This window comes from Juglans regia, chromosome 11, assembly GCF_001411555.2.
Source record: "Juglans regia cultivar Chandler chromosome 11, Walnut 2.0, whole genome shotgun sequence".
Lineage (NCBI taxonomy): Eukaryota > Viridiplantae > Streptophyta > Magnoliopsida > Fagales > Juglandaceae > Juglans > Juglans regia.
The window spans coordinates 15,326,620-15,470,798 of record NC_049911.1 but is presented as its reverse complement, the minus strand read 5'-3'; the positions used below and the strand labels follow the sequence as shown (position 1 = coordinate 15,470,798).

The window sequence follows — 144,179 nt, the reverse complement described above, 5'->3', positions numbered from 1 at the left end:
CCCTCAAGCAAAGAAAAAGATAAAAACAATTAAAACAAGCATTGGTTTAATTCATAAAATTTATTGCCTCAAAGATTGCCTAAAGTTTATAATTCAAATGAATCATTCAAGATCAATCAAGTACAAATGTTAATTAAAACTCAATTCCACCGCATTATCCACCCTTACATTCTTGTATACCTATCATTCTCACTTCATCATTGGCTGCCCAGATAGTTTTATACAAACAAGTAAATAAATAATGGATCTCTAAAACACTTCATATGCTTCCTTTTTAATTCACTATTCACTAATGTAGAACAGAAACTATTACCAGTGATCAATATGTCTTTATTAAGCATATAATGTATGCCTAAGATGAGGGCTATAAAGAAAAGGTAGGATACAAACAAAGCAATAGAACTTATGTTTGAACACCAACAGGATAAATAGAGCATTCTCACTTCTACCACAAACATCCATTCTCAATCATTGTGAATCTCTCAACATACCTCTCTTTATTGTACTTTCGAGTATCTCACTCTTTACCCCTTTATGCGGTAGGTTGGGATTTTTTTTTTTTTTGAAATAAACCATACCTTTTCGATTGCATTTCTGGATGACTCTCATTTGTCTTTTCTTGTCTGCCAAACAGTAGACGAGTTGACTTTTCACACCCCAAACTTATGATTTTAATAATATGACTATAATTAACTTTACTTGTAGACCTTCTACTTCTCTTGCAACTCATGCTCTTATGAGTCTATGACTTTGTGTAAACTATGTTTTCTTCAAAGGTAAGGAAATTGATCTTTAAGCTTAAACAGGGTAGGGAATATGAGGTTTACAAGAAAGAGAAAAATATAAGGCCAAAATATAATTCAATAAAGCCCAAAGGCTAGGAATAAAGATAATAAATAGGTAAGCTTGAAAAGCTCAATTGATCAAAAGAATGTCTTAATCATTTCCCCAGTAATATTCTGTCTAGAATTTCGCCTCGAATGTAATCAAACAAGTTCTAGAGAAAATTAAGACCATTTAAATTCACAAAATTTACATAAAATTTCTCTAAGTATGCAAAACGATTAATGATCATTATAAGCATTCATTGAACATAGAAAATATCAAATTAAGCAAGATCAAGTAAAGAATTAACAACTAGACTTAAGCAATAAGAATTTTTCCTAAAAATTATAATCAATTTCAATCATATTCTTATCATGGGCTTTTTATTCATCAAATGAGACTGTTTTTATCATTATGATTATTTGAAATAAATAAAATAATTTTCTTTCTCCCAAACTTAAATATTACATTGTCCTCAATGGGAAAGAGGAAGAAAAACTAAAAAAAAAAATGAGTGAATGTAAGAGATGCTCTCTTGATTTTTTCCTTTTCTTTCAATTGAATATTTTCCTTATAGGTGCAGCCGTGTACTCCTTGGAGATCTCCTCGCCTCTTTGTTTCTGCAAGATGAAAGTAAAAGAATAATATTAAGCAAAAAAAAAACTTAAAAATAAAATAAAATAAAATAAAATAAAATAAAAACGGGGGTTGCCTCCTAAAAGTGTTTTATTTAAAGTCTATAGCTAGACATAATCCTCTCATCATTTATCACTGGCGAGATCGATGGAACACTTTTTTGAGTTAAAGTCTCCATCCACATAGGGTTTTAATCTATGTCCATTTACTTCAAATGTCTATTTTGTCTCATGATGGACTTCAACCGCCCCATAGGAAAGACACGAGTCACTACAAACGGTCCCAACCACCGAGAGCTCAGCATTCCCGGGAAGAGTCGAAGTCTTGAGTTAAATAATAAAAATTTCTACCCTTTTTCGAATTTCCTTCTCAGAATATGCTTATCATGCCATCTTTTAGTTTTATTTTTGTAGATCTGAGCATTCTCATAAGCATCATTGCGGAACTCATCCATCTCATTAATTTGCAATATTCTCTTCTCGCTAGCCGCTTGTAAATCAAAGTTCAATATCCTCGTAGCCCAATAGGCTCTATGTTCAAGCTCCACAGATAGATGATAGGCTTTTCCATAAACGAGCCGATAAGGTGACATCCTGATCGGTGTTTTGAATGCTGTCCGATAGGCCCATAGCGCATCATCTAACCTTCTCTCCCAGTTTTTCTAAGAGATACTCACGGTCTTCTCCTATATGCGCTTCAGCTCCAGATTAGACACATCGACATGGCCGCTCATTTGAGGATGGTATGGTGTCACCACGTGATGGGTAACTCCATACTTAGTCAGTAGCACTTCAAATTGGCGATTGCAAAAATGCTTCCCGCCATCACTGATTATGGCCTTCAGAGTGCCAAATCAAAAAAAAGATGTTCTTTCGCATGAAATTCACTACGACCCAAGCATCATTGTCGGCAAGGTGACCACTTCCACCCATTTGGAGACATAATCTATAGTCACCAAAATAAATTTATTAGAATATGAGGATGAAAAATGACCCATGAATCTATACCCCAAACATCAAATAATTCAATCTCTAAAATATTGTTTAAAATGCATCTCATGTTTCCTAGAAATAATGCCAACCATTGACAATGATCACATAAATTAACAAAATTAAAAGAGTTTTTAAAAATAGTCAGCCAATAAAAGCCGCATGGTAAAACTTTCGTTGCCGTTTTTGCTCCATCAAAGTGAACTCCCACTTCCAATGAGTGGCAATGTTTGAGTATGCTCTCCATCTCCTCCTCGGGCACACATATCCTGATTATCTAGTTCGCGCAATGCCGATATAGAAAATGTTCCTCCCAAAAATAGTATTTCAAATCGGAGAAGAACTTTTTCTTTTATTGATATGTCATCTAGGCTAGTAGAATTATGGACACCAAATAATTTACCATGTCGGCATACCGTGGAACAACTTGTATAGCCATTAATTGCTCGACCAGGAAGGTCTCATTAATTTGGAATTTCTCCTTGCCAGCCTCCTCTTTCAGCTCAAGACGAGATAAATAGTCGGCCATTACATTCTCAGTACCTTTCCTATCTTTTATTTCCAAATCGAACTCTTGTAATAGAAAAATCCATCTTCATAGTCTTGGTTTTGCATCCCACTTAGACAACAAGTATTTAAGAGCTAAGTGACCGGCGTAGATGACCACCTTTGAACCTATCCACTAAGAACGAAATATTTCAAAGGCAAACACAACCGCTAACAATTCTTTTTCAGTGGTAGCATAATTAAGTTGAGCTTCTGTTAAGGTCTGACTTGCATAATAAATAACATGAAAATTTTTATCTTTTCTTTGCCCCAAAACAGCCCTATAGCATAATCGCTAGCATCACAAATTAATTCAAAAGGTAAATGCTAATCTGATGATGCAATGATAGGTGCTAAAATTAATTTATTTCTCAATGTTTCGAAAGCATGCAAGCATTCATCAGAAAACTCAAACCAAGTATCTTTAATCAACAGATTGCAAAGAGGTTTAGTAATTTGGAAAAAAATCTTTAATAAACCGATGAAAGAACCCGACGTGACCCAGAAAGCTTCTCACGCCCTTCACATTGGTTGGTGGTGGGAGTTTGTCAATAACTTCTATCTTTACTCGATCGACCTCAATTTCGTTGAAGAAAATGCTTTGGCCAAGCAATATTCCCTAATCGACCATGAAGGCATTTTTTCCAATTTAAAACAAGATTTGTCTCCTTGCATCTCTACAAAACCAAGGATAAATTAGATAAACAATTATCAAAAGAGTGACAAAAAATCTAGAAGTCATCCATAAAGACTTTTAAAAATTTTTCCACCATGTCCGAGAATATGGACATCATGCATATTTGGAAAGTGGCTGGCGCATTGCAAAGACCAAAAGGCATGCGCCTCTATGCAAAAGTGTCATAAAGATAGGTGAAAATGGTCTTCTCTTCGTCCTCGGGTGCAATGGCTATTTGATTGGAACCGGAATATCCATCTAGAAAATAGTAGTAAGCGTAGTTGGCAAGTCTTTCTAGTATTTGATCAATAAAAGGTAAAGGAAATGGTCTTTCCGACTTGCATCATTAAGTCTTCAGTAGTCTATGCATACTCATCATCCCATGATTGTCCTTGTCGGTATGATTTCATTATTGTCATTCATGATCACGATTATCCCTCCTTTCTTTGGGACCACTTGTACCGAACTTACCCATACGCTATCTGAGATTGGATAAATCATACCGGCATCTAAATACTTCAATACTTCTTTATGCACCACTTCTTGCATAGATGGGTTCAGTCTCCTCTGGGGTTGGATGATCGGCTTAAAATTATCCTCCATTGAAATCTTGTGCGTGCAAATTGAAGGTCTAATTCCTTTTATGTCCGAGATGGTCCAACCCAAGGCCATCTTGTGTTCCCGCAAGACTCTCAACAACTTCTTCTCCTCTACATCACTCAATGAACTATTAATAATAACTGAAAAAATAGAGTCTTGGCCTAAGAAAGTGTACCTTAAATTTGATGGAAGCGGTTTGAGTTCAAGCTTGGGCGGTTCCTTATTTGGAGATATTGGCTGAGATGAGTTTAGCTTTTCCACTTTTGGTTTTATTGAAGGAGGAAAGGATGGTGTAGCTTCCAAATATCTCTCACACTCATTAACATCTTTATCTTCGGATTCAATAGATGTAGAGTGAGTAAGACATACCTTAAGTGGTAGCTTTGGAAATTCAGCTCCATAAGTCTCAGCTCCATATTTGAAAACAAGAATGTACCTCGGAAGGGAATTCCATAAATTTAAATACATCAAAAGTGACTTGCTCCTCGCCGACCCTTAAAATGAGTTTCCCTTACTTGACATCAATCAAGGTTCTCCCCATCGCAAGGAAAGGTCGACCTAGTATCAAAAGGATCCCCTCGTCCTCCTCCATATCAAGTACAATGAAGTCGGCTGGGAAGATGAACTTATCAGCTTTCACCAGTACATCTTCAATGAGTCCTCTCAGGTATTTAATAGATTTGTCCAATTATAGAGAGATCATGGTCGGCTTTGCTTCTCCAAGACCAATTAAGGTTCTCCCTATCGCAAGGAAAGGTCGACCTAGTATCAAAGGGATCCCCTCATCCTCCTCCATATCAAGTACAATGAAGTCGGCCGGGAAGATGAACTTATCAACTTTCACCAGTACATTCTCAATGAGTCCTCCTAGGTATTTAATATATCTGTCCAATTGTAGAGAGATCATGGTTGGCTTTGCTTCTCCAAGACCAAGTTTCCTGAAAGTAGAAAGAGGCATTAGATTAATATTTGCTCCTAAGTCACATAAAACTTTATCAAAATAGAAATTTCCTATAGCGCAAGGGATCGTGAAACTCCCCGGATCTTTCAACATAGGCAACAACTTCTTTTGTAAAATTGAACTGCTCTCCTCGGTTAGCATTACAGTCTCATGCTCCTCCAACTTCCGCTTGTTTGATAATATATCCTTCAAAAATTTTGCATATTTAGACATTTGCTCTAAAGCTTCAATGAGAGGAATATTAATATGCAGTTGCTTAAATATACTTAGAAATTTAGAGAACAGATTATCAATATTACTTTTTCTTAATTGCTGCAGAAAAGGAATTGGGGGATCATAAATTGAAGGAGAATAAGTTTCAGATATAAACTCTCTGGATTTCTTGGGTTTTGCAGCCCCTTTATTCTCCTTAGTCTTTTCAGCTTGCTGGTTTATCGTATCCTACTCTTCTTCTTTCACTTCGTATTCGGCTTCCTTCATTGCAGACTCCATGTTTTCGGTAGCTTTTGCATCTCGCTCGGTAGTTACTATTTGCGGCTGGTCATATGTCCGTCCACTTCTCAATGTTATGGCTTTGACATATTCCTTCAGATTGGTCATAGTGTTGCTCGGTAAAGTCTCTGTTGTCCTCTCAGTACGCATGTTTGACAGCTGACCAATTTTCACCTCAAGATTGAGGATTGAAGTCAAGTTGTTTTGGATCACTATATCAGTCTTTTGTAGGTGTACTATATAAACATATCATCAAGTGTCAGTTTCTTCTCTTGCTGTGGAAACTGTTAAGGTGGTCTAGCCGACCCTTGATTATTGCTCCATGAAAAGTTAGGGTGATTTCTCCATCCGGGATTGAATATGTTTGAATAAGGATTGGTTTGACGTTAGAAATTGGACACGTAATGGGCATGTTCATTACTCGGTTGGGCAAAAAAATTCCCCACTCGGCGATCTACACTAGAATGATTTTATGCACAATGATCACAAACAACATTAGTTTGAATAGCATTAACGTTTATCTTACCTAGTTGTTGTGATAAGTTTGCCATCCGCGCCGCCAATGTGTTAATAGAATCAAGTTCAAAAACTCCAACCATCTTTCTTGGCATTGCTTTCTCCACAGACCATTGATAATTGTTGGATGTCAATTCTTCCAAAAGTTCATATGCGGCTTCATGAGTCTTACTCATTAATGCTCCTCCCACAACCGCATCAACCATAAATTGATTTGTGGGTCCCAAATCATTGTAAAATGTATGTACTTGAAGCCAGGTTGGGAGGTCGTGATGTGGACACTTGCGCAATAAATCCTTGTATATCTTCAAGCCTAATATAATGATTCACCCTCAATTTGGGTGAAGGTAGTAATATCATTCCTTAATTTCGCTGTCTTGGCCGGAGGGAAATATTTTACTAAGAACTTTTTTCCAACTCCTCCCAGGTGGTGATAATGCCGGGCAGCAAAAAGTTCAACCAAGCTTTTGCTTTTTTCCTAAGTGAGAAAGAAAAAAGTCTAAATCGAATCGCATCATTTGTCACTCTGATGTGTTTAAAAGTATCACAAATTTTTAAAAAATTTGCAATATGAACATTAGGATCATCTTATGACAACCCCCAAACTGGACAGTTTGTTGAATCATTTGAATGATAGCCAGCTTGATCTCAAAGTTATTGGCTTGTATAGCTGGCCGCCTTATACTATATGTCGCCCCATTGACAGAGGGCATAGAATAGTCTCTTAACGCCTTGTGCTCCTGGTCAGCCATATTAAATATAGATGCAGTGGCTTCTTTCTTCTTCTCTTTATTAATCCGACGTAAAGTTCTTTCAATTTCGAGATCGAAAAATGTATGCTCTAATGGCTTAGATCGGGGGCATGCACTTCTGATTCTTGAAAAGAAAACCAAACCGAGATCTAATTTAAACCAATTTTTAAAAATAAAATATAAAGTCAAAAGTAGTAAAAACCTAACTATTATCAATATCAATAACAAATAATTAATCCCCAGCAACGGCGCTAAAAACTTGTTATGCTAAAAATATCTACAAGTACACATAATCGTAACAAGTAGTAAAGTATTTTAAACAAAATGGATGTCGAACCCACATAGATTAATTATACTATTGTGTACTGAAATTTACTAAATTAATTACTATTCAGAAAACCGAAAGTTAAATAATAGATTATCCAAATTAAACTAAAGAAAATAGCGTTAAAATTTAGATTTTTAAAGATAATAAGAATAGATTTAGAGCGTTTGATTTCACCTAGCGAATCTCACACAATTTATTCTTCCTTATTATAGAATTACAATTATCCCAAGTTGATGATAAAAATCCCTTAACTATTCAATGTTTTCTCTCAAAAAATAATAAAAGTATCTCCAATTAATAACTTCATATCTCTATGTGAATTTAACTAATTGGATACTCATTAAGTTCTTTGGATTTTTCTTGAAAATCACAATAATCGCAGTAAAGTATCTATACTTTCGCTCAACTAATGGTGCTTAATCCTAGAGCTCTAATCACAAATCACCTCTCGGTCCCATTGCAATTCAATAGATCGAACAATAATTAGTTAGAAAATTGCAAGCATTAAGAATAATAAATAAACACTCAATCATCGAAATTTTGAAAATAAAATAACTTAGAATATAAATTGTGTGTTCAATGCTAGACTACATCAGAGTTCTAGAAAATAAAATTAGTTTATAATGAAATTGAAAAGAATAATAATAAAACTAGTATTCTTTGTTGAAATCGGTTAATGAAGCATGCGGCTTTTGCCTCTGCTTCCCAGATTTGCCTCCTTGAAAGAAACTTAAATAATAAACTCTGGGATGTTGGACTATAAAACTCAGATCCTCCTCCCTTAATTTCGTGCTAATGATATGCTTATATAAGGTAAAAAAGAAACCCTAATGTTTTCATGATTTCCCCCTAAAAAATCGTCTAACTTTCAGAACTTATATTGGCAGCTTTGTACTCAATCCAGAAATCAGAATTTAAAAATCCTTATTAGAGACAAAATTGTAGCCCGTTAAGATAAATTTTCATCCCATCTAGAATTGCATCAATCAAATATATGAGTAGAAATTTATTATCGAAATACTCAAGCATGTCCAGGCTGTCTCCTAGTGTATTCCGAACTTAGACTTCTTATGGATTCCTTCTATGATTTCTTTCTCTTTTTTCTTGATCAAAATTACTTTCAACCCCTTTGCTAATTGTTACCTACGATATCATTTAGGTTGGTCTTTTAAGTTGATCGGTTAGACTAGTCGCCCAAACTACCAGAGCCTTGTCGCCAAGTCTTCTGGCCCAGGAGGTAAATTATTTCGCTCACCGCCTAACTCTTGTCGCCAATTCTGGTCGCCATTGAGTCTCCTCACCTAAATCTCCTTGGCTCTCTTCAAGTCTCATTGCCTCTCGTCAGTCTGGATCCTTAGTCTCATCTTTTGTACCAAAATGCTCTCATTTTGCACTAAATTTTCTCATTCCTTTAAATCCAAGAAAATAAAGAAAAATATGTAGAAATAAAATAAAATCAATAGTATTGAAGTAAAACTGATACTTTTCATAAATAAAAGAGAAATAAAAATCACATAAAAATCATACTTATCAGTTATCGATGATTTCTAGGAAATTAGAAACTATAGATGTGAATAAAACCAATGAGGTTCAAGTTGTACAAAAAGTTCTAGAAAAATGCAATATCTGTGAAGATATAGGGCATGCAACAAAAGATTGCCCCACAATTCCAGCTTTCAAAGAAGTCCTTTTGGACCAAACAAATGCTGTTAACATGGTTGCTAAACCTTTTGCGGGTCCATCTTCAAATACCTACAATCCAAATTTGAGGAGTCATCCAAACTTCAACTGGAGAAATGAGCAACCAACTCATTCCTCACCTTATACACCTGTGCCTCACCAGTATGCACCAGCACCCTTCACCTACCTAGTGGGACAGGGGCCATCCCAGTACCCTGCACCAGTAGTCTTGGGCCAGAGGAGGAACCTTGAGAAAACTGTCCACCAAATGGTAGCAAACCTCCAACAATTCATGCAAGGGCAAGCAACTATCAATAACCATAACTCACTAGCTATCAATGGCATTGGAGGATCTCTAACAAGGCTAAAACAACTCTAAGTATTCAAGAGAAAGGGAAGTTCCCTGCACAGTCACATCCCAATCCTCAAGGCCAAATCCACCAAATGTCAGAAATAGCTGAAGACTCAACTCCGAAACAAGTGAAAGTTGTCACAACTTTGAGGAGTGGTAAAATTATGGAAAACCCCACTCCTAAACCAGACACCACTGGTAAGAACTCTAACCCATTGCATATTGAAGCTGAAAATTGGCAAGCACCTACACCTTTTCCCACTAGATTAGCTTCCTTGCACAAAGATAAGAACCAGGCTGAGATTTTGGAAGTTTTCAAACAAGTGAGGATTAATATACCTTTGCTAGATGCCATCCAGCAAATTTCCACTTATGCCAAATTTTTAAAATATCTGTGCACCATGAAGAGGAAGTTGAGTGTGAAAAAAAAAGATTTCCTCACTGAGCAAGTCAATGCCATCATCCAAAATATAAGGACCCTAGCTCCCCCACTATAGCTTGCACAATTGGAAATTCCAAAATTGGCCAAGCTTTGCTGGATCTAGGCTCTAGTGTTAATCTATTGCCCTACACTATGTATCAAAAGTTAGGTTTAGGAGAGTTAAAATCTACCTCAGTCACCCTACAGTTAGCTAATAGGTCCATAAAGATACCAAGAGGGGTAGTAGAGGATGTGTTAGTTTAGGTTGACAAATTCTATTATCTAGTAGATTTTCTTGTCGTTGATATGCAACTGTCAGCCAATTCTATTTTCCAAGCTCCAGTAATTTTAGGAAAACCATTTCTTGCCACTTCAAATGCCTTGATAAATTGTAGAAGTGGAGTTTTAACTGAGTTTTGGAAATATGACTCTTGAGCTAAAGAACTTGTGCAGACAACCTCAAGAAGTGGAGGAAGCTCAGGAAGTAAACTTGTTGGAGAGCATAATCTCATAATCATTTCCACTAATCGCCAGGATTTAGAAGAAGATTATGAGTTTATGGACACTTCTAACCAATTGTTTTCTGTTTTATATGCAGGAGGAGTGGCAGAGTGGATACCCAAAGTTGAACAGCTCACTCCAATACCAGCAACAGTAAGGTCCTTAAGTTGTTAGATGTGGGTATAATTTACCCCATCTCTGATATTAAGTGGGTTAGCCCCATACAAGTGGTTCCAAAAAAACTGGATTGACTGTGATAGAAAATGAAGAAGATGAGTTAGTGCCCACAGGGGTGACTACAGGTTGGAGAATGTGCATTGATTATAGGAAGCTTAATGCTTCCACTAGAAAAGACCATTTTTCTTTACCATTTCTTGACCAAGTCTTGGAGAAAGTTGCTAGCCATTCATTTTATTGTTTCTTAGATGGGTTCTCAAGCTATTATCAAATTGAAATAGCACATGAGGACCAAGAAATATGACTCTTGAACTTGCCCATTTGGAACTTTTGCATCTAGAAGAATGTCTTTTGGGTTGTGTAATTCCCCAGCAACTTTCTAAAAATGCATGCTTAGTATATTCAGTGATCTAATTGAAAGTAGCTTAGAAGTCTTTATAGATGATTTCTATGTTTTTGGGAGCACTTTTGAGAAATGTTTGACTAATTTACAAGCTGTTTTGGCCAAGTGTGAGGAAAAACACTTGTTACTCAACTGGGAAAAGTGTCACTTTATGGCTCAACAAGGTATAGTATTGGGGCACATAGTGTCCTCAAAGGGTATTGAGGTGGGCAAGTCCTGTGACACCCCCAGATTCCGCTTGGGATCGAACGGACATCTGAAGCGTCGGGACATGCAACACAAGGTTACTTGCCCCCATTCATGACATATAAGATGCAATGTTCCTAACATGCATCTAGCATTATGCAATATTCGCAGCGGATAATAAATTTCTTTCTTTCTTTAGCAATACTATGCACCAAATTGAAATATCTCAAATACTTAAAATATACTTCATACTTAATGACATGTTAAATAACTAAGATCACAACAATAGTCCATATGGTTGTGATCAAAAGAGTGCTAGAGATTGAACTCCACAAATACAAGTAGTAATTTGAGGTAACTACTGTACTACCATCTACGTCGCACCGTCGTTTAGTCGACCGTTTCCAGTTGGTCGATTCCCCGTTCTCTTTCAGATCCTATAATAAAATCTACCATTCGGGGAGAATGGTAGTTGGGACTACCACAGTGAGATTTGATTACAAATCTCAGCAAGTTAATAGAAAACTTCTACACAGGTTAATGATGCATGCATGACAGTAAAAGCATGAATGCATAATCAAATCATAAGTAATCATAGCATAACTTGACATACAACATAACATAACTGGCATAACTTAAACTGAAACTGAAGCTTAGCATGTACGTGACTTGAAACATAACATGGACTTGAAACATAGCATGAACGTGAACTTAAAATATAACATAGACTTGAAACATAACATGAACGTGAACATGCATAATTTGAACATGAACTTGAGCATGACATAACATAAATGTGAACTTGGAACATAACGTAAACGTGAACATAACATAACATGAACTTCAAACATATTCTTGTCTCATGGGATTACCATGATTGCGTGAACGTAAACTTGAACATAACATAACGTGAACTTGAAACATGGCTTGAACGTGAAATACATGAATTTGAAATCTTATTCAATAGACTTAATCATTAAAGTAACCATATGAGTGCTACACAAATCCCCTTGAGCCGTGTGTCCCTGCCGATTACCGCATCACATCACAGGTTTCTATACCAGCTGTGAGTGCATTAATACGTACTCCACAATTGTTGTGGCCCCACGTATTCTACGTCTCACAATTGATGTGTCTCACGTAGTATATGCTCCACAGTTGTTGTGGCCCCATACTTCATGCTCCACAGTTATTGTGACCCCGTGACTTATTTGTTTGTGTCACACTTGCTGTGAACACACGTAACATAATGTGTGGCACCATCGGCGGAAGTGTCTGGCGCGCTCCAGTGACCAGCTAATTAGGCCCCATTCGCAACTTGTTGACTGTACTTCGTCAACCTAGGAAATTTCACACATATTTAGACACTCCAGCGTGAACAAAGGAGTTCCACTAGGATATTACCTCATCCTAGCGCTTAGGGTCGTGATTGACATGAATAACTTAACTGGCATACATGACATTTCGTAACTTGACGTAACATGAACGTGACATAAAAGACAAAAGTCCTGACATAGCATAACGTGACATGAACGTTAGATGACAGACATGACATACTTCAAGACATAAATGTAACAGAGTACATTTCATAACATGGTATACATGTAACATGCAACATTTCGTAACATGCATGGCACATATGATAACATGCATACATACAGTTTAGTTCCCTTACTTATCACTCATACACATTAAACTGATAGTAAGTTAAAAGCTAACTTACCTCGATCGTCGCATTCTACTAGAATAAAGCGCGAAACACGAGGAACAGTAAGAGGGTATTCTAAAAGTTAGAAACTAATTACTAACAATTAGAAATGTGAAAAGAGACAACTTAGAGTAAAATTACCAATTTACCCTCTACATGTGGGCAAATGACTATTTTACCTCTAACTTAAGGATTTGACATCCTAATTCTAAAAATTATCAAAATTTACATTCCTCATGTAAATTTTGTCTCAAACTCAAATATCAACTCAGAAAAATTTAAAATCAATCACAACTATGAAAAACTCACTATGGCCGAAACCTACACAGGCCATTTGTCTTGATTTTGGTTGCAATTCTTTCAAGTTTCAAAACTCATGAATAAACCAAAATCTTGTAACAAAGATCTTCCTATCCTAAGTTTAAAAATACACTTAAAATATCCATTAAGAAAAACTAATCATCAACACCAAACTTTTTGTAAAAAGATCCAAACTTTTTAACAAAAAGTAAACCCTTAAATCACAAGTTTTGACCTTAATAAAAACATCTCCAAGAATTCCAAAAAATCAAATCTTACATCTAAAATATTCATAACATCATCCTAAGATCAACCATGCTTTAAATCATCAAAAAAAACTCACCAAAAATCACAAAACAATACTTGGAGTTTTTGGTTTTAAACTTAGTCCAAAACAAAAACTGTTTTTCCCAACTAACTTTGATCAATCTCTTGATCCATGGCTTAAAGAGATGTGATCTTCAAACTAACACATCACATGGTTTAAAAGTGTGTCCTAAAGAAGATCCAACCATCAAACTTAAAATCATATGGCTAAAATTTAATAAAACACGGATCTAACTCAAAAACATCAAATTTTAGGCCTAACCGAAATCATCTTGCATAGAAAATCATATATTTAAAAATAATACTAAATATCTTCAAAATAGCATCCTAACATGTATATAAGAGGCTTAGGATCATCATATAAAAATATCAAAGCCTTTGGAATAAGATCAAACCACGAAATATTCCAACTTTCACAAAACAGAAACTATTTTTCCACTTCCAGTTTTCAAGTTTCTAACTCTAAGAAAATCTAACATCAACAAAACCTCAATGAAAATTCATAAACACATGTTAACAACACTCCATAAAATTTTCGGACCAAGATATGTCCATTAGCTTGGTCAAAACTTCCAAAACATAACATACTCTCTAGTTTCACGCCCGGAATGACCTTTCCATAGTTAAAAAATACTTTTGACCAATCAAATGAGCATGTAATGAGACTAATAAGATATCCACGGAAACTAGACTCAAATACAAATAACTTTTATGAAGGAGTTATTGTGAGATAATACTTACAAAGGATCAAAAATGGCCACACAAAAAGACCCATAAATCTGCCCGAGAGAGCTCTTTTGGGTTTCTCTCTAAGAACGGGGGAAATAAGTGATAAAATGGAATGAAAAGTACTTTGCACGACTATAGACTCCTGGAGGGAGAAGTTGTAGGCTGGAATGACCCTTGATTGGAGGTGGCTATGTGACATAAAGTGGAGAATAGTTAGGGGCAAAGACTGCCAGCAACAGCTGTGAAAGATAGAGGTTGATGGAGTGGATCTCTCCTTCACATCAAGGCACTATTGGGTGCAGCCAATGGTAGTGGATGGTCTGGCATGTGGGGGAGGAAACTTCTCCTAGAAACTTTGCCAAGGTGGCCAATTTAGTGGGCCTTGGTGGGCCCCACCAAGTGGGCTTCAATTTGGGGTTTAAAGGTGGTTTGGTTAGGGTTTGAGATGCTACAAGCCCAAAACCAATTTTTCTTGGCCCAATCAAATTTCCAAGGTTTAAAAGGTTGGATAATGATGTCATAACAAGGATTTGATTAATTAATAGCATGTGGAAGTGATTTAATCAAGTGATTAAACACAATGCTAGAAATCGGGTTAAAAAGGGTTTGGAGACCAACTTTAGGGTTTCGGGAAACCGTTTAGGATTTCGGTTTCAACCAAACTTTTGGGATTTCAATTGGATTCCAACCATTTAAGATTTTGCTAGGGTTGAAATCATCTTTGGTCTAGCACAATTTAGTTGATCAGATGAAACAAAGTTTTGCTTAGGTAACATGATCTCACACCTTGACTTCCTTCACAAATCCATCTAATGGTTCCTCTTTATACCAAGTCTCTAATATTATTCACTATGTGTGGCTAAGATATTTCCAAGTGTCCAAATAAAACTCATCCAACCTAATTTGGACATTTCACACTGTGATTTTGAAAACATTGCACTTGGTGCGCTTATCGAGGTTACTATTCACTTCAAAAAAATGCATAATAAACTTAGTACTGAAAAATTCTAAATATTCATATTAACCTATAGTGAAAATCGTTTACTGAAATTCAACCATGAAGTGCCCCTAAAAAAAATTTCACAATTTCCAACAGACATTTCGTCCGAAATTATGAAAAATGGTTATTGCGCCATAAAATCCTAAATAATCCACTGAGTCTAATGGCGCAGACCATAACACATTCTGACACTTCTAACTATCTCAAATAATTAAACTCACAAATCTAGCACCATAGTGACTGATAACACTGATTATGATGACAGACTAAAACCTGAGCGATTAGTCGATTCGTAAAAACTTATGGGTTTTTCAAAAAATTCCTAAAGTCAATAGAAATTTCACTAATGAATTTCTAGCAGGCTGTTACAAGTCCAAAATAGACTTAATTTCTAAACTCCCCATACCTAAAACTATGAAGGACATTAGGTCATTCTTGGGGCATGCTAGGTTTTATAAGAGGTTCAATTTCATTTCTAAACCTTTTATGTAAACTGCTCATGCATGACACTATTTTTTAGTGGACCACAGAACATCAAGTGTATTTGACCAACTCAAAAACTTACTCATCCTATCATGCAACCCCCTGATTGGTCCCTCCCCATTGAAATAATGTGTGATGCTAGTAATTTTTTCATAGGTGTTGTGCTAGGTCAATGTAGGAATAAGCTTCCCTATGCCATTTATTATGCTAGTAAAATCTTGAATAGAGCCCAAAAAAATTACTCCACCACAAAGAAAGAGCTACTTGCAATTATTTTTGCTTTAGACAAATTTAGAGCTTACATTATTGGATCACCCATGATTATTTTTACTGATCATGCAGCTTTAAAATATTTATTGGCAAAAAAAATGCCAAACCAAGACTGATAAGATGGGTGCTACTCCTGCAGGAATTCAATGTCACAATCAAGGACAAAATAGGGGTAGAAAATGTGGTGGCTGACCACCTGTCCAAACTAACTTTCATAGAAGCTTAACCTTCTTTGCCCATTTCTAAATCCTTCCCTGATGAACATATATTTTCAGTTGAGCTTATTCCTTGGTATGCTAACATTGTGAATTTTTTGGTGATAGGGAAAACACCCCCACAGCAGACTACTCAAGACTTAAAGAGGTTCAACATAGAGGTTAAGTATTTTTTTTACGATGACCCTTACTTATTTAAATATTGTTCTGATCAAATAATTCGTACTTGTGTCCCAAATATTGATATACCCTATTTTCTTACTGCTCGTCACACGGAGGCTTGAAGTGGAATTTCTCTGCAAAGAAAACAGTTGCCAAAATTTTACAATTTGGATTGTACTGGCCACAAATGTTTAAAGATGCATTTGAAATATGTAAAAAGCGTGAACCATGCCAAAAATTAGGAGGGATAACTAGGAGGAACATGATGCCCCTACAACCAGTTTTAGTTTTAGAAATTTTTTATTGCTAGGGTCTTGACTTTATGGGGCCATTTTCCCCATCTTTTGTGCATGTTTACATCCTGATGGCAGTGGACTATATTTCTAAGTGGATAGAGGTCATTCCATGCAAAAAAATGATCACCAAGTGGTGCTTAAGTTTATTTAAATAGCCCCTCTAAATGTAATCCTCGGCTAGCCCTTAAGGGCCAGCCATCAAGCCTCATGAAGTAGTTTAAAAGCCACTTCATAACCTCCATGTGAAGGTAAATGGGTGTCCACAATAGGTGTCCATTTCTTACATCTCTCACTTACACATAGTAGGCAAGACCTCAGGTTTGCATCCTTCAATATGTTCTCAATCTTGTTCATACTAGCAAATAGATCGTGCAACCATCGAACACAACTGTAAAAGAAAAATAGGAGCACTATACCAAATCTCTATGAGAGAATACCAGCATAGCAACATTCCTAAAAGTGTCTCGTTATGCCCCGACTCATTTGGTCACATCAGACTAAGCATCATTAATCCCTCTCGATTGTGAATAACTCAGAGTAATACTCATTCTCCATAAAATATGATGTACTCACAGTTATGTCGCAACTTCCAAGAAGTAACATAAATTGTTGGCAGTGAGTACACACCAATATCAATGTGTTACCAAATAGTTTCACTTCAGTCATGTCATTTAGTTTCAGTACACACTCATATCATTTAGTTTCAGTTCAGTCGTTTTCCTAGGAATGCTTCTTTAGATCGCATCATTCATGGCCATAGATAGCATGTCAAAGTAACAGACACTAAAACATCAATTTCGTGACATAGTCAAACGTCTCCTAAGGGCATAAATAGAGTAAGATCATCAATTATGACCTACAGAACTCACACGATGAAAAAGCATGGATTTATTCACTCACCTCTATTGTTTGTTGTAAAAGTACATGTAGTATGAAATACATGATACGGTGGAGTTCTCTTTCTAAACAAATAGGGTATATCTAATCTCAATTCACCGCATAGATCTTAGTCTAGTCGCTATATTAGCGCATAACCCGAGTCCCTCCATTTGCTTACTATCCGAAGCATCAAAGAGGATCTCACATCTGGCTAAACCACAAGCTACATGGATTGTGAGTAACCATGCACGGTCCTTTTAAATATGATGGACCTCATCTTAGCTCCCACTAATGTGACATATCTTTTGTGTCTTATAACTTATCCCTCTCTAGACAAGTACCGAGTGACACATTGTCTCATCTTTGCTCACTACCCCTTTGTAGCGCCAAAGGCGATCGCTCTTGTGAGTGAGATGATCTATGCCTGTCGATATACATTTTTCACCATAACTCCCAACTTTATGGTTACTGTGTGTGCTTATCAAAAAATACTTCCAGCCACGTCACATGATCATAGAACACATCAGTGTCATGTGCACGATGAGCAAAACCATGATGGAGAGAAATCACATGGTCAACTAAAAATAACAAACCACGACTCTCAATTGGTGTTTAATAACCATTTCTCTTCATGCGCATTCTCATATGTAGTAACTTATTCAAAACATGTGCCTACCAAGAGACTCTACTTATATATATATATATATATATATATTATGTATATATAAGTTCTTTGCACAACCATGAAGTCAGTGACGACTCATCGCGAATCTCATTTAACGTTAAACTCACAATATAAACCTTATATTCTAATCAGCAAGTCCAACTGTGATTTTTAAGAATCTACAAGATTACCTCAAACGTCATTCAGCAAACCCAATTTACGACTTCAGGGTTTCATACGAATCTCTGTGAGATACCAATCTTTATTTTCCTTTAAGGGTAAAATGATTAAGGCTTTTGCCCTAAGGACAATCACAACAATGTAACCATTACATTTAATGACTTGCCCAAATCACATCACTTAATTAAGTAAGCCATATTTACCCTCTAACAAAATTTCAACCTCTAACTCCCATGAGCAAACATAATGAAACACCAAATGGTATAAGCAAAACTAGATTCTTCTGTATTTTCCATCTCATTAATTGTCTATGAATTTTGAACAAGAGCTGCTAGAAACTGTTTTCCTTATACACAATTTCACAAGACGTGAAGTCTGAGATACTTTTCAAAAACTCATGTTCATCACCTCATAGTATGGAAAACCTCTCATTAGGCGACAATTAATTATCTAAGACAACCAGATCGTCATACCTCTTAGGATGACACTTTTCTAAAATTGTCAACAGCGTTCAAAGAACCCCGTTTGCTTCGATAAGCCGTTAATAAAAATGACCAAGTACATTGCGTATCATTGAATAGATAGTTAGTTTAGGCTGCACAAAAACATTACCGACATTCATTCACTTTTTGTACTAAAATAATATAAGAAACAATCATGCGCTCAAAGTACTTTGCGCCTAAACATCACAAAAACTAACCATCTAATTCTCCAATAAGAATCAACTATTTGACTCTTTTAAAAAAAAAATTCAATAAATGTGCGATCAATGGTTATCTAAATGCAATTCAATTAGTGTCAAGAGATGGATCTATACCTCTATCAACTCCACTTTTCCTATGTCAATCAGATCAACAAGCTCAGGTTGGATCATATAAGTGAAGTGAATCTAAGATTTTATGTTAGGATTCCGACTGTGCATTCAGTACCTTTAGCGGAGCCATATTACAAATATTCTCTTCTTATCTCTAAACAACGATAGAATACTGATATATAGCTACCACGTTATTAATGAGAATCTTTATATTCTAAGAATTTTAGGAGTCAATATCACTAGTAGTACATCATCACTCAAAAAGTATACTCACATTAATTGTTGAATTACTCCTACTATTTTCGACAATCTTTAAAAAATTAAAAAATATTAAGGTTAAGATAATGTGAAATTAAACGAAAGGAAACGTTCTTAACGAAATGAAACATTCTCTCCAACGTTTTTCCAAAAAACAAGGGTTACAAAAAATCCACAATTCCCCACCCTCGCTGAAAATACGAGTAATTTTCTTGACTCAACCAAAAAATGATCAAGATTAGATCCTCTAAATTTTTAATAGAATTCACGTTTGCACAAAATAGTCACTCAGCCTTTTTCAAAGGTAAAAACTCAAATTAAGGAGGAAAAATCAGAATTAAGGGCACAACCCCATATTACATCAACTCAAGTGTGATGCAATAATTGATTTGCTCTATAATTCATTTATAACTCCATTCTCAGCATGTCATTAAACTGCGAGATAATTGTTCTCATCATATAACTCATACGATTGCAATTTTGAAATATTTTAGCTGAAAAATATATTTTCCTAAACAATTTTGGATCGTATTTATATGATGAAATAATATTTTTATTATCTCATGTCCTTAGTGTGCTCGTATAGAAACTTTCATATAGAAAATGTTCATATTGTCTTTTCTCTTTGACTCTTATAAATAAAAGAGAGGGATCTCATTAGCGAGAAAAATTTCAATTTCTCAAGTTTCACACTCATCATCCTATGTCTCCACGACACAGTTTAGTATATCATCTCTCCACCCAAGAAGTAATCTCACTGAGTTAAGGAGTGACCATCAAACTTCAAAACCTCTAGGAACTCTCACTAACACCATTGTTTTCAATGAGTCTTAAATCAAATTAGGTATAGACTTTCCTAATATTCAGCAGTACAGGAAGCTTTCAGCTCTGGTTCTTGGCCTAGGGAGTTTAATGCAACCCACATTGCATTAATTCCAAAGGTTGAGAATCCCTCCAAAGTTTCTGAATACAGGCTCATCTCACTCTGCAATGTTCTTTACAAGATTTTGGCAAAAGTACTGGCAAACAGGTTGAAACCAATCCTTTCTTAGCTAATCTCCTCTTCTCAGACTGTCTTTGTTGTAGGTTAATAACAGATAATTCCATTATGGCCTTTGAAACTATGCACACTATGACCAATCTTCTAAAGGGTAGAGAAGGTCATATGGCTCTTAAACTAGACATGAGTAAAACCTATGACAGGCTTGAGTGGTCCTTTTTAGCAGATGTTATGACAAAGTTGGGTTTTGCAAAGAAATGGGTTGATATTATCATGAGATGTGTGACTTCAGTTTTTACTCAATCCTTATCAATGGTATTCCTCAAAACCCTTTCTTACCTTCTAGAGGTATTAGACAAGGGGACCCCCTCTCTCCCTACTTGTTCATCTTGTGTGCTGAGGTTCTAAGCAAGTTAATTCAAAAAGCTGAAAGTAGAGGAGCAATCACAGGTGTCCCTATTGGCAAGTCAGGTTTGCACATTAGTCACCTATTCTTTGCAGATGACTGTTTCTTGTTTTGTAAGGCAAACCCTCTAGAGTTGAGCAGGTTACTCTTTTTATTGGAGACTTATGAACATCTCTGGTCAAAGACTCAACAAGGACAAAACCTCTATTTTTTTCAGTAAAAACAAAAGGAATGAAGCAAAGGATCTGATCATAGCAGTTGCAAGCATCAAATCTTCTCAATCTTATGACAAGACCTTGGCTTACCAACTCAGATAGGGAGAGACAGAATCAAAGGATTCAAAAGTATCATTGATTGAGTGAGAGGCAGAATTAGCAACTCGAAGTTGAAGCACTTGAGTCAAACTGGTAAAGAAATTATCATCAAAGAAGTCCTTCAAGCAATTCCCACTTATAGCATGGGAGTTTTTAAACTTCCTAAATCCATGGTGGAGGAGCTAAACAGATTGATTAGACAATACTGGTGGGGTCAACATGAGGAAAAAGGCAGGATCAATTGGTGCTCTTGGGACCACATGAGGAATTCCAAAGCTACTGGTGGTCTAGGATTCAGAGATCTGGAATTTTTTAATCTGGCTATGCTAGCCAAGCAGGGTTGGAGACTGGTTCAAAATCCTGACTCACTAGCTGCTAAGATCCTTTCTACTAAGTATTATCCCAATGGAAACTTTCTTCAGGCTAAACTCAAAAGAAATGCTTCCTTCATCTAGAGAAGCATCATTTCTGCAAAGCCTCTACAGAGGTCCGATATGGCACATTGGAGATGATAGAAGGACCAGAATCTGGCAAGACAAATGGCTTCCATGCCCCACGACATACATGATTCAAAGCAATATCAAAGATTCTAATCCTGAGGCAATGGTAGCATCACTAATTGATCACTCCATCTTATCATGGAAAGTTGAAACTATGAAGACACTCTTCTCAGAGGCTGAAATCAACACTATTCTGCAGATCCCAATCAGTCTTTGCCACAATCCTGACAAGTTAATTTGGAATGGGACCAAAAATGGGATTTTTTCAGTAAAAAGTGCCTATAACTTGCAAGTGGCTCTTCACCAGTCCTCTTAGGGCCAAACTTCCCACTCGGGCTGCTCAAAAGATAAATGGGGAAGACTGTGGAAACTTCCCATTACCAGTGCTGAAAGACTTTTCCTTTGGAAGGCTTGTCACAATGCCTTACCCACAAAATCTAATCTGAGAAGGAGGAGAATCATTGAAGACTCACTTTGCCCTATATGCTGCCAAGTAGATGAAACTGTAGAACATGCCCTTTGGGAATGCCCCTCAGCTAATGATGTCTGGAGCTACTGCTCAGTGCATTTTCAGAAGAAGAAATCTTCTCAAACATCATTCAAAGACATGGTTCTCGTTATGCTTGCTGACATGGAGGAAGTAATTCTAATCGAATTTGCAGTGGTAATATGGAAGATATGGAAGAGAATGAATGACCTAATTTTCAAGCAAAGTTTCACAAATTCTATTACTCTCTCTCTTTAGTCAAAACAGACGATAGAAGATATGCAAATTCTGCAAAAGCATACCATGACATCATCTCCATTAGTTGAGAACCCAGTTTCCTAGTGGGAGGCTCCTCCTCTAGGTTTCTATAAGATAAACTGGGATGCTAGTCTTCATAAACAAAACTGTACAAGTGAAGTTGGTGTGGCCATCAGAAATTGGGAAGACAACTTTATTGGAACAAGGAGGATGAAAAGATCTTTATATCCAGACCCTCACCTTGATGAATCCTATGCTGCTCGACAGGCTGTCCTCCTAACTGCAAACATTGGCCTTAGGAAAATCATAATTGAAGGCGACGTCGTGCAAGTGGTCAATGAACTCAAAGACAAAAGTGAAAACTGGTCCCAAGCTGGTCAAATTTTCATGGATACAAGGATCCTTCTAAACATATTTGAATCATGGTCTGTCCAACATGTTAAAAGAGCATCCAATGAGATTGCTCACGTTCTAGCTAAGCCTGCTCTAGTTATTGATGATGTAATCATAGAACTAGAGGACATTTGTAGTTGTATTGGCCATTTGGTCTCTACTTGATGAATAAATTCATACTGTTCCTTTCAAAAAAAAAAACCCATCTTACATCAGTGCAATCAAGAGCAAAAGTTTTAGCCTTAATTAAGTTGTACCTGAGTCTTTAGAATTTTGTCACAGTTATCTTGCAAACCTTCAAGGTGTTTGGTATTACAATGCTCTCAAGTGGTGCTCCTAAGTTTATATATCTGCAATAACCTATTTTTTCTCGGTAGAGAGATATAAAACTTGAGCAAAATTATCAGTGCTAATACCACATAAAAGTGCACTGATGAAACCTTTAAAATAAATTTGCCAATCAAGAATGTCCTCAACACTCCTGCACACTCATGTTTTAATGTCTTACTTGCCAGACATACTAGCGAGTTTTAGAGAGTATATATTTATTTGTGAGTTAATCTAAGTTGCTTCAAGATTATAATGCTCAACTTAAAATATAAGAGTAATTAATCTTTACATTACAAAAACATCGCGCAACTTTAGTTATTGCTCACTCGATTCTCAAAGGCAAAATAGTGGTTTAGCTCTATTTGACAATTGATCCTATCAATTTCTATGAAAAATTATAGTGCATAAGTCTCACGCGCACTTCCAATTTTATTCTAGACCTTTCATAAGTTTTTAGAATAATGATGGTCTAAGACTATCTTCTGACACTCATAATGATCTTAATTCGTGTCCAACAATTGCTCATTGAGGAGACTAATGTGACGATTAAGTTGCATAAATAATCTCTAGCCTTTTTTCTTGGTTATGAATATATTTGTGACATGTTTGACGACCCTCATAGCGTAATGTCTTCGTGACATAATATTTTTATGGTATATTGATACTGTGGCATGATGTCATCGTGGCATGATATCTTTATGGTAAATTAGTGATTTCCCTATTATGATATGGCCTTGAATATGATGTTTGGTTGAAAATGTTTGAGATAAAATTGTATCACTCACATATTTTTACTAGAAACTTATTCACTCTCTTATAGTCAAGAATATTGTCAACTCCCACACCCCCATAAACTTACTTCTTATTGAGCATATGAAAACTCACCACTTCATTTCACATCTTTTTCATAGTAGAAAATTCCTTCTTTTGTGGTGATAACTTTGGAGCTAAAGAATCTAGAGTGGACTTGATTTTAGTCGTAAGACATTTTGGGGTTTATGTTTTTTATTATAAAGAGAGTTTTCTTATGGTCATATCTTAATGAGAAACTCTACTTACAACCACCCTTGCGGAACCTCATGCAACCGACGCTACTTTTCATTAAAATATTTATTTTTTTAAATCCTTATCATTTCATTCCCTCTCTCTTTCTCTATCAATTTTTTTTTACCTTCTTCTTCCTCCTGACGAAGAAGAAAACATCCCGAATGGTCATCCAAACTCCAAAGTCTGCAATGGCTTGAGATATCTGGGCAGCTTAGCCTCCAGAGCCTCCGCAAAGTTTGCAATGGCATGATGCACATACATAACTGTAGAGTGCTGCAAGCGCCTAGTCTGGTTAACAATTGCTTCCACCACATCCGAGTGACAGTGCCCGCAACAGACAGTGGCTATCCCACCGAAGGCACCCAAATATCTACAACCATTTTCGTCATACAAATACTGCATTTTCCCATCTACCAAATTTAACTCTAAAACAAGATACAAACTTTTTCACTACCAAATATCATTCACACTCAAGATCACCCATTTGTTTAAGACTCAAAAAAAAGGTAAGATTTTGCATTGGTTTCTACATATTCGATAAAGATAAAAGAATATAAAAATGAATGAATGAGGTGTCAAGATATTTGTCTATATAAAAAGACTTGCCAGGTTCTTGTATAAGTGCAATATAGAAGGGCTGAGGTATTCCTTTCACTTCTCCAAGATCTCATATGCATATGGGCCAGTGTAAGGGGGATGAATGTAGTCAAAATGGGGTATTTTGGGCACGAGAAAATCATCTTCTTCTTCGAGTGTGTTTTGGGTATGGTTATGGGTTAATTGGGAGAGACAGCGAGGCCACCGCAGCCAGAAATTTCTTTAAGATAGTGTGCTTTGAAAGATCCTCTACATCTTCTTCCTCAGTGCTATTGCAAAAGAGAAGACAGAGAGCATCTAAGATGAACAAGTCGTGCATGAAACATAAACATGTACATAGGAGAGAAATGTAGGAGGAAGAAGGTCAAAAACAATTGATAGAAAAATAGAAAGAGGGAATGAAATGATAATGACTCAAAAAAATAAAATTTTTCATAAAAAGTAGCGCCAGTTGCACGAAATTTCGATTCTACAAGGGCGATTGTAAATAGAGTTTCTCTATCTTAATTACTTTTACAATTTTTGTTAAATTATCTGTATTATAATTATTTAAAATTTAATGACTCAAGCCGAAATTATGAATGAATTTTTTAGAATTATTGTATTATAGTTGTAAATAATTTGGAAACCGTGTATGTGATATATATTTGTAAACAGGAAAAAGTATTAAAAAATAAAATATAGGTGGAAGATATCAAATTCGCATATTTGGATTTGGGACTATTTGCAGTTACCAATTCTTGGAAAATATTAAATTCGCATATTCAAGAATGATCAAGCGTGTATTTCCCTACCAATATAATTTTCATCGTACATTTGAGGATAAGAATATCCATAAGTCATTGGCCCATCCTATATTATATCGCCGACAATCAAATTCTGCAATTAATGAATATTTATTCAAATTGATGCCTGGCTACATCAATGATAGAGCCTAAAAGAAATTTTTGTAAGAGCAGACCTTCATTTCAACTGCAGCCCTACACCACATAACAAACAGAACCATCATCATTTGCATGATGTATTCCCATAGTGATGTGTAAAAAGTAAAAACGTAGAAGATAAAAATGTAAAATGTGTTCCTATATTTTTTTTTCCCTTTGCTGACGTATGGGAATGAAGGGGCAAGTGTAATACCCCTAATTGAGTTGGAGGGAAAGGGTAGTGAATGAGATCCTGAATTTTCTCTCAAGGGAGAAGTTCTTGCTGTTTATGATGATTACAAGGAACTATAACTTCGACTAGTCTTTTTAAAGTATAAACTCATATGTGGCAGTGGCTTGGGTTTTCCTTAGCCATCAAACAATGACCTTAAACACCCCCACCACCACTACAAAAAAGAAAAAGAAAATGAAAGTAATAGACACTATGTCACAGCATAGTAAGACGAGAGAGAATTTCAATGGCAATAAGAGTAATATGATGATGCAATTGATGCCAACTAAAGATGTTTATGAGAAATCACATTTATATCCTACCATGCTTCTAATTTGATAGAAAAAAGGGAGATAAAGAAGCACTAACAAGATGTAAACGAGCTTAACAGCAAACAAACGAAACGGTAAAGGATACAAAGGAGGATACAAGTCTAGACAGAATTGCTGCAGCCTGATGACCTTTTACTGCAAATTTACGAGAAGAAGCCACGTCAACAACTAATACCACACTGAAACCAAAATAATAAAAAAAACCCATGCTTGAATAGAAAGAAGAACAGCTAGAGCTACTCACCTCAAAAGGTAAAGCTACTCAGAATTATCATGGAACTCAGGACAGAGGGTTCCTGCAGAGTATCCGCTGCGTTGGTCATGGTGTTCCCCCACAAAGATCTTCATACATGTCAGGAGATTCTGAAGGATTGTATCGATCCTCGAAAGGAATTTGCACCAGAAAATCAGAACTATCGTTTCCTAATGTGTTCCCTCGCCGTCTATGCTCAACTTCTGATTTCTGTGCATCCTTCCTTACACTCAAATCATTTACAGATTTTGAAACAGGAGAAGATCTACTATTATGATATTTTGACATGCCAGAATACCGCTGCTTATTCTTGTCACTCCAGGTGCTGGTCACCTTCAGATCATATCGCTCTCGTCGATGACTACTTTGAACATGTGACTGGCCACGACTTTTGTATCTTTCTGGACTTCTCGAAGGATTTTCTCTATCACGTTTGTCCCAAACCAAACTTCTCTGATCTGCATTTTGGGGGCATTCATCAAGGCTTCCTCTCGGTATCTCATAACCTTTGGCATCATTGAAACTTTTATATTTCTTACTACTATAATCAGACTGCGGCAGTGTCCTGTTGTTGTATTGGCTACCTCGGGTCGATGCATAATCACTTTTTGCTGGGTTATCAACACTAGAGATGATGTCATGAGAAGAAGGTGATTCAGATGGAAACATTTCTCCATCTTCAGCTCCCTTTGCAAAGCTCCCAATCCCTCCAGCTTTCTTGATTTCCACCATGTATTCCTCTATTATATCCCTTGTGACCTTTTAAAATGTGCCGTAAAAACAAGGCATTAATGAAATGGATGGCAGGGGGGCTCTAGAAAAAACAAAGACGCCTAGATGCCAAAACTAAGCTGATTGTACAGAACATGCATAAGAAAACGTCCAAAAGAAAGTATACGACCCTTTTAGGCAATGAACCATAAATGAAGTGAATTCTAGCAACTGCAACCATCTTGTAGTATAACAATGTACTAATAGATGGTCCACTATCTCAAACATTCACATATTCACTAGACTCTAATATTATGGAGGTTAGTGTAACTAAAAACTGACCAGCTTCCGCAAAAGCTCTTCCTATAAAATCAGATCTACAAAAAGAAAAAAGAAAGTTTTTTAAGCACAACCTTTTTTTTTTTTTTTTTGTAAGTATTTTTTTAAGCAAAACCTTTCACAATAGATTCTTCTACGCAAACAACAGGGGAACTCCATAATCATTTTGGGAAAAATATGCACAAAGGGTCAAAACGCAAGTCCTACAGAGCAGTGCATAAGAAAGATGAGAAGCAGGAGTAAATGTTTATAGCTTTTATGTATAACATAATGCTACAGTACTTTTTGGTTTTTATAAGAAGATATTTTGTTAATAATTTTTTTACAAGTATATTTTATTAACTTTGAAATAGACATAAAGCTATAGTACTTTTAAAAACAGAAGATATGTAAGCTCGTCATCAGGGGGAACCATTATGGGAAATGCAATGATATTGAACCTTAAGGATAAAATCACCAAATTAATTACATGTCATTCATCATCAAAACTACAAGACCTTTTTTTGTTATTATAAGTAAAAAAGAAAATACAAAAAGCTTGGGGCAATGGGCGGGCAACCCACCTGTTATCCTACCAGCTGGGCAGGTTGGGCAGACAAGCCAGGATGGCGGGTGGGTATCCACCTGCCCAGTTATACTAATCTGACTGCCCCCCGCCCACCCAACTTGGGTAACAGGCAGGATGGGCAGAAGGGTGATTTTTATATGTATGGGTAATTTTGAGGCATGGATTGATATTAATCAATAGTTGGGTTTTTTCAACCCTAAAAAGCATTGAGTAGAAGTTAAAAGTCGGAACCTATGAGACAAAATTCTGACACATTAGTATACCCTGAATTCCGGGCTTGGGGTAGGGCCCATAATGCACCAGATATACCTCAAGTTGGGTATCCATAATTTTTTCAAGTTGGCTATCCATTGATTAAAACAGTTTGAAATTCCATGCCAAGACGTTAAAAAACCAGAGTCACATATGTCACTGCAATTTCCAGTTTCAAGTCCAGCGAGTGTCTTGGTGGGTTGGGACCTCTACGAGGCACCAAATGAGATGAGACCAGCGGCAATTGAAAGCTAACGAACATATTTAAAAATATCGAACCAATTATGGGTAAGTGATCCTTTAGGGTTTTGCACAAGAACATTTTATGACAGAAGATTATGGTTTATGTATTATAGTGTAGTTACTGAAGGATGAATGGAAGCTCTCAGTAAAATGATTGTAGGCCTTATGGAGGATGGTTTTCTCTACGGCTTTTCGGTGGGGAATGGTAATTATGGCTCTATCGTTATTTCTCACTTGTTGTTTGTAGATTATACTCTCATTTTGTGGACCAAATACCGGGCATATCCAATCTTTGAGGGCTCTACTTCTCTGTTTTGAAGCTGTTTCAGGTTTGAGGGTTAAACTCTGAAGGTCTAAAATGGTACCGGTGGGGATTGTTCCCGATATGGCGATTCTAGTCTCTCTCTTGGGATGTAAGATATCTTCTCTACCCCTGAAGTATCTTGGCTTACCATTGGGCGCTTCCTTTAAATCAAAGCAGATTTGGAATGTAGTGATTGAGAAGGTGGAGAGTAGACTAGCATCTTGGAAGAGGTTGTATTTGTCTAAAGGTGGTAGGCTCACCTTGATTAAAAGTACTCTATCCAACTTACCCACTTATTGTTTGTCCTTGCTCCCGTTACCTGCAAAGGTTGCAAACCGTCTAGAGAAGCTACAACGTGACTTTTTGTGGAGTGGTTTAGGGGACGAGTTCAAATTTCATCTAGTTAATTGGTCAATGGTTTGTACTCCAATTTCCGAGGGTGGACTGGGAATTCGTAACTTGATGAAGTTCAACCAATCTCTATTGGGTAAATGGTTGTGGGGCTATCAACATGAAAAGGGGGGCCCTGTGGAAGTTTGTTATAGATGTGCAAGTTGGGGAGGCATGGGTGGTTAGTGTTCGAATGAAGTACGTGGTCATATGGGGTGGGTCTGTGGAAATACATTAAGAAGGGTTGGGAGATCTTCCGGAGACATACACATATTGTAGCGGGTGATGGCTCTCATGTCAGATTTTGGTATGACAACTAGTGTGGTGAACGCAGCCTCAAAGATAACTTTCCTGCCATATTTGAGCTCGCACGAGTGAAGAATGCGGCGATAGCGGACCTCTTGGTTTTTTCTAGTGGCTCCCCTCAATGGAATGTTGATTTCATTAGGGCAGCCCAAGACTGAGAGTTGGAGATGATCACAAAGTTCTATGCGACACTGTATTCTTTAGTATGACCGAGGGTACCATGCATAGGATGATTTGGAGTCCATTCAAGAAAGGTAAATTCAATGTCAGATCATTTCACAAAGTTTTAACGAGCCCAGGCATGGACACATTTCCATGGAAGAGCATTTGGCAGACAAAAGCTCCTTCAAAAGCTTTTTATTAGGCAAAATTCTCACTGCATATAACTTAAGGAAACGTCGGATAATGGTGTTAGATTGGTGTTGCATGTGTAAGAAAGATGGGGAATCGATAGATCATCTATTTCTACATTGCAAGGTGCCGAGAAACATGTGGGATTACTTCTTCACAAGACTCGGTTTATCATGGGTCATGCCTTTTAGTTTGGTAGATTTTCTAGCTAGCTGGAGAGGCCTCCACAGTAATTCACAAGTCGCAGCAATTTGGAAAATGGTCTCTATCTGCATGTGTTAGTGTATATGGCGAGAACGAAATGATAGAAGTTTCAAAAACCATGATAAGACAATGGAGGAGCTGAAAGTTTTTTCTTTAAAACATTGTTCTCGTGGGTGGGGGCCATTGTTTGCAACGGACTAAATGTCCATGACTTATTACTATCAGTTGTAAACTCTAGTTAGGTATTTCTCATGTATACTCCCTATATAATTGGCTTTGCCTACTCTTATGAATAAAATACCTTGATTACCAATTTAAAAAAAAAAAAAGGATGAATGCTAAGGTGTTTTCATCATGAATCATGAATCAAGTTTCCAAAAAAGATAAAAGGTACCAAGGGATTAAGGTTCGAAAGAAGCAAGATTGTTTTTTCTGTGGAAGCAAGAAATATAAAAAGGAAACCAAAAGGTTTTCTAAAAAAGCAATGTTCTCAAAGAATGATATCAATGAATTTTCTCTTGAAAGTTTAGTTATTTTCCCAAGTCTTCAAAGAGTGCAAGTTACAAGCTTTTCCATGAAAGATGAAAATTTTAAAGTTCTCAAAGGTTATGGGAATTGTACCCCATCATGAATGTTCAACGTAAGGTAAAGGTAAAGATCATAATGTACATCTTTCCAAAGAATGAAAGAAATGCTTGGCCATCATGTGAATGCAAGAAATGAATGAAGGAATGATCACTCAGAATCTTGGATCCACAGCCATGGAATGCATGAATGGAGTGCAACCACATTAGTATTCATCATCACAAGGGATGATCTCTACACCAAGTGCACCCAGAGTTAATTGGGTAGATCAATCCCAGTAGTGATCACACCTCATGGGACTTTTCTTGTGGCCAACAAGACTGAGTCCGAGCACAACTCAGGTCACACCAGTGTCAAGTGTGTAGGAGAAGTCATTGAGCCCAAAGCATTATGGAAAAGTCTTAAAAGAATTATGAGCTTTGTGTAACGACTTATTTCAGTAGAGGCTGGGTTGGTTGAGGTTATGCAGGAAGAATAGTTTATCTCTTTGCCAATTGGAGGCGATTATATGGCTACCCACAAACTGCAGCAGTTTGGAAAGTGATCCCTATTTGCCTAGTGTGGTGTATTTAGAGGGAAAGGAATGATAGAAGTTTTGAGGATTGCCAACAGACAATGGAAGGTTAAGGTTAAAACTTTCATTTTCAATACACTCTTCTTCTAGGCAGCCCGTGTATTTTAGCAGGTTGAGTTTCCATGATTTTCTTGTATCTTTCTGTATTTATATTTAATTATTCCTCCTGTAGAAATCCTGTGTACTTGGGCTACATCTTTTTTTTTTTTCTAAAAAACTTTTCAATTAAGTTAAAAAAAAATAGACAGTGATCATCAAAGTAATGCTTACACATGGCCTACGCAATGAATGACCTGCAGAGATTGAAGTTCCCATCACATAATAGATTCCTAAAATGCTTAAAATTTATGTGGCTAATTTAACAATATATTCAATTAATTATTACTTTTAGGCATTAGGAATTCCATTGTTATTATCGAGGTCATCCTTCTACAACACACCCATCCCCCAAAGTTGGTGTGCCATTGCATTCAAGGAGTATTTGGAGAAATAAGCAGTAAGATGAAATTAGGGAAGATTAGTTTTTATAGAAGTATGAAATTTACAAACGATCAAGAAAGGAGAAAGAGGCATAATTGTAGTACAATAGAGAAGAGACAGGAAATCCTGGAAGTATTTTAAAGCTAAAGAGAGATGGGCTACCAGCCCTGTAACACGCCCCATCACACAAATTGGGTAAATAATCAGTTTTTAAACAAGGAACATGGCCCCTAGGAATTGTTTGCACCCACAAGTTTGAACCTCAGACTTGGAGGAGCATACCCCAAGACCAATGCTCTTTCGTAAATTAACGCTAAATAATTTATGAAAGATGCAAATCTTAGTCTTGGAGTGGTGTTATATGATTAAGCAAAGCGAGGGAAAGAGTTTTTCATTTCTTGCTTCGTTGTGAGGTGGTCAGGGAGTTATGATTTCCAGTACCTTTTTTCGATTGTGTGGGTAATGCCCCAACTGGTGGAGTTGTTGGCTTTTTGGCAGAGGTCGCTGCAGAGTCATAAAAATATAGAAGTTTGGAGGATTTGTTTCAGTTGTGCTTAATGTAGTGTATTCAACAGAAATGCAATGCCCACACATTCAAAGACCATGAGAAGACTGACAGTTAAAACCCTTTCTTGTCACTGTCTTCTCATGGTCTAACAACACCCAGTTATCTATATCCAAGGAGCTCACACACAACACAAAATTGGAAAATGTAATTGAAATGCTGACTCTTTTTTATAAGCAAGAATGTAATTGAAAGACTGCAATTTAACACAACCATATCATATATTCTATTTAACTCAGCTGAGCAAATTCTTATACAGAACGGATCCATCTTAACTAATGGAGAACCACCACATTACTCTTGTATGCCATAGATCTTATCTAACATCTACTCTTCGTTGTCTCCTATTCAACATATCCTTTTCTAGTATTTTTGCCCATTTCTACCCATGTTACCCGCACCTCTATTCACTTAATCCACAACTTATGATACAGAAAATAATACTGACATTTAAGCTACACAATCTAAGCTTTAATGATACCAATTCAAAATGCATCATAATAACATCTTGTTGATATCATTACTATGTAGATCTCATATATCACTGAAATTAGCACATGGTAGAAAGTTATTGACAATAAATGCACAATTAATAATTTAACTTGGTTTCCTTCCAAAAACTTTTTTGCCTGACTGATGATGCCTTTGAAAGTTTGCAGTTGTGTAAAACAACAACCAAGCATAAAGTTGTTCTTACCTGTAGTGTTGTTCTCTTCCCCTTTTTTCCACGATATGACATTCTTCGGCGTTTGTAGTCCCTTTCTTCAGCCAATAACTCCTCTCTAGTTTTAGTCTTGTTTGGTTCCTGGCATAAACAGAAAATTTTGAAGTTATGACAATAAGAGTTAAGTTACTTCCGAGAGAGAGAGAGAGAGAGAGAGAACATTCTCTTGCCAAAGCAGAAAACTTTTAGGCTGTTCTGAGCTTTAAATAGACATGTGACTATGTCACATGATGACTTGCATCATAACCAGCATCTTACCCACAATGGCAAAAAATTGGCTGAATTATAGAACATAATAAATGCAAACTAAGACATTTAAGACCTGGATAAAGGATAATGCAAATCAGAATACAATCTAGAAAACAAAAATCTATATACTATTTCATTTGCAAAGCATGGAGCTTTACTCCTATAAACTCACATCATCAACTATCCAAATATACTTCTATTAAATGACAATTAATGCTACAAGGAAACATCTCTGATACTCTGGACTGAGTATAGGATGGTTGTGATTGGAATCACACGTTGCTTGGGAGGGAAACTAAAATAAAACTTTTTTTATTGGTAAGTTTATAATTATTCTAAAGGACTCCAATTGTGACATTGACTAGTTTTTTGCGGATATACGCTCAGATGTGGTTTGGGCTGGAGTATTTTTGAGCATGTGAGTGAATGCAAAGAGAATGAAGTTATAACTTCAATTGTCTGTATGCCTTTTAATTCATGACTACCTAAATTATGTAGCTTACAATCGATCCCTAACACTGCTTCAAAGCATAACAAAAGTGCCCTTAATGCTTGAATATGGCCACAATTTGCCTCGCAAAAAAAGAAGAGTATCATCTGCAAAAAGGAGATGTGAAATTATGAGAGAACCATTGATGTCATTTCCCACCGAAAATCCTAATAAAAAACCTCCCCCAACAACAGCCTTCACCAAACGACCAAGTGTCTCCATAACAATAACGAAGAGGAAAGGAGACAATGGATCCCCTTGCCTCAATCTACGGGAATTGTTAAAAAATCCAGCGGGGGTGCCATTAACTAGCATCGAGAAGCAAGCGGTAGTAACACAATGCCGAATCCATGAAATCTACCTATCGCCAAAGCCACACCTCCCGAGCAAATAAAAAAGAAATTATCAGTTCATATGATCATATGTCTTTTCCATGTCAAGCTTGTACAGAATACTTGGAACTCCCTCCCTCAACCTACTATCCAAGCACTCATTAGCAATGAGAACCGAATCAAGAATTTGCCTCCACCGAACAAACTCATTTTGAGGCTTAGAAATAATTTGTTCCATGACGAGGCTTAACCGAGTGGCGAAAACCTTCGAAATAATGTTGTATACCCCACTCACAAGACTTAAAGGACGGAACTCCTTAACTTCAATAGCCCTATGTTTCTTCGGGGTATGACAGCAATGAACGTCGCATTGAGGCATTTTCAAACTTTTTAAAGGAGTGGAATTCAAGGAAAACCCGCATGACATCACATTTCACAATGTCCCAAAAGCTTGGAAAAATCTCATCGAAAAACCATCGGGACCTATTGCTTTGTCTTTAGCCATACCACCAATCACCTTATGAATATCGTCTTCTTCAAAGAGTCTCTCCAACCAGCTCGCACTCTGCAGATCAATAAACTCATACATCAAACCATCAAGATTCCAATTAGCCAGTTCCATGAGGAGGTTCTCATAATAATGCACAATATAGTTCTCGATCTCAGAGGGGGAACAGAGCACTTGATTACCTAAGTGAAGTAACTCAATAGCATTACTGCACCGAAGGGCCCTAGATTTTTGTCACCACGAAGTCACCTCCATCAACAACACCCTCTCCAGTTCAGTCACAACCGAGCTCTTCCTCAGCAATACCTCCCCTGAAGTATCTCCCATCGCCTCCCTACCCTCTAAAACCTGCAACTCCTCCATAAGGGAAGTCTTCTGATTGTCAACATTTCCAAAAACTTTCATGCTCCACTTCTTTAAATCTAGGGCTGAAGAATTTTTGGTCTGGACTAGAAAAATCGACTAGACCAGACCGGACAAAAAATGTGTGGTCGGTTTCGGTCCACCATTCGTGGGAACGAAGGGTTTCAGTCCGGTCACAAGGTCTGTGATTTTTGGACCAGACCGGATCGAAACCGACCAAATTAGTATATATATTTTTTTTTATAAGTGTATTTTTATATATATATATAATATTATTTTATATAGTAGTTGTATAAATTAATTATGTAATTTCCATCTAATCTATTATCATTGACTATATAAAATATTAAATAATATATGCTATCAATTAATAATCTATCATAAATTATATGATAATATATGTAAATACATAATACTATCATACATACTCTGCTATTTACACTTGATTAAAGTAATTAGGTAATTTTTTTTTTTAAATACCTAAGTTGTAAGCAAGTATGAATAATATATGTGATATTAATGATTTATATAGTCATTACAACAGCAGTGGTCAATCTTCAACCGAATGTGATAGCTCCTCACGCCTAACCGGCTCAACATCTTCCGTAGATGACACATACACAAAGTTCAAATTTATTGCGGCTACGACAGTACATCAAAACCGTGCATTGAGGAATATTATGCAATGTAAGTCTGAGCTTGAGCGTTACTTTATGGAAGATGTCGAGGCACCTAATAAAACATTCCAAATATTAACTTAGTGGAAAGTAAATTCTAGCAAATTCACAATCATTTCCCAAATAGCCAGGAATGTACTAGTCATTCCTATCACTACGGTTGCCTCTAAGTCGGCATTTAGCACCAGAAGTCATGACTTGGATGCTTATCAGAGTTCATTGTCTCCGACCACCGTCAAGGCCCTCGTTTGCACACAGAGCTAGTTAAGTTCAACGTCCATTGGAGTAGATATCATTGATGCCGAGAGCTATAGGCCAAATCAGGTAACTTTATTATTTTAAATGATTATTTCATCATTTTAATGTTTTCATTATTTAATTTATAATTTATATGATTTTGCAGACCTAGCTGTGAACCACAGACCAATTGTGGATGATTGAGACGAACGCACCGTGAAATGGAGAACCCCCTGGCCCATTTATTAGTGAGATACTCCATACCATGATTACCATCATGCAAAACTCGTCAAAGTTAGAGGTGAAAGTGAGTTCATAATGTGTCATATTTTATGTCATGTATCACTTGGCTGATTGTTTTAGAAGTCTATAGTTAAATGACTAAAGAAAAGATAGTACATCTAATCAGTAAAACTTCACGCAGGAAATCACTATCGAGTATTGAATCGATCAGTCATCATCTCAAATGCATGGATTGTCAGGACTGATGCAGGGGACTGTGGCTATTTGAATCAAATCTATGACATTATTTATATTTTGGTGTTGTAAATTTAAATTGATTGCGAATTTGAAGTTTTAAATTTAAATTTATCGTTTGCATACATTAAATCACCTATTTTTGTATTGTACATGATTTAGTCATTGTATTTAAATTTTAGCTTTTTAACTTATTTTTTATAGTATTTTAGATTTTTTAATTTTATTTTACATTATTTTGTCTTTTTTTTTTAATATTTTTAAATAGGGATGGGCTTAGGCCTTGGATATTGGGCAGTGAGCCCAGACCCAATCTGAGCTGGGCAAGCCCACATGCACTCCGATCGTAGTCAAACTCTAATCGGAGGAGTCGGAGATGATATTACCTCTGACCTCAGTAGGAGTCGGAGGTCGAAGGTGGGCATTCCGACTATGTCGGAGTCGGAGCCCACCCCTAGTCAACTCCTTGATGGATTTTTAACAGTAAGGTAATCCAAGTTAGATGACATCCTAAAATGGATGTTATGATGGGTCAATTCAGCAAAGTTGGTCATTTTCTATCAAAATAGCAGCAAATGGCCAAGGTTTATGTGTTTTAACATGATTACAAGTCTACAACTGTGTTGCGGCTGCTTCAGTTAAAATAGGGCTGTTCATATTTCTAACAGCAATTCCTTTGGAGTATAACCTACTATACATATTCATACTTGTTTTTTATAAGTACTATCCATGTTCATACTTTTATCAGACTGAACCCGAAGAAGGGGAAAAACAAGCAAACAAGAAACCATTCTTAAAAAATGTGGAAAATTTAACACTGTTTGGCAGGAGAAGGGACAGGATAAAGGCATGGAAATATAAAGAAGATGGGGGGAATGGGTGCTGTTATTCCTTTGATGTGTATGGAGGAAGGCAAGATATAAACAAAGAAAAGAAAGGATATGTATTTCACTTGTTTGGTTCAACATGGGGAAGAGATTAGAAAAGCAGCCACCAAAAAATATTTTTATCCATTTATTATTTTTTTAATAAGTAAAAAAATAATGAGCCCCATGGAAAGATGTTCCCTCTGTCTTAAGGAAACATCCTCTTCCATCCACTACTTTCCTTCCAATCTTTCCCATCCCTTTCCTCTCAGCCAGCACTAGGTAGAGTTCCCACATATAAGAAACGCCACAAAAGTTCTCAAAAGCCCAAAGATCAGGAGAAACCAATCACACTTGAATTGATTTCTGAAGACTTAATTGTCATAATCAACAAAAGTAGTTTTTGGAAAACAAAAGATTTCCAGTGCCAAAACACTTTTTGCAAACCAAACAATATACAGTTAGCACATAAGTTCCTGCTACTATATAAAAAGGCTATGATATTGTTACCTGATTAGAAAACCGTTGCTGATGAAGTCCATCATGCTCAACTATGGACCTGTAATTAGGACGTCTTATCCGCTCCTCATCAGCTCTCTGTGATACATAATCATGCTCAGCAAATCTACAAGTAGAAAGACGTTCACTTCAGCTTTCATTATTATGAAAACTGAAAACTGGTATATCTATCAAGACTGTTACTGTACTATAGAAGAAGATCTTAAAACCATAAGTCAAACAGGAACATATCAATATAATGACACATTGTCCAACATTACATCGATGATCAAAAATCATGGCAGGACCACAATAAATAGGTAAAAAATGAACAGGTATATCAGATGGATAAACCTGGATACAATATATATCTGCTATCTCCATGTAATTAGATATAAAATGAACTAAAACATGACATTTAGAAGCCAATTTACACAACCAAAACCACGTAAATTATATAACCCGATCAATGCCATCCATCAAAGAGACTGTTAAATATTGGTTTGATCACATTTTAGGCACCATCTTAAAATATTGATTCAAGTTGATGCAAGAATGTAACATTTATTAGACATTCAAATTAATAAATAGGATACGACCCAAATCATTCTCATATTCCAATCAATCTAAATAGAGCTGTAAATGAACCAAGCTCATCAGGAATAGCTTGAACTCGACTTGAGCACGGTTCCATGTGACAAATTAGTTGAGCTCGAACAAGAATTTTGGCTCAAACATTAAGGGCAGGTTTGGGACCTCAAACAAAACACAAAATTCTCATCTCATCTCATCTCATCATTACACCTTTTTCAAATCCCCATACAAAATATAATAAACAATTCAACTTTTTTAAATCCCAATACACCTTTTTCAAATCCCAAAACAATAATAATATTAAAACTTAATATTTTAAACTTCAAAACAAAACACAAAATTCTCATCTCACCCCCCAAACCTACCCTAAATGAGTCAAACTTGCATAAGCTCAGTTCAACTCAATTAAACTCGTAAACAAAACACAAATCTGCTTGACTCAACTTGTTTAAAGCTCGTAAGAGGATTCACAATGGTTTAGCCATTTTGCATATAAATGCAAAACGGTTAACATGTCAATACGCTCTTCAATGGGTTATGTAAAGTTAATGCAAGCCATTTGAGCTACAATACTTCTCTACATTTGGGTTGTAATATTCATAAATCTAAAAAAAATTATTATTTCTTTCTTTTTCCCTCTCTTTTTTTATATTTCTCACATTCACACTTCCATTTATAAAACATAATAAAAGCTATAATATTATGAGAATATTGTATATTAATAAAGAAAAGATTGCTCACGACAAAAACTTTACAAAAGATGAAAATGGTATAAGTTCACCAAAAAAAAACAAAATATTGGGAAAAAAATTACAATGAGATTGTGTTTTGACCATGAAAAAATGAATTTAGTTTTGTAACTTATGTCCTCAACATTTTGGTAGGAAATGGTCTGTATGAACTCCATAATGAGTCTTCAAGCAGGTAATTGATTCAAGGTTCGAAGTAGGTCCGCTGGTTTTTGTTTATGACAATCGATCTATGTTTTCTTTTGTTGTTGTTCATGTTAACTGCAATTTTGAGTAATGCTTAATCTGAGCTTTTTTTTCTTCTTTGTGTTTGTAAACTAAATCTCACTTGAGCTAGAGTTTGAACTTGGCTAATACTACTTGAACTAAGCTTGAACAACCTTTTGGAGCTCAACTCGCACTCGATGAGCTAGAGCCAAGATATATTTTTGTCAAGTCCAGCTATAACGCCCCAATGGAAGGTCCAAACCACATGGCCTATTCTCTAAAAGGACAAGTCAATGATACAATTAGAGCTTCATTGAAACTTTATAAAGAGCAAGAACTTCTCTTTCCCAAGCAATGTAGGATCTCATACACCACCTACTAATTATCCATATGGGGTATCACAATCTACCCCCCTTAAATTTCCGACGTCCTCGTCGGGCCTGTCCATTGTAGGTGGCACGGCTCAAGTCCCACATTTCTGGTTGGGATAGGCTCTGATACCATTTGTAACGTCCCAATAGAAGGCCCAAATCACATAGCCTATACTCTAAAAGGACTAGTCAATGATACAATTAGAGCTCCATTGAAACCTTATAAAGAGCAAGAACTTCTCTTTCCCAAGCAATGTGGGATCCCATACACCACCTACTATTATCCATATCATATGAGGCATCACACCAGCTCAAACAGCCAATACTTGGCACAGCTCAACTCAGTACAACCCTAATCCTACACAATATTTTATCACCTAATACCAAAACATGACAATTCTACAAAAAAAAGTAGGACTCAATGAAGCAGCAAGAAGGTAGTAAATACAAAAAAAATGATATAAAAATGTTGGTAAAATTGTTAAATGAACCACAATACTTCTGCTAATTTAATCATGCAAGCATCCTTTGTTGATGTATACATTTTCAAAATGTATGTCCACCACCCTACCTTCTTGTAGGAAGCAATGACAAGGCAGAAGGCAATAAAGATATGTTAATGTCAAAATGTTGTAAAATTGTTAAATAGCCCTCAGTACTTCTCTTAATTTAATCATGCAAGCATCCTTTATTGATGCATACATTTTTGAATTTATGTCCTACACCAAATAGTTAACCCCTAGAGGTTGGCTCAAGTGGTAAAAGGATTAATCTTGGTGGCATGCTCCCTCCAGGTCTAAGATTCGAATCCTCTTGGGTGCAAAAAATTTCTAGGGGCAATTGGCTGGAAAGCTTCCCTTGCGGGAAACTCCTTACCGAGAACCTATATACCCGGGGATTAGTCAGGACTTAATTCTTGGACACTCGGTGCCAATAAGAAAAAAAACATTTATGTCCTACACACATCCTACCATAAATTGTGCCAATAAAAAATTGCTAGAGCATAAAAAATTTTAAATTATTACACTTCATTTGAATTATCCCACTACATTGGCCTGGTTTAGTTACACAAATGAAATTATCTCATCTCATATAATTATTACAACTTTTTCAAATTCTCATACAAAATAGAATAAACAATTCAACTTTTTCAAATTCTAAAATAAAAATAATATTAAAAAATTATATTCTAACAAGATTTTATTCAACTTTTAACTTTCATCTCATCTCATCTGTATAATCAAACTAGACCTAAATTATCTCTCTCTTTTTTTATGACACCCCTACCTTCAATTATCTCTCTTATTTTGAATTATCCCCCTACTTTTTATTAGCTTTCAATAAAGTTCTCGGATGCCAAAAAAAAGGCCTAGTGCCTTGTGGTATTTTTTGTTCTTAAATCGAAATAAAGAACAATACAGGTATAAAAAAGAATAGTAACATACTGTCGATACTTACGAAAGTGGTCGAGAAGGCCGTAAACCCTTGATCTTCTCTTCAAGCAAAGCCCGTTCATGCAGTGCAGCTATAGCAGCCGCGACCTGTGACTCAAAAATGACCTTTCCAGTAACGGTGCAGTTCAGTTTATTGTTCATGGTTGTTTCAAGTAATTGGGCATCGCTAATACCACAGCCATTACCAAACAAATTCTGAGAAGGAGAAACCTCTTCTTCTAGAGTGGCAGACTCGTTCACCTTTTGCTCAAAGGGGAACGCCAACAAGCCAAGTGCAGCAGCATCTAATATACATTGCTTAAGCATGTTAATAGCAAATAGCTTCGCATTCATTTCCCCATACAGAATAGAAAGCTGAGATGCGAACCACATCAATGCTTGAACCAAAACGGGACACTTTAAACTCATATTCCTCCCCTTATACATCTGATCCTGATCCCGATCCCGATCCAAGCTTCGAGCTTCCTTCACAATTGCCTTGAGGCACAGCCTGAACAGCGAAAAGATATGGTCCCTCAGAGCGACATCAAGCACAACACCACCATGAAGCGGCGAACTGGCAATTACCCAATTCATCAATCCATACTCTCTAAGCATCGTCGTACCCCGAGAAAGCGCACGAAGAACGCCATAGGAGTAGGCACTAGGATAATCCCTCCAAGCCTCGGTTTCACCTCTAATTGCCACTAACTCCGACGGAGTAATCTCCAAAAAGCACTCCTTCCGAAGCCCTTCAACCTCTTTTCCGCCACAATGAACAAGATCCGCGAACTCGACGGATAAAAAGGTCGGAATCGTGAACGTCCTCTTCGCAGAATCTAGACTCGACAAGGATACAACACCCGGGCAGTCCCGGTAGAAAAATATTGAATGAAAATTGCAGTCGAAAGGGGAATCGGATGAGTACTGGTGGAGACGATTTTGGCGGGGGAGATTGGGATAATGGCAGCGGAGAGAGTGGAGAAAGAGGGAGTGAGGGGGCATGAGATGGTGGTGATTGAAGGGGCATGGGACGTGATTGGGGCTTCGGTGTGGTTTCGGAGGGACGAGAATGGAGAGGGAGTGGAGAGTTTGGTGGGAGAGGCAGATGAGGCTTTTGAGGGAGGAGAGTGTGGTGTGGAGGTCAGCAGGCTTTGATGGAGGATTCTGAGGCTGAGAGTAACACAAGTCTCGGCTAGGGTTTTGAGGAAAAGAAACGGAAGACGCGGAAGAAGGGTCCATCAGTTCACTTTCAGTTTAGAACAGAGGGGAGGGGAGGGGAGGGGAAGGGAGTGACGGGGGTACAAGGAGAAAGGGTACAAAGTGAGAGCGAGGAGCGAACAATAACATCGACTTGAGTTTTAAGGCTGTTTGTAAATAAATTTCTTTTTCAAAATTCACATCTCATTTTTAAATATTATCTAAATACAAATATTTTAATTAATCATTATAATTATTTTAAATTAATCAATATAATTTTTTTAAAATTTTATATAAAGAATAAAAAATAATTCAATTTTTTTAAATTTTAAAACGAAAATAATATTAAAAGTTATATTTTAACAATATTTTAATTTTATAATATTTTTTAAAATTTTTTCTCTATCTTTTCTCAAAATTTCAAAACAACTCAAATTATCTTATTACTATTCATAAACTATTTTATTATTATATACAAATTTTTTATCTCATTTCACTCCTCAAGTTTATCCTAAATCTTCATTCGTATTTAAAAACTTTGGTTTGGGTTATTATTTTAACTTTTATTTTTCATAAATTTAATTTTTCAACAAATTTAAAAAGTAAAAAACACAAAAAAAACTCGGCATCAATTATCGACAGAATTTTCCACTAAACTTGATTGCCCATGTATAAATAGAACAAGCCAACATTATGCCACCTATGTTGTTTTGTGACAATTAAGAGTGTAATTAGTCCGGTTCGATCTGGTCCGATTTAATTTTGGATAAAATTTAAGACCAAACAGGTATGTACCGGTTTTGTATTTTTCAAAACCGATTACGCACCGGTTATCTTCCTAAATCGGTACTTTCGATTTTACTGATTTCCAGTCTGATCCGGTCCGATTTTTCAATTTTTTTAAAATGTAAATTTCACATTTTGTTATTAAAAATTTGTTTATTAAAAAAAAAAACTGATTTAAAAAAATTTGTTTAATACTTTTATTAAAAAAATTTGTTTTAACTTTTACTAAAAAAAATATGATTTACTAAAAACTACTTTAATAAAGAATCTGCTTTACTACAAAAAAAAAATATGTTTTATTACAAAAAATATGATTAATTATAATCTGTTTTACTAAAAACTGTTTTCCAAAAAACTACTTTACTAAAAAATTGGAAAAAACAAAAAATTGCTTTACAAAGTTATAAATATAACTACTACAAAAACTGGAAAAAAAAAATCTGCAATAAACTGCCTTATCTGCAATAAACTGCTTTATCTATAATAAGTCATTGCATGTTAAAGGAAATAACTTAGTACTTACACATATATTTTTTAGAGCAGTCACAAGAAATTCAAGAATGGATATCAACAAGCCTATGAGCCTATGGAATAAAATAAGTTCAAAAGTCTAAATTAGAAGTCCAAAAGTTCAACAAATTACAAGTTCAAATTACAAGTCTAAAAAATTGCAAGTCCAATCATTTAAAAGTTTGAATTACAAGTCTAAAAATCCAACCAATTACAAGTCCAAATTACAATAACTTAGAACATCCAACAAAAAACTTCAATAGTTATGCACCAAGCCACCAATTCCAATAATTCCTTTAACAATACTTGCAATTGTATGAAAATAAATCAAGCAATTAATTCTAATAAAAAGTTAGTAATTACATTAAATAATAAAAAAAATTAAGAAAATATGTTATACAAGTTGACCTACCTTAAATTTAATTCTCTCAAGCAAAAGAAGTAGGTCTTGAAGAACTCTATAGGTCATCCATTAGCTCTACACAAAAGGGAAAAAAAATAAGTAAAATAATTAAAACAAATTACTAATATGATTTACACTTTAGATATAGTTAAAGAAAATGTGAATGACGCTACATAGCTGTATCAATTTTCTCAAACTCCTCAACATCATCCATTAAAGTACGAATGTTAAGGGGGGCAGAAGAACGGAGCTAATGTTGTGTACAAATAAGAGTTTTTACCATAAGTGGAGATAGGCTACTGCAGAAATGATCAAGTACTCGACCTGTTGTGCTAAAAGCTGACTCAGAGGCCATTGTAGATATCAGAACTGCAAAAAATCCCACGCAACTTTTAAAAGCACGCGGTATCTAATGGAGTTGACCTTCCACCAAGTCAACAAGTCGAATTTCGCATCATCTTCTTCACATTCTTTAAATAAAATATCTCTCCAATTCAGATTTAGTTGCCAAAGAGCTATCCGACTCCAAATGCTTCTTAATTTGTGCATGGATTAATGATCTGAAATCACCTTGACCTACCCCAGCAGTTGAACTTGTACTACTAGCCCCTCTCTCGCTTGATTGGCTTATAGTTTGATCTTTTGCCCCAACATTACTTTCATCATTTTCACAATAACTATCATATAAACAAGTCAAGGCATCTTGAACTCGATCCACCAATGTAAGAACTTTTGTACTATTATCATCATATATTCCTTCAAAAATATATGTTAGATCACGCATTTTATGTCGAGGATAAAAAATCAACCCAATATACAACAAAAGATTCATTTTTTCAATATTTCCCCAAAACTTCTCACATTTAGATTTCACACTAAATGCCATTGTCTTCAAATTATGAGGCCCTTCCACACACTTCAAATTAATTGCAGCTTGAACTATTGCTAGCTCAAATAAAAAACTATTACAAGTGACATAATTGATCTCCGAGAAACGCAAGGTTGAATCGTAAAAAAGTTTCAAAAATTTTGCAAACAACCTACTCTTATCCCAATCATCCATGGTTGGAGGCCCTAACTTGGATGTCCCTCCTTTACACAACTCACACCATCATCATCATCACTATCATCCTCCCCAGCACTCTTAATATATCCCGGATCTCCATCCTCTAGTTGTTGAAATGTTTTTTGAAACTTTTCAGCCCTATCCAACATCATATAAGTGGAGTTCCAACGGGTTGCTACATCTAAGCATACACCACTTTTACAAGTAATGTCATCACTGTTACAACATTGCTTAAATGTATTCCACCTTTGTGGACATGATTTTACATACTTCACAGCTCCTCTAATTATTGCAATTGATTGATCATATTCTTTCAACCCATCCCGAACAATTAAGTTCAAAATATGAGCACAACATCCCATATGCAAGAACTCATGTTCCAAAATCGTATCCCTTCTATTCATTGTGTTTCTTTTGAGATATGAAACTGCCCCATTATTTGAACTTGCATTATCAAGTATAATTGTAAATATTTTGGGCCTCCCCCATTCAAGCAAACATATCTCAATTTGTTTACCTAGTGTCTTACCCTTATGGTTTTCAACCTTGCAAAAATTTATAATTTTTTTGTACATGTTCCAATCTTCATCAATAAAATATGCAGTGAGACACATGTAGTTAAAATTTTGCACGGATGTCCATGTATCCGTGGTTAGACAAATGCGCTGCCCCTTAAGAGCACTTTTCAGCTTGTTTTTCTCTCTCAAATAAAGTTTATAAATATTTTTTGCAACCGTTACACGTGATGGAATCGCATTCCATCTAGGTTGCACAACAAGTATGAATTTTTTAAACCCCTTTCCTTCCACATGTTTAAAAGGAACCTCATCAACAACCAACATTTCTGTTAAGGCTTCTCTACACACCTCAACACTAAGGCTATGTTTGGGTACTAAAGTATCATCAACACTTTCTAAGTATTCTCGTACTTTTGAAAATACTTCACATGCCAAATAACTTAAAATACTCTCAATGGGACCCACAAACCCACTTCAATCTCTACTCATAACTATTCACAAACATTCTATAATACTTGTCACTATTATATATAAATAAAAAATAAAATCACTATAATATATAAATAAAAAATATTTATCAATATTATATATATATAAAAAATAAAATTGCTATAATATATAAAAATAAAATAAAATCACTATAATATTTATCACTATCAAATATAAATAAAAAATAAAATCACTATAATATTTATCACTATTAAATATAAATAAAAAATAAAATCATTATAATATATAAATAAAAAATAAAATCACTATAATATATAAATAAAAAATAAAATCACTATAATATTTATCACTATTAAATATAAATAAAAAATAAAATCATTATAATATATAAATAAAAAATAAAATCACTATAATATATAAATAAAAAATAAAATCATTATATTATTTATCTCTATTATATATAAATAAACTATAGTCTATATTAAACTATTAATATTAATTAAATAGTTATAGACTTATATATTAGTATAGCTATATAATATATTAGACTATATAATAATATTAATATTAGCCTATTAGTATAGTTATATATTTGTATTAGTGATAAACTATATAATAGTATTAGTTATAAACTTTTTGTGATTTAGTATAGCTATATTGGTATAACTATAACTATAGTCTATATTAGACTATTAGTATTAGACTATTAGTTTTTTTTTTTTTTTTTTGAAACAGAAAATATACTTCCATTACTTCAAATCAAACAGTACATGGCTTCTCAAGCAAAGTGACTGACAAAACTTCAGGAGGGCCCTCCTCTATCCATACTGATTCACTATCTAGATACATGCCTAGCCTTGCTGCAATATGAGCAGCTTTATTTCCAGGTCTCTTAGTAAACTTTAAGCTCCAATATGTTTGTCCCTTCATAAAGAATTGTATATCTTCAATCAATAGCCATTGCCAGTAATTAGGGGTGGCAATATGTGACACGACCCGTTAACCCAACACGAACACGACACGATAAAAGCGGGTTAGGGTTTAGCCTTAACGGGTTCGGGTCAAAACGGGTTGACCCGTTAAGACACGATTGCTTAACGGGTCACTAACGGGTCAACCCGTTATGACCCGTTAAGAAAATTAAATTTACCTTTATACCCTTAGACCTAAAGGGTAGGGAGGACGCTCCACTTCCTTCTTCAAGTTCTAAATTTGTTTAGATCTGTGTTTTTAATTTTTTATTATATTTGAGATTGTAATATTAATATATATACATTGTATGTTTTGTCTATTACATTTGGGATGTAATTTTAATAATGAATATTATTACGAATTGTGTGGATCATATTTGTTTGGATTGTAATTTTAGACTTGTAGTTAGTTTTTTATTTTTTATAGATATTATTTATATTTAAATATTTATATAAAATCAATTAAGTCAAACGGGTCGTGTCGTGTCATGTCGTATCGTGTATGTCCAACCCATTAACGTAAACGGGTTGAAACGGAACGGGTCGTGTCGTGTTATGTCGTGTCAATTTATTTCTTATTCATTAACGGGTCATAACGGGTCGTGTCGTGTCAACCCGTTATCTTATCGTGTCGTGTTCGGGTTTAGAATTTTGACACGAAATCCTTAACGGGTCGTGTTCGTGTTGACCCGTTAAGTGTAATGTACATACTTTGACACGACACGAACACGACCCGTTAACACGATTTGACACCCCTACCAGTAATGGTTGTTGTTATATCTATTGACACTATCCACTACTGCCTTTGCATCACCCTTGAGCACTACCTGGTATAAGCATAACTCGTGGCACAGCTTGATGCTTCTTAAAAGTGCATAGCATTTTGCAGAGAATGCAGAACAAACATGACCTTTTGGAGCAGAAACCACGACTAGCACCTCTCCTCTGCTGTTCCTCACCACTATGCCAATACCCATCAACCTCTTCTCAGAATCAAAGGTAGCATCAAAGTTTAACTTATAAAAAGGATCTGCTGGTGGCCTCCATTTTACTGCATTGATCTGTGGAAGTAGTCTGTCTGCAACATAAGTTAATATCACCTGAGATTCATGAAAAACTTCTACTTCATTCAAAGTTGATTTAACTTAAGCAAGTGGACTATGAAAAATGTTTTTAAAGACAAAACAATTCATTCTAGCCCAGATCTTGTAAAGAATAACAGCCACTCGATCTAACTACACAACATCCAACCTATTAACCATGTCCAACCATAACAATCTGAAATCCTTATAAACAGAGCTCCATTTGTTTAGAGGACTCTCTCTCTCTCCCCAAACATTCATAGCAGCAGAACAATTCCATAGAACATGAATAACATTCTCCTCATTGCTTTGACAGGTAGGACACAAGCCATCTTCCACAATCTGTCTTTTCAGTAACACCTGTTTTGTAGGCAGAATATCAGTAAGTGCCTTCCATAAAAAGTGTTTGATCTTCCCTGGGACATGTAACTGCCATAGATTCCTCCAGAGCTCTTCTACAGCCACTCCATTCGAAGCTTCACCAACAGACTGTTGTTTGATAAGGCAATCCAAGAAATAAGCACTCTTCACATAGAAAACACCCTTTGCATTGCTCACCCATATCATTTGGTCACTGTTATTCCTCAAACTGAGTGGAATACTACAGATTAGTAGTGCCTCATTAGAGTTAAAAACTCCTTCTACTAAGTCAGTCTTCCATGTTAAAGAATCAGAATCAATCAGCTCAGCCACTGTTGAGTTTATAGCTAGCCTATTGATAGGGGTTTGAACTCGATAAGTAAGAGGCTGTGGAAGCCATCTGTCATGCCATATTTGAATGCTATGTCCATTCCCAACCCGCCACACTACCCCTTCTTTGACCAAATTAATAGAAGACCAAATGCTTCTCCATATGTGGGAAGGAGAATAACCTGGCTTAGAGTCCAAAATATTACAATTTTGGAAATATTTCCCCTTATAGATCTGTGCCACGAAGGAATTTGGTGCTTGAAGTAATCTCCAAACTTGTTTAGCCAATAGGGCACTATTAAAACTAGTTAGGTTCCTAAAACCAAGGCCTCCTTTGTTTTTTACTTCCCCTAGTCTTTCCCAACTCCTTCAATGAATGCCTTTACCTGTTTTCTTGTGACTCCACCAAAATCTAGAAATCATAGCTTCTATTTCTTTTAACAAAACAGATGGTAAGCTAAACACACTCATGGTGTATGCCGAGATAGCTTGCAAAACACTCTTAATAAGAATTTCCTTTCTTGCTGCAAATAACATTTATGTTTTCCAGCTATTAATTCTTCTCCAAACCTTCTCTTTCAAACATCTAAAAGTGTTATACTTAGACCTACCTACCATAGTAGGTAAGCCTAAATACTTATTGTAATTTCCACATAGTACCCCATTTGTAGACTCAATGATCAACTCCCTTGCTGCAGTGACAGTATTTGAACTAAAGAGTATAGACGTTTTTTGCTTGTTCATAGTCTGACCTGAAGCACACTCATACTGCCACAGGATATGTTCTATGTGATTCCACTCCTCTTGCTTTGCTTTACAGAAAATGACACAGTCGTCAGCAAAGAGAAGGTGATTAATGGGCATGCCTCCCCTAGAAGCAGAAACACCCTTAAGAAGACCATCTCTCTCAGCTTGTTGGAATAAAGAACTGAGGCCTTCAGCACATAGGAGGAATAAATAAGGAGATAATAGGTCTCCTTGTCTAAGGCCTCGAGAAGGAAAAAAAATGTTACCTGGAACCCCATTTACCTTAACAGAATAAGTAACAGATTTTACACAAGTCATTATCAAACCTATCCACTTGTTTCCAAATCCCAGTTTCAACATCATTGCTTCCAAAAAAATCTCACTCCATTCTGTCATATGCTTTGGACATATCCAATTTAGTGGCCATACTTCTCACCTTACTTTTTTGTCGAGACTGCATAGTATGAAGGAGTTCATAGGCTACCATAATATTATCAGTTATGAGCCTACCTGGGATAAAAGCACTTTGGTTCCATGAGATAACCATAGTTAGCAGTGTTTTCATTCTGTTTGCCAAGACTTCAGAAATTAGCTTATATAAAACATTACATAAGCTAATTGGTCAAAAATCATTCATAGAGGAAGGAGAATTAACTTTTGGCACCAAAGCAATCAAAGTATGATTTAGTCCTGCAAGCATAACTCCATTGCTTAAGAACTCCAAGACAGCATTAGATACATCCGTTCCCACAATATCCCAGTGATCTAAAAAGAAACCAGCACTAAACCCATCTGCCCCGGGAGATTTAAAAGGAGACATTTGTTTTAAGGCAAATAGTACATCCGCACTTGAGAAACCCCTCTCCAAATCTAGTCTCATGTCATCAGAGATTCGAGTGTCCACTCCTGCTAAACACTGCAAAATGATATCTCTAGGAGGATGAGTAGAGAGAAATACCTGAGAAAAGTGCTGCCCAAAGCCAAGCAAAATTTCTCCAGGTTCTGTCAAAAGCACCCCTTCAGCAGTGACAACTTTTTGGATTGAATTTTTCTTGTTCCTCTGGTTGACATAAGCATGATAAAACTTAGTATTACGATCCCCCTTTTCTAGCCAGTGTTTCTTTGCCCTTTGCTTCCATTTGATGTCCTCTTGATCCAGAAGAAAATCTATATCCTTCTGAAGCTGTTTCTGAGCAGTCATAGAACACGGATCTTCATTTTGTTGAAGCTGATCCAACAACATTGATTTTTCCTTAATGACTTTAGTTCTCTCACTATCCAAGTTCTTGCTCCATTTCTTGAGTTCTTTACTGCAATACTTTAGCTTGGACTGCACAATATATAACATATTGATCCCCACAGTTCCATTTCGCCATTCTGATGCTACTAAAGCACTGCAACCAGCTTCTCTACCCCAATTATATTCATACTTGAAGCTGCTAGAACCCCAGCTCTGAACTGCATTGCCCGAACCCCATTCAAGTATAATAGGTCGATGATCAAAACAAATAGCTGCCAGAGATTCAACCTTATACTGACTATTACCATCGATCCAATTCTGAGTAGGCAGAACTCTATCAAGTCTCTCCTTGATGTAAGTAGCATTTTCATGACGATTACTCCGCGTGTACTTCTCCCCTCTCCAGCCCAAATCATGTAACCGTCCCTGTTCTAAAACTTGTCTAAACAACTCCATTTGATTCTCACTTCGCACACTGCCTCCCACCTTCTCATCATTGGAGAGAATCTCATTAAAATCTCCAATGACACACCAGCTTGAAAAAACATTTTTAAAAGATTTTAATAAATCCCAAGATCTTCTCCTCTGACTAGCCTCTGGATGACCATAAAAACAAGTAAGTAGCCATTTGTTCTCACCACAAGCATCTGAAACCACAACATTAATATGCCTACTAGAGTAATTAAGCAGTTCAATATTTTTATCATGTTTCCACATAAGCATAAGACCACCACTCCTGCCAATAGCATCCACCCCCAAACAATTGTCATACCTTGCCTTTGTTGCTATTAATCTTGCATGCTGAACTGATAGCTTCGTCTCCATAACAAATACCACCTCGAGCCCTTTAGCCTTCACTATGGAGCAAAGGCTTTGAATTGTTCAAGGGTTTCCAAGCCCCCGACAGTTCTAACTTAGAATTTTCATAATGCTTGACGGGGCTGATACACAGCCTCCGCCAAATCATTTTGTGAATCCCCTTCAAATCTACCTTTCTTCAAGCATACTATATTTGGGAACAATTCTTCATCTTCATCAACCAATCTCTTCCTACCAGATTGAGATGTAGGCAGTAAAGTAGACTTGCCTTTAAGACGGGCTTGTCGCTTCCACTTGCCACCCATTGTCTGTAGGCACTGAATATGATCACTTTCACTCACCTGTGCTACCTGCCGATTAGTTGATGTATCTACCACAAAAGCCGTTAAGTCCGTTGAGACTTGGGATACAGGACTTTTGGGCCGTCCTCCTTTGTGTTGTAACCTATTGGGCTTCTTAACCAAATCCAAAGAAGCTAGTTGGACAAGTCGTGAGAGCCCATCATGGCCCTTCTTTTGTATCTTGTTTGCAACAGAATCTTGCGGGTTAAAGGGAGTAGCATGCGCACTACTATCAGTCTTATTTGTCTGCTGTTTTGAAAGTCTCGCACTTTCAGAATCCTAAGGTAAAGTTGGCTCATTCCCGAATTTCATTCCTGGAAACTTGCTACTACCAAAACAGAATCCACAATCATTTAGCACCTGCTTATCCTTTCCCCCACTATCCAATTGTTGAATAGTAGTTGACCCCCCTCCGAGGTTCATGCCTGAAAAATTGCCACTATCATAACCTCCTACACCCTCATTCTGCACGGACTGCAACTCCGCCACCACCGTAGGCTGATGACCATGCTCCTCCATCACCACACCACCGTCTCCCTCCTTCGTGCCCTCCTTTGCAACAGAAGACAAAAGAGGTAATTTACGACGGGTACCCCCCTCCGCACGAAGCCATGCACCAAACTGCATAGATAAGTTATCCTCCATGACGAATCCTGGTCCACTTTTAGAACAACCAGCAACATCATGAACCAACCATCCACACCTGAAACAGATCTTTGGAAGTTTCTCATATTGAAAAGGCACCCATAACTTCCCACATGTCGAGTGAATAAATCTCCCACTAGCAATAGGTTTAAACAGAGGCAAATCAATTTTCACTCGAAGAAATCTTCCCCACCCTACACCATCATCCATTGCATCCACCTCTAAAACCTTGCCAACAGAGGCACCTATCTGCTCTCCACATTCCATTGTCATCTTCCCCAGAGGTAGGTTATGCATTTGTAACCAAAAGATCTTAGATTCGAACTTAATCTGAGTAGGTTGCAGCCTACCATCATAAGGACGCAGGGGAAACAACATATTATCAAAATGCCTTCTAAGATTCTGTTCTTATTTGCATGCGTTTCAAAAGTTACTACGAAAACATTATTCTCCACCTCTTGGAATACAACCCGTTTGCTAATCCTCCAGATTTTAGCCATCGTATTTGAAATAAATTCTTTCCCAATAACACGATCACTGCATACTTTCCCAATGAGACTACATTCACCTTTACGTAATACTTCCTCTTCTTCCTCTACAGGAAACTCGAGAACTACCTCCTCCTCCGAAGAGAGGCGTAGTTGTTTCCATCGAGACTTCAAATCTTCCATCTTGCGTAGCGTTGGGCCTACCACACACACTCCCTTCGAACTTTTGAAAACACCACCTCTAAAATCGCCAAACGCAAAACCAGATAGGAGACTTTTTTAATAATATTAAATTAGACTATTAGTTAAATAGTTATAGACTTATATATCAGTATAGCTAAATAATATATTAGACTATATAATAGTATTAATATTAGACTATTAGTATAGTTATATATTAGTATTAGTTATAAAATATATATTTAATATTAGTATTAGTTATAAGCTTTTAGTAAAAACTTTTAGTATTAATTATAAGTAATTAAGTATAACTATAGTCTATATACATGTCATTTTGTTAAAAAAATATTTTTTTTTTACAATTGTATTAATTTTAATACAAAACATATTCTAAAAAAGCTTCTTTATTTAAACCTTCCTCCGATATAAAACATCAGTCTTAGGGTGAGTTTGAATCACAAACTCATCTCAACTCATCTCAATTCATTATTACAACTTTTTCAAATCTCAATATAAAATATAATAAACAATTCAACTTTTTAAAATTCTAAAATAATAATAATATTAAAAAATAATATTCTAACAATATTTTATCATCTCAACTCAACTTACTTCAACATCCAAACACACCCTTACTCCAACCCGTAACATTATGCATGTAATCCAAGTGAATTTCTCAACATATAAATTTGTACTTTCTTAGAGTCGAAGGAGGAAAAGTCAAGTACTGTATTTGGACCAAAAGAAAGACGTGTGGTTCAACTGGGGCCAGGGAAGTTTGTGAAAACATAGGAGAAGACATGTTATGATCCGCACAATAATTCTAATTTCAGAATATCAAAATTTATATTATGCCCTAAATTATATTTAATAAGTTATATTGAATAAGTTCGCGAATTATAAATCATTGAAATTAATTAAGAATTTTAATTAGACTCAATAATTAAATTAAATCTCATTTATTATTTATTGAACGAGTTAGACTCTTTGTAAAATTTAAAAACTGGTCATTAAAAATTTATTACAATTTAGAATTATCATTAATTGAATCCTTCTACACGGTGTCCTAAGTTAAATACACTATTTAATTTTTAAAGTATATCTTTATTCCATACTCTTTTATCGGTTCATTGTTAACCGATTTTCCTTGAATTTTATCTAAAACTCTTCCGTTTCTTAAATCTTAGCCATTTTTTTGAGAAATTTACTACTATGATATTATTTGTAAGCCAACCGATTAAACACAAATTTATTAGAGTTCTCCTCTTACACAATTTCATCCAATCGGTTGTTCCAACTTAAAATCTTGATCACAATCGAATTTTTGGCTTACAACAATCTTTGTTTAACTCTGATCTGAACTCGTCCAACCAATTATTTTGTCTAGATACACCTCTTCCCTCATACATTTGAAGGAGTGTTCTGGCTACTAAACCATTGGTTGAAAGGGGTTCAATGTGGAGGGTTGGAAATGGTTGTAGCATTAAAATATAGGTGGATAAGTGGCTTCCTCAGATTATCACTGGTAAAGTGTCAAGTGTAAGGCAAGACAGTGATATCCAAGCTCGAGTTAGCAGCTTGATTGATCCAGACACTAAAGCTTGGAACCAGATTCAGATTGAGGAGATGTTTGGAGAAGAGGAAGCAAAGTTCATTACTCAGATCCCCCTTAGTGCATCAAACATACCAGATAAGCTTATATGGAGGAGTGCTACAGATGGTCTATTCACAGTTCTAAGGGCCTACCACCTCTAAAAGAAAATGCTGGCTCAGGCTCAGGGTCAATTCTCTAATAGAGAGCAGCCCTCAGAGGAATGGAAGGTCTTATGGAAGCTTAATTTGATACCAACTACCAAGAACTTCCTCTAGAAAGCATGTAGAAATGGTCTCAACACACTAAGCAACTTGTGCAAAAAGAGAATTACTGAGAAGCCTTTGTGCCCAATTTGTTTGAGAGAGGAGGAATCAATTTTTCATATGGCATGGAGATGCCCTGCAGCTTAGGATGTATGGGGCCAATGTTCAAGGTTCCTTCAGAAGAGATATTTCCCCCCATGACTTTCAGAGAGTTAGGGCACCTTCTTTGTTAGTCTACTGATATGAAGTTCCTTGAAGAATTTGCAATTGTGTCGAGGCTCATTTGGCATAAAAGGAACAAGTTTGTTTTCCAAAAGGATTTCCTGCATCCTAAAGTGGTGGTTAGACAGGCCTCAGAAGCCTTGCTTGATTTGAAAGCTTGCAGGATTTCGAGAAGCCAACAACCAAAATAGGGTCAGATTGCAAGGTGGTCTCCCCCTCCAGAAAATTCGTTCAAAATGAATTGGGATGTTGCGATGGATAAAAATAGTTGCAGAATTGGTATAGGGGTTATTATCAAGGATCATAAAGGTCATATGATTGTTGCACTGAGAGAGTGTAGATCCCTTTATCCTAATCTTGCATTAGCTGAAGCATGTGGGGTGTATGAGGCAACCAAATTTGGCATGCAGCTTGGTCTTTCCAAGATTGTTTTAGAGGGTGATTCACAGCAGGTTGTTTCATCTCTTTTGTCAAAGGCCAAGAATGAGTCTTCAATGGCTATGGTCACTCAGGATACACAAGAACTCCACCTTCAATATGAGGTCTAGTCTGTTAAGCATGTTAATAGAAAAGCCAATCGAGTGGCTCATGTTTTAGCTAGAAAGGCTCTCCTTTCATCTAATACTATTGTAAACATTGAGGAAACTCCCTTTTGTATTTCTGATCTATTGTTTAATGAATGAATGAGCTTCAAGCTCCTTATATAAAAAAAACATACACCTCTTCCCCCTCTGTGCAAACTCAAAAACACAAAACATCACCGTAGCATTTCTTTCATCCACGTCAATAGCCCTTCACACCCATATCGCCACTGTACACCGGAAATCGCTGGAAACTATCGGAAGACACTCAGTTTCACTCGGCCACCCAATCCGTTGCACGACCTCTTCTCTCAGTGAGCACTCTGTTTTTAGTTGTTATCTCTCTCCCAATTCTCTTTTACTTTCTCTAGCTTTTATCGCACAACTCTCTCTCTCTCTCCCTCCCTCTCCACTCGATATCTACCTTTGTAATGAGTTTCTCAGTTGTTTTTGCTTTCCAGAGAACTTTATCCTTTCCTCCAGTTTTTTTCAATGTCTTCTCCAAACTTATTTTCAATTAAACCCATCATGACACTTTTTCAAAATGAAAGTACTGTAGCTAAAGAGCATGTCAGAGCATTGGCTAAATTGTCAAGTACAAATTTTTGCTAGAAATTTAAATTTTGACTATAGCATTAACTTTTGGATAGGTAAATCTATATTAGATTAGTCATCTTAAAGTTAAAATAATAAAATAATATTATATATTTTAATAATATTTTACAAAAAAAATTATAATATTTTGCATATACACTTTATATATTAATTAATAATTTAATTTTTACTTAAAGTTATTGTTTCCCAACTACCTGAGCCATAAACTGTCCCTCTACTACCTGAGCCAATTTGTTCATAACCTGTTGAGAATTTTTTTATAACGACGTTGGTTGGATGTAAGTTGGTTGCAAATTTGACCATAATGACGTGATTGCAAATAGACCATACAAAACATAAAGAATCGACCAAAGAAAGAAGAGAGGATGCAAAAACAAAGAGAAAAAAAAAAAAGAGGAAGGAAATGCAGCAGCTGAAGGAGAGAAGGAAACACGGGTGAAGGTAGAGAAAATAGGAATAAAAAAATATTTTGATTGGTGAACAGTAACTCACCAAGCTTGACTTTGCTTTTCCATTTACTGTAGCTCACAATTTGAGTTGAAGTGGTTTGGCTACTCTAATGCAGCTAATTTTGAGTAAACTTAATCAAGATTTAGACTTGGTTACCATTTGATAAGTCTAATACCAATGCTCTCAAGCCTTCAACCTAGGGGTGTTCAAGCGGGTATCCGGGTATACCCGGCCCGGAACTCGGGTTTCAAATCCGGACCGGGTTCCAGCCCGGATATACTCGATTATGACCCAGGCCGGAACCTGGATTAATCCGGGTTTTTACAACCCGGAAATCCGGGTTCCGAACTATACCCGATTTTTTTTTTAATATGTATAAAAGTCCATTTAAAAGCCTTTTTTTTTAAATGCCTATATTATATTAATGACTTTTCAAGAAAAATCCATGTTGAAGAGCATAATTCCCTTTATGTAAAAGCCTATATATATTAAAAAAAATGTTGAAAATCATAATTTTTTATAAAAGCCTATATTGAAAAATTTTTCTAAGTCAAGTTAAAAAGCATAATACTAACATTTCTAGAATAATAAAAATATATAAAAATGAAAAACTAAAATACATGCGATCCACTATATATTACATTATTTGTTATTTATACATTACATTACTAAGTACAAAATTATAAGATATGAATTACAAAATCATTAGCATGGTCTTCCGTCAATGATTTAATCTCTCACACCGAGTAGTAACTTCAAGTGATCTGACTGACTGAAAGAGATCCTGCAAAAAACAAAAGTTTTGAATACTTAGAAAAGCTATGTAGTCTTTTAATCTCACACCAAAATTGTAACGCCAAAATTGTCGATGAGAACAAAACTCACATTGAGATAAATTCCAAATATTCTATTTATGGAACAGCAAAATAAATTACATTTCCAAACTATGTTCCTCCCAGTTCATAACAAAAAGAATGACAAGTCAACAAAATGTCCCAACACTTCATCAGAAACACTAGGCAACATAGAACTTCCCAAGACTCTAGTTTTGGTGGAATACACAAAAGTGAACTTTTTATAACATACTTGAATTTTAACATAACCCTGAGTTATTATGGTTAGCAAGGGCAGTAATAAGTATATGAAGCACTTAAAACAATCAGAGAGGGAAAGAATGCAGCAAATATGCAAATTTGTAATGCCACTTATCCAAACCTCACATGATCCACCAAGCAGTATAATGTAATATTGTTGTATTGGGCAATCACAAATAATTGATTAAGAAAATATACAGCCTATATGATTATGATAAGATGGATGAGTGGTGACACAAGAAATATGCAACATTTAATAAGATCATAAAACTGTCGAATAAAAGATGATAGATCCATGTTGAAGACCTAAAGATGCAAGTGTGCAGAAGATTAAAACGAAGGTCAAAAGGACAGAAACAGGCCAAGAAGTTTTGGAGTTAATAACTCTAGACAGAGCATAATGACATAAAAGAGTTTAGATAGCAAAAATCCTAATATTTCAGATAAGCTTGTTTGGGTAAGCAAAATTAAAATGCATTTATGTATGGAAAATAAACAAACATGGTTACGCATATTCACCAATCACCGAATCAATACGAACCCAGACCCACTAATTTTCACACAAGCCCAACAATTCTAAACCGCAACCAGATATTTTTTTAAAGCATGAGTTTCAAATTCCTTTCCAGGTTTCGCACATGTTCTTTTAGTTACCACACTCAAGCAGGAACAAAGTCGAAGACTTGAAACTTGTGACAGTTCATCTCACTCGCATTTAGACCCACTCTCCCCCAGATCGCAGTGAAACCACACTAGCAGTTATCATTTTGGAGCAAACAAAGAGCAGGTCTATGGCAGATCTAGCTATTAACAACAAATCATGAGAAATAAAAGAACCAAAACGTAAACCCTAAAAAACTTTAAAAAAAAAACCATGTTTAACAAAAAAGAGCAAATGTAGCAAACTAATTGCATATACTCTATACCTACATAAAATTTGTTCAAAGACATTGCTCATAGATGGAGATCGAGAGAGAGAGAGAAGAGAGACTAACCGATCGAAAGTCCGGCCAGCGGCAATGGCAAGAGAGAGAGACGATGGCAAAACTTGAAGGAGAAGGCCAATGTTACACTTGAGGGGGTGAGAGAGGAGAGGAGAGCAGAGCAGAGATAAGATTAGGTGAGAAGGCCAGGGTTACACACAGGCGACGAGGGCTCAAAATTTTTTTTTATTAAAACCGGGTACCAGGGTTAAAAACCGGTACCCGGGTTCTAATACCGTAACCGGAACCTGGTTATCCGGGTTCCGAATTGGGCCAGGAAAAAATCAAGCCCGGATGTTTCAAAAAGGACCATAGACTTGTGTCACGATAATATTCTTACTTTTTGTGTTTAAATCTTCTTCTTGTCCTTAAATCTAAATCATATTTTTGACTTATCTTTTATGGATTTAATGAAGAATGTCGACTAATGAGAATGCGAGCCCACAAAAGAAAATCAATCGCGCCGAAAAATATCTGATTAGCGCAACAAGGGAAGTAGTTTGATAAAAAAATTAGGATTAGTACACATTAGCTAGTTATATATATTTAGGGGTGTAAATCAGTCCGGTCAGTTAGTTATTTTATTTCATCTTTGTTTTTGCAAATAAATTAATAAAAATAATTATTAAAATTACTAAAATTAAAAAATAAGTGAAATATTAATGTGGATTATGAAACTAACTCATTAAAAAAATATTCAACTATAATTATATTTATGATGTTGATAAACTTATAGTTACTACTTATTAATTTAAACTTTATTTTTTAGTAAGCATAATTATTAATAATGTCCTACTTTTTATATATAGTTAATGAATATCAAATAATTTCATTGTAAATATATTATTCATACTTGCTTGCACCTTAGATATTTAAAAAACATTACATAAATACTTTAATTAAGTATAAATAGTAGAGTATGTATGAATGTATCTACATATAATGACATTATGATATGTTATTAATTGATAGCATATATTATTTAACATTTTATATGAAAAATGTTAATAGATTAGAATTTCAAAGTAAAGATGAAAAATAGATTAGATGAAAAATACATAATTAACTTATATAAGGATTATATAAAATAATATATTATATATATAATGTGGCGCCCTCGACCCCCACATGTTATTTTTGTGGAGTTCGTGACACCAGGATGATGATCATACATATCACGCACCCCAACGACTAGTGCTCAGAGTGTGTACAATCATGCAATAAGTGTACAAAATAATATTCGCAACGGAGAAATAAAAAAGTCTTTCTTTGTTAAATACCAGAATTGTTCAAAAACAGAAAACTAACTTTACAAGGATTAAACAGTTATCCGACAGATAAAATAAAAACAGGAAATAACATAAGAGAAACAAATCCCAAAGCGCTGAACAGTAACTCAGCAAGTCAAACCTCAGGCCGAGCTGATCCCTCAGGCTCATACTCGGGCTCTGTGTCAGACTCTATGGAACCATAAGACGGAACCGTATGGTAAAACACCATAATGAGATTATGACATCTCAGCAAGTAATTAACCAAAAATAACATCCAAGAGATATATAAAAATAACACGCATCCCCATACGGACATAATCCACATAAAACAACACCATATGTTCTTTTCCCAAAATACCATTTTTAACCACTCACGTCAAAAATCTCATTTTTGGCCCAATCATAACCACTATTTATTAAGCATGCACCACGATCTCCCCTATGGACCATCCGCATGACCTGGCTCTCATCGTCACACCACGGGTTACTTCGGTGTATGAGACTTCATAACGAGCGATACCCAGTTCCGCGCCCAACGCATATATGGCCAAGCATCCTCTAACCTCGCCAACCAAAGGTCACCGAATCGGTACGAGAGCGTTACCATCTCGTCCGTTCCTGTCGTCGCCCTGCGACAACTTAGGAGACGTCATGTCAGTCTGTTACGCTCTCGAGTGACCAGAGGAGCTCCACCGAGATAATACCCCATCTTGGCTTGGGGTCGTGATACACACACCCACATTTTCAGTTACTATTGCAAACAGACCACGTGGCATCACAACACATTTTTAATAAAATCCATAAATATACATTTCAACAATTAACAGGAATATAGAATTAAAATAATTCATTTACATAAAATAATCATTTCTTTACAATTTTACCATTTCACAAAAACAAGTAAAACCCCGTCCTCCAAACCGGCCCAAGGCTCAATTCCAACAACTACAACAGTTACAACAGAAATGACAGTTTACAAAATACAATAACAATAATTTTATTAATAAAACTGAGAAATTACATACACACGAAGATTGAGAATAATTTGAAAGATCAAGCGAAAGGGCGTTATTCAAGGCGGTGACACACGGCGGAACAATGCCCAAAAATGGGTTTTAACACACGGCAACAACCAACAAACCGAGTAAAATTTCCATAATTTTAGAACAAAACTAAGCACGGCTAAACCTCAATCTCTCGGATTTAACACCCCAAAACTCACAATTTCAGAAACAAAAAGCACTTAGAAAAGCTACATAATCACTCGGGTTCCTTCAAAAATTCAAAGACCAAAATACTAAACGCTGAAAGAGCTTAAAATAAAAAGGAGGAAATTTCGGAAGCAAAAAAATTGAGGAACCCATGGCCTATTTATAGGCTAAATGTGGCGGTTGAGGAGTTGTGCGTGTCGCACGGGTGGAAGAAGATGGCAACACAAGCCGTGCGTGGCACAGTGGGTTGCGTGGTGAAGCTATGGGTTGACACCAGATGAAGGCTGGACATGCCGAAGGACACGAAGCTGCCTTGGGGTGGAGGAGGTGGCCGCGAAGAGGGATGGCTTGATAGCGAGCGAAAATTCGGAGCCCCACCGAAACGACACGACGAAGAAAGAAGAAAGGAGGAGGTGGCTCACGGCTGAGATGCGTGACTAAGGCCCACTTGGTGTCGGCAGCTGCTGCTAGAAGAAGAAGGGAGAAGAAGAAAATAGAAGAAAGGAGAAGAAGAGAAGATGAAGGAAGAAGAAAAAGGAAGAAGAAGAAAGAAGAAAGGAGAAGTGATGTGCAGCGTAGGAAGAAACTTACGAAACCCTAAGGGGTTCTCTTCAAATGGCGCCGTTTTGATAAGTGGGGGGCTGGGTTTACACGGGCCGCGCGGGCTGGGCTGGGCTAGGCTAGGCTAGGTCAATCAAGCACACTGGTTGGGCTTCAATCACAACACACACGGGCTAGGTCTAACTTAAACAGACACACACACGGCCCAGTTAAAAAAATAAAACATAGTAATTAAAATTAAAAAGCCCGAAATAGAAACACTACAAATAATTAAAATAACACACTTAAATTAAAATAACATGGAATTAAAAACACAAATAAATTAATAATAAGGAAATAAAATCCAACATAATAACATATCAAAATAAATTATAAAAACAATAAATAAATAAAATAACACATTAATCAATTAAAATAACACCTCAAAATAATATGGATTTAAAACGCAAACAAAAATTAGAGATCTCACATATAATATATGTCCGGTCCAAAAATCACAGATCCTAAGACTGGACGGAAACCCATTCGATCCCCTAAATGGAGAACCAAAACCAAGCAAGCCAATTTTCGGTCCCATTCAGTCGGGATGGTTTTTCCGATCCGGATCGAAAATTTTACAGCCCTATATATATTATTATTAAAGTCAGTTCTTTGGAAGTCAGTGTTTATGTACCATGTATCTCTTTTGGAATAGGATGTCGACGAGTTTGAGTTCAAGGTAGACTCGATCATGATCATTCGAGAACAGGGTTTGACTTTAAAAACATAAAATAATAGTTCATTCAATGTAGGATTAGCATTGACTGAGCCTACATAGGGATTTCAATCAGTGATGATTTTAAATTGATACAAATTTTTAATTGTCGATTTTTAAATTCTAAAATGAGTCTAACTTGTTCAATAAATAATAAATAGGATTTAACCTAGTTATTGAGTCTAATTAAAACTCCTAATCAATCTCAATAATTTATTGCTTGTTGGCTTGTCCAATATGGCCTATTATAATTTGGGTCCAATAAAATTATCAATATTCTTACCTTAGAATTATTAGGCCGGGTCGTTACAACTAATGTATAAATACTAATGTATAAATGTATAATAACATGTAATAATAATGTATAATAACTAATGTATAATAACATATAAAACTAAGTCTATTATAAAATTAAGCTATAAATAAGTTAGAAGCGAATATAATAATATGTAATACTTTTGTATAATAACATGTAATTAAACACTATAGTACAAGTCCATAATAGGAAAAAGTTAGACACTAGTATAGAATAATATAATGAGTTAATAACATGTAATACTATAGTATAATAATATATAATTAGACACTAGTTAAATAATAATTGTTAATAATCAGTACTAACAATTAAATTTAGTACAGAAAAAATTTATAAAAATCATAAATAAAAAGACTTGTGGCTATAACAAAGTGTTACGACACTTTTGGGCCAAACTCCAACAGCTTAGGTTTTCGAAAACGAGCTCTACACAATGTAGAAAATACTGTAGCTTTGATAGGGCTGCCTTGGGTCCAGGGAGCCTCCGATGCCAAAGTTAGAAAATATTCTTGGAGTGTAGTAAATAAATAAAATAGTCTAGGGATCAGAGTTAGTATTCTCGTATCAGAGATCAACTATTTATACTACTGGTCTAAAGAGCATATCATGCCTGCTTTCATAAGTCTGGGTTCCCCATACTGTTCCTTTTATCAGGATCTTTAAATGCAGTGTGGCTCTACAATGACCTCATTAATGTGGCATGGCTCTTCGACGGCGTCATTAATGTGGCGTGTTATCCGGGTGGTAGAGCCATTAATGCGGCGTGATTTTCCAACCTTATCCTATTAGTCTGCCATTTTCTTGGTCCGTTCACGCATTCTCTGTTAGAAAATCAACGGTTCTTCGTATATCATGTATGTCGTGCAGGCGGACATTTACAAAGGATTCTCCTAATGGGCCAAGTTTGTGGCTTTCCGTCTTAGGCCAGGCTTGATAGGGCCTTGAGGGGAAAATTCCCTTACAGTTATCCTGCTAATTTGACTGAATGAGTACGGTGAGAATTTATCATGATTCGGTCCCACCTTCCTACCAAGGGCGGGCACTTTAGATAGGTTTCCTGAGGTCCGGGGAGCTTCTGCGGGTTGGCATTTCATGATGCGATCCCATTTTCATTACATCTTTTCAAACTCATTAATGAGGGAGTGTCAGGTGGCTTTTCGTGTATGAGAGTCTATGAAACCGAAATGGCGAGTATCCTGGTTGCCACGGTGTATGAGAGTCTAATCGGCACCTTCTTTTATAAAATGTGTGAGTGGGACCTAACCTTTTCCCACTACGTTGTGATTATCCCGCCATTTTTGTTCTCCTGATTTTTCCTCTCCTCGACTAGTCTTATTTGTTACTTCATATTCTGGCGATGATGGCTTCTTAAAAATCTGTTCAACCTAATGCTCCCGGGGGGGTTTCTACCGATGCTGGGGTAGTGTTTTCGGGTAGTAGATGACGCTTGACTACTGACAAACCAATGTTGGCTTTTTTAGCCTTAACCTATCGAGTACTAGAGTCCGTTTCGTTTAAAGTTCCTGGCCCCAACGAGGGTGCTGTTAATGTAGAGGGCCACTCCAGTAAGGCAGCCCTATATCCTTCCATGTTTTTGTGTGGCTTGAGATTGTTGTTTTCTCGCCTTATTAGTGACCTTCTAGACCGTCTCGGCCTGGCCCTTTCCCAACTACACTCGAACACCTGGCGGTTATTGATTTGCTGTAACATTATCTAATGGCGGGTTTTGTTGAAATCCTATCCGGATGACGTAGAGCTTACTAGCCGCGAGTTTCTTCTTGCCCACTAGGTGTTACGCCTAAAGGGGAACATATGCAGCTTCAAGGCATCCCATGCCCTGGTCACCTTGAAGCAGCGATACCGCAAGGTAAAAGCCTGGTCCCTCAAGTTCTTCTTTGTTTCTGGCCGCAGTTGGGAGTTCATGGGAGTTTCCCATTTGAACATCCTGATGGTGTTCATTATGAGGTCCTCCTTTATGAGGCGATTTTGAGGAGTTCTCTACCTCCCTGTGACACCTTCATTCTGATGACAGGCTGGTTGCTACGCGACCACAAGTTGCTCCTCTTTGGAAGCGTTCCTTGGACCTTCCTCTGCCAGATAAAGGGAAGAAAGCCTGTCAGGAGAGCATTCAGGCTAAGGACAGACCTCTTCCTAGGGTTTAGGACCCTGTATTACAGGAACCGACTACTTTGGAGCCTAGCCATCCGATTACTGTGGCGGTCCCAGCGCCGGTTGCAATGGGCACACCGGTGAGTGGTTTTCCCACGGTGCCCCTTCCGGCGGTGATTGGTGAGGCACCCGGGGGTGAGGTCGAGATGGGCACCCTCCTCCAAAGTATTTTTGCGTCTTCCACTCTTGATAAGGGACACCATTCTTCTTCATTTATCTCTCTTACTTCCTCATCCTGTTCAGCTATCGAGAGTCACTCTCTCGAGGTGGCCAATGAGAGGGTGGAAGCTTCTTCCAGCAACTGCGTGGAGGCAGAAGATTACACTGGAGGTAAATCTCCTCCAAACATTGAAGTCATTGGGAGCCCAATGAATCCTGCTGCAGATTCTCTTATTTCAGATCGACAATGGTTCGAAGGGTCCATTCATCAATCCACTCGTCCAGGTAAAGTCTCTTGTATGTGGCGATTCTATAGGTGATACAACTGGTGAGGGTTCGCATGATGAACCGCTGACCCGGGCTGAACATCCATTGGCAAAAGACTTTCCTCCGGATGCTGCGATCAGCCCCCTCTCGGGGTGTTAAAGTGAGGACCCACCTATTCCTCCCGAGGTTTATGGGGAACTTCCTTAATTCACAGGTCTTGCGGAGGCCCTTCCTTCTTTGTCTCAACTGGCCATGGAGGGGAGCTGGGAGGAAGCTATTGGCCGGGTTGTTGAATGTCTGTCGGCTTTCTTCCATGAGGTTTGATTGTCCCTTTCCTACCTCCTCCCTTTTTCTTAGTCTTGCCTTTACGTCGCCAAGGCACTTCTCAACTTGAGGTTTTTATCACGGATGATTAGGAGGCAGCCGCTTAGGAGAGCTTGGACGTCGCTCACTACGACAGGGAGGAGAGGGAACAGCTGAAGGTCGAACTCAAGAAGACGAGGCTCGACTTGTTGGATAAGTGCAACAGATCGAAGAAGTTGAAGCGTCTTCAGCGAAAGCACAAGCAGAAGTGGGAAAATGTGAAGACTCAGCTAGAGCAGTTCAACCAAAGTCTTCAAAGAGAGAAGAAGCGGTTGGAGCTGCTGCACCACAGTCTTCAAGGCAACATATCCCGAGTGCAGGAAGAGATGGATCGGTTCGAGCAATTGAATCAAAATCCTTAGGAAGCCAACCTCTCTTTACAAAGGCAGCTAAGGTAGTTCTCAACGCTTCGTGACAAGGCGTGGGGGCACGGGGTCGCTGAAGGTCGCAAATCAATGTGGTCATTCTGTTGGGGAGTCCGGAGCTGCGTTCGAGATCTTTCACCAAGTACCTTCAGCTGCTTGTGCTTGGCGATATCCCTACCAGAGATGCATCATTTGAATCCAACTGTAACCTGCGAAGGAAAGCGATGCCAAATGCTTTTCCTAATCCAGCCATGGCTATGCCGGCCTTAGTGTAGCCGACCAGCCATGGTCCTACTATTGCTGAGCCGGTCAACCTCGTTCTTGCTGCCACTAAGCCGACCACCCTTGCTCCTCGTTATACTCTTTTTCTCTTTTTTTTTTTTTTTTACACATGTATCCGCATTTTGTTGCTTTGCAACTTGAACACATACATATATTAATTAATGCACATATATTTGCTCTCCATGCCTTCGCCTTTGCCTCTTTTTTTCTTTCTCGTTTTGTTGTTGTATGGTCGGCTCGGGGAACCGGGGTAAAGGGATCTGCAGAGCCCCTACCTACATTGCTAGCCGGTCACGCTGCACTTGTTTATCTTCTATGGATAGTCGTTCTTGGAATGCGATTGTCGTTTTAATCGTTATTTGGGCCGCCATGTCCAGCCGTACCTTTGAAGTTTCTCGGCCTACCCCACCGGTGTCCTTCGCTTCATTGGTGGAGATCCCGCTGATGAAAATTTTGTTGATAGAGATTTATTTTCCGGTGGCCAAGGGCCGACTCACACTCCTTCGCGAGTGGGATAAGGCAACCTTTGTCTTTTTCCTTCGTGGGGAGGTAAGTTGTTGATTGAGTTTCCGTTTAGTGGAGTTGACTTTGCTGATTGAAACTAGCTGATTTTCACGCTACAAAAAATAATTGTGTTAGTTAAAACAAAATTCACACAATTTTTCAGGAGACAAACCAGGGCGTTTAGCTGCTTGAACTGATTTTTTGTTCACTATTGTTTGGCTTTTCCATTTCTTCCTTGCTCTTCGTTCATATTTCCACTTCCATTTATCATATCTTTTTTTACAAATTTCTAAGTTCTAAAAGTGGCCACGGATCGTTAGGCCGACTTTCCTTGTTTACTATTCGGCACCCTCAGGCCAGGTAGTGGTTAGAAACTCAGTGGGTTTTGAGTAATGGGAATAGATCCCTTATAGTTACCCCGCTAATTCTTTCTGGATGTGTCTGGGAAGAATTCTTTCCATCTCCTCCTTCATTTATGCCCTGTTAAATTCCCGGCCTTCCTGCTTGCATACTAAGTGACCGTTCGCATTTTGTATACGTGGCAACATATTTCGGTGCCAGTTATATTTCTGCATTAAATGGCATCCCTTCAATTTTCATGTTATGGCTTCGTTCTTTACTTGCATTAACTCTGCACATTGTACCAGCAGATACGTTCTGCAACGGTTGCAATAATCAAGGGATTCTGGTTCTATGGGGAGAAACACGTGGCGTCTCGTGGTGATTCGTAGAGTTATGGTGCCTTGGCAGGCCAAGCGTCCATCTCGCGTATATAAGGACCCTCCTTCTAGTTAGAATTTCCATTATACTCACTTTTGTCTCTCTCTTTTATTTTGTGACTCTTGCTTTGCTACTTGAGTTTCTAGTTTTGTTACTTTCCTTTGCTTTTGTTCTGAAGTTCCTTTGTTTTGTCTTTCTATCTTTCATGGTTCTGATGGATCCTCTAAACCCTAGTGGGTGACAAGTCCTTTGGTGGCGCTCAGGCTGTTGCTGGCTGCGGTGGCCTGTGCGTCGGAGGGTGGAACCGTCCATCCTTCGTTGTTGGGGTTCCAGACCCTCATTTCTCGTTCTTACCCTTTTGCTTATTGTGCTTCCTCATTCTTGCCTTTTTGCTTACAGGGCTCGACTTCAAAACTCTTCTCCATGGTCATTGCCTGCACCGAACTCGCTACCTGCTTGGTCGCAGTGAATAAGTGATTTTGTTGTTGTGGTGAATGGCTTGGTTACCGTGGTGACCATCCTTCGTCTGGTAAGCAGTTCTAAGTGTAGAAACTAGCTCCGAGACGTTCTAATTCTTGGTGCTATCTTTGTCGTTGCTTCAAGAAAAGCTTGTCCTGTTTCAAATGGGTCCGAGAACAATGAGGTCTTATAGATCTTTTAGATTATCTACAGTTTAGACCGGGCACTAGAACACTTCTACTCCTTGTAGCTCATGGCCTGAACCTGATCCTTATAGTTTTGTGACTTCACGATGTAATTTTTTCCTTATAGATTTGCGACTTCACGATGTAATTTTTTCCTTGTTGCTTTGCGACTTCATGATGTAATGTTTTTCTTTTAATTTTGCAACTTTATGATGTAATTTTTTCCTTGTAACTTTGCGACTTCATAATGTAATTTTTTCTTTATAATCCTGCATAATTAATAAGATAATTTGTGTATCCATCTATACTGTTTTCTCATTTTTGTGGCTTTGCGACTTGATGATTTAATTTGTTCCTAGCAACTTCATGATATAATTTTTCCTTGTAATCCTGCACAATTAATAAGATGATTTTGTGTATCCGACTGCATTGTCCCCGCATTTTTCTTGCTGTATTTCTTCTCGTACTTCCTTTCTGTAGATTATTCTTTCTTCGAGCAATCATAAGACTTAAACCTGCACTCAATTGGGGAGAAGTCAGGCTACCTCAAGTTAGCCTGTCCCTTTTTGGTTTCCCAATGAGGTAACTTTGTCGAGCTGCCATTGGGCCAGTTCGCTCTTTCACCGTAATAGGAGTCGGGGTAAGTTTTTCGGGTCGCCTCAAAGGCGAAGCCCACTCTCCTCTGCAGGAGGAATAAGATTGTCTTCAGGCCGGCCTTTTCCCTTTTGAGTCCCACAGAGAGGTAAGTCATTCAGGCAGTCTATTACTAGACCCGGTCCCATTTGTTGACATCATAGGGAAATGTAACATTTTGAGTCAGGCTGGTGCTAGCCACTCTTCACTCGTAGTAGAGGCGGGGGTAAGTTTTCGAGTTGCTATAAGGGCCAAACCTGCTCTCCTCAACGGGGAGAACAAGGCAACTCTCCCGGCCTACCTTTTCAGGCAGTTAGTTACTATACCCACTCCTACCTATTGACACTCATGAGGAATGTACATTTTTCTGAAGTCAGGTAGCTGAGAACTAACTCGCACTCCATCGCGGGAGGGACAAAACAACCTTAAGACCTACCTTTCCTTGTGGTATCCCATAGAGAGATAAGTTCAAACAGCAATTTGGCTGACCGCTTTTCGTCGTTACAGGAGTCTGGGTAAGTTTTTCAGGGCGTCTTGAAGGCAGGACCCAGTCTCCTCTGTGGGAGGAATAAGATTGCCTTAAGGCCAACCTTTCCCGGTTGAGTCTCGCAGAAAGGTAAGTTGTTCAGACAGTCTGTTATTGGACCCGCTCTAGCTCCAGCTCCCACTCCCGCTCCCGCTCGTTGATATCACAGGAAAGGTAAGTATTGGATCAGACTAGTATTGATCCCACTTTTCATTGCGATGTAGGTCAGGATAATTTATTCGGGAGGGATGTGGGGCCGGTCCCGCTCTCCTCTATGGGAGGTATAAGGCCACCCTTGGGCCGACTTTTTCCTATATTCTCCAGCAGAGAGGTAAGCTTTTGTGCAGTTTGTAAATGGACCCGCACCCGCTTGTTAACATTCGTAAGGAAGGTAAATTTTATCTTTAGCCCGTGCTTTTTATTGTTGGTGCTTTGTTGATAATGTCAAAGCATGTAGTAGATGTTTTTACATTGTCCTGAAAAGTTGCGTTTTATTAAACAAAAAGGAATGTACAAGTTCAATGAAGAAATGTTACAAAACTTAAGGGACTTGGGATCCCAGTCCATGGAGGTCATCGCCCATCCTTTTCTCCAAAGCCGCGCACCATCCCTTCCCACGGAAATTGACAAGGCGAATTGTAGACCGAGGCCTGCCGTGGTGCCCAACCTATTTTGTCCCTTTGGTGCTGTCCAAGGCGGGCCCTTCATCTTTGTCCTTCAACTCCTGTAAGTAGCTAGGGGTGTAACCGGTCCGATCTGGTTTTTGACAAAATTTAGGACCGAATCGGTATGTACCGGTTTTATATTTTCCAAAACCAATTACGCACCGGTTAGTCTCATAAACCGGTATCTCTGATTTTACCGGTTTCTGGTCTGGTCAAGTACGGTTTTCCGATTTTTTAAAATGTAAGTTTGTTAATAAAAATCTGTTAATAAAAAAAACTGCTTCAAAAAATCTGTTTTAAAAATTTGTTCATATTACAAAATCTGCACTACTAAAAAATCTGTTTTAGTAAAAAAATTAGTATTAGTTAACAAACTTATATATTGGTATATCTATATAATATATTAGATTATATAATTGTATTAATATTATACTATTAGTATAGTTATAATTAGTATTAGTCATAAACTTATATATTAGTATAGCTATATAATATATTAGACTATATATAATATAATTTAATGTATATATTTTATGTTTAAAGTATATGATCAATTAAATTTTCATCTTCAAGATTAAACTTTTATTTATAAATTATAATAACATTATCTTATATATAATTATATTAATAACATATGATCAAATAAATTACAAATGTTCATATTTAAAATTAACATTTTATGTTATAATTTATAAATTATAATATGAAATTATTTCATATAAGATATATAATTATATATATTATATATAAAAGTTTCACATATAATTATATATTATATATAAAACTTATATATAAAATATTAATTTTTATATTTTTTCCCCCAATTGGTCCGGTCCAGTCCGGTTTTGTCCCGAAAATCGTAAAACTGGAACCGGACCGGTTTGCATAATTCAAGAATCGGTTCCGGACCGAACCGGTTCAAAACCGGTCCAACTGGTTCGGACCAATTTTTCGGTTTAAATTTACACCCCTATAAATAGCATTCCCTCATCAATACCTACTCCCCTCGGACTTCCCCCACTCCCTAGAGAATTGGGAACTTCATTTTGAGGTGGTAGGTTGACATGACAGCCCTTAAGCTGTTGAGAGTGGGCCTCCAGATGATGGCGCTGTATGTTGATGAAGTTTTCACCACCAGGAAGTTGACCACAACAAGGGTCGTGCGGGGGCTACTTCCCACCAAAACAAATTGCATGATGGTTCCCACAGGCAAGACAATACTTCTGTAGAAACCTTTTAAAGGCACGGGGGCGGGTAGCAGCCAGGAGGCCTCAGTACCCATCTTGACGAAGGCTTCCCAAAATAGGATTCTGAGGGTGGTGAAGTTGGCGATAAGCATTGAGACCACTAGGGCGTCGTCGTGGGGGTACATAACCCCTTCTTCATCAGCCTTCGTGAACGAGATTACCAGAGTGGAGTCAGCCCTTAGTTGTTTGACGGGATGATACTCAGCCGTGTATACCTCATAGTATTGGGTCCGGCTAACATGTGCTTTCCTTCCCGAAGAGGTGATGCCCCTGCTCGCAAATCTTGCAGCTATGGTTTGAATCTCTCCAAGGAGGGTTGTTGCCTTGGTGGTGAATGGGGGCTACTAGCGGTGGTCCCCTTATTTCCAGTCTGAGGGTTGTTCGCCCGTCTGTGCTGGTCACCTTGGTCCCGGCTCCTTGCCCTTGGTCTTCCCTTCTGCTCTTACCTTCTGGCCAGAGAGTGGTGTCATTGTTGCAGTTCCGCATATTCCTTCCTTCCTCCTAGGGAGAAACAGTCTTCGATGTTGTGTGAGGTGGACCGATGGTATGTGCAGTAATGGAGTACTGCTCCCCGGTCTTCCTCCTTTTGAATGGTGAATGTGGGTCGGTCGTACCTTAGTTCGGGTCCCTTTGCTGGGACTTCCTCTCGCCGCTTCTCCTGGGGGCCCATTTCCCCTGGGAGCCCCTTTCCCCTTTCTCATGGGGCTTGGCCTTAGTTGGGGCATTCCCCTTCTTTTCTGCTCACTCCACTTCCTTCCTTCGGGGCTCTGGCAACGCTTAAAGAATGTCTTCTGTGTTGAAGAAGTGTTTGGCCTGGTCCCTGAATTCCAGCAATGTCACAGGAGTCCGTCTAGCTAGCTCTGCCATAAATTGGGAGAGTGGCCAGATGCCTCCCAAGAGCGCCGCCAAGGTTATCTTCTCGTCTTGATCGTTAGTGGTCATGCACTTTTTGTTGAACCGGGCCAAGTAGGACTTCAGACTCTCGTCCTCCGTTTGTTTGATAGTGAGGAGGTACGCGGACGGACATCACCTTATTTGACTGGACATGAATTGGGTTAGGAACAGCTAGGCTGACTTGCTGAATCTGTCCACTGATTTCGGTGCCAATGACCCAAACCGTACACGCACTGACCCCTTCAGGGTCAATGGAAACGCCCTACAAGCAATTTCTCCGTGGAAGCCATGCAGCGTCATGTGAGTCTTGAAAGTTTCTAGGTGCTCGAGATGGTCCATTCCTCTGTCGCATATCTCAATAGAAGAGAATCTGAACTTCAATGGCAAAGGAAACGCCATCACTTCTTCAGTATAGGGTAGACCCGTGCTTGTGAGCAACTGGTGCATCGTTGACGAAGTATCCACTTTCCACGCTATTTTCTCGTACTTCCCTTCGAGGCTGCGAAGTTCGTCCTGCATGTGTTTTTGCTCCTCTTCCTTTTTGGCTCTCGCTTGTGTGTTTCGAGACCCCATGTGCTCAGTGTCACTAGCCTCCTCGCCATCTTGCTCGCATTGGGGTTTTTTGAGTTCCGCGTTCTCTTTGCGGAGTATTTCCACTTCGCCAGTTAGCTTCGTTAGCCACTCCTCCATGGTTTTCCACCTTACTTCCATGGCGTCTCCCATATTTCTCCTGAGTTGTTTGGAATGGGTTGTCACGGGCATGAGAAGGACATGCAAAATCTATCACAATCCCACAGACGACGGCATTGTTAACGTCGTGTTTCACACACCTTTGGGCCAAGCTCCAACAATTCAGGTTTTTGAAAACGAGCCCTACACAAGGTATAAAATATTGTGGCTTTGAGAGGACAGCCTTGGGGCCGGGGGAGCCTCCGATGCCAAAGTTAGTAAATATTCTTAGAGTGTAGTAAATAAGTAAGAAAGCATAGGGATCAAAGAGAATATCCTCATACTTGAGATCAGCTATTTATACTATTGGTCTGAAGAACATATCATGTCTGCTTTCATTAAGTTCGAGTTATCTGTATTGTTCCTTTTGTTAGGATCTTTAAATGTGGCGTGGCTCTGCGATGGCGTTATTAATGTGGCGTGTTGTCCGGGTGGTGGAGCCATTAATGCAGCGTGGTTCTCCAACCTTCTCATTTTAGTCTGCCCTTCTCCTAGTCTGTTCGCGCCTTCTTTGTCAAAAAATCAACGGTTCTTCGTATATCACGTCTGTCGTGCAGGTGCACACTCAAGAACTGGACACTACCCGAGGGGACCTTAGATCGACCAGTCTCATCCTCTACAATACCATCCCTTCTATAGGTCATGTACATAGGATTCTCCTAGTGGGCTGGGTTTGTGGCTTTCTATCCTGAGACGGGCTTGATAGGGCCTTTTGGGTCTTGAGGTGAAAATCTCCTTACACAAAGATTAAAATTAATTTAAGGTTTGGTTTAGTTTAGGATTTAGGAAAACCAAAATCCCCAAATATGGTTTAGGGGAAAGAAAGATGCTTTAGAAACCCAAAAGTGAGGCATCCCAACGGATCCGGCCCAAAATGGCCTAACACAAACAAAAAATAAGTAAAATGGTGTTGTTTTACACTTTGAAAATAGCGTCATTTTACACATTGAAAATGGCGCCGTTGTACTTAGTTTGGGACTTAGGATTTTTACCCCCTCCCCAACCTTCAATCATCTCATTCTAAATTTCTCACTCTCAATCTTATGCGTGCCCCTCGACGTCGCCACCATTGCCCCCGCCCCCGCCGCCGACTCCTTCTCCTAAGTCGCTCACCCTCACCCTCTACCTCTTGGTCTCTGTATCTCCAAAGTCCCTCACTCTCCAATTGCAGTCTATCTCTCTTGATCTGATTTTACTTGTGATTTGGGTATTTTGCTGGGTTAATTGGTTGTGATTATGTGATTTGGTGGTTATGATTGGGTGGTAATTTTTTTTGCTGGTTGTGAATTTGTGATTGGGTGCTTGTGGATCTGACTCTGCTCTGACAAGTTGAAGTCGAAGTCGAAGTTGAAGTCGAATCGGAGTCTTCAGTGGTCGGAGTCAGAGTCCGAGTCAAAGTTCAGATTCAAACTCTGACAGAGTGGGAGTTGGATACATAATTAGGGCATTCCGACTTCAACTGGGTCAATGCTCAGCCTTAGGAACGACAATGTGATCTCCGTGTGATTTGAGCTAGGCTTTTCATTGGCTGCTTCTTCAATGAGTTGCAGCAACCAAGGACGACGCCAAGGCTTCAAAAACATTATTTCTCAAGTGGTTTGCTTTTGCTAATTCTCTATCCCCTTCTTTTAACACTTGGCAATCTTAATTGATTATTTGGCAGTTGGTTAAGGGATCAAGGGGTAAAGCTCACATGTGTATTGCATACAGTTCTTCAAATGGACCCGCTTTTAATTATCTTTAATTACAGTTGGGTTTGTAGTCTAACTAGATTTTTTTTCTATTCTATTTTTTCAAGCAAACTAAAAATTAATATTTCACGTTGATACTTTTCATACATAAGTTTTTGATAGAGAGCATAATAGTTTTTAAGGGAATTTATTAGAAAAATTATATCTACATCTAAGCACATTTAAAATATAAAAGAAGATCTACTGAGGGTGCCATTTAGATAGTGAATTGAAATCAGATGAAAGTTGAAAATTGAATAAGATATTGTTAGAATATTATTTTTTAATATTATTATTGTTTTGAAATTTGAAAATTTTGAATTGTTTATTATATTTTGTAAAAACATTTAGAAAAATTGTAATAATGAAATGAAATACTTCTTATATCCAAACGTGGCCTTAATATTTTTATTTGTAGTCATCACAAATATTCTCTAAAGATTTTGTATATATTTCATGAATGTTTTTAATTTGTATATTTTCTTAAACCTTACATGTACACTATTTAATTAACACACTATATGAACATTTTGTTCTTGCACTTTTTTGTGAAACTCCTCTTTTCTTTCTTAGTTTTTTACTCATTTTTTTTTGTCACTTTGATAATGATGTTTCTAAAAAAATTCATTCGCACACGCCTGGTACAGACTGGGTAATCCACCCGGTATTACTGGGTGGGTGGGCATACATTTATAGTAAACAAAAAAGTGGACAAGTTGTAGCTAGGGTACACACTCATCCTCCCGTCTGGTATAATATTTATAAAAAAAAACCCTATATCTCTCTCTCTACCCTTTCATTTTCTCAATCGCTTCTCTCTCTTCCCTTTTTTTCTAATCCAACAAATATTGTCTGCTACCATCCATCCTCCTCTCTTTCTTTTCTTCTTCATTCCCTCCTCCTCATTTTCTTCTTCATCTCTTCCTCCTCTTCAAAATTTTATATTCTTCATGACCCACGGCATGGTCATAGGTACACTTAGAAAGCCACGCCCAACAAAGTCGGACGGGGTTAAGGGACAAGTAGGAAAAAGAGACTCCAGCCTAGGCAGGTGCAGTGGGAGGAAGCGGTGATGACTATGAAACAAAACCAAAGAAGAGAAATTTAAATTAGGGGCAATGTTAGGTTAGGCTTGAAAGAAGGTCATGAGATGGGTTACGAAAGGCAAAGATGTGAGAGAGTACAGGGGGATATTTGTGGGGAGTTGAGAGAGAAAACAATAGAAGAGGAAGGTGACATGAGTTGCAATTGTTGGTCGATGCAGTGAACAGGAAATAGAGAGATACAGAGAAAGGTTGGGCACATAGATTTTTTTAGAGAAGAAGGGATTTTCCATGGGTGAAGGCGTTGGAGGGAAAATGGTTGCAATGGTGGAACCCTAAAGGGTTAAGGTGATTCAATGTGAACAATTGGTAGAATAGGTGGATATCTAAGTGGGTCACTTGAATCAATTCTTAGATGGGTCTAGTATTTAAATCTAGAAGAAGCCCAATTCATCGGATAAACATCAACATACTTTTAAATAAATTATTAGGCCAATAGATTAAAATAACATCTTCTCACCAAATCTTTAATAAATCAAGCCCGATTATCCAATAAACATCCAAAAAGACTTTGCATACAACTAAATTAGTCTTGCTCCATCCCTAACAAAATTAGGTCGGGATTGTTGATCGGTGTAAATCTGTAAGTGCACAATATCATAATTTTATAGTAAAGTAATGAGAAAAATGTCATTTTCAGATATTGGTATCTCACTTTGACAAGTATTTAAATAATACAAATCTCGATTTTAATTAGAAAAATTACTAAAATTTTTGTAATTGCAAAAATAAAATCAATTCAAATAAAATATTCAAAAGAGAGGAAAACTATTATTTAATGATTGAATCAACGAGAAAAAAGACTTATAGGAAATCGATTTCATCTAATCTCTCACTATGTTTTTCTCATCTAACTAATTGAAATTAATTCTCTCTGTTTGTTAGCAAATTTTTCAAAGTCATCCAAAAGCCTATTTCGATAGTCAGTTGAATTTATTATTGATCATCATTTTACACAAGAGTATGTAAATTAATGAAACGAGAAAGCATTAAGACCAGCAATTTCAATACTACATAAGTTCATATACGTATTTCGATTTCTATATTTATCTATGTTGATATACACAGATTTTGAAAAGTTAAGGATTGATACAAACCGATTCTTCACTCAAACCTAAACTTTTGGTTTTTTCGTTTTCGGTTTAGTCTAGTTCGACTTTTTCAGTTTATTGTTTGCGAGTATGACACTATATAAGTTGAGACTCAAGAGTCAATTCTTCTAATGCTTATTCTCCTCGAAAGCAAGTTTATATTAATAACATAATATTTATATTTATATTTAAGATTAAAATTTTATATTACATATACATTGATCCGGTTCGGTTCAAAATGATTCTCAAAATATGAGAATTGATGCCAAACTGATTTCGATTCTTAGAGTACTGACATTAAATTAGCTAAATGACAGTGAAGTCAAATATTTACCTTATTTGTCCCAAAAATACATGCATTGAATTAGCCAAATGAAGAATTTTATGGTTTTAAGTTACAATAACAAGCACTCAACAATCATATCTGGCTTGTTATTATACATAGACCAAATTAATATTCTATTGAAAAAAAGTCCAGTCCAAACTATCTTGGGAATTTTCTTTTTCTTGGCCCGAGCTTCTCAGTCTTCTCTCCGTCACGCTACTCTTTCCTCTTCAACATTTTCTCTTTGTTCCTATGTCGAAAAACTTGTGTTTTTGTGTCCTTGCTACTTCCTGTCGACTCAGGTGTGTGCATTTTCATTTTCCTCTATGATTTTGCTTGGCTGAAAACATTTTTGGTTGACTCTCTCTCGATAGCAAGTGTCTTTCACATGGTAAGCACCATTCATCTACTGACTCTCTCATCTTCTAATGGTGAGAATTGACACCAATGGTGTCTCTACTCAATGGTGTCCCTACCCCGCCCTGTCCTATTAGATGTGGATAATACTCGTATTTAAATTATTTTATTATTATTTATAAATTATTTAATATTATTTTTAAAATTTTTATTTTATCTCATTGTTTAAACATCTCCTATGCGCCATAAAAAATGGGCCATATTGCCTAGCTTTTTGTTCTCTTTAAAATAGCTGTTGAATAGTTTGGGCCAAGACCCAAGATCTAAAACGCACCGTTTTGATCCATAGGGTTTAATGGTTTATTTCATCTCTTTCTCCTTCCCAGCCCCCGGATACACCCCTCTCCGTCTGCGACAGTCTGTTTACTCTCCTCTTTTCGATTCTCACTCTTGTTTGCACTACGCCGACGCACGCCACCGGCCGGTAAGTCTCTCGTTCGACTGTCTCTCTCTCGTCCGTCCTTCTCTATCTGTGTCCGTTTTTGTCTCTGATTCTCTCTCATCTCTCACATCTCTCCGCTGCTGCCGCTCCACGCACAGGTTGCACGCCGCCACCGTGCTCCACCGCACCGGTAAGCCTTCCTCTCTCTCTCTCTGTTGTGCTCTCTCTATACTTCTAACTCGGTTTCCCTCCCTTTTCCCGTGATTAGGCCGCTCTTTCCGACACCGTTCGTCAAACTCCTCCGCCGTCGAACGCCACTGCCGTATTTCTCTGTTTTCTATTCCGCCGGCGTCACGCCTCTATCGCACTCCACGGCGCCTACACCACAAGCCCTGCTGCCGCTGTGAGCCACCAGGCCAGTAAGTTCCTCCCTTGGTCTCTCTCTCTTCTGTCTCTCTGTTTTCTTTCTCTCAAATCCCTGTTTGTCACAGCCCGCCGCTGCGGCTGGGCTTCAAGGTTTTGTGTCTTGGCTCGTAATGGATTTTTGATATTTGGCGAAAATCTAAGCATGTTGAAACTGGCTTGGGTAAGTTGGGTTAATTTATTTATTTTTATTTTGGAGGAATGGAGAGGGAGAAGATCAAGATCAAGGAGATTGACTCTTTCTCACACTGAAGAGACTTGGCTGCTCCTAAAACCCTAACCAGCCAGCCACCTTAAGCTCCATAACCTCCCTCGGATCCTTAATCTGGGTCTACCTGCTTCACGATGGCTGCGAATTCATTTGATTCGCTTGTTTCCATTGTTGGGTCAGTCTCCACTCCGTCCACCAAGAACCGAGTCCTGATCTTCCGTGACGAAATCCCCAGAATTCTAGGCAATTCAGGTCAGTCACCTAATTATTCTTTGGATTATATTTCTAGTTTTCAAATGCAATTTTGGTTTTTGTTTCATTTTCACTTCTGTATTGCTTGGCTGGTTGTCGCATTTTCATTTTGAAGTGACTTTCTTTGTTATTGTAGAAAATGGTAGAACGAGTTTCTAGGAAAGTGTTATAGTTTTTTAGTAACAAGGAGCGTACAGTGGGGAAAATCTGGAATTTTTTTGTATTCTATCTTTTACAGTGGTTTTCTGCTATTTTATTGAAGGGTGGGAATGTCCATGAGTTTCTATCTTCTTTTCAGCTCTCTAGAATGTAATTAGGTGTCTCACTTTGTATACTTCCTGTGTGCTTGGGCCTTGTCTAGTTTCATTCTATTCAATAAAGCTACTTATTTACTTATTAAAAAAAAAAGGTAAGTGTTATAGTGTCCCAATTTGGTTCTAACTTCTTTACCTTTTCAATCTCATTCCAAGCAGTGTGACCCACAAACACATGCATAATGCATGTATATATACATTTTTGCGCGTGCATGTGCCATTGACCTATACCATCCTCGTCCATTGTGTATTGTTCTCTGCAAGGTTATAATGTCTCATTGCTGACTGTTTGCAATAGGTTTGTTGGCTACTTTGAGCAGGCAACATCATGCAACTTGGGATTTGCCCTTGTTTAGGGAAGGATTCACAACTTATAGGCTTTAGAATCCGCCAATCACGTGATGGTTTTGCATGTCCATTTAAAAGTTTTCATATCTGTATTCATTTTATGTATCTATTTTCAAAACTGTTATATGGTCCATGCCTCTTATGCACGCAAACAGATGATCAAACTTTGGTAAATGAATATGCTAACATTACAAAGTAAGCAGACATGTGTAGCTATGTCATGTGCCAATGACATGGTTATACAAACTTGGTGAAATCTAGTTTGTCTATGACACAATGTGTTTATAGATAAAATACTGTCCATTTCAAATTTGAAATGGAATTAGAGTGTTTATGAGGAGGGTATTATTTTGATAAGTAAGATGATTTTATTAATGGCCAATGGCCTGTGGGCAAATTGGCATCCACTCTGGTCCTTAGGGACCACGAGACTCTAAGATGGAGGGCTCAAACCCTTCCTACTGGGGTTTTTATGTCTTGTATACTTGGCCATGCCTATCTTTATCATCCATAAAAATTCTTGTTTATTGATAAAAAAAATCCGCTGTACATTGGGGTGGGGGTGGGGTGGGGTGGAGGGATCTAATGTCCCTAAAACGTTGCCTAGCAAAAAAAAGGATGAGTTTATTGATGATTAACAGAGAGAGAGAGAGAAAGAGAGAGAGAGAATCGAAGTACATGGGGGTATACGACAAGTACACCTAGATTGGGAAGGAAAAAAGAGCAAGAAAATCCAAAAAAGTGAAGTTGTAGTGACATAGGTTGGTTGTCCTTTAGTGGAATATTGTATTGGAGAAGAAAAGTTTGAAGTCTGTGGCATCTTTGAAACTTCGGTCATTCCTTTCCCTCCATAAACACCACATCAAGTATATTGGGATCATCTTCCACAATGTGTCTCCATGCAGGCTCCTAAACTATTCCTTGTGGATGCTGAAAGATCTACCACATTTTTAGGCATCGCTCAACTTAAACAAATTATAGATAGGTTGCCATATAATGCTAGCTATGTTACAATTTTTTTTTTTATATGTAAAAGAAAAACCATATCACAATGTGGTAAAAGATGATACAACCTAGTATAGGAGGAAAGCAAGGATTCAACCTGTAACACCCCTTCCTCTAGGATAAATAGTAGTTCTAAGTCTTGGTTTGCAAAAGCTAAGCCTACATGCCTACCCATAATCAAGCACATTGTTGCCCAGATGACTAACCCAAGAAGGGGGGTGAATTGGGTTGTTTTAAAAAATTAACAATTATAATTCAACTACACAATGTAAAATGTGAATAAGATACTAAGTAACAGTAAAAAAAAAAAAAAGAGTAAGGGTAAGAGAGATGTTTTTCTTGGGCTTCGGCCAATTATTTGTAATACGGATACTTTCCATGACCTGCTTGTATCTCTCACTAATACCTAGATTTAATTAGGTTTCATGTTCTGTTTGTATACTCTTGGGTACTTTGTTTCTATTCTTATATCAATAAAACTTACTCTTACCTATAAAAAAAAAAGGATAAGAGAGATGTAAACTCAGTATTTTAATGAGCTTAAGCCCCACTGCCTACGTCCTCGCCTTAAGCTATCCCTTGAAGATTTTCAAATTCACTATTCTACCTCTTTCAGGTAGAGATAGAAATCTATTATACTTTTGAGCAATACTGCTTTAAAGAATCCGTGTAGAACACCTTATACACTTATAATCACCTTGCAAGTGGTGATTAAACTATTCTCTGTGTAGAACTCCTATTACACGCACAAGAGTTATACACACCCTTTCACTGATACAAAAGCTGATAATGGGTAGGTTATCAGAGAACACTCCTTAATGAGTGAAATGAAAACAATACAACTCAATGCTTAGAGAAGAGAGATAACTTTTGATGAATGAATGTTGTAAAACTTGTAGTCGATGTGTAGTGTACTTGTTTTTAACGATCTCAAGTGAGCTATTTATAGACATATGAGACTTCCTTGCCCTTGCCATTTCACTGTAATTACAAAATATTCCTGACTCTAGCCCCTGATTTATTGTGCTGGACCGAAATCAACATATCGGCTGAAACGCCAAAAATCGACCGGATTAATCGAAACACACTGAAATGGCTGGTATTTGTACAAGTTCCTGTAAATGAAATCTCAAATAACTTTGTCTCAATGAGGACTACCTTTGAGCATTCCATCCTTAAAATATTACTACTACTAATAATGTCTCGAAAAATGCTAAACATCAGAAACAAGTAGTAGAGAAGATGAGAGAAAATGTATGGAGAGAAAATGTATGGGATTTATTAGACATGCGAGGAGATCGACACCTATAGCTATTATAAATGTATGCTGTGTAGATTAGCCTCTTAAAGGCACATTCCCAGATATATTCACCATTTATTTTTTTCTTTTTATAAGTAATAATTGTTTTTTGGATCGGTAAACAAACTTTTATTGATCGAAATTCTTTTTATAAGTAATAATCATTTCGAGCATTCCATCCTTAAAAAATTACTCCTCCTAATAATGTCCAGAAAAATGCTAAACGTGGGAAACAAGTAGTAGAGAAGATGAGAGAAATTGTATGGAGAGAATGTATGGGATTTATTAGACATGCGAGGAGATCCACCTATAGCTATTTTAAATGAAATGATTATTACTTATAAAAAGAATTTTGATCAATAAAAGTTTGTTTATTGATTAAAAAAAAATGATTATTACTTTTTTTTTATAAGTAAAAAGAATTTATTAAACCACGTGATTAGGCAAGGTCCAAGTACACAGGATGACAGGAAGTATGCAGGAGATGAACCTAACTTATAAAAAGAAAAAAAGAGAAATGGTGAGTACACTTGGGAATGTGCTTTTAAGAGGCTAATTTCCACATCATACATTGTCCCATAACTTGACCTTGGCTCCATTCTCTTTGTATGTTCTTCCAACCCCATCCTGTAGCTTTTGTTCACCTAACTGGCACTCAATCATCCCCACTTGCTGCAATACTTCATCTTTATCGCCTCCCTCCAAAGGCTTCCTTTATCTTTAGCATAATGCCAAGCCCTTCCCTTAGTCATGCTTTGTTGATTGCAACCATTCTTCTAATACTTAGGTTGCCTATGGAAATTGGAAACCAAGCTCACTTTGGGCGAATTCATAAAGTTGATTTTTTCTCCTCCCCCAATAATATACCCTTTTGTAACATCTCAATGCGCTTGACAACTACTATAGGGAGAGGAAATAAGGACATTTTTTTAATAAGTAAGAAGTAAGTTTCATTGATATGAATGAAATTAGGCATAGCCTATGTACATAGGGATTATACAAAAGAAAACGCCTAAATACGTACTAAAAGCGCTAAATTAAAGATAAGAAATCATGCACATTGTTTCCATTAAGGACAATTGGCTGAAAACCATAGGAGTAAAGTGTGTAGAAAAAAATTCTAAAGCTCTGCCATTGTTCTTTCCCTATCTTTGAAGCACCGCGCATTTCTTTTCATCCAAGTACACCACATAATGCACAACAAGATCATCTTCCATGCTGCTGCTGCCACCTGGGGACAGCCTTGGATACCCTTCCAGCAAGCAAGCAGGTTAGCCACCTTTGACGACATAACCCAAGCGACATCCACTCTACTAAATATCCCATTCCACAACTCTCTTGTCACCTCACAATGCAATAATAGATGGTCTATTGATTCTCCATTTTTTTGCACAGATAACATCAATCCATCACAATGAGACCCCTTTTCCTTAAGTTGTCTATGGTTAGAATATTCCCAAGAGCCGCAGTCCACACAAAGAAAGCCACTTTGGACGGTATGTGAGACCTCCATATGCTTTTCCACGGGAGAGATACATTACCTTACGAAGCTAGTATTTTACAATATGCCTTCACTGTGAACTTCTTGTTGCCACTGGACCTCCATTGTATCCTATCACCTTGTGCCGTTATACTTCCTGAGGAGTATATCAATCTGAAAAATTCTGAAACGGTAGACAATTCCCAGTTATGGTTTCTCCCTGTGAATAGGATATTCCACTGATGAGAACCATGGGCAAACACAAGCAAATCCGCCACCGAAGCCTCCCTATTAGCTGCAATACTATAGAGAGCTGGGAAGGCCCTCTCCAAGGAGCGCTCTCCACACCAAACATCTTGCCAAAACCTGATTCTAGCGCCCTGTCCAACCACAAAATGGATATTGTTTTTGAAACATTGCCAGCCTCCCCTAATATATCTCCACAAACCCACACCATATTCCCCTCATTACATTGGTACACCAACCACTCCAAGCACCTCCGTGTCTAGAGTCAACAACTTCCTTCCACAATGACTCCTCCTCCAAGTGATGCCTTCATAACCATTTCCCCAATAACGCTTTATTGAAGGTCCTCAAATTGCGCACACCCAATCCTCCACTTGAGATTGGGGAGCAAATTTTATTTCAATCAACAAGATGGAATTTGTTTTCCTCCCCCAGACCACCCCATAGGAAAGCCCGAAATAACTTCTCGATCCTATTCGTCGCCCAAGCAGGCAACGGAAATAGAGATAAGAAATAGGTCGTGAGATTAGGTAAAGTGATTATTAGTGTGAGTCGTCTCCCTTTCGATAGATACAGCTGTTTCCACCTAGCCAATCTTTTCTCTTTCTCAATGACCCCGTCCCAAATAGCTTTAGCTTTAAAAGTTGTCCCCAAGGGGAGGCCCAAATATTTCATAGGCAAAGAAGACACTTTACACCCCAAGAGATCTGCTAGGCTACTGATTCGAGGCACCACACCCACCGCCACCATTCTCAGTTTTACCAAGGTGTACCTTAAGCCCTGACACCGCTTCGAAGCACAACAAGAGTGCACATAAAGCTTGAATTTGGCCCAACTCCGCTTCACAAAAGATAAGTGTCTCATTTGCAAATAAAATATGTGAGGTCATGATAGAGCCATTAGTACCATTACCCACCGAAAACCAGTTAAAAAACCACCCTCAATGGCTGCCTTCCCCATCCGGCCAAGTCTCTCCTTAACAATAATGAAAAGAAAAGGAGACAACGGGTTCCCTTGCCTCAAACCACGGGAACTGTTAAAAAAAACCCTCAGGGGTACCATTAACTAACACTGAGAAACGAGTAGTAGTAACACAATGTCGAATCTATGAAATCCACCTATCACCAAAGCCACACCTCCCAAGTTAGTATAGGAGAAAATCCCAATTTACATGATCATATTCTTTCTCCATATCAAGCTTGCATAGAATGCCTAGTGAGCCCTCCTTCAACCTATGATCCAAACGCTCATTGGCAATAAGAACTGAATTAAGTATCTGCCTCCCCTGAACGAAGGCATTCGGGGTTTTGAAATAGTTTGCTCCATTACCAAGCTTAATCAATTAGTAAAAACTTTCAAAATAATTTTGTAAACCTCACTCACCAGGCTTATAGGGCGGAAATCTTCGACTTCCATTGCCCCATCCGGCTCAGGTGCTTTGTCTTTAGCCATACTTTTTATGACCTTATGTACCTCATCTTCTTCAAAAGGTCTTTCTAACCAGCTCGCACTTTGCATATCAATAGACTCAAAAGGCAAATTTTCAAGCTTCGGCCTCCAGCAAGTCGGCTCCATGAGCAAGTTCTCATAATAATTCACAATGTAGTTCTCTAATTCAGGGGGGGGGGGGGGGAGAGAACTTGATTACCTGTCTTGATTGACTCAATAGTGTTATTGCGCCTATGTGGAGTAGCCATTCTATGAAAGAACTTCGTACATTTATCCCCTTCTTTTAACCAAAGAGCCTTGGATTTTCTTTGCCACGAGGTCTCCTCCATCAACAATACCTTATCCAATTCAATCACCACCGCACTCTTCCTCAACAATACCTCTTCGTAAGTGTCTCCCATCAATACCTGCCCCTCTAACTCTTGTAACTCCTCCATTAGAGTAGTCTTTTGGTTGCCAATGCTACCAAAAACTTCCAATTTAAATCTTGCTTTAAAGCCTTAAACTTACCTGCAAGAATGAAGCTAGGGGTACCTGTGAGTTGATAAGAAGACCACCAAGAACGAACTTTCTCAGCAAAACCGTCCACTGCTAACCACATATTTTCAAACTTGAAATATTGGCAACCCCTATGAATGCTACCACAATCTAACAAAAGAGGAAAATGATTCGAGCAAACCTGAGCCAGCCTCTTCTGACACAACACCGGAAAGTGGGCTTCCCAAGAAAGAGAAATAAGAAACCTATCCAATCTCGACCAACCCCTGCTATTGGACCATGTGAACTCACCCCCAACATGGGGAAGATCCATAAGGTCCAAATCAAACATAAACTCAGAGAACTCCTCTATGGCTATAGAGTTGCGAGAATTCCCTGATTGCTCACTAGGAAAGTGAATGATGTTGAAATCCCCACCTATACACCACGACACGTCCTATAAACAATATAAGCCCACCAACTCTTCTCAAAGCCTTCTGCTCTCTCTATCCAAATTAGGCCCGTAAATGCCTACATAAGCCCATTCCCACCCATCTACTATATTTTTAAAAAGATTAGCCACCGAAAAAGTCCCAACACACTCCTTTACCGCCTGCCTCCACCACTCTTTTATCCCATATTAAGAGGACACCACTAGACGCATCGAAGCCAAGTAAGACCAACCCACATACGAACACCCCCACAAGCTGTGAATAAGTTTTCTATCGACGAACCTCAATTTTGTTTATTGAAACCACACCATATCAACCTTCCACATTCGCAATAAAGATTTTATGCTAAGGCGCTTATTGCAATCATCAAGCCCCCGCACGTTTCAAGAGAGGATCTTAGGTTTCATGGAAATGGTAACTCCCCTCCCTTTCATTATATCCCTTCCGCCACTCCCCTCTTTCACTTCATAATTTATAGAGAATTTAAGCCTTTTAAGTTCCCTATCTCTCTTAATGGCGGACTTCAATCGACCATCTTCAATGGCCACAAGAAGATCCCTGAACTGCTCTTCAAAGCCTATACAAGACACCCCGGCGCAGGCTTGCATCTCCTCCACTTTCTTGAACACCGATCCAAAATAAACCTCTCTGAGTTGGGACTAGGAGGGAGCATACGTATAGGTTCGGCATCTCCCCCATCGATGCACTTCCCTTCACAGATAACTAGCTTCATATCCACCCCTTCTGTCCCCTTCACAGAAAGCTCCTTTTTTTTCTTGTCAAGACCTGCTTCTCCAGATTCCATTAAAGATAATGGTGCTAGGACACCACTGTTTGGAGCAAAAAACTTCTCCAGATGCTGACTGTATTGTCTGCGACTACCCAGCCAAGGAAAAAAAAATTCTCCGTCGACTGCTTCTACACTCTCCGGCAAGCTAAACGGCGCGAATGTCGTTAGAGAAACACTGGCAGCCACCATAGACCTTTATGTGCAGGTCCCAAAGCATTGGGGACTACAACGGTGACAAAGCTACCCAACTCTGCGCCTCCAAGCTCTGATGATGCTATTGCCGATGGCAAAGCTTCCACCGACACTACTGTGACCTTCGGCAAGGTAGTCTGGGTCTTCGCTGGCGATGATGGCCCGCGTCTGCTCGCCGATGGGCCACCTACAAGTTGCGGCTTTTTCCTCCAGGAAAGACCCGTCTGGGACGCAGGCCTCCTTGTGGGCTGAAGCCCATTTCCCCAGCCCATTAGTATTTCCTTTCCTTTGGATTGGACCGTGCACTGGGCTTTGCCTTCAGGCCCACCCAAACGGCCCTTACCAATACTCTGTATTTGTGCAATACAGGGCCACAACCCGAACCCACACCTAGACCCCCTTCCACTTTTCCTTCAACGCATCGTATCAACCTTTGTACTTTATCATACATCTCCTTCAAATTCCCTTGCATTTTGTGCAGCTCCTTTAGCACCATTTTCTCTTTCTGCCCAACCATTACTTTGACAGCTCCCTCACTATATTGAGCACCTGCCGAAAGAGGAACGCCATCTGACCTTAGCAGATTTGCCATATCTGATCTTCGCACGTCTCGAGGTGACTCCAAGGCCTCCCTATACGACTGAGGCAGCGATGTGAGGAAGTTCTGCCTGCCTTCTCTACCAGTAGCCTGTAGCTCCGCCGCAAGCTTTCTCCACCCCACTCCATCTCTATCCCCATGTATGAAAATGAAATTCCAACGACCTCCCCCACCATACTCCACTAGAGCCATGTAGAAGCCACGGGAATTTGAGCACCGCTGTGCGATGCCTCTACCTCCTTCCCAATGAGCAGTGTAAAACTCCTTACGTCCAATCTTCAAACAATCCTCCAAAGCTCTTGAAAACTATTGGATAGTGTCTGAACCCAAACTCAAAACTTTTCACTACCTTCCAACCTTTCTCTGTGACACTGTCAAGTGGCCATCGCCACCATTCTGGACGGGGGATTACTATCGGGGATTTTCACGTACGGAGAGGAAAAAAAAATATAAAGAGTTTTTAGAGATAGTACTCTTGGTTTGGTCAAGGTTGCTATATTCCCCTATCATCCAACCCCCCAATTGATTTTCCAAATCTCCAAAATACCATCCCAAATCGCCTTTGCCTTAGCTCCCATGGTATGTCTAAGTACTTGATCGACAAAGCTGACACCAGACAGGATATGAGCCGAACTATTAACATCATCTACATTGCCAACTAGTAGCGACTGTGACTTGGCCAAGTTAATCTTCAAATCTGAAAGAACTTCTAAACAAAGAAAATGCAACATACATAGCTTACGTATTATGGATTTGCCACACAAAATTCAATGTGTTGCTTGCGAAAAGTGGATGTAATGCAAGAAGTTGCACATTCCATGTTGTGTGATACCCCATATGATAATGATAAGGGTAGGTGGTGAATGAGATCCCACATTGTTTGGGAAGGAGGAGTTCTTGCTCTTTATAAGATTCTAATGGGGCTCCAATTGTATCATTGACTAGTCATTTTGAAGTATAGGCCATGTGGTTTCGGCTTTCTATTGGGGCATTACATGTTCCTACTAACAATCTTGAGAGATTGTCATCGTCTTCCGGTGTTGAAATAATCTTGCTAAGGGCAAATATTGACAACAACAATAGGGTAGACAAAAGGGGCCCTTGTCACAACCTGTGAGTTGCAAAGAAACCCGAGGGGTAGCCATTCACCAAGATTGAGTAGCGCATCATGGCAATACATAGAGCTAACCGCCTGCACTACTTTTGCCCTAAACCACATCTCCGTGTCATATGTAGCTAGGAGTCCCAATTAATGTGGTGATTTTTCCCATAGCATTTGTAGAATGACCTTAATGGTGATTCTGTCGTAGCTAGAATTAAAGAAAGTTCAGTTCACCTTTTGTTAACTTGGACCATTTTGTGAATATTCATGCCCCAAAACACTACTAGGCAGCCTGCAAGTAAAAGCAGTGGTGTGACTAGATTGATGCTATTTTGATGCATGTAAATATATTTACACAGTCACACACATGTATAGACTTATGTATGTACGCATTTAAAATATATCTATCATCGTTCTTTTGCAGAGATGAGTGCAGAGCTTGCATCACTTCTGGTTGATATATTGTTTAGAACATTGTCAATCTATGATGATCACGGATCAAGGAAAGCTGTTGATGATGTGATTGAAAAAGCTCTTGGTGACTTATTGTTCATGAAGAATTTTGCAGCAGCACTTGTCCAGGTAATGGACAGGCAGGAAAAGTTCCAATCCCATGTGGGTTGCTATAGACTTCTCAGGTGGTCATGCCTCCTCTTAAGCAAGAGTCAGTTTGCGACAGTTTCAAAGAATGCATTATGTAGGGTAGCTGCAGCGCAAGCATCTTTACTTCATATTGTTGTACAAAGATCTTTCCGTGTGCGAAGGGCTTGCAAGCAAACATTTTTGAATCTATTTTCTCAGGTTTAGGCCATTTAACTTTTACTGATTATTGAGAAGGTTGTCCTGCTGTTACCGTTAACATTTGATTTTTAAGCATTTTTCATGTGGCCATTTTTTTTTCAGTCTCCTGACATTTTTAAAGCATATGTTGAAGAATTTAAGGATGGGCGGATTCTGTGCAAAGATAGTCCTGAATTAATATGGTTATTACTAGAGTTCTCAAGCATGTCACCTTCTTTGTTTGAGGAGTGCAAGGTCAGTTAAGTTTATTTTTCGTTATGTATCATGTATTTGATGGAAATGCTGGTATACTGTTTCTTCTGCCCGAATGTTGACATGATTTCTTCTTGTTTTATGTAGCCAATATTTCTTGATATATATGTTAAGGCAGTGCTAAATGCTAGAGAAAAACCGACAAAGTTTCTCAGTGAGGCTTTTTGTTTACTTTTTAAACGTATGCCCCATGAAGATTTTCAAAGTATCGTGGTTCCATCTTCTGTAAAAATGCTGAAACGCAATCCCGAGATTGTGTTGGAGTCTGTTTCAATTCTTTTGGAGTCAGTCAACCTTGATTTGAGTAGGTATGCCACCGAAATTCTTTCTGTGGTTTTACCACAAGCTCGGCATGCAGATGAAGGGAGAAGGGTTGCGGCATTAGCGATAGTCAGGTGCTTGAGCCGAAAGTCTAGTAATCCAGACATTTTTGAAGCAATGTTCAATGCTGTCAAAGCTGTAATTGGAGGTCTGATTGTATTTATTTATATTTGCTGTCAAATCATTTCTTTTGTGATTTTAAGTAATTATAATGGTTGCTGTAAGAGGATGTATTTAGGAAGGTCAATAACTGAATGTGCATTTTACTTCAAATGTTCATGCTTCAAATTTAAACAGGCTCAGAAGGCAGACTTGCGTATCCTTACCAGAGAATTGGCATGATCAATGCACTTCAGGAATTGTCTAATGCTCCTGAGGGGAAATACTTGTACAGCCTATCAAGTTCCATTTGCGTCTTCCTTCTGTCCTATTACAAGGATGATGGTAATTTTTTTTGTCTTTTCTTTTTTTTTTCCTTTTCAAATGTACTGATGTTTATCTTTTTGTCTTTTATATACCGGTGGGCATCATAAACTTTTCATATATGCTTTCTTGCTTTCCAATTGTCAATTTGCTTCTCCCTTTTGAAAGTTTGGAATTTTTTTTTTCACGTGGCTGATCCTTTATACAATGTTCTAATGCTTAGGAAATGAAGAGGTCAAGCTTGCAATTTTGTTGGCTGTAGCTTCTTGGGCAGCACGATCTGCTGTTCAGCCAGATGTAGTTTCCTTTATTGCTTCTGGGCTCAAGGAGAAGGAAGCTTTGAGGAGGGGACATCTTCGTTGTCTCCGAGTCATATGCAGAAATGATGCTAATGTTTTACAAGTAAGTTGTCTTACTAATTTTATCCTAACATGTTTTTGTTGATTGATTCTAGGCGAGGCCATTGCATTCATCATTTTGATGCTTTTAAATTAAACATTTCAGGTATCATCTTTATTGGGTCCTCTGGTCCAACTTGTTAAAACTGGTTTTAGTAAGGCTGTACAGCGTTTGGATGGTATATATGCTTTGCTCTTAGTGGGGAAAATTGCAGCTGTTGATATCAGAGCAGGTTTATAGTGTTTCCTACTATTATCCTTGTTGCTACAACTTGAGCCATGAACTTATACATGCAACCGCCTCTGCATTTCTATTACCGATTTTCATTTGTAAATCATTAATTTGATTAACTTCTACTCCTTTTCTCAGAGGAGACCGTCGCAAAGGAAAAGATCTGGTCTTTGATATCTCAAAATGAACCCTCACTTGTACCAGTTTCATTGGTAGCTATTTGCAGACTCTTTGATTTTATTGATATCTAATCTAGGTTTTTCTTGGTTATTTTAATGCTTAGATGTGCTACACAGGCCTCAAAGTTCTCCACTGAGGATTGCGTGGCATGTATTGATCTTCTTGAAGTTTTGCTGGTGGGCCATTTTGACAGGTTTGAATTCATTTTTGTTGCAAAGCCTCCGTTATTATTGTCTGTGTAGTGTCTTAGAAAACTTTCAAGTGGGTTTTCTCAATGGATATATGTTGTTCGTACTGCAGAGTGGTGGCCACCTTTTCAGTCAGATCACTATTACAGGTAAATTGGTGTGTGGTAGGTACTACATGGATATTTTTCTTGACTAGGAAGATTACTTATTGATTGTTGAATGGTGCAGTTGATAATCTTTTTGATATGTCATCCAAATTGGGACATACGGAGAATTGCTTGCAACGCTACGAGAAAGATAATTACTGCTGCACCACAATTATCTGATGATCTTTTACTTGAATTTTCAATTTTTCTTTCTCTAGTTGGGGAGAGACTTTGTAGTTCAAAGACAAGGTACATTTATATTCAATGACTCTTTTAAGATTGCTTAGTTTTGTCATTCTAAACTTTTATTTTCCTTTCCTCCATTAAGTTAAAATGCACACATCTAAATGCATATGCACAATTTTATTTCAGGTATAATTTTTGTTTCGATGATTCTTTTAACACCTTTGCTATTACGATGTATACATGACATGTAGGTACATATATATATTTTTGGTAAGGACATGCATATATTTATACATATGCCCACTTCAATATACATATTTATGTCGAAGTAGTGGAAAAGCAATGTGCTCAAGCATAGCTTGCAATCAAATGCTGATGTATTCTGATTGTTTAAAACAATACTAGGTTGTGCATGTAATTAATTATTTGTTAATACTGGTCTGTGATGTTGTGAAGGCATCTAACTTTTTTATGTGTGTAGTGACACGGAGAATTCGTTGGACCCTCAAGTTCCCTTCCTTCCATCAGTGGAGGTCTTGGTGAAGGCTTTAGTTCTAATATCATCAACAGCTCTAGCTGCTGCCCCAAGTTCATCCATGCGAATTATATTCTGCTCACATCATCCATGTGTGGTTGGCACTGCAAAGCGAGATACAGTTTGGAGGGTAAATGTTTTCTTTATTAATTAACATGGACCTTGTATTCTGTTTAATTTCTGTTTAGTGGTCTTTTTTCTTTGCTTGAGCATATTTTTTTTATTTAATAGCAGTAAAGTCAAAAGATTATTTTACACAACCATATTTGGAAAATGAAATAATGAGTTCAGGAAACAATGCTAAAATGCATATGACTTCGAATTAACAAAAAAGACATGGCTGGCCACTGTGAAAATTTCGGGAGATGACAGGTTTGATATGTGATATGTCTCATCTGGTGTAAGAGGCACAAAAGTGCCTTTTATTTGTTGAGTGGTAAAGTCTTGTGAATTTTGAGGTTCTTTAGGTTTGTTTGAATTCGTAAGTCATCTCAGCTCATCTCACTACTATTCTTTACTATTCAGCAACTTTAACTCACAAATCTCACTACTATTCACAACTCATCTCATTACTATTTACAATCCATCTCAACTCATCTCAGCTTATTTCAAGTCATTTTCGAATCCAAACATCTCCTAAAGATCACTGCCACATAGCTCAAGGAAAACCTCCAAACTCATGGCAAACCTCTAAAAAGCTTTGTTGATATGCTCATATCTACTTCTTGCATGTCTATTATTGGCATATTGCCTGTATTATGGTAGCAATTGCTATTTTCATATATTTTTTTCTTTTGCAGATATAAAATATACATATGGCATGCTTTCATGTTTGATTGTAGATAGTTGCATGTCTGAACATACTCAATGTCAACCAGTATGATATGCTACTCAATGTTAATTGACTCATTTCATTTTGTTTCAGAGACTTGTTAAATGTTTTCAAGCGCTTGGTTTCGACATCATTGGCATTCTTTCCGCTGATGTGGGAAATTTGTGTAAGGTATATTTTAGATGCTTGATGAAAATATTTTCCTATTTTGACATTTTGGTTGTTTTCCATTGGACTACATAATAGACATTCCTTTGGAATCCTTGATATAAATTTCTACTTGTGACTTCTTTACCCGGAAATGAAGTATTTAGCATGATTAGATAATTCAACTTGAGCGTTTTCTGATTGGTTTTCTAGGATAGATGGCTTATTTCATTTTCACCACCATGTGAAGAATGGAGCAGAAATACGCTGTACTCCTGCAGGCAGTTTCTAATAGTTAAAAACAGAAAAATGTGACAATGGTACTGGAGCCTAGAATATGTCACTTGTGATTCTTACTTGGTGCATTCTATAAAGGGGCACTGCAAAAGTGCACAATTTTTTGGTATATCTAGGAATTGGTCCGGGGATGAAGTTGTTGAAAAAAGTTTTGGTGCTGAAATATTAAACTCGGATATAACTGTAACACCCCCCTTGCTGTAGGGTTTGGAATGCTACTAAAGCATAAACCATACGCTAGGTAAGAGACCCAACATAATAAAACCATGATTAAGGTCCTGACACATTGGGGATTAATCCTCGTTTCGTTGAATAATTAGTCAGGATGCTGTTCCTGGACACTCGGTGCCAATAAAAAAAATCCTCGTTTTGTTGAATAATAAAAAGCATGACATGGTAATTTTTTATACCTAAAAGGAAAAAACCGTGGTTAGGTCCTGACACATGGGGGATTAATCCTGTTGTCTTCCTGCAAGAAGAGATTTCAAAGAGTTTTGAATAGATTTCCTTTTGGGCCTGATTCATACCGCACATCATGCTAGAAGATAATTTCGGATTTGTCCCCCATCTTATATTTGATGGACCTAGAAAATTCTCCCCATCCTTGACGAATGTTTTTCGACACCCCTACTTTGAAAGTCCCATTGACCTTATTAGAGTACCATCCACCTCACATGCTCCCATACTTAATTCTACCACTAATTGCTGTAGAGATCTGCTTTTCGTTGCATATTGCCATAACCATTTATCCATTAATGCCCAAATAAACAGAATAAAGTTTTTGAGCCCCAAACCACCAGAAGATATCAAAGCACATATATCATTGACCATTTGGCTAGGTGATGATAATTAGGCTCACCCTCCACACTACCCAATAGGAAGTCCCTCTAAATCTTCCCAATGCACTTCTCCACAGCAACTGGGATTGGAAAGAGGGACAAAACATATGTGGGTATGTTAGAGAGTTCTCTTGATTGAGCTGAACCATACCCTCTTTTGACGAATATATACATTTCCTTTCAGCTGATCACCTTGTTTTCGCTATAACACCATCCCACTTTGTCTGTGTTGTAAGAACCCCCCAGGGAAGACCTAAATTCTTTATGGGTGAAGATACCATTCTACATCCAAGGATGGTTACCAATGCCCAATGTCTTCCATATCATCAACCGGTGGTTAGCTTCAAATCATAGAAACAAGCACGACAAATATTGTAAATGCTTTGGGTCATCCGTGGAAAGGAGATGAGCAATTCATCTATGTGCCTTTGTCCCATTGAGAAGCATGATAAGAATCCCTTGTCCACTGTTGCATATAATATTTTGCTTAGGGCTTCCATGACCACCACAAATAGCAACAGGGGTAAAGGATCACTTTGACACAGATTCGGCGAGATATTGAAAAAACTCGGGGTTTTAATTTTAATCAAGATCGAGAATCTCAAAGTGGAAATACAATATACCATACACTCACACTACTTATCCCTTAAATCACATCTTCTCAGCAAGTACCACAGAGACCCCAATTAAAGTTATCGTAAGCCTTCTTTAATAGCATGAACGTACATGATTTCCTTGTATCTTTAGACACATGCATAGGAGGTGTTGTTCTTGTGTATGTCCCGTGTACTTGGCTTCACATTTTTTTTAAAAAATTCTTATTTACCGATTAAAAAAAAGTTATCTTAAGCCTTCTCTAAATTGAGCTTACAACCCCTAGACAATATTTCATATTTTTTGGATTTGGGATACTAATAAAAAGGTCAGCACTTATTAAAGAATAATTTTACAGTATATTTGTTCTTTAAGAATTTGACAGATATTGTATGTTTGTTCCTGTTTACCACACACCACACTCCAACTGATGAGACACCATCCACATTTTTTTAAAAAAAGAACAACAAAACATGCTGAATCCAATTTTTTAAAAAGAATCACAAAACATGCCGAATCCAATTATAGACCCATTCTTTTCCTACCCTAAATCCCAATTCCCCAAAACCAAAACCCGAACTGCTGATTTGAACTTAGACCTAATTCTGGACAAATCTCAACTTCCCCAAACAGAATCACACAATCTCACCATCGGCATCTGATAAAGCAATCGGAGTCGGTCAATCTCATTTCATTGCTCAATTAATGTTTGTCCACCTCTCTCATGAGATTGAACACAGAAAATCTTCTCAATGAGAAGTCAGAGCAAAGTTCCGCAAGGCTACTAGTCCTAATAGAAGTAAGTTCATGCAAAGCCATGGCAAGATTTCTGTTTATTTTGCATGATTTATCGCAAGAACAATCATAGCTGCTCCGACTCCAACAAATCATACTACCTCCTTGAACATCCATCCATAAACAGAGAGAGAGAGAGATTGCTTCCCGTTGTGGTGTTGGTGGTGGACGGAGGCTGAAATGGGGTATTGGAACTTGACGTTGGGTGTGGGTTTTGGGGATTGAGTGGATTGAGTTAGGGCATGGGATCTGAAATGGGGTTTGAAATGGGACATCGGCATCTTTTGTGTTTTTTTTAAAGAATTAAAAAAAAAAATATGACATGAAGGAAGCCAGGTCACTGAGTGTGTGGGGTGGAGGTAATAGGGGGCTTGGGGGATAGAATTATTGATTTGTCAATAGGCATGTCCAGAATATTGTTGGTATATCGACTTTGTGATTGACCTGAACTTCTTACATGTAATCTGTGAAAGGGAATTTAGGAACTGTTTTACTATCAGATGCTCTGGACGTTGAACTACATTCATCTTTACCTTAAAAAATGAGTTTACCTATCCAAAAAAAAAAAAAAAAAACTATCAGATGCTCTGGTTCCTTTTTCATTTGTCCGAATTTATGGTTTCTTGTTGTTCAAGAGTACATAAATTTTATTTTGTATGATCGCCATAGTTTCTTTCATGAATTGAATCTTTCTTTATGGTGATGTTCTTGTTAAGACTGAGCCCTTGCTGTTGTGTTTTTCAGGGACTACTGGGACCAATGGGGTTGATGAGTGCTAATCCACTTGAATACCAAGCGGCGATATCTTCGCTATCGACATTGATGTCTATAACACCTAGAGATACCTATATAGAGTTTGAAAAGGTTTTGCTACTTAAATCAACTATAATTTAAGATTTATAGGCAAGTGGATCCAATGATGCAATATTGTTTCGGTAGTCTGCTGACATCTGATTAGAACTTATTTTTTATGCCAGCATCTGCAAAATCTTCCAGAGCGTTATTCACATGATATGCTTTCGGAGAATGACATTTTGGTAAAATTCTTCGGCTTAAAATACAATATTAGTACTGGATTTGTGCCAATGTTACAAAACCGCCTTTAAATAAAAAAAAATTTCACTACAATTTTCTACTTTAGTTGACTCCACTTTCACAAGAAAAATTCTTCTCATCAGTCACTATTCACTACTCCACACCCCCCACACCCTATGAAAAAAAAAAGCTATAGGTGTGGGGTGTGAAAGTGAATAGTGGCTGATGCATAGAATTCCTCCTTTCACAAATATCAGAAAAACACTTCGGAGATTTTTTTAACTTTCCACATTTTTTCAAATGCACCTTACCACTTGCACTAACACAAGCACAAGCCACACCTAAAATGTTTTTGCTCAAATTCTCAAAATCTTTCGTATGCTGTGCTCCATTAGTTTCGCAATTAATGAATTCAGCAATTCCTCTTAGTATCATTTTAAACTTTCTGCCTTTGGTTCTTTTTCTTGTGAGCTTGTTGTGTACTTTTCTTCTCTCTCTCTCTCTCTTGCTTATTTTTTATTTATTTATATTTGATTTTTTTCATTTGTTATTTGTATATGGGTTCCGTAGTACGTCTGCTTCAACTTTTCCAATTTGTTTCAGGTTTTTCGTACTCCTGAAGGCATGCTTTCCAGTGAGCAAGGTGTTTATGTTGCAGAGTCCATTGCCGCCAAGAACACTAAACAAGCAAAGGGTCGTTTCCGGACATATGAAGACCAAAATGACATGGTGCATCTAGATGGTCATGTTTGGTGCTTTTTCCTTTTCCTTTTTCTCCTCTTCAGTATTAGTTATATGTATGTCTTCCCAGGATCACATCAGAGAAGCTGCTGTGGGGAAAAAGGATGTCGGAAAGTCAGCAAAGAAAGTTGGCATGTTACTGTGGAATCCTGTTTTCTATTTTTCCTTAATTTGTCTTCCTCTGCCTTAGTTAATTTTCATTATAGGCTTTTAACTTTTTTTGTTTATTCTGATCCATCTAGATAAGGTAAAGACGGGAAAAGAGGAGGCACGCGAGTTGCTGCTTAGGGAGGAAGCCTCTCTTCGTGAGAAGATTCGAGAAATACAGAAAACATTATCTTTGATGCTGAGAGCTCTTGGGGAGATGGCCATTTCTAATCCTGTATTTGCTCACAGTCAATTACATTCCCTGGTTTGTATCCGAAGGCCTGCCTTTTGTCATCTATATTTTGTTGACAAATTAATAACCTAATTTCAATTTCTGTCGCTTTATAAATGCACCATGAGAATCATGGTTTATGGATAATAAATGGCGCTGTGAACTATGCAAATTAAATTGAAGCCCCTGCTCTCAGCTCCCGTTGTAGAGGGGATGGATATGTCTTTGGCTTCATGTCTCACCAATCAAAAGGAAGAGAGTTTTCTATTTTAACTCCCAAAATTTATTCTAGAATGCTTGTGGGGGAACCTTAAAGTCTGCCATGTTTCTTTTGGCCCTAGATCTAAACTTTTTTATTCAACATGCATTAGATTACATTGATATTTGTGTAGATATTATGTTATCTGCTATATAATGAAAAGATACTGCCCAAAGTTGAAAAGAATAGAAAAATTTAACTATGGCTACAGGTCAGCTTAGGCTGCTTTTATATCTGTGAAATCTTCATGCAAAACCGAGAAGAAACTATGAGCCGAGTGCATATGGAACATAATTTCTCCTTCCACCTGCTGATACTTTGTGTTGAGATCTGAGTGGAAAATGGGAAATTGGATTCCTACGGTGACTTTTCTTTGCATATTGGTGTTAGCTTACAATCTGCCTGAGGTTTGATAAGGGTGGATGATTGGTTCTGATGATCTCACCTCTCTGTATGTCAAGTCGATGAACTGTATGTAAATGCGCTGTTTACATCCCATTATGATTTGCTCTGGTTATACCACATTATTATTTTGGGTTAAAATTGATTATCACAATAGTTCACCTGTGCATATGCTATTCTGTGTTTCAAACCTAGATATACACCATCTAATTGATTAGTGTTTTTTACTATTTCCTTATTTTTTGTGCCATGTCCTCTGAAATCTCGCACAGAAGATTTAGATATTTTGTTATATATCATCTTTCAGTTATAAGCTTTATTTTCCATGTTACATCAGGTCGGTTTTGTCAATCCTTTACTACGGTCACCGGTGGTTAGTGAAGTGGCCTATGAAACCATGGTTAAACTCACTACATGTTCTGCTCCACCTCTGTGTAATTGGGCCCTCGACATTGCTACTGCGTTACGCTTAATTGTGACTGAAGAAGATAATGTTTTGTTGGATCTGATTCCATCAATTGGTGATGAAGTAGCTAATGAAAGGCCGTCATTGGGGCTCTTTGAACGAATAGTAAATGGCTTATCAGCATCTTGTAAATCTGGACCTCTTCCTGTAGATTCCTTTACATTGGTTTTCCCGGTAAGCTTTTCTTCTTGTCATGTATGATCGAAGGAGTTCACTAATGCTTCTATTTTACTAATGCTTAAATATCTTTTAGATAATTGAGCGAATTTTGTTAGTCTCCAAGAAGACAGGACTCCATGAAGACGTGCTGCGGATTCTTTATTTACACATGGATCCCCTATTACCCCTTCCAAGACTTCGAATGATATCGGTTACATTCCTAATTTTTTCATTTTTCTATGTGCACCAAAACATGAACACACATGATATACCTTTCGTTTTCTTTGGTTATTAGTTTCTGGTGTTACTTATTTCTTGCTGTCTTTGTTGATTTCTGATTTGCAGGTTCTCTATCATGTTCTAGGTGTCATTCCAGCTTATCAGGCATCTATTGGTCCGGCCTTAAATGAGTTGAGTCTTGGCCTTAAACCCGATGAAGTGGCACCTGTATGTACCTTTAAAACTCTCTTACATTTTTCCTGTAATGCGTTTGGTTATACTGTGCTTATGCTATCTCTCAATGTGTTTTTGCAGGCCCTATATGGAGTTTATGCAAAGGATGTTCACGTAAGAATGGCCTGCGTAAATGCCGTTAAATGCATTCCTGCTGTTGCCAGTCGTTCTCTTCCTGAGAATGTTGATGTTGCGACCAGCATTTGGATTGCTTTACATGATCCAGAGAAGGTTTGGGTGTCTAATTGTTTTTCCTGAACATTCAATGCATAAGAGATAAGGAGAATTAAAAAATAGTGCCTAGTTTGCCTGTTTGAAAACTTTTCACTGGATCAAAAGAACTATTTGATTTTTAGGTTTTTGTCACATTTTACTAAAATTCTCATTCGATCTAGTTTTCACTCCACACGTGTGACGCGTTGGCGGGCCATTGGTCAGAGTGGGCAACGCACTGACTTAGCAACTTGTGTTGTGTTTTTTTTTTTTCCGTGTTTTTTGATTTTTGTCTTTCTTTTTTTCTTTTTCTTGTTCACTTTTTGATTTGTGATATTCCATGTGTCAACTATTTGGCTATTTAAATTATAAAAGAAAAACTGACTTGAAATTTGGGCTTAATATATATTTGTTTTCACATATGTCACTTTCTTCTTATCAGCTCTTAATTCCCTCGTTATTATTTGGGTTTTTAAAGCATAAAAACAAAAAATGAGTTGAATAATTAGTAAATAGATAAAGTGCCGATAAAAAAAATTAATAATATAGGTATATTATATAATCACAGCCGTGTGGAAGATGGTTCCTATTTGTATTCTGTGGCGCTTATGGCAGGAGCGAAATTACAGGACGTTCGAAGACAAGGAGCACTCATTTGAGGATCTTAGATCTCTTTTTGTCAGAACATTATTCCTATGGGGCCATAGCTGTAGATTTTAATGGCCTAGGTCTTCATGATTTTCTTGTTTCCTTTTCTTCATCCTAGATAGGTATTTCCTCTTGTATACCATCTTGTGTGCTTGGGCTATGCCTATTCTATTAATACAATTGTTTACTTATAAAAAAAAAATTATATAATTAATAGGGTTAAAAACATCTTTATCTTTGAAACATTGAGAATGCCACGATAAAACCTAGCACACATATCATAACAACCTTAGTCTTCAATTAATTTCTTGGGTGGCATACACATTGTTACGACCTTTGTGTGGGGGCTGGAGATCATAGGGATCCCTGTCCTGTTTCCGTGGCTAACAAGTGTAGTCATGTCCAAGAAAAGAACATCAACTGGTAAATGGTGTTGCAATCAAGTGAGCTAATTCTTGCGGACAATATAAGATGGCTTTCCCTGCTGTTTTGCTTTTGAACTGGTTCAAATCTCTATAGACGACGAAAAAAATTTAAAAAAAGTTTACTATATCCTTGTTTCCTTCCATGTAGGCATATTCATATCTTAAAAACATTAACATATTGTATTGGGTAAGTGAAAAGCGTTTCTGAAGAAAAGGCTAGAACAATATATAGCACATATACTTAAAAAATATTTTTGAAAGTCATATCATATAAAGTCTGAAACAATAAGGATATGATCATAGCTACTTGCCTAACTCCTTAGCTTTAAGAACTCAACAACTTCATTCAATGACCTAGTCATCACATTTGTAAGCAATATATCTCTTACAATTTGCACCATTTGGCTTTCCTAAACATTACTTCCAGCATTAGGACAGATATATTTTCTCCTCCTTAAGACCCTCAAAGATGATTGTTTTATGCTTTTTAAAAGTAGTTTAGGATTGGATTCTATGCATGGATTCTAGCCTATCATACCTGTGTGGTGTAATGTAAATATGTATTATGTTATGCTTTGTGAGCGAATCTTACCTCACTCAAATTTAGCTTTCCCAAAGTCATTAGGTCTCTGAAACATAGTTTTGATGTCTCTAGTTCTGCTTTGAAGCATGCTAAAACTTTGTCAGACCTTAAACTGAGTTTCATCAGGTGGGGTTAAATAGAAAATCCATCCTCCATTCTGTTTGGCACACTTCTTGTGCCTTTCTGGCAGCAATAAGAAAGTGGCTTTTCTTAGGTGTTTAGGGCACTTCAAAGTCCATTTAACAGATCTGGTCATTGGCTAAAAATATAGCATTTGAGGCCTTTAAACGTATTTTTATTGTGTAGGTGTATCTATTGAAAAACCAGGCAGGTGCAGTGATGGCTACCTTGCTGTTTTCTTGACAAGTGTCCTAAGATTGCGGCTTTGAATGAAAACTCATCATGGCCACTTGGCTTCAAAATATTCCTCTAGGAAAATTCTAACAACTACCTTCCATAGTGGTTGCAGTGTTGTAGAAAGTTTCATCGAGTATAAATAGATGCTTATGCATTATTTATGCTATTCCTAACGCATTTTAATATATAGGAAGATATATATATATATAAATATATGATTGATAAACTATATATATATGATTGATAAATAATTATATATCTTATTAATAAACTCAAAACAGCATAGCTTGAGTACACAAGAATTATATGGGAGAAACACCTAGTAAAAAATCGGAAAAAGAGAAGAATTTCATGGAAAACTCAGCACATTAAAATCTATAGAAGCTGTCCAAAGGAACCGAATATTGAAAAGGAAGTTCTAAGCTCCTCTGTCGTCCCCTCATGATCCTCAAAATTTCTATTATTGCTTTATGTCCAAATGCATTACACTAGGCAGATTGAGACCATCTTCCATCTGCTACAATTTTTGGGTTGCCATATCATCATATCTAATTGGCAATAGGCCTTACTCGTGTCTTCAAGGCATAACCCAGGCCAACCCAACTCGATCAAAAAGGTTTACTTTTTTTGGGTTGCGGGCAGATTATGTTAGTCTTGTTCTTTCCAAAATCTTGTTTTGTTACAAATCACTAACATTGTATACAACAGTTAAAGCATTCTATTAGTTTTTTCTTATTGGCAATGGGTGTCCGAGAACAACCTCCTAACTAATTGTGGGGTGCATAGGCTCTCGGCAAGGAGTTTCCCGCACGTACACCTCGGGTAATTCAGGGGAAAAATCCACCAGTCTGATGACCCATAGAGATTGTTTTCACCCGTAGGGATTTGAACCTTAGACTTGAGGGGAGCATACCTCCAAACCCAAGGCCTTTACCACTTGAACCAACTCCTACGGGTTCTTAAAGCATTCTATTAGCATGCAAAGCGGCATCTTGAAACATCATCACTCATCTGTTCACTATTCTACTAAATCTTGACAGTTTTCACTTGAATAACCATAAAGGAGTGTAACAAGGTCTTTACTGTAGGATATTTGGTCAAAACCCTAGGGAAAATGCTACGGGTGGCTGGGTATGGAGTCCAAACAAAGTAGTACATGTAACTACGGGTGGCATAAGGCCTTGTTGGTTTTCAGGAAATTTCTCAACTTATCTCATCTAATCATTACAACTTTCCTAAATTCCCATACAAAATAAAATAAACAATTCAACTTTTTCAAATCCTAAAACCAAAATAATATTAAAAAAATATATTCTAATAATATTTTCTTCGACTTTCAACTTTTATTTCAACTCATCTCATCTCATCTCATCTGTGAAAACAAATGAGGCCTTAGGGCAGGTTTGGGACATCAAACAAAACACAAAATTCTCATCTCATCTCATCTCATCATTACACATTTTTCAAATCCCCATACAAAATATAATAAACAATTCAACTTTTTAAAATCCCAATACACCTTTTTCAAATCCCAAAACAATAATAATATTAAAACTTAATATTTTAAAGTTCAAAATAAAACACAAAATTCTCATCTCACCCCCCAAACCTACCCTTAGTGGAATTTAGTGTCTCACATTTGTTCTTGAACTAAGGCTGATGATAAAGCCATTCAAGAAAGAAAAAAGAATTCAATAGAAGGGCTGTTATGAGAAATGCACTTGAGTTTTCTTATACATGCAATGCCAATCTACCACTATGCCAAAATTTTTAAAGCTTTTACCATTTTCATGCTATCCTTGATGTTAGTAAAATTAATTTCAAAATATGGCTATATATGTATATGTTAGTTACATGTACTACTTTGTTTGGACTCTTTGAATGTACTTTCTTTTGTCACTTATAAAGTATGCACTTTCTTTTGTTACGGACTAAGCACAGGAGGAAATTATCGAGTTTCTTTTGCTTGTGGAGTTAACCAGTTTGAAAAAGGGTTCTTGGCTTGCTGATTTACTCAGCTGAGCAGGAAATGGTTTAATTTTCTATTTCCACAGCTACTTAAAATATGAGGTGAATGCACAAGTCAAGAACTAGAGTTCACTGAAAGAAAAAAGTGATGTGTCAATAACTCTACTATGCACTCATCAAACCTACATGTTGCAAAAACAATACAATGGATGAGGATTTTCTTACATGGTATGCTATATTACAAGAGCACATCTAGCACTACCCTCAAGCTGGAACATATATATCATGTTCCAACCAATTATGACCAAAAAGAGTTTGAGAGCATCCTTGCAAGTTGATCTTTGGACGTCACAAATGGTGTAGAAATATCTCCACTTAGTAACAATATCTTTCCTGTATCAGTGGTTCTGTTTTTCTTCATTTCAATCTTATGTTCTCCTCATCATCGTTTTTTTTTTTTTTTGTCACAGAACAATTTCACTTTGTTATCTTGATCTTCTTCTTGTTTCAGTTAATTGCAGAAGCAGCAGAAGATTTGTGGGATCGCTATGGGTATGATTTTGGGACAGACTATTCAGGAATTTTCAAGGCGCTTTCGCATTGCAATTATAATGTCCGGTTGGCTACTGCAGAGGCATTATCTGCTGCTTTGGATGAACACCCAGATTGTATACAGGTTAGTTGGATATGAAACTTGCATCCTGCCTTAGCAATGTAGTTTTCTTATGTTTTGATAATATTTTCAGGAATCGCTATCATCTTTATTTTCTTTGTATATCCGTGATGCTGGTTTTGGAGATGAACATATTGATGCTGGTTGGTTGTGTCGACAAGGAATAGCATTGGCATTACATTCTTCTGCTGACGTTCTTAGGACCAAAGACCTTCCTGTTGTTATGACATTTCTCATATCAAGAGCACTAGTAAGATCTTCACTGTTCTTTGAGCACGAAACTTTGCTTATTATTCTCAACGCATCTAATCTTAATTTATATGTTTTTGGAGTTGTTGCCAAAAGGAAAAAGGGATTTTAGAGTTCTTCTTCTTCTTCTTATTATTATTATTAGACTTGTAAAAAAATTATGATTATTATTATTTGTTTTGTATTTCTCCAAATTTTTGCTTTGTCTGGTTTTTGGTCATCCCTTTTTTTTTTCTTTCTTTTTAGTTCATTTTTCTGTTGATAAGTATTTTGTGTCATCTTTAAAGCTTGGAATTTACTAGAAAGATCCTTTTGGTTCTGCAGGCTGATCCTAATGCAGATGTTAGGGGAAGAATGATTAATGCTGGTATCTTGATTATTGACAAGCATGGGGGAGAGAATGTGTCGTTGTTGTTTCCGATTTTTGAGAACTACTTAAACAAAACGGTTAGCGTTCTTTTGGATTAGCAATGCTTGTTTGAATTAATTTTCATTATTTTTTGTTTATACTTTCTGTTGTCTGGTGCGATGTGATCATAAATACTTTTATCCACACTGTGATCGGAACTCCGCATTTGTTATCAAATTATTAATTACTTATATTTTGCATGGCATGAATTACAGCTGTCCCATATTAATATAATTCAGAACCTTTTGTGGCATCTAGTTTGATTAATTTGCTTTCTCATAGGCAACAGATGAAGAAACATATGATTTAGTTCGTGAGGGTGTGGTTATCTTCACTGGAGCTCTGGCAAAACATTTGGCAAAGGTGTGAAGCTTACTATTTTGGGGAATTGGCCGTTGTTTTTTAGTTACAAAGTTAATTTTAATAAATTGCCTTTGAAATACCCATCAATAACATAGTAGAAAAAATGTTTTTGAACAGGATGATCCAAAAGTTCATACTGTTGTTGAGAAGTTGTTGGATGTGCTAAACACACCATCAGAAGCTGTTCAACGGGCAGTCTCGACGTGCCTATCTCCACTAATGCAGTCAAAGCATGTATGTCAAAGGGGTGATTATAGATATTAATTAAAAATTTTAACTTTCCTTTTTAATACTTATGAGGTTAAGCATTATAAGCTACATGTCCCTACAGAGATGGTATCCCACTGATTGTTGATTCTCCTAAATAGGAAAATTTGTTTTCATGTTACATGTATGAGTAATGATGTGGCATGACTAGACCTGCAAGAGTAGAAAAACATTGCATGACTAGCTGTTGCTGCCCGGACGTAATTGATAGGTTTAGCTGGTCTTTAGGCAATGCAATAATCTGTAACATGGTTATTAATGCCCAACAAGAAGGGCTCTGGAAAAGAAGAGAAAAGAAGTAGGAAGAAAAATCTGCCATGGCTTTTAGTACCAGTTCGCATTTTGTAATATGTGATGGTATTCACATAAGACGGAAAAATTCCAAATAAGGTCGCATTGTCACTTTTCAGCACTTTGTTTAACCTCAAATGCTGCTACAATTATTGTTTTTATGATTGATTTTCAGAAGGTTAAAATTGTCTAATATGAGGTTTTAAACCTTCAACTTGGACCAGAGCCATTTTTTTTTCATTTCCTAACTTTTTTTTTCATGCATTAGGATGATGCACCTGCTCTAATATCCAGGCTGTTGGATAAATTGATGAAGAGTGACAAGTATGGTGAACGCCGCGGAGCAGCTTTTGGACTGGCAGGTGTGGTTAAGGGGTTTGGAATTTCTTGCTTGAAGAAGTATGGTATCGTGGCTATACTAAGGGAAGGTCTTGCAGACAGGTTAGGGATTCATTTGTATTGTAGGCGGCTGATTGTACTATTTCATATAATTTGGATAGCGTTGTTTCCGTTTGCAAATATGACTGCAGGATACAAGGAGTTGATGTTGTTATCTCTTCTGCTGTTGTTACTGCAAGTGTTATTTTTTCTTCACTATTTGAGATGGTGGCAAATGTTGTTGTTTTTTTGTTTTGATAAGTAAATCTCATTAATAGCGTAGAGGGCAAATATTGTACACAAGAAGTATACAAGACATCATACCGTACTAATTAGTAGATGGAAAAGAAAAAGACTGCTAAATCTAGAAACTAAGTTGAGAATTGTTGTCAGCAGTGGTCCAACTATTGAGATGATAATACTTAAAAAAAAAAAAAAAACAAAAACCATTGAGATGATAATGGCTTTTAACTCTTTAACATTGTCCTCTAGCCATCTTCAAAGGTTCTAGCATTGCACTCCTGCCAATGTTACTTAGTTTAGATATATTTTAATTTTGGGGTTAAGATTCTTGCAATTTATATGTTTCTGGGCATTGGTCTTATGCTAGGACCATTAGATCCTAAATTGCTTTTTAGTGTGTATTTTGAGTAGTTTGTTATGGATGAGATAGGGGTTCTTTTAGTAGAGAGAGAATAGTGATCTGGAAATTTTTCTGGAATTATGCTCTTGAGGTCTGTGGAACACACGATCCTTCTCTAAGGTATGATGCTTAAGCAAACTAGGTATGATGAATAGATTATTATCTGATTTTTTGCCTGCTCTTTGATATCTGTCAACTTTATCTCCCAAAACCCTACAGTGGACCTGCTGCTGCTGAAAAGTGTATGACATTTTTCTAGCTTCCAGCAATCTAAAACGTGCCAATATTCCATCATTTGAAACCCAAATCAAATTCTCATTGTTTTAGTCATGAGTCCTCACTTTGTTTTCAGATGTTTGGTCACCCAAAACCTGTATGTTTTTTAGCATCTATATGTTGGAGATGATCACTGGAAACAGGAAGGTGTTACACATGAGTCCTGCCCTACCTACAAAATAAGAGAGAAACTAACCTAAAGGCCTACTGATTATTTTTCTACTTGAAAGTATTTTACAAAATCCTGATCAGATATGCGAGTAATCCAATCAAGTGAGAAAGGGCTTCACTGATCATTCTATCATAAGTTTTTTATTTTATTTTTTATGGTATACGAGTTCAGTCTCTTTTTTGTATTTGTCATATCGGCAAGAATTGACGAATAGTGCTTCACGGATATGAAAGCTTTAATATTCAACTGGCTTCTCTTGTTTGCTGATTGGAAAGTTGTTTGACAGCATTCAGAGTCGCCATTGGAAATCCTTGGGTTTTTTCCTAGTTTTCATTCTTTTTCCGAGTGAACCAGTTTTCTATCATTCCTTATGGGCTATTCAAGTGAATTTATGGTAGAATCAAACTCATTTGTGTGAAGGGCTGAAAGGAAATTGATAGTACTCTAAATTATTAAGAGAAGTAGCGGTATCATCTGTGTCTCTCTGGCTTGAATCAGTCCCATCTGGTTATTATTCACTGTGAAAGCATTGCTCCTAGCAGAGAGACAGCTGGAGTTTATTAAATCTTATGGTGCCAGAAACAGAGCACATTTGCCTCGGGATGCTTGAACAATTATGCTTGGTCTTGGCTTGTGGAGTATGGGGTTGTAGGTTGACATGGTTTTATTTTTTTGATAAGTAGGTTGACATGGTTTTATAATAGTCCTGAGGGGAAAAATGGTAGGGCTTGGAAAGACCTAATTGAAGAATTGGGAATGGCCTCTCCGTCTCTCTCTTCACTTTGGTGATGGGTTCTGAGAAGTAAATTATGGAGGTAATGTTGGTAAGTTACATATTACTTATCCAATGATAAGGTGTTTGAAAAAAGCAATCCTGAAGATCTGCTACTATCCTTTCTTTACCTTTGGAGCTCTGATTGTTCCTTTCACTCCAAATACACCACCAACAAATAGCCTAGGATCATCCTCCACTAACTACTCGAAGGTTCTTGGTGCCAGGATACAGATATTTCATGGGTATGTTAGGCTAATTTTAAAAAGAGTGCTGCCTGAGTATGTCAGGCTAAATTTAAAAAGAGTGCTAGCAAATGAGTATGCAACTCGTATTGTGCCAAATGTAAAAAAACAAATTTCTTGGATGTTTGTTTTCCACACAAAACTGTGCATCTCATTTAGTGCACATTTATGAATTTTCAGATATTTGATTCTGTAATTTTTAAGCAGTTTTATACTACTGAGGTGCAGCCCAGTTTAGGTTGCTTTGAATAAGTCAATAAGTCGGGGGAGTCGGGGCTTCTATGCAAGCTAGACATGGAGAAGGCCTACGATTGAGTCAATGGAGATTATTGCTTCATATGCTTAAGAGATGTGGTTTCGTTGTGAAATGGTGTTCAAGGATCAAACATTGTATCTCTGCTGCATGTTTCTCTATCTTGGTGAATGGCACACCAATGGACTTTTTTAAATGCTCCTGGGGTTTGAGGCAAGGTGATCCTTTATCTCCCATTACTATTGTTCTTTTTAATGGAAGTTTTTAGCAAGATGATTTCAGGTGTCCTGGAGGGTGGATTCCATCCGGATTCTCAGTGAGGGAGATCAACCTATCCCATCTTTTATTTGCTGAAAATCCTGTTATCTTTTTTGGGCCAGCCATGATCATGTCTGAACCTTGAGGGCTCTGCTTCTTTGCTTTGAAGCTGTTTCTGGATTGAAGGTGAACCTAGCTAGGTGAGAAGTAGTTCAGGTGGGGAATGCTCTTAACATGGAGAGTATGGCTTCCATCCTGAGGTGCAAGATATCTTCCTTACGAATGAAATATCTTGGCCTCCCATTGGGTGCTCCTTTCAAATTGAAATCTATTTGGGATGATGTGTTGAAGAAAATGGGACGGAAATTGACTAGTTGGAAGTGGATGTACTTATCCAAAGTTGGCTTATTATTATTATTTTTTGTTTTTGGGGGGGGGGGGGCATAGCCGATGAGTTTAAATTGCATTTACTAAAATGGATTGTGGTGTGCTACCTGATTTCATAAGGTCGATTCGGAATCTGGAATTTGCAGATTTTTAACAGAGCTTTCTTGGGTAAATGGTTATTGAGATACTAACAAGAAAGGGGGGCGTTGTGGAGGACCGCCATAAAATCAAAGTACGATGAGGCATGGGATACATTTTTTAAACATACCCGCTTTGGGTTGGTTTATGGGTGCATAATTAAATTTTGGCATAAGATATGGTGTGGCGACAGGGCACTCAAGGAAGCTTATCCAGAAATATTTGGTATAGAGTGGGTGCTGGAAGCCTAGATGTGGATCTTCTAGACTTTTTTAGAGATGCTCAAGATTGGGAAGCGGATGCCTTTTCGGAGTTACAATGTGTGTACTCTACTAGAATGAAAAGGGGGGGGTGGGGGTGAAGGTAAAATTTCTTGGTGCTCCTCCAAGATAGGGAAGTTCACCATCTGTTCATTCTACAAGTCCCTAAGCATGAATAACTCGAGTTCATTCCCATAGAAGAGCATTTGGAAGACACAGGCTCTTGCAAATGCAATCTTTTTTGTATGGACTGCTTCCTTGGGGAACATCCTGACATTGGACAACATAAGGGAAAACCGAATCATTGTCATGGATGGTGTTGCATGTGCAAAAGAAGTTGGGAGTCTGTTGGCTATTCACTACTTTATTGTGAGATTGCTATGACCCTATGGAATGACTTCTTTGCTAGAGTGGGACTAGCTTGTAGGATGCCGAGAAAGGTGATTGATCTCCTAGCATCTTGTTTTGGGGGTAATTTACATATCGCAGCAATTTGAAAGATGGTCTCGTTATGCCTATGGTACTGTCTTTGGAGGAAGAGCAACAGAATGAAGTTTTGAAGATCTTGAGCGGTCAATGGATGAGCTTAAAACTTTCTTTTTGAATTTTTTACTCCATTGGTCGATTGTAATCCATTTTAGGGGAATGAACTTTCACGAATTTCGCATAGCCGATGAGTTTAAATTGCATTTACTAAAATGGATTGTGGTGTGCTACCTGATTTCATAAGGTCGATTCGGAATCTGGAATTTGCAGATTTTTAACAGAGCTTTCTTGGGTAAATGGTTATTGAGATACTAACAAGAAAGGGGGGCGTTGTGGAGGACCGCCATAAAATCAAAGTACGATGAGGCATGGGATACATTTTTTAAACATACCCGCTTTGGGTTGGTTTATGGGTGCATAATTAAATTTTGGCATAAGATATGGTGTGGCGACAGGGCACTCAAGGAAGCTTATCCAGAAATATTTGGTATAGAGTGGGTGCTGGAAGCCTAGATGTGGATCTTCTAGACTTTTTTAGAGATGCTCAAGATTGGGAAGCGGATGCCTTTTCGGAGTTACAATGTGTGTACTCTACTAGAATGAAAAGGGGGGGGTGGGGGTGAAGGTAAAATTTCTTGGTGCTCCTCCAAGATAGGGAAGTTCACCATCTGTTCATTCTACAAGTCCCTAAGCATGAATAACTCGAGTTCATTCCCATAGAAGAGCATTTGGAAGACACAGGCTCTTGCAAATGCAATCTTTTTTGTATGGACTGCTTCCTTGGGGAACATCCTGACATTGGACAACATAAGGGAAAACCGAATCATTGTCATGGATGGTGTTGCATGTGCAAAAGAAGTTGGGAGTCTGTTGGCTATTCACTACTTTATTGTGAGATTGCTATGACCCTATGGAATGACTTCTTTGCTAGAGTGGGACTAGCTTGTAGGATGCCGAGAAAGGTGATTGATCTCCTAGCATCTTGTTTTGGGGGTAATTTACATATCGCAGCAATTTGAAAGATGGTCTCGTTATGCCTATGGTACTGTCTTTGGAGGAAGAGCAACAGAATGAAGTTTTGAAGATCTTGAGCGGTCAATGGATGAGCTTAAAACTTTCTTTTTGAATTTTTTACTCCATTGGTCGATTGTAATCCATTTTAGGGGAATGAACTTTCACGAATTTCTTGTATCACTAGATTATCATGCGTAGGTCACACGCTCTTGTTTATGTCCTGTTACTTGGGTTCGTGCCTACTCTTATTTTCAAAAAAATTTTGTTTATAGATAAAAAAGATCAATAAGTCAGACCAAGCTGGTCTATGTTGTTTCCTAGAAGACCATCCTATATTAAGACCAACTAATTTGTTTCATCGGTTAAAAGGTGTTCTGAATTGCACTTTCATTGATTATAAAATTATGTCTATTGATGTGGCTTTCTCTTGAGATTCAATTGTATAGGTGGGCCTGCTTTTTGTAATTCCAAATATGGAGCCTTTAATATTGATCATTATCTTTTGGCCACACCCTAGGAGACTGCATTTTAGTTTATTTTCTCAAGTCTTTGGTTCTTGAAGGTTAGTAATTTACTTGTTATTGATCTGGCATTTTAACTGCAGGAATTCTGCTAAATGTCGTGAAGGAGCTCTATTGGGATTCGAGTGCCTCTGTGAAACACTTGGAAGATTATATGAACCGTAAGTAGGCAGTTCTTCATGGTCAAAAGTGTGAGTTCTTCACCATTCCAATTGTTGACTGATATCATTTCCCCCCTTATGGTCTCAACTGATATCTGTCTAGGTATGTGATTCAAATGTTGCCGTTACTTTTGGTCTCTTTCTCTGATCAAGTTATAGCAGTTCGTGAGGCTGCTGAGTGTGCCGCCCGTGCAATGATGTCTCAACTTAGTGCTCAGGGGGTGAAGCTTGTCCTTCCGTCTCTTTTAAAGGTTCTTATTTCACTATCCAATACTTTCTATAACTGTTATTAGGTACATGTTCAAATGTATTTCGTTGTCAAATTAAAAATTCGTACTTATGGTTCAAATGTATTTCACTATCCACTACAACCTGACACAATTGACACCTTTTTTTAGTACTATGGAATGAAATTCGTTCATTATCTTCTTGCAATCTTTGAAGTTTTGCATATTTCTTAGCACCACATCAGAAATGAAGTAATGAGCCTCCAAGCTCTTCCACACTATAGTAGAAGAGCTTAAAATTTTCTTCTTCAATACTATTTATAAAAAAAAAAAAAAAAAAAGACTCCACTCTCCTGGGAAGGCTATATATTTTATTGGGCTGAGTCTTCATGATTACCTGGTATCTTTTTGATTTTTATTAATTTGGTCGTCTTGTGTACATCCAAGATGCCTTTCGCGTTATAAATAAATTTTTCGATCACTCATTAGAAGTAAAGTGTCATGCCCTGCAATGTGGTGGATTTGTCGGTTTGTTGGAAAGGGAGGCTTACTTGTCCTTAGAGTGAAGTGTTGAGGATGATTTCGGGTTGTTTATTGTTGTGCATCATGAGAGAAAATTTGAGGGGAGTTTTGGGATTAAGGAAAAGACCTTGGTGAATCTTCAAGACTGTTTTCAGTAAACACACTATAAATGGATGGTTGCTTATTTTAGTGGTTTTTTTTTTTTCCTTCTAGTTCTTAGGATTTTATTACCCTTTTTTGGTTTTCTGAATGGGTGTTTCTCATTTATACCTGGCCGTCCCCTCTTTTTATCATTAAAAAATTAAACTTATAAAATCCAACTAATTATAAATCTTAACACCTTTGATTGTAATTACACTCTTGGATTAGTAATTTACAATTAGAGCATCCAAATTTACTAAAACTATAATTGTGGCCCATCCATAGATATGCATAAAAAGTTAATCTAAATGAAATTTACTGTCATTTAATTTTTCTACATTTTAGTTATTTACTTTATGATCATGAAAAGTTAATCTAAATGAAATTTATGATCATTTATTTTACTAAATACCAGGTGTTGACCATGATAATTAATCACATTAGCTTTCTTAGGGGCGTATTTATATCTTCATAGGGGACACAGACAGTCTTACTATAATTATTGGTCTCACCCCTATTTTGGGAGAGCCCAGCACATCCCCCGTCTTCACTTCCCTGTCCCAATTGAACAGAGTAAAACCGAGCATAGAATGAAGCAAAGAACTTAACATCTCAATACCACCTGCTGTAATACATTCTATTTATTGATTAAAGCCATTTGAAATCTGCAAATTGTCTGCCATCGAAGGATCTTTGATCCAAAAGCCAGAAAAAACCCCTCCTAAGAAGATCTCCACAACACATATCGTGCCATAACTTTACCATGGAGTCATTTTCCACCTCGTATAGGGTGAATTCTGGACAAAATAATTCTAATGCCCTTTGACAAATGTAATCTCTTCTGCCCCCCCATTTTCGTTTCATCCTGGCCTTAAAACGTCATTATTTTTTAAATGTATCCCTTGCTACTAAAGTTAGATTAGGTTTATTTAGTAATTTTTCGCTTTTAAGTTGTAATTTTATTATGTAAATATCTTCTCAGGGTCTTGAGGATAAAGCTTGGAGAACAAAGCAAAGCAGTGTACAATTACTTGGTGCTATGGCTTACTGTGCTCCTCAACAACTATCTCAGTGCCTCCCTAAGATTGTGCCCAAACTGACAGAGGTTTGTCTACAATTGTAGCATTGACTATTAAGTTATTTTCTCTGAAATAAACATAGGCGGTCTTGACCATTATTGTTGCTTCTAACTGTAGGTTTTGACAGATACCCATCCCAAAGTCCAGTCAGCAGGGCAAATGGCCCTTCAACAGGTTATTGTTTGTTGTGGGTTATTAATGCTGTTACGTTTTGTATGTAATTTGTACTGTGAATTACTAATGCTGTTAATTTTTATATGCTTTTACAAATTTTTTCTCGTGCAAATCTTAGGTTGGGAGTGTAATAAAGAATCCGGAAATATCTTCCCTTGTTCCTACTCTTTTAATGGGTCTTACTGACCCCAATGACCATACAAAATACTCGCTAGATATCCTACTCCAAGTAAGCTCTTCAACTTAAAATTTGTGATCAATCACCTAAGGTTCATCTATCTTGTTCTTGCTCTAAGGTATGATTGACTCTTTGCAGACGACCTTTGTTAATTCAATTGATGCCCCTTCCCTTGCCCTTTTGGTACCTATAGTGCATAGAGGGCTAAGGGAGAGAAGTGCTGATACTAAAAAGAAAGCTGCGCAAATTGTTGGAAATATGTGCTCCTTGGTTACAGATCCGAAGGATATGATTCCTTACATAGGGTTGCTTCTTCCTGAAGTGAAAAAGGTACCTTCTTTTCTAGACTTTGTACATTTTGATCTTTTTAGGGAAGCCTATCCTCATTTGTGGGTTCAATGCAACAGGTTTTGGTGGATCCTATTCCAGAAGTTAGGTCAGTTGCAGCGAGGGCCCTTGGATCCCTTATAAGAGGGATGGGAGAAGAAAATTTCCTAGATCTTGTTCCATGGTTGTTTGATACACTTAAATCTGATAATAGTAATGTTGAGCGCTCCGGCGCTGCTCAAGGGTTGAGTGAGGTAAGAATTGTTATCCAAATTTACTTCACTTTGATTTAGTTTAATTTGATTATTGTAGCTTATTTCCTTTCCATCTAATTGGGTTTTCCACATACTTTTGCACAGCCTTATGATTGGGGATGTATGAGAATACCTTCCACATGCTGATAAATGTTTGAAATAGGCCTATCTCCACTCTCCCCCGTCTCAACAAAAAAAAAAAAAAAAAAAAAAAAAAGGCTAAAGAATTGCAGTTTTTTTAAAGTAAATGTAATTTATTCAATGTCAAAAGTGGTGACATCTCTATACACAGTGAATATTCAAATATACACCTAAACATTAGAAGAAAAAGATGAAAATATTGATATTGAGGACAGTATCACAATTATGAGTGACTGCCCAAAGAAAAAGGGTTTTAATGAACATGACTTTGAGTTTGTCCATTGATTTTTATAGTCTCCGAAGCTGATCGTTTTGTGCCCTCCATAGACACCATGCTAGGCAAGAAGGAAACAATTCCTACAAAACTTCAGAGTGATGCTGAGATTTGCCACACTTAGAAGCATTACCTAATCCACTCCAAGTGGATTGAAAGTGTGTTCCACAAAGTAGTTGTGATTTCACGATGGAGCGAAAGATTGTCCACTACTTCTAGCACATACAACACTGATTAACGACCTATACACACCTTTTCCTTAATAGTTATGCTATTTACAAGTATGGTGTGAAAACACCATTTACCGTGGCACCTATTACTTTTTTTGCATGGTAAAGATCAAAATACCAATACCTTTTCTTTCTTCATCTTTTTTTTTTTTTTTTTTTTAAAATCTAAGCTGATAAGACAGACACCGTACTTCCACATCAACAGTGTGTTTGGTTTGTCAATAAACATGAGTGCAAATATATTTATTCTTTCCTTAAATTATCTAAATTGAGAATCATATTTAAAACAGTTATCCACACAAAAGAAGCCACCCTCTTGTGGAGCCACAGTTCACCAACTACTTTTCCAAGGAACAAAATTTTAGCATGTGTATATTTGGCATTATATATGGACAGGTATAAGAACGTCAGTGAAAGATTACACACTGAGCTTCTTTTTCTTAGAGTAATGGAGCCAAAAAATCTTTTCTGCAGCTCCACCTCAAAATCCAGCAGAGTACCTGAAATTGAGAATTTCTGTCAAGACAACCTCCCAGTTATGTGCTGCTCTAAAAATGCAAAAATTCTGTTGGGGGTCCCTTAAAGAAGTCCAATAGTTTAGCCTTTGAAGCTTCCCGCACTCGTGCAATATTGAATGCCTCCAGGAAATCTTCATTATGGCCCTATCTACTGCCATAAATTATGCCAGCACCTGATCCTAAAGCCATCCCTCACATCAAATCTAGTATGACTATAAGAATCCCTTCTTCCTATTCTGATATTTTTCCACAATCTCTCTCACATGCAGCCCATATAACTCCTTAGAACGGCACGCACCTCAGGCATTACCAAATTTCGAGCCCACTACAACTTTCCACAAGACCTCCCTTTAATGTTGCTAATGCCAAAGCCACTGCCCTAAAAGGGCCTAATTGAAAAAAAAGCAAGTTTTGAACTCCTGCCATTATCAATAAAATCCTGTTTCCCTATAAAAAGAAAGTATTGAACTCCTAAAGCTCCCTAAGAAACTGGAGAGCCACCTTTGCCCATTTTGCTTGGTTAAACTTGAACTCTTCAACTAGTCTGCTTCAAAAAATGTCTTATTGTAACTTCTTTATTCGATTGGCGACATTAGTGGGAAGGGGGAACAAATACAAGAAATATGTAAGCAAATAAGAAATAGTGCTCTTGATGGAGGTGATCATACTTCTTGCAGACAAGTACATTCTCTTCCATCCAGCATAATGGTTCTCAATCTTCTCACTAAACTTGTCCTTGAAAGTGGCACTCAAGGGGAGGGGGCAAGATATTTCATACCTTTCACCCCCAATGTACTAGCCAGACCATCCACATTGGAAACATTACCTATATGAACAATCTTTGACTTGGTCAAATTCATTTTCAATCCAAAAACAACTTCAAAGCGTAAAAAAGGGCCTCAAGCAGCAAAGGTGGCTTGAGTTAGTCCAGCAAAATATTAAGGTATCGTTTGTAAACAGTAGGTGAGAAATGTTTAGTAGACCAAGATCACTAGCCTTGACAAAAATGTCAGAGAAAAAACCCCCCCAATCAATGGTTGCTGATAACATTTTGCTCGGAGAATCCATGACAACGATGACTAGTATCCAAACATTTTTCTATTTTGCTTGGAAAATGGATCACCCTACCAATGTTCACCATTTTTCTCCAAAGCCACATTGCCCTAGCAAGATATTGAAGAAATTCCTAATTAAAATGATTGTCGGCGTTCTCATTATCTAATTTGCAAAGTACTCTTGGCTCACCTGAATTGAGCCTATTATCCAAACATTCGTAGGCAATAGGCATTGAGCCTAAAATCTTAATAGTTCTAACAAACGCATTTTGTGGCTTTGAAATAATCTTCTCAAAAACTCTACTTAACTGATTTGAAAGAACTTAGCAATTATCTTGTATGCCCCATTGACAAGGCTAATTGAACGAAACCCCTTGATATCAACCATTCCTGTTTTTTGAGTACTAGGTGCTATGAAGATTACATTCAAACTTCTTTTGAACATGCATTTAGCATGAATACATTAAACTCATTCACCCTACCAATGTTCACCATTTTTCTCCAAAGCCACATTGCCCTAGCAAGATATTGAAGAAATTCCTAATTAAAATGATTGTCGGCGTTCTCATTATCTAATTTGCAAAGTACTCTTGGCTCACCTGAATTGAGCCTATTATCCAAACATTCGTAGGCAATAGGCATTGAGCCTAAAATCTTAATAGTTCTAACAAACGCATTTTGTGGCTTTGAAATAATCTTCTCAAAAACTCTACTTAACTGATTTGAAAGAACTTAGCAATTATCTTGTATGCCCCATTGACAAGGCTAATTGAACGAAACCCCTTGATATCAACCATTCCTGTTTTTTGAGTACTAGGTGCTATGAAGATTACATTCAAACTTCTTTTGAACATGCATTTAGCATGAATACATTAAACTCATTCATAATACACTCCTTTAATACCTTCCAGCAATCCTGAAAAATGCTAAGTAAAACCCTTCCAGGCCCGGGGCATTATCTCCATTAATAGCTTTCAAGACTTCAAGTAGCTCTGATTCCTCCAAAGAATGCTTCGATGTACTTGCTTCCATTCCTTCAATGAATTAAAAAAAGAGATCATCCAACTTCAGCCTCCAACGCAACTGCTGGCTATATAACTTGTAAAACTCTACAATATGTTGTTGAATGTCTGCTTGATCAGAAGAAATCTTGCTACCAACAGTTAAGGAATTTGAATGATTAGTCCTTCTATTAGGGTTAAGTTGGGAAACATGGTTTTTGTGAAATATGAGCAAGATCAGAATTGTATGTTTGGAGATAAATTAAGATATCATTTACATATCACATTCTTGTTTAGATGTACAAATAGTTTTTGTGTATCTCAGTGGTCTGTTGAATTTGGTTCTACCCATTACCATCCGATACAGAACTGCATGGTACCATACAGCTCTGATGGTATGGCACTTTCTTCTGATCTTTTTTTTTTTTTTTTTTAAAACTATAGAAATGATATGGCAGGGTGAGTGGAGCTCCACACGCACACATCTGGAAAGACACTCGCACCTTCTGTCGTGTTGTCATATTTTTGGTTATATTGTGAAAGTATTCAATAGTCATACTGTAGCTCTGGAATTCTAATGAATAGCTCTGTGATTTTTATTTTTTTTGCTTTAAAAAAAAAACAAATTCCCAGTGAACAACATATTATCAACTCTAGATCATCTAGTACTTAGCTTTTGCATTGATGCGTTTGAATGCCAAGTTTGTCTGGTTGTCGTTTTTTTTTCTTGGAATAAAAAGAGGACATTATTTGATGTCTAGGAGTAGGTGTGAGAAGTGCAAAGTTGAAAAGGAATTTTGCTGAACTTTTTTTTTTGATAAGTAAATAAATATTATTAATCAACAAATAGGCATAGCCCAACACAAATACAGAAAGTATGCCCTATCTAAGTAGGCGCAATAGAGACAAGAAAATCATGTAGATCCATGCCATTGCGCTCATTGTTTTCAAAAGTCTGTTCATTGTGCTCCTACCACAAACACCACATGATGCATATGGGGACCATCTTCCACACAGCTTTAATCTGTTGAATGCCTCTTAGATTTGTCCAGCTGGCCAGAATTGCCACCACTATCTCGGGCATAACCCAAGCCAAGTCTAGTCTACTAAACACTTCATTCCATAACACCCTAGCTGTCTCACAATGTAATAGGAGATGGTCCACCGACTCGCCCCATTTTCTACACATACAACACCAATCTGCGATGATCACTCTCCGTTTTCTAAAATTATCGGTTGTGAGGATCTTACCCAATGAAGATGTCCACACGAAGAAGGCTGCTTTGGGCGGTGCCTTATATCCACTCTGACCTCGGCAAAACTTGAGTCTCATTCCCGAAATGATTTCCACCCTCCTCAACATACCCGCTTAGCATTTGGATGAGTCTTTGGTTGTTTTCTTCTCCATAAGGAGTTAAATCTTCACTGCCAGACTCATCCGTACATGACCCTTCCCTTATGTCCCTCTCAGAATCCTCTAGAAGCTCAGAAATAGTGGTCGCCAGAGTAAGCCCATCACCCCCACATCCCATTGGCAACTTTCTGGCCACCTCTCGAGGGTGATGCGGCGCACTGAGGTGGAGGAATGTTCACTGGAGTCTCTACCGTCGTGTTCTGAACACATGGCGTGTGCTGGCCATCTACCGGCAGCTCCAACACCGTCGCCGGCATCTTCTGTGTCCCCTTCGACAGATTCCCCGTCCGCCTGCGTCGCGACACAGTTTCTGGTGGAGGGGGTCGGTTTCTGCCGTTAGTTGGAGCTACCTTACGCTCTCTCCACACGGGTTGGGCTCTCCCAACATACCGCACCCTGGGTTGGGCCCAACCTATCGGCCCACTTGATTTCTCCCCAAGGCCCCCCCATCTTCTGGCCCAGCCCATTGAGTCTCATTCCTCTGACTTGGTCCAGCCCATCTCAGCTCCTTCAGCCCCTTTTCTCTCCCGGTCCCTATTACTTCCCTTTTTCCCCTCAACACAATTCAGAATTTTTATACCTCCTCCTGCAACTTCCACAACTGAGTCTACATCTCCACCAACATATTTTGTATGTGACCCTCCTCCTGCCCGACACCATCCCTGCCAACGCCCTCCTTCCTCCTGGCAAGGTGAGTAGCTCGATGCATATTTCCAGCAAAGTACCCAGTTGCAGGCTTTCCCCCACTGTGCCCTACTCACGTTTCACGTTGGACCACCGACGGCATAATCTGTCAAAGTGTATGAATTGGCCGAATTAATTGGCCTTGAGGATTCTGAATATTATATAATCTTTACAAAGCAATTCTATACATGTAAAGAAATCAGTATACGTCTAATTCTAGCCCTATGCATGGAAGTTATGATCTGTCAAATATTAACTAGAGTAATAAGGAAACAGTTGTATAAGAAAAGAATAATGAACAATAATGGGCAGCGTTGCTGCCTGTTGACATAAGCACCTCCCTATAGGACCTTGAGTATGGTTGAAGCTCTTCCACCATTGGCCTTAACTGTGGTTAACCGCAAGTCCCTTCAGCATTTCTTTCCTGAATATACTCCCTCAGTCTTCTCCAACCCCTCCCACCCTCTCCTTCAGGAATAAAAATGAAGCATCGCCTCCCTCGCTCACTGTATTTGACTACAGCCATATATCGACCACGGCTGTTTGAGCATCGCTGTGCTATAAAGCTGCGGTGTCCCTCCCTCATCGTCTTGTAGAACTCCTTCTTAACCCCCACCATACAGTCCTCCAGTGCTCTCACGAGCCATTGCACCATGGAAACTTCCAGTAGTAGTTCATGCTCACTCTTCCACCCTCTCTCTGTGATACATAGCATACCTCCTTCCTTAACGAGCACAAACAGCTTTGATTCAATCACAAGCTCTCTTGTGAACCCCATCAGTGCTACTATGATCGTTAATGTTGCACCATCATTGACATAACAAAAGAAACTATTTTTCGCATGTGTACGGAGAGAAAAAAGAGGAGAGCAGAAAAAAACCATTTACATATATAATTTTGCTAACTTAACAAGGCCTGGTCAAAAATTGATGAGATGAAACACAGAGACTTAAAAGCCGTAGTTGTGAATTAAAAGAGAAGGGACGTGTAAAAAACCTATGACTTTATTAGAATTCATCCATTGCATTGATTATGTTATTATGTTTCTTATCTATATTGAAAATGGTCATATCCTTATGTTCATGGTATATTTTATGCTAGTCAATTGTACCAAGAAAGTACTGAATATGTATAAAATGCACATGAGAAGTGTGAAGTATCTCTTAAGAAGTACTGGTATCTGATATTTATTGAATAGAGATGGTGCTCCCTTTTGGAAGTGCCACACAGTTCACTCTTTTCTCGTGCTATAATTATTTAGTAATAAAATTTTTACATTTCACTCTCTCTAGGTCTTAGCTGCACTGGGGACAACGTACTTCGAGCATGTCCTCCCTGATATTATTCGAAATTGTTCTCATCAGAGAGCATCTGTACGTGATGGATATTTAACACTTTTCAAGGTAAAAGCATCATTTGTATGATTCCTAATCATTACTATCAGTGTTTGTTTCCTTGGCTCTCCGTAATTGTTGCCTGATGGAAATTTATTACAGTATTTGCCAAGGTCATTGGGCATCCAATTCCAGAACTATTTGCAACAGGTTCTGCCTGCTATATTAGATGGTAAGTATGATGTCATTTTGGAATTTCTTGTTGTACTATCTTGTGAGGTTTATTGGTTCTATTCCTGAACACCATTTCTGTCTTTACTTTTAAAGGTCTTGCCGATGAGAATGAATCTGTACGTGATGCAGCACTAGGTGCTGGGCATGTCCTGGTTGAGCATTATGCAACCACGTAAGGATTTTTATGCAACACCTGATTTCCTCCCTCCCTTTCTCGTTTTGGTTTTCATAATTAAGAATATATTTTAGGCATTTTGCACATTGTTGTTTTAATCGCGAGGAAGGGACTTAACAATGAACGTTTAGGTATTGCATTTTTAAAAATTATATGGAATGGTATTGAAACCTTGAAAGACTCGGGGATGTTTTCTAATTTGTATGTCTAAGCTATTTGTGAACTTTTTAGTCACCGGGGATTAAGTTGGGATGTTCTGTATGTAAGTCTGCTGTAACTTGGGATATCTGCTATTATTTCTGAATGTTACAATGATGATTTATTTTCATTTTACAAATTTCTCTTCATATTCTTGTAATTTTTTTTTTATTCCCAGGTCCTTACCTCTACTCCTGCCAGCTGTTGAAGATGGTATTTTCAATGATAATTGGCGTATTCGACAGAGCTCTGTGGAACTGTTGGGGGATCTCTTGTTTAAAGTATATGCTCCTCAGCTACTTTCATTGCTATTTTATGGAAAACCTGTATTGTGCCCAACAGTTCATTGAGCCCATTGAAATCTATAGAAATTTAGCTCCTGAATTGTTTAAAGTATATGTTGGGGGATCTCTTGTTTAAAGTAAAAATTTATTAATGGAAATCTACAGGGGGTGCATATGAGAGAAAAAACCTAGTTAAGAAGAAATAGATGCAACAAAATCATGAACATTGAGCCCATTGAAATCTATAGCCATTTTCCAAAGTAAAAATTTCAAAACTCCTGTCATTTGTGTGAGAGCATATGGACTCCTTTAGTCATTAAGGAGACCATATAGGCTCTTGCAACCTCACAATGAAGATGCAAGGGATGCACCATTTGCCGCTTTTCATGCACATACAACACCAGTCAATTAAAATAGTCCGCTGTTTCTGTAGGTTATTCATGCTCAGGATCTTCCTCAATGAGGTTGTCCATACAAAGAAGGGTGCCTGTAAAGGGGCCCTATTCCTCGAATGCTCTTCTAGGGAAGGAATTGTTCTTTTCTAGGCCCTATTCCTGCCATAGAATGTTATTTTCTAGAGGGAGTCCACAACATCTTATCTACCTCTTGAATTTTTATTTCCATGGAGTACAAGAGGTTAAAGGATTTTGAAAATATGTTGGCTTCCCAATCTTGGGCAGCCCTACTAAAGCTCACATTCCATTGACGGGATAGATCTTTGTAAGCTCTGCCATTGAAGCGTCCTGTCTACACCTCATCCTATAAACAATCGAAAATGTGTCCTTGAGAACCATATTCACCAAATGTCACGTCAAAATCACCCATCCTCCAAGCCACATGTGGTGTGTTGAGAAAACATCCCCTATTTGATAGAAGAGCTCTCTCCGTCAATAAAAGAATTTCTTTCTGTTTCCTGAATTGCTACGTCTGACAATTATATTTCTTCCAGGTTGCTGGAACTTCTGGAAAAGCATTGCTTGAGGGGGGCAGTGATGATGAAGGTGCTAGCACTGAAGCACAAGGGCGTGCTATCATTGAGGTTCTAGGAAGGGAAAAGCGCAATGAAGTTCTTGCTGCGTTATATATGGTTAGGAGTGATGTCAGCATATCTGTGCGTCAGGTAAGAAACTGACATAATTACTACCTTTTATGGGACTTATATAAGTTTTCATTTCTGTAACGTATAACTTATCAAAACTTTTTCACATATAATATGTATTCAAATCTGGCTTTGCTTTCAGGCTGCCTTACATGTGTGGAAAACCATAGTGGCAAATACTCCAAAGACTCTCAAAGAAATTCTTACAGTTTTAATGAATACTCTAATCACTTCTCTTGCATCATCGTCCTCTGAAAGGCGTCAGGTCTGCAGTTGAATATTGGCGATCCATTTTTCTTGAGCTACATCCTGCAAGTTTCCTATTTATAAACTATTGTGCTCTTCTAGGTTGCTGGACGATCACTGGGTGAGCTTGTTAGGAAGCTTGGTGAGAGAGTACTTCCTTTGATAATCCCAATTTTATCCCGGGGGCTGAAGGACTCTAGTACAAGCAGAAGACAAGTGAGAATGTTTCCATATCTCTTGTTGGGTTTTCCTTCTAATCATTGTTCTTTTTGGCATTGTAGCTGTATTTCTCAAATATATTTCGCATATTATTATGAACTCCCATGGCTGATGGAACATTTGCTTTTGGTTTCAAGAACATTTTTTAGTACCTTGTTAGCGTGCTTATTAGATTTTTGCTTCCGAAAACCAAAACAATTAGAAGTCATTTAGTTGCATAACTGAAAATATTTTTTTCCTCCCAATGTATTGCCATTTTTCGAGCAAACCCCAGTTTCATACCCAATAGAAGTTTTGTGCTTCCACACAAAAGGATTTGTCTGCCCCCGGCACCTCATTGGGCAGGGGGCCACTTGAGAAGTGGCCGGCACTACTTTCACCTCTCCCTCCCCCAAAGTGAATTACCCTGTCCTCCTGCACTGGAATGACTTAGACAATGGCTTCTGGACACGTGGTGTGGATCCATCCTCCCCATCAAGCATGTCTCCCCTTGAGTGGTAGTGGTGCAAATGTGGGGAAAATTTCGACTGTGGATGCACTTCGTAACAAGGGCATAATTATAATGGGCTTGTATTGTATGTTTAAGGCTAGTGACAAGTCAGTAGATCACGTGTTTTCTCTCTTTGTTGTTAAAAGAATGACGTCAAGGACTGTTTTCTATTTGTTTGCATGCTGACCAGGAAAGTTTTGTTGCTATGGTAGTAAACTTTTGGAGGCTATTCCCTCATACATTGGAATTGGACACATTGTAAAAGATTAAAAATTGCAATATTTTGTTAATCTTTGTGTTTTATCAAAAGTACTTGTCTCCTTGCTTTTCTCTCTCTGCTTTATGGTAACATTTTTCGACAGATTATTATTTTCTTTTTTAAGTATCATTCTTTTCGTGACAAGGAAATGTGACTTTTTTTTTTTGGCACTTTCTATCCTCATTATATCTCAAAACTTTGAAACAAATTAATACTTCAAATTAAAAACGAAAAAAAAAAAAAACTTCTGTAAATGTTTTCTTGATCCTTTGAATTCTTATATATATGGTGGCAGGGTGTATGCATTGGTCTAAGTGAAGTGATGGCAAGTGCCGGTAAGAGTCAGCTATTAAGTTTCATGGATGATCTGATCCTTACTATTCAGGCTGCTCTTTGTGACAAGTATGTCTCATCTTTTTGTGATTTGCTAAATGATTGAGTTAAATATATAGATGTATGTAAAATTATAGTCATTTATATCTTTTGAAAGCATGCCCGAGGTTCGTGAGTCAGCCGGCTTAGCGTTCAGCACTCTTTACAAGGTGCATCTGTTTTCTGCTATCATTTCAAAATACATTCTCACAGTGGTAATTTGCAAGTTAATAATCAAATTCTTGATGTAGAGTGCCGGAATGCAAGCAATTGATGAAATAGTTCCAACTCTTCTGCATGCCCTGGAAGATGAACAAACTTCTGATACTGCCCTTGATGGACTTAAGCAAATCTTGAGGTGAATTATCCCTCCCGCCTACATATGATCAGTTGCTGTTTTTATCTCAATTTCTTTATTTTCTATTTCAAATACTAAACGATAGCATTGGGTTATTAGTGTTAGGACTACTGCTGTTTTGCCTCATATTTTGCCCAGGCTGGTTCATCTTCCCCTTTCGTAAGTGTCTCCTCCAATTTAGTAAATGTACTTGTGCCATTTTTTGTCACTTCTTTCCCTAAAACTTTTTTATACATCTTCAGTGCCTTTAATGCACATGCTCTCGGAGCTTTGGCTGAGGTTGCTGGACCTGGTCTCAACTTTCACCTTGGTACTGTTCTTCCTGCTCTACTGTCTGCAATGGGTGGTGATGAGAAGGTATAGTGGTTAAATTAATAGATCACATTTCTGTGGTAGTTTCTTCTCCTAACCTTTAAAGAGAATTAACAATTCTGCTTTCCTTTTTTTCTCTTTCATGTCATCTTCCTTGCTGTTTATATGATTTATAATATGTTTAAATTGTAGGATGTTCAAACTTTGGCAAAGGAGGCTGCAGAAACAGTAGTCTTGGTAATTGATGAGGAAGGTGTTGAGTCTCTGATATCCGAGCTCCTTAAAGGTGTTGCTGATAGTCAGGTAGTTTATATTCAAGCTCTCTGTTCTTTTGTTGATTTCTTGATCTCTCTCACTTTATTTTCGTTACCTTTGATGGTTTCAGGCTTCAATCAGAAGAAGTTCTTGTTATCTGATAGGATATTTCTTCAAAAACAGCGAATTATATTTGGTTGATGAAGCTCCTAACATGATATCTACCCTGATTATAATGCTTAGTGATTCAGATTCAGCTACTGTTGTGGTATATTTTACGTGTTATTAGCATTTCGTTGTTGATCTCCATATTGTAGATTGTACCTTATATCCTATTCAACAGGTTTCTTGGGAGGCTTTGTCAAAGGTTGTCAATTCAGTTCCAAAGGAGGTGCTTCCTTCATATGTAAAACTAGTGCGTGATGCTGTATCTACATCACGAGATAAGGAGCGTAGGAAAAAGAAGGTGAGAAGTACTTTAGATGATTGCATACAGTTGGTGCTTTTGTTCAGTAAGAGTCAATCCTTGCATAGTTTACATATGCTTTTGTGGACAGTCAATTAATCTGAATGTGTAATATAATGTTTCATGAACTGCAGGGAGGACAAATTCTCATACCTGGACTGTGTCTCCCGAAAGCCCTTCAGCCATTACTTCCAATCTTTCTCCAAGTATTCTCGCTCTTCTATTTTAAAAGCACTGATTTCATACAACTTTTCAGTCATTATAGCTTTCGTATAATATTATATGCCTTTATTTAGGATTTATAAACCATTTCCTTGTGCCTCAATAACAAAGAAACAAATGCAAATGAGATTAGTATGCCTGAATTTATCACTGCGGATACTTGAAATATAAATTTCTTGCTTCTGTCTGTTGCTTTGCATTTCTTTGCCTAATAATCCTGTTAACTTAACATATGAAGGGTTTTTCAGCTATAAATTTTCTTCAATTCAGTTTGCTTCATGCTCCATTGAACGATTAGATATAAGTTGTTTCCTCCTGTCCATGTCTGAAACAAATTAACAAGACACTAATGAATCAATGTCTGTAACAAAAAGTTTCGAGTCTTTGTACTCCAGTATATTCAAGCTGGAATAACAGTGGGCAGCGCTTCCTATCGTGCTTGATTGGTTTACAATGTCTATTATTCAGTTTCTCCTGCCAAATTTGTACTTCTGTTCCATCATTTTTTTTTTTGATAAGTAAAAATATTGTATATATCAAAAGGAGAAACCAAGTGCACTGAATGTATACAAGAAAACACCTTGCCCAAAATGACCCAACAAGCCCCTACTGACCCAAAAAGCCCATAAAAAAACCAACCCAAAGTACATCAGAGCTGACCCCAATCCTTGTTTCCCGTAGAACTAAGACTCTACCCGAACACCAACCCCAACACCTTGATTCCCCTCTTCACAATACTGTCCCTTTAGACTTCCCTTCCATTATTGATGTCTCTACGCCAATACCCGATGTAGACCCCACTTCAAATAACCCAGATTTCCTTTTGACCCGCCATATTTCCTGGATCTGGTTATAGGGACATGGCCGAATCCGATCTTCCGTTTTTTTTTTTTCTAAGTTTAAAGGATTCGGGTCTATCATGTTTCTTACCACCCTGTTGCCTCCAGCTGAAAGCCGATCTATTTTTGTAGACAAGAAAGTTATCGCTGTCTTCAACTCAAGAAGCTGGGTTTCCATCTCCTTTAGAGAATTGTGCATCTCGACAAGCTGGTCTTGAGGTGTGATTGGCAGACTCCCCACACTCTGAACCCCCGAAGCATGTCCCGTCTTTAGAGCTGCCGCATAGGATTGCCTCGCCACCGAGGATGTACTTGGGTCTTCCTCCAAGTTCTCCCTCCCTACCACACCACCTTGTCCTTCCAAGCCGTCACTCCCTCTCTTACCGAAGGAAAAATGACGCAGCACCTCCCCCATCCTTTTCCAACCATTGCCCCCCTCTTTAGGAATGAAAATAAAATTCCTCCTCCTCCCCCCACCACCATACTCCTCCACTGCCATATAACGTCCGCGAGCATTCGAACAGCGATGCGCTGTGAAACTACGTCTACCTTCCCGGACAGTGGAGAAAAAATTTTGTTTCTTATCCTTAGTACACGCTTCTATGGCCTTGGCCAGCCACTGCACTGTTGTCGAACCCAGAACCAACTTAGATATCACCCTTCGACTCCTTTCAGTAGTGGCCAACATGCTCCCCTCCTTTACCAGTGTAAAGGATTTAGATTCAATGGCCAACTCCATAGAAGAACCCATACTGACCCACTCCCCTTCTTCAATAACCATTCATCATCTCAGAGAAACCAGATCAGAAATCTGTTGGGAGCTGCAAGCACTGTGAAGTTGTGGACTCTAGGTCGTGCTCACTGCAAGCACTGCAAGCACTGCAGAGTTGTTTCCAGCTGCAAATCGTGCTCACAGAAGACGCCGGAGCCTTTAGGGTCGACGGCATGACCAACGGAGCCTTTGGGAGGATCGCCGGAGTACTCTGAGAGGAAAAATAGCGATATCTAAGACGCTGGAGGTTGACTTGACGCCGGACGGCCCTCAGCGAAGTCGCCGAGGTTCGTCAGCTTTATCTGTGCCGACGGTGCGGTGTGTCTCGCCCGCAAAGGGTGGGTGGCGGCAAATCTGGTTCCTTAGGGTTTTCGCGCTTCGTATTTTTTTCTCTCTCCTCTAAACCGACGCCGAACGGCCCTCAGGGAAGTCGCCGGGGTCCGTCGGCTTTGTCTGTGACGACAGTGAGAGGTCACTTGCCGGCAAGGGTGGCGCCGGCTTCCTTAGGGTTTCACGTCCCAGTTCCATCATCTAACTGGTTGTACTGAAAGACGGAGAGTTAAAACCAATCTTGATTGTCTTGGGAACACAACTATTCTCAGATTACTTCACTACTATTCACAAACTATTTCACTACTATTCACAGATAGTTTGAGATACTCTTAGCATCCAAACAGAGCCTCAATCTCTTGGGAGTAGGCAGCATACGTGACTGTGTAACACAGAAACTGGTGTCATATTCAGTTTACTTATATTTGTGAACGGTTGGCATAAAAAGTATTAAAGAATTTTCCTTGTACGCAAACGGTAAAAAGGAAATTTTCTAATCATATGTGAAGGGTTGGGTTTTCATTTATTATTATTTATGTTGATTAGAACCTGGTACTTACTACTCCGTATTTTTCTTTCCTTCAGTTCTTCCTTAATGTTTCCACCTCTTCTGAATGTTTAGCTTGCTTCCAAATCCCAATGTTTGTTTTTGTTTGTCTTGTATTGGACATTGCCTTCAGTTCTTTTTTCGCTGAAGTATTTTGATGGAGAGTTTTAAGGGTGATAGTTTTGTCAATAATCTACACCATAGGCAGTCCCACAATGTTAAGGAAGGACTAACCACTGTTGTAGCCTCTTATATTATTTCTGGCATTACCTTTGAATTTGAGCAAGGAAATTCAGCCTCTGATATTACATTGCACCTTCAGGGTCTAATAAGTGGGTCTGCTGAATTAAGAGAGCAGGCGGCATTGGGTCTTGGGGAACTGATTGAAGTGACTAGTGAACAAGCACTGAAGGAGTTTGTCATCTCAATAACAGGGTATGTACCATGGAAATCCTGATACTTTTGGTGTGTCTTTGGAATTAATCAATTATATTTGAGCATTAGCCCCAGTGGTTGAATGTGCTTGTTACATATTCAAGTTAGGTACTCCTGCGTTTGACTATATATAAATTCCCAATACTAGCTCTTCTGTAGGGTAAAAAGGTTCCCATGGTTTTGCTGAGACATGTTATGGGATACTAACTGAGGTTATTGCATGCTTATAACTACAGGCCTCTTATCCGGATCATAGGTGATCGGTTCCCCTGGCAGGTGAAAAGTGCCATTTTGTCTACTTTAAGCATAATGATAAGAAAGGGTGGGATAGCCTTGAAACCTTTTCTCCCTCAGCTTCAAACTACATTTGTTAAGTGTTTACAAGACAGTACAAGGTTAGCTTTGAATTTACTGAACTAGTATTCCTTATGTGTTTTCTGTTGGTGTGAGCATAGTATCTTCTAGTTTTTGTTGGTCAACAAATTCATTGACGTTTTTGTTGAGAAATTTTCACAATTATCATTTGACGGGAAATCATGGGAGAATGTCAGCACTTGCAAGCATTATTTCCTAACTTTCATGGTTAATGTTTTGCTTGCTTCTTACGTTGTATATGAGTGCAGGACTGTTCGTTCAAGTGCTGCCCTTGCACTTGGAAAGCTCAGTGCGCTCAGTACCAGGGTTGATCCTTTAGTCGGGGATCTCCTGTCTAGTTTGCAGGTGAGGATTGTCATTCTTTAATTGTGCCGGATATTAAATCCAAAGCTGGATTGTGTAACGCTGCTGTATTTTGACTTTTAGCCTTCGGATGGTGGTGTTCGAGGGGCCATTCTTACTGCTTTAAAAGGTGTCCTGAAGCATGCTGGAAAGAATGTGAATGCTTCTGTTAGAAGTCGTGTATTCATTTTCCTAAAGGATTGGATTCATCATGATGATGAACAAGTTCGAATATCTGTTGCAAGCATACTGGGTATCATATCACAGGTACCAAGTGGATGATACAAGAATCTCTCCTGTTGTATCTAAGTTTTAGTTAATGCTTCACTCTTAAAATGCGCAATAAATATGAAGATTAGGTTCTTTAATTGGTTGTATTTTTTAAGAGTTTTTTTTGTAAATCCAATTCTGCTACCACCACCACCACCACTATGTACAGTGTTTGGTTCTTGTACCCCACACGATGGTTCCTTTTTAAATGCTGTATTTCCGTGTTACAGTCTTTATATTAGGTTGTGTTCTTTGTTCTTGTAACCTGACTTTCCTTTAATGATATCACAGTACATGGAAGATGCTGAGCTGACTGACCTGCTTCAGGAAATTTCAAGTTTGGTTTCATCACCAAGTTGGTCTGCAAGGCATGGTTCGATACTCACCATTTCATCCTTGCTCAGACACAACCCCAACACTATCCGTTTGTCTCCATTGCTCCAGCTTATAGTAGACAACCTTAAGGGAACTCTGAAAGATGAGAAGGTACATGGTTCTTAATGTAATGCATTTTGTGATTTTACATTTGCCAATTGTTAACAGTCTCTCTTGAGCAGTTCCTACTTCGAGAGGCTTCGACAAAGGCATTAGGAAGGCTTCTACTTCATCAAATTGAAAGTGACTCAGCTAACACAAGTGCACATCTAGATATTCTTTCATCCCTAGTGTCAGCTTTGCATGATGACTCCAGTGAAGTAAGAAGAAGGGCATTATCTGCTCTAAAAGCAGTTGCAAAGGTATGTGGTTGAACTTACTCTTGCATTGATATTATGAACTATATTGGGTGGATCTCATCCAAAAAGTTCTGGGCACTTTATATGTGGTCAACTTTGTTGCAGACAAATCCATTGGCAATTATGGCTCATCTTACTGTTATTGGACCCTCTCTTGCTGATTGTTTGAAAGATGGAAGCACTCCAGTGAGACTTGCTGCAGAGAGATGTGCACTGCACATCTTCCAATTAACAAAGGGTATTTTCTTCTGCTCTTGTTTTATCTCACTTTTCTACTTGTCGTTGAATGAATGACCTGAAGATAAATTAAATGAGTTCTTCACTGTTGTTTTCTCTCTCATTGTGGCTAATTGGTTAAACAAAGAAAGTGCTATTTCTATTGTTTTCTTGTTTATGTTTTCCAGGTACTGAAAATGTCCAAGCTGCGCAGAAATTTATCACAGGCTTGGATGCTAGACGGCTATCAAAGTATCCTGAACAGAGGTATATCCAGTCAAATACTCTATGCCAGCTCTACGATGTGAATGAATATTAATGTTTTGCCCTGTATGGTGGTTATATTACTTATTAGGAATTTGTGTCATCTTTCATTTCTATAGATAGTCTACACAGACACGTCTTGGGTGCCTGCAAGACAAAACATGTAGCTAGTTTTGAGTCTCACCCTTTTCTATGTACATCTTGATGGTACTACTGTTCAAATAACTTGTTCCTGATTGTAATTTCCAATTTGATGCAAAGCTTGGCTATTGTGTTCATTAAACCATCATTCAATTTGTCCATTCTAGTTGAACTTTCTGCCAAATTCTGTCATTGCGAGTATTTATTCAGTTTGTGATTTTTTTTTTTTGATTGATAAACAAAATTTTATTAATCATAAGAATAGGCATAAGCCAAAGTATATGGGACATACACAAGAGCATCGCCTGAGTGTGCTAGTTCAGTGATACAAGAAATTCATGAAAACTCATTCCATTGAAATCAATTACAACCGACCAATGAAGTAAAGTATTGAAAAACAATTTCCTAAGCTATGCAGTTTTTGAATTACCAGAACTTGACTGAGGTTATTTGATAATGATGTGTCCCTTCTTAAAGTTAGTGCCATGTACTTTCTCTTAAAATTCTCTCCGTACACTTTCTCACTAATGATGATTTCTAGTGCCTAATTACAACATTATCATGGGTTTCTCGAAACGGATTCTTATAGAATCTCAAGTTTTTTAACTCTCTGAGGAAGGTAGCTGATGGATTCGCATAACAGAGAGCAATTGGAAGGTTACGAGAGCATTGGTCGTGGAGATGTTCACGTTGAACTAGTTCATTAGAATCCTTGAGGAATGCTTGATTGACGATAAAAATGAGTTCTTTGCAACCTCACGGGATGGCAATAGAGGTTACATTGCTTAGAGCTGTTCCAATGCTCAAGGTTGATATATGGCGTTAGTGGAATATGGCAATGGTGGCAGTTGGAATTTTGTTTTCATATTGAAGAAATGGAGGGGAATGAGTTTGTAAAATGATATCTTTGCTAGAGCGGGGCTCCTCTGGGTGATGTCAATAAGGGTTGTTGAATTTTTGGCCAGCTGGCAAGGCCTCTGGGGTGATTCTCAAATTGCAGCTGTGGAAGATGATTCCAATCTGTCTATGGTGGTGCATATGGATGGAGAGGAATGGTCGCAGCTTTGAGGATCATGAACAGACAATGAATGAGCTTAGAACTTTTTTTCTTCAAACTTTATTCCATTGGTCGATTGTTATAGACTTTAGTAGCATGAACGTACATGATTTCCTTGTATCTTTAGACACCCATGGACGATGGGTTGCTAGAGTTGAGACCGCTGATGGAGTTAGAAGTTGAGCCTGTTTGTTTCTGACATATGAGGGGCTCGAGGGCAATGGAAGAGGGCCAGAAGGAGCTAGTGACCACCCAGCACCCATAGTCTTGTGAAATGTAAGGCGGTTGAATGAGTTAGAGAAGCGCACCAAAGTACAAAATAAGCTTCGTGGCTGGAAAGTGGATGTATGTTTGCAAGAGATAAAAGTAGAATTCATCTCCTGTAACATCATATGGAGTTTGTGGAATTGTTGTCATGTGGGGTGGTCATGTTTGCTGTCCAAGAGTGTTTCAGGAGGCATCTTGGTAATGTGGGATAAAAGGGTTGTGGAAAAGACAGATGTGTGCGTGGAGGAATATACGGTGGCTGCTAATTTCAAGAATGTGGAAGATAGTTATCAATGGTCCTTTGTTGGTGTTTATGGTCCTGATTCGAATACCATGAAAAGAGGCTTGTGGGATGACTTGAAGAAGTGGAATGGGCAGATGTTTGGAGGACATGGAGGAGGAGAGGGGGCTTTCAGAAGAAGAAAAGGCTTACAAAAAGCATGTCACTTTGGATATTGAAAGGATGGCTTTAATGGAAGAGATTTCCTAGAGACAAAAATCGAGGGTTTTAGGGTTAAAAGAACAGGATAAATGTACCATGTTCTTCCATCGCATGGCTAATTTGCATAGAAGGCACAATGTCATTTAGCCCTTTTTGGTAGATGGTAGGCTGACTTTGAATCCATCTAAGATCAAGGATCATATTACCAACTACCATGCACAACTACTTTCGGAACAATTTTCTTGGAGACCATGTATGGATGGCCTTGTTTTCGAGTCAATCAACCCAAAAGAAGCAAGTTGGCTAGAGAGGCCATTCGAGGAGGTGAAGATTCGCAAGGTGGTGAGAAGTATGGCAGGTAACAAAGCTTTGGGTCTGGATGGGGTCATTATGGAATTCTTTAAGGCATGTTGGGAGGTAGTTAAATATTACATTACGAGCTTCTTCCATGAGTTTCATGAACGAGGTAACTTTGAAAAAAAGCCTAAATGATACTTTCATTGCTTTTATCCCAGATAAGTCCGGGGTGGTGGAGATTTAAGGACTTTTGGTCTATTAGCTTGGTGAGCGAAATGTACAAGATCCTTTCGAAGGTATTGGCTAATAGATTGAGTGCAGTATTGGAGAAGATCATATCCAAGCCCCAAAATGCATTCATACGAGGTCGGCAAATTCTTGACTCGGTTCTCATTGCCAATGAATGTTGGAGAGTCGCATCAAGTCGGTTGAACTAGGGTTAGAAGGCGTATGGTCGAGTAAACTGGACTTTTTTTTACACATGCTTGAGAGGTGTAGACTAGGAGTGCGATGGTGCTCTTGGATCAAATTTTGTATATCCACCGTACGTTCTCTATTTTGGTGAACGGTACCCCAGTGGGTTTCTTTGGAAGTTCAAGGGGTTTGAGGCAAGGTGATTCTCTATCTCCATTACTCTGTTTTCATAATGGAAGTTTTTAGTAAAATGATCACAGGTCTTGTGGAAGGTGGATTTCAATCTGGCTTTGTTGTAGGGGATGCAAGAATTAGTACACTTGAGATGACTCACCTCTTATTTGCAGATGATACTCTTGTCTTCTGTGGTGCTAGTCATAATCACATTCAAGCTTTGAAGGCTCTTTTTCTTTGCTTTGAAGCGGCATCGGGTTTAAAAGTAAATCTTGCCAAATTAGAATTAGTTCCAATTGGAAATGTTCCAGGTGTTTTGAGCTTGGCCAATATTCTGGGGTGCAAAGTCTCCACCTTGCCAATGAAATACCTGGGTCTTCCTTTGGGTGCCTCCTTTAAGTTGCAGTCTAGTTGGGATAGGTGTTTGAAAATATGGAGCATAAATTGACGTGTTGGAAGAGGATTTATTTGTCTAAAGTTGGTAGAGTTACGTTGATAAAAAGTACTCTATCCAACTTGCCTATGTACTTCTTATCCTTATTTCCAATACCATGAAAGGTGGCTTACCGGTTAGAGAAATTGCAAAGAGATTTCCTATGGGGGGGGAATAGACGAAGAATTCAAATTTGTTGAACTGAGCTATGGTTTGTACCCCTATCGTGAAGGCGGGCTGGGAATTTGGAACTACTTGGTTTTCAACAAGGTTTTATTGGGTAAATGGTTGTGGAGATACCACAAAGAGGGGAGCTTTATGAAGGGTGATCATAGACTTAAAATATGGTGGATTGTGGGGAGGATGGTGCTCAAATGAATTACATGGGATGGGGCTTTGGAAACACATAAGAAGAGGTTTTGATCAATCTCCGTCGATACACACGTTTTGCAGTTGGGGATGGTTCCAGAATTAAATTCTTGAATGACCTATGGTGTGGAGATCGAATCCTCAAAGAAGCCTTTCCAGCACTATATGGCATCGCATGAAGATGGGGCTTTAGTAGCAAAGCTCATGGATCTCTCTAGTGGCTCCTCTCAATGGAATACCATTTTCCTTAGAGCTGCCCAAGATTGGGAAATTGACACATTTACTGATTTCTTCATTCTTGTACATAATTGTAGAGTGATTGGAGGAGCGGATAAGAGTATGCGGTCACCATCCAAGAAGGGGAGTTTTACTGTACAGTCTACTACAAGTCCCTTATGACACTCTACAAGAGCATTCCCATGGAAGAACATATGGAAGACTAAGGCATCCCTAAAAGCTTCTATTTTTGTATGGACAGCTTCGTTAAAGGAGATTGTCACCTTAGATAATTGAAGGAAATGTCGACTGGATTGGTATTATATGTGTAAGAAATGTGGGGAGTTTGTGGATCCCCTATTTTTGCGCTGTGAAGTAGCCATGAGCTTATGGAATGATATCTTTGCTAGAGTGGGACTCCTTTGGGTAATGCCAAGAAGGGTAGCCAGCTGGCAAGACATCTGAGGCAACACTCATATTGTAGCTATGTGGAAGATGATACCAATCTGTTTATGGTGGTGCATATGGATGAAGAGGAATGGTCGGAATTTTGAGGATCGTGAACGGACGATGGATTAGATTAGAACTTTTTTTCTTCATCCTTTATTCCATTGGTCGATTGAAATAGACTTTAATGGCATGAACATACATGATTTTCTTGTATCTTTAGACAATGAGTCATAGGTCTTGTATATGTCTATGTCCTGTATACTTGGGTTTGCCTATTTTGAATAAAGTTCTTATTTGCTGATAAGAAAAGGTTAGTGGCCTGTATAGTATTACCGTGTATGTGGTATATATGTTAGTCTTTCCATTCAATGACTTATATAATCTTATAAATATATTAGTTAAATGCAAGAGTGCCCTTTTATATACCGTTATCTATTGCCAATGCGTATCTACTTTTAGGGAACACGATGAAACATAGATGTGCAAGTAGATGTCTGCATGCATAAAATTGTGCGCATGCTTCTGTATCATTTTTCTTTTTGCCTTTATATATGTGGTTTGAACTTATTGGGAGCGTTAGCTGATTCTTGGGATTGTAAATGCAGTGATGACAGTGAAGACAGTGAGGATGACGGGGCAAGTGGCTGATAATCAACTCTTCTTTAGCTGTCTATATTTTATTTCCAAGAGTGGAGGTATATAGACGTTGACGGATTGGGAAGTCGGTTGCCAAATTTTCATACGGCACATAATTAAAATACAGACTCATAGATGCACACATAGTCGCTTGTTACCCAATTTTTGCTGACCTGGGTGTTATGATGTCAACTACTTAATAATTATTAGATTTTGATGAGCATCGGATGTACAAAAGGAGGGCACTTCTCTCTTGGCTTTCATGATCATTGATAGTATCAAGTTTGTCATCCTATCAGTTTGTATTTATACCGGAGCCTTTGGTGATCCTGTCTATTTAAGTACCCAGTTTTTGCTGACCTGGGTGTAACGATGTCTTTATTTATCCGATTTGATGAGCATCATATCACTGGAGAGGGACTTCCAATATTGTTTGGCTTTGTTCATCATTGATAGTATTGAGTTGGTATTTCCAAGTTTTTGCCTTGTAACTATATCAAGCTCTTGTTATCCTATTTGAGTTTTATACTGAAATATTGAATAAAAAAATGTATTCGAGGTTGCTTTCCAATATTAGTTTTTCTTTTGTTGTTTTCCATTCGGTCTTAACCAAGATCCGAACCAGGAGATATAATCTCCAATGTTTAATATGTTATGTACATGCCCCATACTATGGAAAATTAATTAATGAGGCGTGAATGATGGTTGTTTTTATACAATGTTATGTCTACAGTTATTTTGGTACAATTTTTTTTTTTCGACTCACAATTCTGCTACGGCTTTTACATACTGCTAGACATATCATATGTTGTATTGCATATTATTTGACCATGCGTTAGATGTCTTGATGCTTGAAGTCTTCGTTACATCACAAGTGGAGATTGGGGGTGTCACACCTGACATCCGGATGGGGGCACCCGCCCACAGGGGGAGAGGCCGGCCTCCGGGTGCCAACTCGGATGCCAACTCTCCATCGATCGCTCCTTGTTGAAAAAACTCAGCAGCACGTAAACCGTTGCACTGACCCTGTGTAAGCCATCTCTAATTTTTTCAACGCTAAACGTACATACTGATCTCGGAGTGTCAAACAGAGGCTTAAGTCTTTTAGGATCAAATTACAAAAATGTCCTTCCAAGTTAATGTTGACCATAATGTTGTTTAAACCGTATATACGAGTGGGTTGTAGTGGTTAACTGTAAACCAACGGAGTTTGGTTTTATGTGTACTTGGTGTTGACGCAATGTTGCGGATTGAATTATTTTTTGGATTTATTATTTTATGATGACATATTTAAGAATTAAATTGAGAGAAGTTTGATGTTAGAGCGTGGTGATATTTTTAGGGTTTACTTGCATAATAATTTGGAGAACTTGCGCGGATATTAAATTATTTGGGAGTGATAATATTTTAAGGTGATGTTAAGTTTATAGAAATAGAGGTTATTTAAGTTATTCGGGTTTCTATTACCAAGTGCATCTTCGACTAGAAATTTACGTGGTGATATGTTTATTTTATAAGTGGTTGATTACGTGCCTAAAATATTGGATTAACGCAATAAGGTACTAGCAAGATCATACATTTGCGTAGTTCATATGATAAAAAATACTTTTAAAACGTTATGTATATATGAACCTTCATTAGTAGTCATTTTTTACGTATTCAAGTAATGATGAATACTATTTTTGACAGCATGATAAATTTATAAATATCATGATTTTATATGCAAGTTTCATGTTATTTTTCATTGCATATGCATCACAATATTTTATGATGAGTTATGATTTTATGTGGTTCTCATACATCATAATACAATATGATAAGCCATGATCTTATGTGAATTCCATGTATTATGACAAGATATGATAAGTCAATATATGACAAAAACACATGCAAGTATGATCATGATGAATATATGGCACTAAGACATGTAATGGCCTATGTTATGATATGTATGAATTCATAATAGTTAAGCACGCTATGATAGACACGTTGGCAGTACATCCGGTATTGTCATCCTCATGTATGAATTCCTAACCCGCGACTATAGACGAAATCAAAATCTTTAAGATTCGCTAACCTGAACTCACTGGGGTTAACAATGCGAATTGCCCAATAAGGAAAGTGAAATACAACTTAAGTCATCATGCATGCATGGTTAATCATGTATTTATGTGTGTGCATGTTTTCAAATAAACTCTATGTTTATATATTATGTTTATTTATGATGAGTTGCTTATTGAGCGTTGGACTCACTTTTATGTATTTTTATGTTTTAACCACACTAGGTGAGGACCACTATGAGGATGGAGCTTTAGAATGGGACTTGGCTTAGGGAGACGAGTCAGAGACCTAAAAAATTTACAAGAATCACCTTCAAAGATAGGAACTTCCCATGTACAAACAAAGTGAGGCTAGGTGAAAGATTCATAATCTCAGGTGCAAGGGAGGGCCCTATTAAACAGACAAGGAAAACAAAAGCCTTAAGTGAGAAAGACGTAGGCAAGCACGACCCTTGGTGGGTAAAGGTTCAGGAAAAGAGTAGATAAGGAATGGAGTAAGCATCACCTTGGGCCAGCAAAGGCTAGGTGACTAAAGGGCATGTGAGATTGACATTGGGCGAGTAAAGGTTAGACGAGGTGATGGGCAAGGCGAGCCGGTTTGAAAGCGAGTGAAAGTATTTGGGTGGGCAATGGGTAAGCAAGCTAGAGTTGGAAGGATGCGTACGGTGAGCTAGGCAGGAGAATGTGGGATATTGGGAAGCCTTGCTTGCCCCGAAACCCATGCTAGGATGCAAAGTATAGAAGAGAGTATAGCATCTATCAACCAAATTGATGTGACCAAGCATGAAGGCTAGCAACCCAGCAACAAGTTGCAACTTTCTACCAATCCTTTCCCAAAACTAATTCCAGACCAATCATACAGAATACATTCAAATCTACCTACAAGACCTTTTTGCAAACCTTTACTAGACAGTCTAATACTACTCATTTAACTACACAAATGTGATTGCTATAGCAACTTTCTGCAATAATGGTTCAAATTGCAAATTACATAACTAGACAAACATGGCAGAGTCAAATGATTGTGACATGCACAATCCAAATGGTGCACAAGTAGTATAGTTGAAAAGTTTAACATAGCCTTAGAGAATCATATTTGTGGCGCCTCATTCCTCGGTAAAGAACCTAGCGAGGATCTGTGATGCCTAAGGGTGCCATTCGGTTGGCAACACCTAGGATTTCGATCGAGACCAAGTGTGCAATATTCACAAGGAAGTGTATGTGTAAGTAAATGTTAAGTGCTAATTGTACCAGAGTTTAAACTGTAAATAGGTTCATTCAATAAATCCTCAAGTATCCATATGTCACTTCATTTAAAAAATAATATACAAAACCATTTGTTTTTTCCTTACATCCAAATGCGGTGAACCAAACATGATTGGTCACCGGACTAAGTAATACAACTCCAAAGAAACAATACAACTACTAATAATGGAGACATGCCTCTGTATCTATTGCTCGGGTAGTGTTGGTCCTTCTTCGTCGAGTACTTGTCGTGGGTCTATTTCTGCATCAAAGTCTACAGTTCCAATAAATGAAATCGTGAGTATGTCAAACAGCTATGACAAGATTGATAATGAGAGACAATGCATGTGATGATGTAATGCACATTTGATGTAGAAAGAACATTGAACACGTGCATTGTGCTTGGTGAGGAATCACCCTCTAAGCAAAACACAAGCATTCATAGTTATGGCGAAGAATCACCCTCTGAGTAAAATACAAGTATATAAGCATGACGAGAAATCACCATCTATGCAAAAAATTAATGTATGTATAAATATTGCCAAGACGAGGAATCACCCTCTTCTCAAGCCTATAAAACTCATCTTATTGTATCATGTAGAATCTTATCACATAAAATCTCACACGGAGATAAAAGGCCAAGCAGGGGAAATTGCTTCACCGTTCAACTAAGGGAATCACTCTCACCCGACCAACGTGCAAGTTGATTCGCTTGTTCTAAATCATTCATTCATACACCAAAGGATATACATGTTGCACTAAGGAACACGTCAACCCAGCCAACCAACTCGAAGACACCACATATGATACGCTTGGAGCATTCTCATTTCCGTCTATCAAGTAAGGTCAATACAAAAAAGTTTCACCCCCGTATGAAATTAATGGCAATGTGTAGTAGGAATGGCCGGCAAAAAGTCTACCCATCCATGTTGATTGACACACGATAAAACTCACACACTCATGCTTGAAATCACCACATCACAAATCCAAGCCATTCAAGTGTCAAGATCTTGAAATCACGAAAATCACGAAGTAAAGATATTCAAACGTAATGTAAAAATATTTGTAAACATAATGAAAGAAAACATTTATTCATTCATGATCAGAAAGGGCAAAGGTTCCAGAATATGCAATGCAAATCCCATGACATGCCTACAATTTACCCCACATTTCTTAATGATATCTTAAAAGCTGACCTACCTCACAGTAATAGACATGCTACGATAGTACTAGCACTGCTCCTTTCACTACTCTCTCTGTAGCTACTCATTTCCTTTGAAGACTCCGACTCCAAAAGGCCTCGGACACTTGGTATCTCCAAAGTGAGATTTTGGCTTTTACCTTAAGCCATTTATAGGGCAGTATCGTCAGATGTCCTTTTGATACCCTTTGGACTTCTGATGTGCCCAAATAGGATGATAGAGATAGACTGGCTGGACAAGGCATGCATGTTTCTGCAGCTTGCCTTGCATCCAATCCACAATCCTTTCTCGAGTATGAGCCTTTCATGTGGAACTAGACCATACCTCTAGGTTCAAAAGATATGGCTTGCAAAACCATAGCATTTGCCCTGCAGACCCACTCCAAATGTGACCTTTTAGTTGGAGTGTGGGCTTTTGCATAAAGCAATGCTGCCCTCTGAGTGTTTCTGTGTTGTCTCAAAAAGGTCGTACATATGCTTGGGTCTTGTCCTTGACCATTGCTCGCTTTATGCTTGTACATATGCCCATCATAGGATTAAAGGTACTTCGGTACCCCTTGTACTGAGATGTGCCTGGTAGGCTTTCTATGTGGTGTCACTCGCCTTTTTGTTGGACTAGCTACACCCTGTAAACCACTTCTACTCATTTTTCACGAAACCAATTTGGAAAAATCATCTTTCCACTCGCCAAGGAAAGGCTCTATTCTTGGCCTTCCTTTTGTCCTCAGAAGATGGTTGGCCCTCTTGTGCTAGCGTGAACCTCAAATCCTCCTATCCTTATGAGGAATTTGAGGATGAAATTCGGTGATGACCATTCCTCGATATGAAATACCAAGGGATGCTTACGAGGTAGGGTGTTCTTCGGTGTTCTCTATCGACACCGCTTGAAGTAATCCCTTTTGTAACCTCTACTTGTCACAGAACCTTCATGATCCACTACTGGGACAAGAGGTCCCTCCTCTTGTCTCCTCAATAAGCTATTGTCGGCACACTTGTCTGTTGTGTTCTCTGGTATCCTAGCTCCTTTGCTAGATTCGGCACCATAGGACTTTGGTGAATCCCCACCCTTGTCCTTTTCTCGTTCATCACACTCTGAGACCGTTTGTTTCTCCATTCATGATGTTATGGTTGGGCTGTCGTGGCCAAACATCTCCGTTATTAGGGCTCTAGCCCTTCGAGAACTTTCTTCATCTCGGTGGTGTTCCTATTCTACTTGTCGGCGTTCGACCTCTAGCTCGCTGTTCCGCATCATTTTTCCAGGAATCGTCACATGATTTCTAGTGGTATAGCTGCCCTAAATCGTAGGCTTACTTATATACTTGCTTCTGCTCTAATTGGTCTGATTCACCCTTGCCTTGTGCATTACAACGCATTCATTATCGAATAAATTTGGAAACTGCTCATGCGTGACTCGCTCATTTTCCCGTCTAAACTCCTTGTCTCCCGCATCTCCCCATTGCACCTTTACTATTGGTATAATTTTATATCATAATCTCTACTACTCCTTCCAATCTACGATCCATACTGGTCTCTTTTCATAGGTGATATTCAGTTGCAGTGGAACTAAATTTGGGTTAATTACTCGGGGTTGCTGGTACCCAAAATGTTTCCTTAATGAGGAAACATGGAACATGTTGTTAATCCCTTTGTATTCTGCAAGAAACACAACTCGTTATGCCACTAGTCCTACCCTTTCTAGTACTAGGTGAGGTCCAATTTATCTTGGGCTTAGTTTTCCTCTCAGCCTGAACCTCTTCACCCATTTCATGGGTGATACCTTGCGATATACCCAGTCAATTTCCTCAAAGGTTAACTGTAACATCCAGCCTAATTAACTATTAAGATTAACCCTTAAACGCTCTAGATTAAGTTTTTAATTTTGTGTTATTACTAATATCTATGTTGATAGTGAGGTTAGTCTTAACCTTGGCACTTAGTATCATTAAGCAAAGGATTAGAGAAGCAAGCCCATTAGTGAATTTAGTGAGGCTTTTAGGACCTTAGAACATTCATGGGCCTAGCCCAAGAAACCTTGAACCAAGCCCTTAGGGAATTCAAGACTTAGTAGCTAGCCTTGGCCCAAACATAAGGAAGGCTTAAGGCCTTTGGGCCAAACTTGGTATAGAATTGACCCATGGCCCAATTAGGCCAAGTCAAGCCCTTTCAAGCCCATCTTAGTGGATTTTGAGGTCTCTTTTCAACCCTCAAAATATGGGAATGAGGCCCCCTCTCATTCAAGCCCAAAAGCCTATAAGCCATCAACCCACACACTTGGCCCTTTTAAGCCCACAAGGCCCAAAACCATGTTTGGATTTATTTCACTATTCAAGTTGAAAGCCCAATACACCATACCATGGGTTTCTTTAAGCCCATATCATACCCTAAATTCCCAAATTATGTTTTGAAAATTGGCTAAGACCATTAATCAACATACATGAGATTTGTGATCATAAGCCATGCTTTGAAGCTTAATTTCATCTTAATCTTTTCT

General features: G+C 37.8%; 2 protein-coding genes across 2 annotated transcripts; one reads left to right on the top strand and one right to left on the bottom strand.

Annotated features, from left to right (window-relative positions):
- Positions 1–25,520: 25,520 nt before the first annotated feature.
- LOC108995773 (U11/U12 small nuclear ribonucleoprotein 48 kDa protein-like) lies at positions 25,521–42,354 on the bottom strand. Its single transcript, XM_035682734.1, has 5 exons — positions 41,071–42,354; positions 37,704–37,818; positions 32,968–33,075; positions 26,390–27,157; positions 25,521–26,280 (listed from the first exon to the last, which is right to left on the bottom strand). Exons 1-4 carry the CDS (start codon positions 42,285–42,287, stop codon positions 26,465–26,467), a joined length of 2,133 nt encoding a protein of 710 aa, XP_035538627.1. The 5' UTR covers positions 42,288–42,354; the 3' UTR covers positions 25,521–26,280; positions 26,390–26,464.
- Positions 42,355–78,256: 35,902 nt separating this feature from the next.
- LOC108995775 (protein ILITYHIA) lies at positions 78,257–137,753 on the top strand. Its single transcript, XM_035682842.1, has 63 exons — positions 78,257–78,353; positions 78,470–78,501; positions 78,580–78,730; positions 78,934–79,197; positions 89,375–89,751; positions 89,854–89,985; positions 90,091–90,472; positions 90,622–90,768; positions 90,971–91,149; positions 91,252–91,378; positions 91,516–91,589; positions 91,674–91,750; positions 91,858–91,894; positions 91,974–92,140; positions 92,559–92,742; positions 93,538–93,615; positions 96,861–96,980; positions 97,094–97,153; positions 97,755–97,880; positions 97,963–98,023; positions 98,135–98,304; positions 99,270–99,572; positions 99,652–99,768; positions 99,903–100,004; positions 100,092–100,241; positions 104,716–104,880; positions 104,951–105,127; positions 105,451–105,573; positions 105,818–105,898; positions 106,016–106,132; positions 106,725–106,897; positions 112,343–112,420; positions 112,524–112,671; positions 114,293–114,415; positions 114,507–114,563; positions 114,682–114,792; positions 114,880–115,071; positions 115,149–115,322; positions 121,932–122,042; positions 122,136–122,205; positions 122,301–122,379; positions 122,759–122,861; positions 123,814–123,984; positions 124,106–124,228; positions 124,312–124,425; positions 125,473–125,579; positions 125,668–125,719; positions 125,801–125,907; positions 126,007–126,066; positions 126,150–126,264; positions 126,412–126,522; positions 126,605–126,742; positions 126,818–126,940; positions 127,075–127,146; positions 129,973–130,085; positions 130,322–130,480; positions 130,709–130,805; positions 130,887–131,069; positions 131,364–131,558; positions 131,630–131,809; positions 131,912–132,044; positions 132,211–132,289; positions 137,152–137,753. Exons 4-63 carry the CDS (start codon positions 79,080–79,082, stop codon positions 137,192–137,194), a joined length of 7,845 nt encoding a protein of 2,614 aa, XP_035538735.1. The 5' UTR covers positions 78,257–78,353; positions 78,470–78,501; positions 78,580–78,730; positions 78,934–79,079; the 3' UTR covers positions 137,195–137,753.
- Positions 137,754–144,179: the final 6,426 nt, after the last annotated feature.

Coding starts and splice junctions, on each gene's coding strand:
- LOC108995773 (XM_035682734.1), bottom strand. CDS start 42,287: ATGGACCCTTCTTCCGCGTCTTCCGTTTCTTTTCCTCAAAACCCTAGC. Junction 37,819..41,070: donor CGGCCTTCTCGACCACTTTC/GTAAGTATCGAC, acceptor TTCTACTTGTAG/ATTTGCTGAGCATGATTATG. Junction 27,158..32,967: donor GGAAGAGAACAACACTACAG/GTAAGAACAACT, acceptor ACATTTTAAAAG/GTCACAAGGGATATAATAGA.
- LOC108995775 (XM_035682842.1), top strand. CDS start 79,080: ATGGCTGCGAATTCATTTGATTCGCTTGTTTCCATTGTTGGGTCAGTC. Junction 89,752..89,853: donor TTTTGAATCTATTTTCTCAG/GTTTAGGCCATT, acceptor TTTTTTTTTCAG/TCTCCTGACATTTTTAAAGC. Junction 104,881..104,950: donor AACACCCAGATTGTATACAG/GTTAGTTGGATA, acceptor TAATATTTTCAG/GAATCGCTATCATCTTTATT.